At 28.2% G+C, this 144,179-nt stretch overlaps 8 protein-coding genes and 1 long non-coding RNA gene across 16 annotated transcripts in view; 4 read left to right on the top strand and 5 right to left on the bottom strand.

Annotated features, from left to right (window-relative positions):
* LOC107448349 (uncharacterized) overlaps positions 1–6,181 on the bottom strand; it is a 10,972-nt gene extending 4,791 nt beyond the window's left edge. Inside the window, exon 1 of the mRNA XM_016063511.3 lies at positions 5,955–6,181. Within this exon, the coding sequence (XP_015918997.1) occupies positions 5,955–5,997 (43 nt within the window). The 5' untranslated portion in view covers positions 5,998–6,181. The remainder of the gene's footprint in view (positions 1–5,954) is intronic.
* Positions 6,182–11,146: 4,965 nt separating this feature from the next.
* LOC107448348 (POU domain, class 4, transcription factor 3-like) lies at positions 11,147–16,257 on the top strand. Its single transcript, XM_016063509.3, has 3 exons — positions 11,147–11,490; positions 13,221–13,621; positions 15,812–16,257. Exons 1-3 carry the CDS (start codon positions 11,380–11,382, stop codon positions 16,122–16,124), a joined length of 825 nt encoding a protein of 274 aa, XP_015918995.1. The 5' UTR covers positions 11,147–11,379; the 3' UTR covers positions 16,125–16,257.
* Positions 16,258–27,070: 10,813 nt separating this feature from the next.
* rtet (major facilitator superfamily domain-containing protein rtet) lies at positions 27,071–55,071 on the bottom strand. Of its 4 annotated transcripts, XM_087160938.1 has the most exons (15): positions 54,786–54,891; positions 52,912–52,973; positions 52,611–52,683; positions 51,494–51,679; positions 49,559–49,649; positions 47,131–47,234; positions 44,226–44,384; positions 41,114–41,305; positions 39,785–39,881; positions 34,883–34,994; positions 31,394–31,449; positions 31,262–31,314; positions 29,112–29,202; positions 27,986–28,123; positions 27,071–27,355 (listed from the first exon to the last, which is right to left on the bottom strand). In XM_087160938.1, the coding sequence occupies exons 3-15, from the start codon at positions 52,611–52,613 to the stop codon at positions 27,243–27,245; spliced, it is 1,395 nt and encodes a 464-aa protein (XP_087017064.1). In that variant the 5' UTR covers positions 52,614–52,683; positions 52,912–52,973; positions 54,786–54,891; the 3' UTR covers positions 27,071–27,242. The 4 variants fall into 4 exon arrangements, with proteins under 4 accessions (XP_087017064.1, XP_087017063.1, XP_087017065.1 ...); XM_087160937.1 differs by lacking the exon at positions 52,912–52,973 and having other exon boundaries at positions 54,866–55,071; XM_087160939.1 differs by lacking the exon at positions 52,912–52,973 and having other exon boundaries at positions 54,870–54,959.
* Positions 55,072–70,250: 15,179 nt separating this feature from the next.
* On the bottom strand, positions 70,251–73,791 carry LOC107448303 (uncharacterized). The gene is made up of 3 exons (XR_001584642.3): positions 73,465–73,791; positions 72,236–72,302; positions 70,251–71,925 (listed from the first exon to the last, which is right to left on the bottom strand). It is a non-coding gene; the product is annotated as an uncharacterized LOC107448303 (long non-coding RNA).
* A 76-nt stretch (positions 73,792–73,867) lies between these two features.
* LOC107448313 (soluble calcium-activated nucleotidase 1) lies at positions 73,868–85,694 on the top strand. 2 transcript variants are annotated; one of them, XM_071182186.1, is made up of 4 exons: positions 73,868–74,106; positions 79,131–79,808; positions 83,225–83,428; positions 85,183–85,694. In XM_071182186.1, exons 2-4 carry the CDS (start codon positions 79,187–79,189, stop codon positions 85,551–85,553), a joined length of 1,197 nt encoding a protein of 398 aa, XP_071038287.1. In that variant the 5' UTR covers positions 73,868–74,106; positions 79,131–79,186; the 3' UTR covers positions 85,554–85,694. The 2 variants fall into 2 exon arrangements, with proteins under 2 accessions (XP_071038287.1, XP_015918944.1); XM_016063458.4 differs by having other exon boundaries at positions 74,022–74,142.
* A 1,321-nt stretch (positions 85,695–87,015) lies between these two features.
* On the bottom strand, positions 87,016–97,423 carry LOC107448312 (THUMP domain-containing protein 1). Of its 4 annotated transcripts, none has more exons than XM_016063457.4 (4): positions 97,130–97,423; positions 92,618–92,817; positions 90,211–90,354; positions 87,016–87,602 (listed from the first exon to the last, which is right to left on the bottom strand). In XM_016063457.4, exons 2-4 carry the CDS (start codon positions 92,813–92,815, stop codon positions 87,033–87,035), a joined length of 912 nt encoding a protein of 303 aa, XP_015918943.1. In that variant the 5' UTR covers positions 92,816–92,817; positions 97,130–97,423; the 3' UTR covers positions 87,016–87,032. The 4 variants fall into 4 exon arrangements, with proteins under 4 accessions (XP_015918943.1, XP_071038288.1, XP_087017060.1 ...); XM_071182187.1 differs by lacking the exon at positions 97,130–97,423 and adding an exon at positions 96,756–96,881; XM_087160934.1 differs by lacking the exons at positions 87,016–87,602; positions 90,211–90,354; positions 92,618–92,817 and adding an exon at positions 94,829–96,881 and having other exon boundaries at positions 97,130–97,266.
* A 2,918-nt stretch (positions 97,424–100,341) lies between these two features.
* Positions 100,342–125,181, top strand: LOC107448300 (uncharacterized). The gene is made up of 6 exons (XM_016063441.3): positions 100,342–100,483; positions 113,953–114,106; positions 117,168–117,245; positions 117,909–117,976; positions 119,529–119,597; positions 124,941–125,181. The coding sequence occupies exons 2-6, from the start codon at positions 113,989–113,991 to the stop codon at positions 124,947–124,949; spliced, it is 342 nt and encodes a 113-aa protein (XP_015918927.1). The 5' UTR covers positions 100,342–100,483; positions 113,953–113,988; the 3' UTR covers positions 124,950–125,181.
* A 2,820-nt stretch (positions 125,182–128,001) lies between these two features.
* LOC107448345 (uncharacterized) lies at positions 128,002–134,017 on the bottom strand. Its single transcript, XM_087160933.1, has 3 exons — positions 132,763–134,017; positions 130,024–130,168; positions 128,002–128,475 (listed from the first exon to the last, which is right to left on the bottom strand). Exons 1-2 carry the CDS (start codon positions 133,346–133,348, stop codon positions 130,086–130,088), a joined length of 669 nt encoding a protein of 222 aa, XP_087017059.1. The 5' UTR covers positions 133,349–134,017; the 3' UTR covers positions 128,002–128,475; positions 130,024–130,085.
* Positions 134,018–134,165: 148 nt separating this feature from the next.
* LOC107448344 (uncharacterized) lies at positions 134,166–138,698 on the top strand. The gene has a single exon (XM_043049380.3). It carries the CDS (start codon positions 134,489–134,491, stop codon positions 135,725–135,727), a length of 1,239 nt encoding a protein of 412 aa, XP_042905314.2. The 5' UTR covers positions 134,166–134,488; the 3' UTR covers positions 135,728–138,698.
* Positions 138,699–144,179: the final 5,481 nt, after the last annotated feature.

Below are 144,179 nucleotides of genomic sequence, written 5' to 3'. Positions count from 1 at the left end.
TACTTTTGATTTATAACAAGAGTAGTTGCGTATTAAAATGGCTGAAAGAAATATGTATAACATGCATGCATTACACATTGATAATCTCTATTCAATAAATGATTAAGCAGATTTGCATTAAAAGACGTTACTTACAATAACAGAAAAAAAAAACATTTTTAACATACTCATTGTTAATAATTAGACGTCATAAATAATGCTAAGGAAAAGAGTGGATTTATCTAACTATATATAGTAATGCCTACTTGGTACACACTCATTAATTTGCATATTGCTCACGTTAAACAAGTTAAACAAAAAATAAGATCTTCTAAATATTTTTAAATGATGTTATTTAATTATTTTCTACATCTTAACTTAGCAACAAATATGTTGACTGAACCAATCATCAATCAATTAAAAAACTATAATGCAAAGGGATCAAACTGTTTAAAATATTATTACAACTACGGATATTAACGTAATGTTATTTATTTATAATATAAGAGAAAAAAAAGTTGTGAATTTTGACGAAACAGAAGCCGTTAATGTGATAATTCTTGAGAAATAGAATAATAAAATACTTTTTTAAAATTTGATTTCTCAGGAATTATTCGACCGATTTTTCTAAAATTGTATCTCTAATTTTGTAAATAAGATCTTCTAAATATTTTTAAATGGTGTTATTTAATTATTTTTTATATCTAAACTTAGCAACAAGTAAGTTGACAGAACCAATCATCAATCAATTAAAAAACTATAATGCAAGGGGGTCAAACTGTTTAAAATATTATTACGACTAAGGATATTAACGTAATGCTAATTATTCATAATATAAGAGAAAAAAAAGTTGTGAATTTTGACGAAACAGAAGCCGTTAATGTGATAATTCTTGAGAAATAGAATAATAAAATACTTTTTTAAAATTTGATTTCTCAGGAATTATTCGACCGATTTTTCTAAAATTGTATCTCTAATTTTGTAAATAAGATCTTCTAAATATTTTTAAATGGTGTTATTTAATTATTTTTTATATCTAAACTTAGCAACAAGTAAGTTGACAGAACCAATCATCAATCAATTAAAAAACTATAATGCAAGGGGGTCAAACTGTTTAAAATATTATTACGACTAAGGATATTAACGTAATGCTAATTATTCATAATATAAGAGAAAAAAAAGTTGTGAATTTTGACGAAACAGAAGCCGTTAATGTGATAATTCTTGAGAAATAGAATAATAAAATACTTTTTTAAAATTTGATTTCTCAGGAATTATTCGACCGATTTTTCTAAAATTGTATCTCTAATTTTGTAAATAAGATCTTCTAAATATTTTTAAATGATGTTATTTAATTATTTTCTACATCTAAACTTAGCAACAAGTAAGTTGACAGAACCAATCATCAATCAATTAAAAAACTATAATGCAAGGGGGTCAAACTGTTTAAAATATTATTACGACTAAGGATATTAACGTAATGCTAATTATTCATAATATAAGAGAAAAAAAAGTTGTGAATTTTGACGAAACAGAAGCCGTTAATGTGATAATTCTTGAGAAATAGAATAATAAAATACTTTTTTAAAATTTGATTTCTCAGGAATTATTCGACCGATTTTTCTAAAATTGTATCTCTAATTTTGTAAATAAGATCTTCTAAATATTTTTAAATGATGTTATTTAATTATTTTCTACATCTAAACTTAGCAACAAGTAAGTTGACAGAACCAATCATCAATCAATTAAAAAACTATAATGCAAGGGGGTCAAACTGTTTAAAATATTATTACGACTAAGGATATTAACGTAATGCTAATTATTCATAATATAAGAGAAAAAAAAGTTGTGAATTTTGACGAAACAGAAGCCGTTAATGTGATAATTCTTGAGAAATAGAATAATAAAATACTTTTTTAAAATTTGATTTCTCAGGAATTATTCGACCGATTTTTCTAAAATTGTATCTCTAATTTTGTAAATAAGATCTTCTAAATATTTTTAAATGGTGTTATTTAATTATTTTTTATATCTAAACTTAGCAACAAGTAAGTTGACAGAACCAATCATCAATCAATTAAAAAACTATAATGCAAGGGGGTCAAACTGTTTAAAATATTATTACGACTAAGGATATTAACGTAATGCTAATTATTCATAATATAAGAGAAAAAAAAGTTGTGAATTTTGACGAAACAGAAGCCGTTAATGTGATAATTCTTGAGAAATAGAATAATAAAATACTTTTTTAAAATTTGATTTCTCAGGAATTATTCGACCGATTTTTCTAAAATTGTATCTCTAATTTTGTAAATAAGATCTTCTAAATATTTTTAAATGATGTTATTTAATTATTTTCTACATCTAAACTTAGCAACAAGTAAGTTGACAGAACCAATCATCAATCAATTAAAAAACTATAATGCAAGGGGGTCAAACTGTTTAAAATATTATTACGACTAAGGATATTAACGTAATGCTAATTATTCATAATATAAGAGAAAAAAAAGTTGTGAATTTTGACGAAACAGAAGCCGTTAATGTGATAATTCTTGAGAAATAGAATAATAAAATACTTTTTTAAAATTTGATTTCTCAGGAATTATTCGACCGATTTTTCTAAAATTGTATCTCTAATTTTGTAAATAAGATCTTCTAAATATTTTTAAATGATGTTATTTAATTATTTTCTACATCTAAACTTAGCAACAAGTAAGTTGACAGAACCAATCATCAATCAATTAAAAAACAATAATGCAAGGGGGTCAAACTGTTTAAAATATTATTACAACTAAGGATATTAACGTAATGCTAATTATTTATAATATAAGAGAAAAAAAAGTTGTGAATTTTGACGATACAGAAGCAGTTAATGTGATAGCCCTTGAGAAATCGAGTAATAAAATACTTTTTCAAAGTTCGATTTCTCAGGAATTACTCGACCGATTTCCCTAAAATTGTATCTCTTATTATGTAAAATTATATTCTTTAAAATGATTTCAAAAATTGCGTACGTCACAATTTAAAATTTTTTCGACTACTATTAAATAAAATAATTAAAAAAAATATTTACTAAAAGCTAATATTTCGTGAAATTATTTTTAAATGAACGAATTTGATATTTGTGTGTAGAAATTTTTCAATTCCCTTAAATTCTCTAAATGTACGCGGAAATCAAAATTAAAATTAAGGAGTTCAAACTTTGGACCGCTCTCTTGGCCAAACTATTGGGACTATATTTCTCAGATTACGATTACTCCCAATATTTTGAGGGGCAGAAACCCGAATCCATCGGGGAAAAAAGGTTCGCTTATTCAGTGAAAGTGTGATTTTGTTTTTTATTTCGTAGCTTAAAATATCATTTGCACTAATTAATTAGCATGTTTGAGGTTACCCGCTCTAACCATTGAGATTGAGTCCTAGAACGTGACGATCTGATCATTAGATTAAAAGTTATACATGGTGGTTGGTTTTTTATCTTGCGCACTGTAATTTATCTAGGTAAACAGAGGAAAGCTCTTGATTCCGCACTTTATTGGATCACCCTAGTTAATCTGCAGATTTATTCCTCATATTAACGACTTTCAAGCCTAAGCAGCGGCAGATATAATAAGAATCAATCATATGAATTCTTAATATATAATAAACTCCATTCCTGATATATATATAGTTTAGGTGAAATTTAGGAAATGGGGTAAATGATGCAACAAACCATAAAAAGGTAACAAAATGTTTGCAATTTTTTTCATAGAAAACCACCGTTATAAAGCTACGCGTTTAATACAATTCTAACTTCGACTTCAAAAAAAAAGAGGTCAGTTTTGAAAAAGTTGCCAAGGATCCCTTTTTGAAAATGACTTAAAAGATTCTCTGAGAAAATCTTTTGAACTAGTGTAAATCCACCTTTATGTGTTAAAAAGAAAAAAAATTGCCTACTTCTTTGAAAATTGGATAGCAACAATAGCAGAGATTAATGTGAAACGTATGGTTATCCTTTTAAACTTTGTAATTCTAAGCGAAGAAAAATTGAAACAAGAATATAATCGTAAAGAAACCAAGGGGAAAAAAACTTGTGTAAAAACATGTATTTAAAGTAAATTTTAAAAAAAAATTGAGATACTTATGGACCCTGTGCTGGCGATTGATTTCCGAGCTGCCGCCGATACGAACATTGGATTGGTCCCTATTATTCGAAGACTGCCGAATTTTAATACCGCAATATTTGCTGTAAAAAATATCGATACTTAACAATATTTTTCCTATTTAGCTAATTTTGATTATTTTTATATTGATCAGGACAGTCTTGGCATAGGCTTCTGAAGCTTGGCAATGACAAAACTGGAGGGAAATTGTATCGCAATATTTGAGAGAAAGATTTTGCGGAGTATACTTGGCGGTGTGAATGTGTGAAAACGATAACTGGAGAAGGAGATTTAACTTTGAACTGTGCAAGATTTATAAGCAACCCTATATTATTAAGCACATGAAAACAAATAGAATAAATTGGATGGCCCACGTGATTCGAATGAGTAATGACAACACAATATAAAAGATATTGCTTTTTAGACCTAGTGGAGAAAGATAGCAGGGAAGGCCGTAGTTGAGATGGGCTGATTCGGCGGAGTCAGATTTTCTTGCAATTAATGAAAAAATCAAAGATAAATCGGAAGCAGTTATGGAGAAATCTTCAGAGGAAGGCATTGGCCCACATTGAGCTGTCTGGCCAACTATGATGATGATGAATATATTAGTTATTCAAATAAAATGTGTCAACGCTCTCAATAATACGGTGTTCAATAATATTTATGATGAATAATATTCACAATATTATTTTTTGATATGTTTTGTTATCAATAATGACATTGTTGTATTTGATACACCTATGTGTATTAACGGTAGACAATGACCTGCGTAAACCATAATCCAATGTAAAGGTCAACTTTGTTTCATAGTTCCTAAAGTACCAGAAGTTACAAAAATAAAAATGACCAAAAAAATAAATAAATAAATAAAAATAAAATTTTAATTACCCAAAATTATTTTTTTAAATGATGTTTTTCATTTTTCTAAAATCTAAACATTTAACAAAACCAACGACTTGAGTTTGATTCAAAGCAGATTATGACACTTGATATGAGTGTAATTTGATGTTACATTATTAAAAGCAAAAGTGTTAAAATCGATATTAATGAAATATATAAGCTTTAATAATAAGAATTTTTACATTAAGGTTTCTTAATTGAAAAAAAAAACTCAGGAAAAAATTTTGTACTTTTTTTCAACGTAACAAAATTTAAAAATTCTACTGATAGTAGTTTTTTAAACCACGTTGATCTAGTAAAGTTTAAAAATTGAATTAATATCTCTGCCAAACTAATTGTAACTGAATTTGAAGAAAATGAATTCAAATAGAATTTTAAAAAATTGTTGATGAATCAGAAGAAAACAAATCCGAACAGAATTTTCATAATGCAATTGAAGCAAAATAAAAAAATAATAATAAAAGGATTTAAAAACTCTAACGGAATCAAAAGAGAAAATTCACATAAAATTTAAAAATTTTAATAAAAAAATTATTTAAAAAATTCAAATAGCGTAACTGAATCAGAATAAAAAAAATTAAATAGAATTTTAATGATTTATCTGAATAGGATAAAAATTATTAATGGAATTTTAAAAATTGGAATTTTCGGAACCTGCCATCTAAGATTCTACAACACCGAAATCTACTTCATGGTTATTTCAAGCTTTTTTTTTTTAATTTTTAAGGAAAAAAAAATTCCAGAAATCTAACAGTTTTAATTTCCATCTTAAGTTTAATTTTCCACAACATATTTAAAAACAAATTAGAATAAATTCAATATTTAATTTTTCTAAAAAATCGCCAAGAGGTTTCGTCATCCGGCTCTTTTGCAACATTCTAGGTATTTTTAAGGTGTGGACTTTGGATTAACAACATAAACTTATGAACTTACCTATAACCAACACAAACATAGACTTCCAACAAGCCATCTTCATATTTCCTAGCAAATCCTTAGAAATATTCAGAAGTTATGCACAATTTAATAAATTCGTAAAAAAAAAATATTCGAATATAATCGAAACAACGATTTCCTGTAACGTTAGGTCAGCATTCGCAATTGTAGAATCTTATCATTTAAGGGTCTCTTACGCTGATAATCACCCAGGTAACATAAAAAGAATTCTGGGAGGTACATAATATCATTCTTACTTTCCGCAAGATTAGATATGAACTGGCACCGTTTAAACTTCAGGTAGTTTTTTGTGAAAAAGGAAGAATACGAACGTAAAACTGAGAGACTAAGAATGACTAACAGGAATAAGTTGAAAATGAAGGATTTAACAGTTTAAAGATAACAAAACAGGTAAACAAAACAACACAGAAGTATGAAACATATTTGTGGTGAAAAATATCTTTTAAAGTCTTCTTTGCAGTTATCTAAAACGTATATGAAGAGAAATTCGATTTAAAAATCGTTTGAGTTTACTGTGTTTGATCTAACGTTCTTCTTAAAAGAATTAAAATATTGTTCGTTTTTTTTCTAAATTCTGAATTATTTTTTAAGTGTTCGTAAAGACGCGAATTGAAATCGTGTAAATGAGTTAAAAGAATAAATCTTTCCAGGGTTTAATGATTGAGAACATAACTTTTGCATTATATTCGATTAGTATTCTTTATTTAGACACCTCTTCCAAACGATAAAAAAAATAAAGGTGATTCGTCACTCCTGCTCTTAAGTGGTGATCAGTAAGGGTCACTTTGGGGCACGTAACACTCCAAAAGGGCATTTGTTTCATTTACGGGGATTGTTCTATTTTCAGATTTTCTTTCTCTTTTTTTAATAGATTCTGCTAAAAACCTATCATTCAAATACAAACGTTTTTTTTTTTTTTTCATAAAAAAAAAATAATGATGTATTTGTTTTGTTAAACTTAATGTACTTAAACGTAATTAAACGCATTTGTGTTGTTAATCTTAAGAATACTAGTGAATTTTTGAGGATGCATTTCTCCCCTAATAATATAATAAGAGAAAAATTAGCACGTTAATCTTAGGAAATTAATTAGGATATTAATCTTAAAAAATTAAGAAAAAAATAAATAAGATTAAAAATAAAATAAAGTTAAAAATAAAATAAATTTAAAAATAAAATTAATTTAAAAACAAAATAAATTAAAAATTTTAAAAATCACCTTTTCCACAGGTCTGTACGAAAAGTGATGTATAAAACATTGCGTGTGACTTATAAAAATCGAGTATAAAAATTATCTTGTCTAATTTTTCAGGTATTATGCTCATTTTCTATAAAATTGATCTTTAAATGTGTTGCTAGAAATTTTCATAAAATTTTTAAAAAGAACAAATGTAAAGACGGTGATATATTTAATGAAATTATTGTTATTCGAATTAAATCAAAAGCCCGTTACCAACCTAATAAATAAAATATACAAACTTAATTTGTGAACGCATAAACCAGTAAAATATTTCATTTTAAAAATATATAATTAGAGAAAGGGATTTTTTTTTATCGTTTTATCTTTAAATATCTTAATAGATTTTACGTCCTGCAGTTAAATTCCCAATCCTAGAACTTTATTTAGTCTAGTAACTTCTCTTCGGTGTTTATACATAATATGAAAACGAGACAAAATAAAGGTTTTCTTTGAAAGGAAAACCAAAAAGCGATCTGCTATAAACGTTAAAAATGGTAATTAGGGTAACATAGTTCGTTATTTGCGAATTTAATTATTTTATATTAATTTTAAAAGCCGGGTGAGAGATACTCAAACGATTTTTTATAAATGCTTGTCCTTTTCATAATTAATTCAAGGTATTGTTATTACAGAAATTATTTATTTTAAAAAAAAATTCGCCATTTCTTTTTCATTGGCATTTGACTTTTATTAATTTCACTAAGACAATCGAAATATTAAATGGATAATGAGTAATTTAGAAGATTTAAGTAAAATTAAAAATTTGAAACTAGTACTGGTTTTTAAAAAAAGGAACTCCTAACTCTCGGAACACCTTCCACGGAGCGGAACCGCTGTTTCAGGGAATAGAACGCACCTGTCACAATGAAGGGAACTTGTTTTGATTCCCAACAAGGTCCGATTTTTGCATCAGGCTAGCACCGACCACAGCATGACGCAAGATATCCTCAGTGAAAGACATATCATAGATTAGAATCCCCTTTCTGTCTGACTGCCCGTGAGAGATTTTCGTGGTTTTCCTCTCCAAGTAATGCAAATGCTGGTTTGTACTATTAAAAAAAGCCCATCATGAAAGTTAGTTTGTTCTCATGCTTGATTTTGGGGATTCCGTGTCTTCTGGGCTAGGTTCAAAATGACAAGATTACGAAGTAGGACACTGATAGTCGTAAAAGTGCGTCGGCTGTTAATTCCGATTATAAAATGAAATTTTTACACTGCACTCTGCTAATCATCAATAAACAAAAACGATTGCGTATTAATCCTGAGGATTTTTGAACAAAGTGATGCGCTTTAATTTTTTATGTAATTTTGAATAAACGTACATAAAAATAAAATTGTTTAATTTATGCGGATTTTTTTGTCTACATTTGTATTTCATAATATACCACAATTCTTTCATAATTTTGAATTACTAAATGAATCAATGAATTCTGAATGCCTCTCAAACTAAAAGAAAATTCAGTTTTAAATTTTTTAAAGCATTTATCAAAACAGTGAATATAGGAGGAAGGCTAAAGATAGTTAGGTAGAAAAGTAGTTTCACTGATTTCATTTGATTGGCTGTTTTTTGTCATCGAAAAGAACACTTAAGGATTTTACGTACGAGAGTCGAAATTGACAGTTCAAAATTAGTCGGTTCTTCTCTTTTTACGCTTTCACCTAACTTAACAGTTAGAAGAGAGTGAAAAAAATGGAGGCGAGACGTGAGGAAAGTTGTGTGTGTAAGTCTTAATGAGTGTGAAATCATCTCAACAAGGGATCGCCATTAACAGCTCTTTTCTCCTCTTTATCGTCTGCTATCCCAGGTGACCCGCACAACAGAAGGGTTGCCGAAACATTTTTGGCGAACCACGTGCTGTTTTCGAAATACGGATTTTCATTTAAAGTGTATATTTTAAATGCAGTTAAAAACCGTAATAACGACAATGGGCAATAGCAGACCTAATTGCATTAACAAATGCACATATTTAATGTTATAATAATGATTTAAGTGTGCAAAAAAGATGAAAATTACGCATCTACCTCTTTTTTTATTTTGCATTTAAATACATGTTTACATTAGGCTGCTTTTACCTACGATTTCAGACTGAACTGTGAGCTTTTGTAAGATGAAAAATAAATAATTGCAATAGCTCTTGACGTCATTGATAAGACTGGATATTGATATCAATAGTAAGCTGTCAAGAAGGATTGATATCAATAGCCCAATTTTGGGTTTACAAATACTAATGTTTAACTCCGTAGCTTTGTAATTTTGAACCAAATCCAGAAGACAAGGAAACTCCTGGATCAGAGCCCCCAGAGGTATTGATTTGTTAAAGGAACATGGAGGACTTTGCGACTCGACCGATTTAACGTGCATCAATCATCATTATGCTTTTCATATGCACAGCAGAATTTATTTTGTAAGGAGAACGATAACTTGGCCGGTGGTTGATCACGCTTAGCTTTAAATACATAAAGAAAAACTATATTTATTTATTTATTTCATTTTCTATGTTCACAATAGAAATAAATAAAAATGTCTTATAAGTTACCTTTTTTGGTTTAATATTGCTCACTCAAAAAGCAGAAAAATGTATTGCTCTCAAAAAAAGTTTTGTCGTATCAAGAGGTTATCTTCCGCTAGTGTTAGTATATGCTTTACAGCTTTGTGCAGGATTGCGTATTGAAATTAATAACGATTCATTTATCATTTGATAATTGAAGTCATTATTAAAATTTTTTTTTACCTTCGCACGATGAACGGGTTATCACTTGCTAAATAAGTAAAAAGTGTGTGCAATAATTACACGTTAAAAAATAGGAATTTCTTTTTTTTAACCTTTCTAATCCTTCCATGGCACACATACAATAAAAGAAACACAATAAAAGATATTTAAAGACAAAGATAAATGAGGTTATAATAAATATGGCTTCAAACGTTTTTACTAAATTATTAAATTATAACAATTTTATGCTGACGAAAACAAGATTTAACTTCGTTGAATTATGATAATTTATGTCTGCAGGATTTTACTTTGACTACAAGCATACAATCATAGTACCAGTTCTACTATCAATTTATGGCGAACTTTGTAACATTGGAAAAAAAACATGTTTCAGCATGTTGATATAGTTGATAAAAATAAATTAAATTCAAACTCGTTGAATTTAATTCATTTTGGCTCGTTTCAGACAAAATTCAAATATTTTATTATAAGTAGAAAATACGTGTCAGCTTTATTCATCTAAGCAATAAGAAAAGTGTAAAAAAAAATTATTGATTTGTTTTCACCTCGTAATTTGAAATTAGAAGAACGAAATTACTTTAGAATTATTGAAAAGTACTTTCAAGAACAACTATTTATTTTTATTGGTTCGTTTATTATGTTTAAAAAATAGATTTCGAGTCTGTGATCTCTAAATGAACCGTGCTAAGTAAACTAATTCGCACCTTCTTACCAAACTCACAAAAAATTTTAACTTTAAAAAACAAAATCTTTTCCGATTTCCTGCAAATTTCATTCTGTTATATTAAAACGTTATTTATTCCGTAATTTTTAAATTTTACACTAGACATCTTGTATTTGATATATAAATTTCAGAACTAATATAATTTACAAAATTTTTTTAATCAAATGCTTATAAGATTATTATTTGATATGCAGAATTTTGATTTGAAACAAGAATTTTAAAGTTAAACTTTAAAAATCTCTACTTTATATCTCTTTCAAAATTTTTTTATTCAATAAATCGTTCTGAAATGCTTATTTTCTTAAACTTGTACAGATGAAAATGTATAGTTAAAACTTTCTATTTGAAAACTTTTTAAATTTATTAGTCAAAACTTGCTTTTTTACTTAACGTTTTTTATTTCTAAGATTAAGATTCATCTGTTTCTAAATTTTTTATACAATGCACTATTCACGAAAAATGAGATCGCAAACACTCCCTATCAGAATATATAAAAACGCCACTAGATCCCCAAGAAATTGTCGCCAACAGCAGCGATAAAAGAACAATTTTAACCATTTGTCCATACTATATGTGACGTCAGAAAAAAGGGAAAAAAATCAGTATCACCCCCCGATCAAAACATCTGATCCACCTTATCCCAGATGAAGAGTGAAGATGGACTCCAAAAGAAAAGCAGGAGTTTTCTGCTGAAATTTTGTAAAAAGGATGGCTCATTTGCACGACAAGGATCTTACCCCGACAACACATTGTTTTTCAGATAGAACACCTTATTACAGACCACAACAACCAATCAAAAGGCACATCATATCAAATCATGTAAGTAATTTAAGTTATCATAATCATCATTATTATCACTATAATGTTTTTACTATCACTATAATTATTATTATTATCAATGAAAAAAAAAATTTTTTGCAAATTATAAATAGAAGTATAATTGTATCATGCTTTTATAGTTGTTCATTTTATTACATCATAATTATTATTAAGTTTTTTTTATTGGCATGAATGGTCAGTTAACAATAAAATTTTAACTTTTTAATCAAAAATATAATAATTTCTTTGCTTTTCACGCTTATGTAGGGTATTCAATAATTACCTCCTTAATGTATGTATTTAGAATTTTTGTCAAAGATTCATAAGAAGATACAGTTAGAAAAATATTTTACAGAGTACAAAAAAAAAAAAAAAAAATTTTGACTAACTTTTGATTTAATGATTGAATCTTCGCGTTTAAAGGACTTAATCTTAATAGTTCGAGGGAGCTGACCTTAAATATTGTAATTAATTGATGCAGACAATATTTCAAATTTCGAAATCAGGCACAAAAACGTACTTTCTCTAAATAAACATACCGTTTTGTCGACGCTTTCGGATTTCTGACCCCAATTTCGAAAATTTAGTTTTGATAGTTTGGTCAGGAGAACGATCCTAAATTCGGACCCCTTAATGTTAATTTTACTTTTTGGCCACCTCACCATATTTCGAGAACTTCTTAAGAGAATTTTAAAAAACTTTGCACAGAATTATAAAATTCGTTTATCCAACTATAATTCAATGCAAAAAAATATAATAACTTTTAGTGAATATTTATCATTTTTCATTATGTTATTTGATAATAGTAGAAAAAGTTTTGAATTGTAAAATATACAATATTTTAAACCATTTCGAAAAATGTAATTTTACTTGGTGAAATGCTAAATTTGAGCGAAATCGTTTGAATTGAATACTTCCTGAGAAATCAAAGTTTGAATAAGTCTTACATTTAAAATTCGATTTCTCGAATTAAAATTCGATTTTTTTTCAACAATCGTCACCTACTTATTTAGATCCTCCTCACTACTCATTTAGATATTGTCAGTCCATTCTACCTCACTAGGAATTTGAGTGATTGCAATTTGTTTTCCTCGCCGAAATGTTTTCTTGATAGTCGATGAAAATTTTACAGGAATCACAGTCGGAAAATTTGCTCAACTCCGACTTCTGTTAGTTCAAAGTTAGGTTCTGTAAATTAAAAGAGAAAATGAAAAAGATTTTGATCTCATTAAAATTTTTTAGATAAATATTTATAATTATGTTGGCAAAAATATCACGCTAAAGCATATCGTGAGACATATTTTTTTCTATCAGAAATGTCATTACCATATCATTGCCATAATTTTACCAGAATTTTTTCATTCTTGTAATAAGCAATTTTTGGTTTCTTTTACAAAACAGAAAGTATAGTTCCTGCCTAATTAAATGTATGCTTTCATGATATAGAAAATGCTCCAATAACAACGATTTCTAAATATCCTGTTATTCAGAAAGAAACCAAGCATTTAACTATTTCTAAGTCTGCACAAATTTTACTTTTGATAGCTTTTGCAGTTTTAAAAGATAAAACATTTCCTATAAATTTCAGAGGAAGAAATGTTATTATTATAAAAAATAAAATAAGAAACACTGAGGGTGTATATCAGCTTGTGTGATTAATTATGTGTTCAAAACAAACTATAAACATTCATAAATAAACATATATTTATAATTCCATTTTTCTTTTTAAGAACGCCATGTTCCCACCGCTGAATGAAAATCTGATCCACCGGCACATGAACTCGATGGGCAAGCACATATGTGATAGCGGTGACCACTTAAAACACGACATGATTTATGGTGTTCATCCAAACGTTCATCACCCTCAAGCATCCCACATGGACACCCTAGAAATGATGGAACCTTTATGCTCTCCTTCCCTTCCCCCTGTAGCACACGATTCTCAAGGAACGTTCTATTCCTCTCCATCCTCTTGCCGTCCTCCCCTGATCAAAGAAGATCTGGAAGCATTTGCAGAGAGATTCAAGCAGAGGCGGATCAAGATGGGGGTGACGCAGGCGGATGTTGGTAGAGCCCTTGTCAACCTCAAGTTACCCGGTGTGGGTACACTTTCGCAAAGTACGATTTGCAGGTAAGTTGTACCTTACTAAAGATACTCATACTTTTTTAAAGTGGTTAATCTATGCAGGATGTACAGAGTGGACTGACTAATTTCGAAATTGGAAAACTCGGGAATGAAGGACATGAACAAAAGAGGAATAAAACAAATGGCATGTTGATTCAACTATGAAAATTTTGTACAGAAAGTTTGGAATTTAGTAACATAAGTCGCCAACAGATGACGCTACAAGACATCGATGACCATCAGTTTTAGCGTTGAAATATGAAAAGGGGTTGTCATGCCAGATTAGGAAGTTCAAACCATGTATTCAATTGAACAGCGTGCGTTTATGACACTAGAATATGAAAGGTTCGATTATAGCCTTGCGGCATTTGTATTCTTTTCAAGAGCTCTGTACTTTTGTAACTTAATTCCAAAATGTCTGTAAAAGTGTTGTTCAACAACATACATTTTGTTTCATTTATCTGTCGCCATTTTTTTTTCTTCTTTGAAACCAGTCAGTCCTCTCTTGAACACCCTGTATTTGATTTGTTGATAGTAGTTTGTATTCGTTATAAACGCATTGAAACACTATAATTTGAAATTTTCCCACAATGATTGAAATTATTTAATGTGAAAATTGATTTTTTTTGCTCTTAAAATTATGATGCAGACAAGAATTTTCCTAACTATTTTTTTTTATTTGGACCCCTTAATATTAATTTTACTTTTTGCATATTTTGCAGTAGTTCAAGAACTTTTAAAGTAAATTACAGAATATTCTGCACACAATTATAAAATTCGTTAAACCAAAGATAGTTCTATGTAGAGAAAAAAAATTAATACTCATTTATTATTTTTTTACATTTTATTTAATAATCATCAAAATAATTTGAGATGTACAAATTTTTACCTCATTTTATAAAATGTAATTTTATATGACAAAGTACAAAATTTGAACGAAATTGGTAGAATAGTTCTTTCGAAACCAAATTTTAGATATCTGACTTTTTTTTTTAAATTTGATTTTTGAGGAGGTCTCTCAGAAATTTGATTTTAAAAAAAAAACTGGAAGAAAACAAATGTTAACACATCTAGACATAGCGATAAAAAATAATTCATTTACAATTTTTTTTCTTACCTTTGATTAAATAGTAAATTAAAGTAAGGCAAAAATGTTCGAATTTCTTACCTAAATGCCAAAGTGATGTTTTGTTTAAAAAAAATCTCATAAACTTGACATAACATACTAAATTGAAAAGAATTAATCTAGAGCAAAATGAAAAGCGCATGGTTATTCTCTGTTGTCATTCCTCTCTCTGTTTTTGTCTTGCATTAACTCTTTGAGAATATTGGCGTGAAGTCCTGAACTTTTTACAATAAAGAAAGTTAATCTAAGAATATATAGTTAAAAAATAAAAAACTATAAATGTATTTTTCTAACAAGCAATACTTTAAAAAAGGAAAATAATAAATAACTTATTGAAAATTAAATCTGGATCTCGTTCGGCACCCCCTTAACTTGGCGTACTGTACGAACGTCCATCCTGCACGCCCCTTACGCTGTTCTTGAGGAGGATATGGTACATTTTGCGCATAGATGTTCACAAACCATGTTCACCAACATAATATCGATAATTATACATGTAACGATAATTATAGAGTGCGATATAATTGTGACTGTTGATAAATTTTATTTGAGTAAAAAACAATTGATTAAAATAGAAAGAATTTAAATTACTAAAATTGGAAAAACATCGTGATATATTTTTAAATACCGAAATTTTGGTCAGTATATGGTGACATAAAACGTTTGCTAATTAGTTATAGTGACCAATTCTCGTGCTGGTGACAATTCGGAAAAGCAGTTGCCGACACATGGTCCCTACAAGAGATTAAGGACCATACATTACGATAAAACAGCAATTTTAGAAACGATTTGAAAGCAAATTTTACACAATAATAATTCAAAACATAAAATTAAGAAAATTTAAATATTAAAAGGACTTTTTCAAATGCGCAGGATCATTTCATCGAGTTCGCAATAGGAGAAGCTCCACTAACAACGTCCGATGATATTCCCGGTTATGGGTTACTGTGCAAATCTCAATCCCTGTGATGTACCCTGCCAAATTTATAACCGTTGTTCTAAAACATCTTACATATTTTTAAAATCCTTTCAATATGCTCCAATGAAATTCTTTCTTTACGTGTCTCCAGGTTCGAATCCTTGACCCTCTCCAGAAACAATATGGTTGCGTTGAAACCGGTGCTACAATCGTGGCTAGAAGCTGCAGAGATGCACAATGGGAAGAGGGTGCTCCCAGACAAAAAGAGGAAGAGGACATCGATCGCAGCCATTGAGAAGCGATCCCTAGAGGCCTATTTCGCTCTTCAGCAAAGACCGAGCAGCGATAAGATTGCCTCCATTGCTCAGAAACTCGATCTCAAGAAGAGCGTGGTCAGAGTGTGGTTTTGCAATCAGAGACAGAAACAGAAGAGGATGAAGTACTCAACCTGTCACAATTCATGAACATTTTTGAGTGAAATTTTTAAGTCTATATCTTTTCATTTTTTTACGAGAATTATTATTCATTTTCCTTGAAATGCATTCTTGTACATATTGTATTATGATCACTGATTAAAGTTTTCTTTTCTTTGATTCACCAACAGTTCTGTTACTGAACATTTCTATTTTAATAGAAAAACAGTTATAAAGTAAATTATTTGACTTCCTTTTAGTGGAACCCAGACTCGACTAGTCAAAAACGCCAACTACACCCTCATTCATGATTCTAGAGATTGATTATGCAACTATCTAGAAATTGGTAATTCAACCATCTAGAAATTAATTATTCAACAATCTAGAAAAAATTATCCTAACTGCATTTTCTTCAAATACGCAGCCGACTATTTTTGTCAAACATAGTACAATTAAATTTTTCGTAATGGTGCGAGATTTTTCAGCTCTACCAATCCTGCAACTTAACGGAAATAATGTTCCTGTTGCGTTTTCATTTTAAGTTTTTGTAAATCAAAGACAAGTTCAACTCTCACATGTCATGTGTTTTTATTACGAGTCCTTTTTGGGTTCCATGGAACGCCAGCTGAGATCTACTCATATAAACATCCTTAATTTTATGTTTTATGAAGGTTTTTGTACAAAATGGCCATTCAAATACCTCTGAAAATTTGCTGCTTTAACATTATTTACTGATGAATGCAAACAAATTAGTGCACTGAAAAAAATAAGCATGGTCAAAATTAACAGAATAAGGTAAAATTTGGATAATTTTTTTGATGGAACTCACCCAAATTTGCATTACATGGAGAGGAACGAAAACCTCACATGTTCAGCCTGACGGCAAGGGGACATTAACCTACGACCCATCTACCGATGATGATATTTTACTTCAACACTGCGTTCGGTGCGAGCCGAGTGCGGAATTCGCATCTACCAGCTATCGCTAGGAATCGTACTGAGTTAACCTCACACCTCATTAGAAGGCAAAGGCTCTATTGAGCCATCACGGGTCAAGGCTACAATTTTTATTTTATTTTATAGTCGTCGCTGAACAGCTGACCCAATTTTATGGGTTTACGACTACTAATGTTCAACTCCATAGCCTTGTAATTTTGAACCCAATCCAGAAGGCAAGGAAACTCCTGGATCAGTACCCCCAGAGGTTTGTTTTGTTATGGGAACATGGAGGACTTTGTGACTCGACTTATTTAACGTGCATGAGTCTTCGGCCGACAAGGATTGAACCCACGCCCTCTTGGACATGGGCCCAGTGCCCTACCAAACAGGCTATCCTGGCCCCAAACAATCTTTCAAGGCTACAGTTTGTAAGTATTCTTTGAAACTCTCTTTATCTAACAATAAAACAATTGTATAGCACTTTTCTCCATAGTTGACGGGGCATTTTTAGTGGCCGCCAAACCACGTGGTAAGATCCAGTTTTCCTAACTCATCACAAAATTAATAAAAGTCCTAAAGGTATTGTTTCCTTTTAAAAAAAATTTTATCCCTAGTTTAAAAGTATTTACCTGCATTTATTTTTCGTGTTGTCTTCTATTTTTATTTTTATTTTTTTTCTATATCAAGAGTTTAAAACTTAAAAAAAGAGTTTAAAACTAAAAGAGTTTAATTGTTATAACGTAATTCTATGATATTACCTTATTAATCTAGCTAAATTTTAAGATTAACTCATTTGAATCTGTGTCTAAATTTATAGTAATATATATAGTATATATTACAATAATATATTATTTTTTCGTGCAAATTACATTAATATACAATTGTAATTTCAGTTAAGTATTAAATAATTAAGAACTTAACCATGAGCTTCATGCACAATGTGATGCATGCACAAACTGTATTTAACCTGTTTGGAAAGTGAAAATATTAATTCACGATTGTGAGCTAACCGAATTTGTTAGAACAATACGCAATTTTTTTTAAATGATAATTAAAAAAATTATTGGTAAACAAAATTAATTATGTTCACTATTAGATTTTAAGAGAATAATGAGCATAGCACAGAAAATTAATAATATTGTATACAGAATTCTTCTTGTTGCATGTAAAAACAAATAATTTCCAAAAAAGCTGTTTTGGGCCCAAAAAGACGAAAAAACAAGGAAGAAAATATTGTGAAGTAATTATCTGGGTTGGTGAACGGCAGCGAACAGGGAGCGCAGACTCCTTATCTATTTTTAACTAAATAAATTCTTTAAATAATTTTCAAAACGATACTATTACAAAGGACCAGCAGAAATCGTTTTATATTTCAACGTTTTACTGCATATTTTGTTTTAAGAACAATATATTTTATTATTTTATTTAATGGGATGTCAGAAATATTACTCTAATATATTTTTTTCCGCTACCATAATTCAAGTAGAAGAAAAGATAATTTTTACTTGCAACTGACCAATATCTGGGGAAAAAACAAATAAATTTCTAACACATTTTTTTAAACATTTCGACTAATACAAGATTATTTATTGTATTGGCAACTTGCCCAAAACAAATTTGTGGCTCGAAATGTATTTTCATTAATTGGAAATCTAAGGATTGGCAGATTCATTCAGCATTCAATCGATATTTTTTTTTGAAAAGTAAAGAAATACCATGAAATGTTAATAATAACGGCATAAAATGGTAATGGTAATTCCTATACAGCCAAATTAACGGTAAATCTTACCATATTCTAGTAGTTTTGGCTATGCTTTTTTTTTCTCAGTGTAATTTGGCTTAACACTTTCCGATTAACCGAACGCAAATCAATTCTATTGTGTGTATTTTATTTTATTTTATCTATATTTTTAACACGAAGCAAACCGGTCACACGAGATGGAACACAATATATATATATATATATATATATATATATATATATATATATATATATATATATATATATATATATATATATATATATATATATATATATATATATATATATATATATATATATATATATATATATATATATATATATATATATATATATATATATATATATATATATATATATATATATATATATATATATATATATACCGTAAACCGGGGCGAGTCTACCCATTTTTTCAGTTTGTCAACTTTCAAGCTGTCAAACTTTTGTAAATATTAAAGAAAAAAGGCTTTTAATAGGTGTTTCGGAATCGCTATTTATCCCTCTTTAAAGCTGTGAAATCGATTTTAGAAAATATTAACAGTTACGCTGTTACTGTATATTTTCATAGAACTGCTGACAAATCTCTCGTATGGGGCGAGTCTAACCATTCTACTAAAATGAATGTTAACATTGTAAATAATCCAATTTTACTATTAAATTGTAATTTTAGTTACTATATAGGATATTTATGACGTAAAATTCATAACTTTATTATATATTCCATTTTTTTATTCATAAAATAACACAAATTGAGTATTTGATCGATTATCACATTTTGATCACAGTTTTGTTTTTATAATCATTAACATTATAAAATAACACTTTTTTCTGATTATTGTTGATAAAAATAAATTAAAATTAATATAAATTTGCAATTAAATAATTAATAAATAATAATAATTAAAGATTATTAACAAAATCGAAATTCAAGCATTGGGAATCATTAAAAATCCTTTTCCCATTCTTTTGGGAGGTAATAATAATTTATAAATAATAATTTATTTAACTTGCATTAAATAAAAAAAGTTACTTTTGTAATATAAAAATTGAAAAAATAGGTAAAATAAACATATTTTATATTTACATTTATATTTAACCTATAAATTTTCTTATTAATGATAAATTTATCAATGCAGAATTAAAATAATATACTCGAATTCATTGAAAATGACTTAATTTTAATATAAACAAAGTTCTAAATTATATTATTATGCTTTATTAAAACTAAATATGAATGGGTAGACTCGCCCCGCGAATTCTGGCTTTTTGTTTACAACAGCAAAACTTACATTCTTTTTGTTTTTTTTCATATAAAATTAATGTAATCTTAGTCTTAGATAAGTTTATCACTTAGCCAAAGTGAAAATAGTAACAATAATAATATACTTACGGAGCACCAACTAAAAGTTTGCTGATTTTCAATACAAATCTCTCAAAAGACGTTTGAACAGGTCGGTTAAAAAGACACCAAATAAATAAAAACGGATCAAACTACTACAGCGCCATCTTCCTTAGAGTCTGAACTAAGTCCTCCGTCGGTAAAATTTTTTTTTATTTGCAATTTAAAATAGTGAAAATTAAATAAAACTAAAGTGGGTAGACTCGCCCCTGGATGGGTAGACTCACCCCGGTTTACGGTATATATATAATCTTTATTCTCTTTCACAAGCTATAAAAATTACTACTAACTATCATACGAAATCTTACTAAGTATATACGATTTGTTACATTCTAATAATAAATTAAATGTAAAATGCGTCTTAGTACTTGAACAAGAAACAACACAATTGATTTAATTAAACTTCAGATCCATAACTACATTTAATTGAACAAAATGCAGTTAGTAATAGAAAACCAACGCAGTGCATTTTTGCAAATTGTAATAAAGCGAATGCAAAGAGAAAAAACAATACTTAAATATGATAAAATACTCATTAAAATTTAAGACATGCAAATTAAGACAAAAAAACAATGAAAATGTAGGTAAAAATTAATTTCTAATTAAATTAAAATTTGAACAATCAATGCCTTGCTGAACAAATTCAGAACCCTTCATATCGGCATTTTTGCTCAAAAAATAAAGATTAAAATGATTGATAGTTTAATGAGAAGTTATTTAAACCGCTCATTCTCTTTTATAACAAACTTTTAACATCACAATGTGATTCTTTCGAGCAAAATAACTTTCTATTTTTAAGAAAAATTCTTTTTTTTTTCTTTTTTTTTCTTTTTTTTTCTTTTTGCTCCGTTAAAAGAGATAATCCATACGGTTTTGTGCAGTCCTAAAAAATTTATTTTACATTTCAAGCAAATCACATGTAATAAAAGCCCACTTGTGTCAAGCGGAAATTAACTCCAAGTTACTGAAAGTCGCATTCTGAAATGTAGTAATTTTTTTTATTGTTTATTATTTGTAATATAGTCACTATGTAATGTAGTATAGAAAACGTTTCACTCTTTACTAATTGTAAAATTTATTTTTCTAAGTTTTTTATTGATGGTTTTTTTCGCTACTCATTTTTCTTAATGTTATTAAGTTTATGGAAAATAAAAATATTTTCAGAAACTAAGCATCAATTAACATTTTTCGATCTCAATGTTCATTAAAAAAAATAATAATAATAATAATACCTCAAACATTCCTTAATTCATTTTTATTTCAACAGTAATTCAGCTTATTTTAATCATTTTCATCTTATGCTAAACAGATTCAAAGCTAAACTACCTGCCGCTCCAGGGCCTGTGAAGTCAAATATCTAAAACAAAATTTAATTTTAAAACTATTATTTATAAAATTATGAGAAAATTAACGTTAATATTTTTTAAATACTTAGCAGCGTTTATTTGGTTAGGTTTACAATTATAATTATAATTTTTGTAGTAAACTTTATTTGTTAATTCGGGGTTCCGCAAAAAGAGGGTCAATAATTTTGGGTTTCGAGGCCAGAAAAAATTTAAAATTGTTCTATACAACTTTTCGTGTTAACTTTCAGCCACTTTTCATGTTTTCTCCTTCATATTCGTTAATTGAAAATATAATTAATGATATTACAATATACAAATTGAATTTTAATTAATTAACTAGGTATGTAAGGAGATGGACTGAAAAAAAAATTTAATGTCCCTTTTTTGTATTTTTTTTTTTAGCTATTTTTAAAATTTTGGAGCAACGTAACCTCTGCTCGAAGGTTCTTCAAACCACTTACTTATTTTAAAAGATATTGAATACATCACATTTTAGACTATAAAAACGCTTTGCACAAGAATCTACCTACGAAATGATACTCAAAATTAGCAAGAAAACATTTATTTTACAAATTTGAATCAAAAAAAATAGCTTTGTAAAACAAGAAAAAAAAAAATTTTTTTTTCGTGTTTCGAAACTTTTGATTGCTACACTTTTTATTCAAACTCTAATCTGAACACAGATGTTTCCTCAATTTATTAGCATGGAAGGTGTAGTGTATCTGCCACTACAAAAATATAATTCCAATTCACAAGCATAAAAGACATGTTAACTTGATTCTATGGTGAGGAATCTTTTCATAGATGAAGGTTGGCATGGTCGTTAATTACTATCCCCACATTGGTGACCCGGACGTGATGTGAACATGCCTACCTAAACAGAAACTCCCACTTCGATTTGAATACGCCTACTTCGATGGATGGTCCACATAGAACAGTTGACTTGTGACTGCGACATTGTCTTCCTCGCGTTGTTGCTTCTCAGTCTAGATCACACACAACGCATACACTCGACTGCTAAAGGCAACGCAGGAGGGACCACGACCTTGAGCCTAATACAGCTCACACAATCAGCACTCAAAATGTATCGTTATCTTAATACAGCTCTCCTGGCTTCTTACAAAACATCAATGAAACTACTAGTGGTAACGGTTCATCGAATTTTATCACAGATATAATACTGGAGGGGGACTACTGTAGTGTAAATATCACTACAAAAATATAATTCCAATTCACTAGTATATAAGACATGTTAACTTGATTCTATGGCAAGGTACCTTTTCATAGATGAAGGATTGACATAGCTTATAACCACCCACTCCCCATATGTTGAATTTTTTTCCTGATGGCAGCCCACTCGCAGACTGGAATTTCTTTTCTATTGGGCTTAATTTTATAAGCTATGTTTATGAAAACGTTAATATGCACCTTCAAAAGAAAAATTACACATTGATAACCAGATACTAAAGGCAGTATTAGACCAATTATCTTATTTTTATTATGCAACTGAATTATCACGTAACCAAGGGCGCCGGCAGAATAATATGAAAGGGGGTGCAACCCTCTAGCAAACTACCCCCCCCCAGAAATTTTTTTTTTTTAATGCATTCCGTTATTACATTTTATTTTTTATTACATATACTTTCATCTGTTAATTTTTTTCAAGATACATTTCTTCATTGTTAACAAGATATTATTTTTTAAAAAGTGCGAATTTCCTGTACTTGCAAATTTTGCCACGGGAAACTGTATTGATGGCGCTGGCATAGCTACTTACTTTGAAACACAAATAACTACAAACCGTAGTTTTGTATACTAACGTGTTTGTGCACGCTTACACTTATCATTGGTATTTATTGTGTTGATGAAGTTTTACAGTTGTGAGAAGTCAGTTTGTGTTATACACCTTTGTTAAACTAAATAACTAATAGAAAATATAATATTATTTATATTTTATTAAATGAAATTTAAAAACATAGCTTAGATATCTGCCAAGTTTGTGCATGCTCAGTGTGCATAAGAAAAGAATCAACGATGGCTCAGAATTCATTAAAAGAGTTATAAACAGATTTGAACAGCAAACAAGACGATTACAATTCTTGTTTGATTAAGCAATTTTTTAATTGTTATGTATCAATAATTACTTAATTATTTGTTTTTGAATTAAAATATTTTTAATAAAAAAAATTTGTAACAAAATTGTTTTTCTGTGTCTCTTTGCTTTAAAAAAAAAGCCAGGTGGGTGCAAGTGCACCCCCTTGCACCCCTCTGCCGGCGCCCTTGCACGTAACTCCTCAATGGAAAGTTTAGAGGTAAACAATTTACTAATCAAAACTACCGTTGACAAAATCTCCAATGTTGCCAATAGCAACATTTTTAGACTACCTGAAACTATTATAATATCCTCAAATAGGGTACAAACAATTTTAAGACTAAATATATCCATATGACTTGCCTCAAAGCATTCCATTTCGCTCATGAAATCCGAAGTGTCGTTAAATGCGGGTGCGTTATAAGAGGGTTCTTTGCAATAATTCTAAATTAAATCTTTGCTTTGAGTTTAAGGCAAACTCAACTTTGGCTTTTACTTGGCGAAAGATCAACTAACACTTAACTCTACTAGGATGTAATGAAATATTTAAATGGGAAAAAATCGCTGCTATAAATAATAAATTTGAATAACGACTATTTATTAAATAAAATACTAATCTTAATTAAGAAATTGTAACCACAAATTATTTCTTAAAACTCATAACTACTAATCATTAATAAGAGTTGATAACCAAGAAACAATAATAAGACCTTATACCTCTAATCATTAGCTAGAGTTGAAATATATATCAATAACTAAAGTAACTTTGATTTCATCTATAGAAAACAAATCATGCAATCCAACAAACTCTCGAATCCGAACTTCAACAATTTGTGTATTTTACTTTATTATCCGAAAATCAGTCCCTAAATTGCTACGATTTTGAATAAATTTCAGTTTAGTCGTTTTCTTCCCTGTAAAAAAAAATAATTTCAACAACCTTAAGGACCTTGTTGCTGATATTAATTGTTATCAAATGTGGGATATGGTTTTGAGTATATTAATAAACAAAGCATATCCTTAAATTTCGATTTAAAAACATGAAAGATATGTCCAAAATCAGGATATTAAACAATATTCCGTTGCCCTTATAGTTGGAATTGTAATCACGGGTTTGAATTTTCAGCTAAAATCATTCAACACTACTCTTCATTTACCAACCATGACATCTGGGAATCATTTCATATTTTCAAAAACCCTAAAAATTTAGTTAATGAACTTTCTAGTTTCCTATCCTTTCCCAATGTTTGAAAAGCTATTCTAATTAAATTTTTTGCACTCTGGATTTTTTTTTAAATTTTCTGCACTGAATAAATCAGGATAAAACAGCTGAATCTTCTCCTATTTGAAAACAATTTTTGACAATAATTATCAGAAAACACGAAGTTAAGATAATTTAAACAAATAAAAGTACTGTTTTAAATGCTCTCGAACAGCCAATCCAGATTTATATCCCAATTGACAATCCAGAGAGAAGAACCTCTATTGCTTACAATATTTCTATAAAAATGGTTTCTATGTAATTCCCAATATGCGTTTTGCCACCTTCCTAAGTTTATTACCACTGTGCTGATTGTAAATAATTCTGTATAGTAAAAGCGTTGATTACAGAATACCAACACCCAAATATTTAATGAATCCCAGAAATTAAGCTCGATAGATGAAGAACAGTGTTGAATGATTTTGACAGAAGAAAACCTATACTTATACCTTTCATATCAAACCTATGCTATATACTATACCAAACCTATACACATCTATAAACTCTAATAATTTAGTTAATGATCTAATTATTATTCCTCTCACACCTGTTTCTTACCTCCCCTCTCTTATTGTCTTGTCCAAGTTTGTTTCTCTGTCCCTACGGCTTAAACCATTTTTCATATGTTTGTCTCTTTACTTTCTACTGCCATTTTGTGTTTAGACACTAAAAAAGATTCTTGTTTATAGAACTGAAACTATAATATGTATACTTTTAATTTCCATGCTTTTATATGTGATTTATTCATGCTTTTTGCTTTAGTCAACATAGCACAAAGTATAACCTATCCTCTTAGAGTGCCAATAACTAATTGGTGCTTATTACTAATTAAGTTATCTAACTACATTACAAAAGTCTAAATTCAACCAAAAAAGATAAGGAAATATAGAAAATTTTGGAAGACACCCAATAACTTTCAATCATTTCTTCATTTTTCAGAATAATAATATGCTTCACTCCGTGGGAAGCATACAGCCTTAGTTGCGACTCACCATCTCCCCCTGTTGGTGGCCAAGCACTATATTTCTCTGCATTGTTTTGTCTATTGTCTTTAATTGATTCATAATAGTTCTGTGATGTGTCATTTTAGGTCCAGCCCAGCACCTGTTTTACTTTAAATTCGTCCAGTTTTTTGTTAATGTGTCCTATTTATCGCCATTCGCATTCTGATTTCAAATTCTACTGATTTAGAATAATTCAGTGTTAAATAATTTGTGAAACCATTTTATATTAAGAATTCTTCTGAAACATTAGTTTAAAAAAGCCTGTAACTTATTTGGATTTGTTTTTAAGCTGTACCATGTTTTTGATTCGTATAAAAGTACTGTTTTTATATTTGAGTTGAATATTTTTATTTTTGTTTCATTTTATATAGTCTTACATGCCCAAAATTTATTTAGAATAGAGAAAACACTATAGTTCATGTTATTAAGGCCAATCGCATTCGATGGCTGGTACACCTTTATAGATCTGTAGACCAAAACCACGCAAAAAAAGTAACTTTTTTTAAACTAGAAGATACAAGAAAAGGGGGTGTCCCCCGACTAATTGGCTGGACACAGTTGAGAGGGACCTAAAGATAATAGGAATAACTACCTGGAAGGCCATGGCACAGAATAGATCAAGATAGCAAAAACTTATTGGCCTGTCATAGGCTGTAGTGCCCAAGAAAAAGAAGCGAAAACACTGCATGCTTAATGTTAGTGATGTCTTGATCTGTACCAGCTATCTCATTTATTTTAATATCAATCATGCAAAAACAAAGTATTTCTGGTGTCTTTTGTTGGACATTCACTTGAACGGTTAATAAAAACTAAACATTTGACTCAATTTATACGAAAAATAGATTTTCTTAAATTGTAATCAAATGTTTTTATTCATCATTTATTTCTGGTAGCAGAAATATTTAATCCTAGATTCATAAACATGCACATGAGTACACTATTCATAGACATTCATCTAACAATCAAAGAAGGTACAGTGAAGTTGATGTTTTTATCTTTTTCACTAATAGTTACAAGAATTTACATATTTAATACGGTTAGTGAGATGAATGTTTATAAATCTAGGGTTAAATGAAATTTTTTTTTTAAATGGGCTTAGTTTGATAAATTATAAATCGAATAAAGCATAACAATAATACTGCTCTGAAACAATAATAGTAAATGAACAATACATAAAAAGAGCAAACACAATAATTAAATATAATATTTATTTTCCAAAACCAAGCTCATAAATTTTCAAAAAAAAAAGTAAGCAACAACCTTTTAAGTATAAATTGTATAAAAAAATAATTTTATAAATATTGTGCCAAGATTCATTGTAATCAGATCTCTCTTATTTGATGCATATCTCCAATTCAGATAGTCATTCTTCTTTTTGTGGTAATTCATATCTGAATTTCATGATTAAAATTAAAGGAACAACAAGTAGTACACCACCAATTGTGTAGGACACTTCAGGCGAAAAACTCCAATATGCTGAAATATAAAAACATAAAGTATAAATATATATTTCTATTATATGGGTGTTTTCAGAGACAGAATCATTTTTTGATTACTTAAACAATATGGGTATTGGCAAAAACTAACGATATTTAACAATATATCACGATATTTTCAGGGACAGCAACTAAACTTTGAAGAAAATAGTGAAAAAACAGGGGTGTTGGAAGATGAAAAAAAAATTCTCTTTAAAATAACTCATAAATAATTTTCAGTAATATTAATTTAAATTATGAAAAACAGCTACTTTACTACACAATTAATATCAATTTTAAAAAAGTAATAAAAAATAAAATTGCTGAAAAAAATAAAAATTCTCCAAACATAAAGTAAAGCAAATGTTTTACTTTCTACTCATTTCATTGAGGAAAAATAAGCAATATAATAATCAATTTTTATCAATAATATAATTATATAATATTGAGCTAAAAAAATTAAGCAAAAAATTGTTTGTGTCAAAAGAATTTTATATTACAGAATGGCACAATTACCCAAAAAACTATAGATAATGCTTTTATGTTAGCTTGTATGAAACAGCCACCAACTTGTTGTTAATTAACTATAACAAATATTTTAATGATAAATATAGAAACATATGATAAATACCAATAGCAGAAACAATGGGACCAAAAGCTCTTGCCAAAGATCCCAGTGACCGAAATATACCAAGTACAATGCCTTTCTGCTTCGAAGAGCCAAACTTGGATGCAATAGTGGTGAGACACGGAACAACAGTTGCTGATGCTAGAAGAAAATGTCAATAATGTCATTAACATGAATAAATCAAAACAATATGACAATATGAATGAAGCAAAAATACAGAAATGGGCATTCTGTTCTATAAACAAGAACCTTCCTCAGGGTAGAATCGCAAAATATCATTTTGTATTTAGACATTGAGAAAGGCTTTTGTTTATAAAACTGAAACTATAGAATGTTCTTCTATTTTTACTTTATTCAGATAGACAGTTTTATTACTTGTAATGTTAAGTATCATAGAATAATATACCTTACCAAGGCCTGCGCTAAGGATTTCAAATTAGTAGCCAGTAAATTAGCCAAATATGAAAAGTATTTGCCAATTTTCAAAAGTCTTCGCCAAATACAAATCTTAAAAATTTTTCACTGTTAAATTTTTTCCTATGGAAAACTATTTAACAGCATTTTGTATCAGGCTTATATCATTTGAACCCGATTCTAATTGGTTATGCGGCGCATCTACCGAAAATTACTGTAATCGAATAAAACATTACTTTGTTTAGAAAAATTCATCTCGACGTAATTTTAATTTCTTTCCAGTGAAAAAAATCATTCGCCAATACTTTCGCCAAAACACAATTTTATTCGCAAACTTAAGATTTTATCAGGCTTATATCATTTGAACCCGATTCTAATTGGTTATGTGGCGCATCTACAGAAAATTACTGTAATCGAATAAAACATTACTTTGTTTAGAAAAATTCATCTCGACGTAATTTTGATTTCTTTCCAGTGAAAAAAATCATTCGCCAAAACACAATTTTATTCGCAAATTTAAGATTTTATCACATTTGGCGAATGTTTGGCGCGGGACCTGCTTATATGTAAGAAAAAGAAAGATACAAATAAAAGATTGATGTTGATAATACAGAAATTGAAGCTGGGAAAAGCAATACATAATAGAACATAAGCATCAAGTAAAGTCAATATTTTAGAAGCAAAAAAAAAATTATATTATAATATTTAAACTTACCATATGCATACAATGCTAGTCCAAAATAAAGTACTTCAACACTCTTAGCATTTCCAATAATAATAAAAGAAGGAATGACTAAAAGGCAACCCTGGAAGAAATGTAAAAATGATTTCAAAAAATCCAATCTGTTTTAAATTAAAATATTTAAGAACACTTTTTACTAATTAAAAAAAAATGGAGAAATAACGTATGTTGAAATTTATTCCCCTTACCAAATTTAATGTAGTATATTTCTCCATATTTCTTTATATGATGTGAATACGAGAGCAAGAGTTTTTAAAATCAGATTATTATATATAAATCAAGCTTTGTTGGATTAAAATAATTACCAAAATTAATAAAAAATTAAAAGTCATCAAAATATAAATTTCACAAATGCTATAATATTATATTAAAATAATGAACATAGGTACTGTTTACTTAAATTCTTAATACAGAAAACAGATACAGGGTGCAGAGCCAGATTTTTCAACAAAAAATAAGCACCTTTTAATTACTTTTTAAGCACTCAAAAAATATTTGTAATCACTTTCCAAAAAAAAATCTTTATTTGGGTCTGTGTAGTAATGAAAATTATTTTTTCTATCGTTTAATAAAATCAATAAATTTCAAAAACATTTTCGCTATCTTCACATAATCTTAATCACATAAAATAACTAGTTTCTGATAAATATTGCAGAGAAAATTGTGAAAATCAGACATTTTTTGTAATTTTAAAAGATAGAAAATAAAGCACTTTTTACCATCCCCAAATAAAAAAAAGCACCTTTGAGGGTTTTTAAAAAATATAAATCAAAAACAAGCACCTTTAAGCACTTTCTAAAACTGCTACGCATCAGGTATTTCTTCTTTGAATAAAAATAATAGTAAAAGCTATCTTTAACAATGAAGGAGAACAAGTCAATTAAAGTAACTAGTTTGATTGTTGTCTGTAATTTAAAAACTGAATAGAATGTATGTCATTCTCAAAGATGAAAACAGTTTTTCTCTGCTTGAGCTTTACTTTTTGAGATTTGACAAAGTGCTAAAATATTGAATTAGTTATTTACCATACAATTCAATAACTAGAAGCTAAAGACAAGAAGAAGAAAAGTTAAGTTAATTGGAAAAAAATTTTAAAAAATATTATGATTGTTGTAGCACATTCAAGGAGGTCAAGGGTTGTTTGCAGTTTAAATCCCTCTTGGAAATCATCAACACAAATTAAATCAATTGCTTATTAATCAAAAAAATATATATAACAGATATATAATGATCCAAAAAAAATGCAATAAAGTAACATTAATTCAAAAATAGACACCATGTAAATAGACACAAAAGTTTTTTACATAAATTTTACAGATATTTAAAAAAATCACAGATATTTTAAATGTTTGTTGAATAAAAAAAAAAGCAATTTTTCCAATTATACGAAAATAGAAAGAGCTTCAGTAAGAAAAATAGAAAAACGGGAAGTTGATAAAAATTACAAAAATTTAATCACTTATTTCAGCTATGAATAATAAAAGATATAAGTTAAAATATTTAAAATAGACACATAATTTCAAATTTTAATTTTAAAAAATACATAGCCTAGAGGTTAAGGCACTGAGGAGGACTGAGGTTTGATCCCTAGCAATGGCTTGAAGCCCAGCCAGCTTCAGATCGATCCAGCTTGTCTGATAAGTAAAAGCGGTCTGTCCAGAATGCTAACTACATTACCACCATCACGCTGTTAATCAAAAAATCGTGGAGCTGTAAAATATATGACCCACTTGGCTCACAATGGGCCCTGGCATGCTTTAAACTTTATCAAAATAATACCCAGTAAACTTTTATATAGTGTAAGTATTTTCCACATAATCCTTCTCTCCCTTTCTCATTAATTTATTGACGTTATTCAATAATTATAGTTAAAAGTTGTTTACTGTTTAAAAGCTTTCCTACTTAAATCGCTGTACATTGACAATTTATGGATATAAAAGCTTCTCCAGACAGAAGCACATTCTCACTACATCACTAACTAAATGAGCTGGTACAATAAATTATAACAGAATCCTAAATTTAAAAGTAAAATTAATTTAGAAAAAAACTGCTTTAAATACAAAAAAAATTGACTCATAGGATCTAGTATAACAAAATATGTATACAGCTGAATAAGTACTTACAATAGCAGCAGCTCTGGTTTCTTTTCCATGAGGTATTCTCCTCACATAGCCTCCTACAGTCAAAAAAATATTTCAATTAACTAAATCTAATTGCTTACCCATATTTCAAATACTTTAAATAAAAAGACTAACCTTGAATAACTATCATTATTAGGCCGCTAAATAAAAACATCTTCCCTTGCTGCATGCTAGAAATAAAGTCTTGTAAGAAATAAAGTTATTGATCATTAATAAATATAAAAATATTAAATAAAAAAACTATTAACTTTACTACAACACTGAATAAAATTTTTGACTATATTTCACTATGGTAGAACCTCGGTTGGTAATTTCTCATGCGACCATTCATCGTAAAAAATACATGAGAAAAAGACGAATGAAGGTCAACATAAAACATCAAATAATGATTTGAAAGTGATCGAAAAGTAATAAAGCAATATACTTAAAAATACAATAATATAAAATAAGTATAAAAAATGTAATTAGAAAAATTACGTACTGTAGACAAAAATATTTACCATGTAAAAAAAAAGATGAAAAAACACCTTTATTTATTGAAAGTAATTGAAAGTTTTAGTTTGAATGCATTTTTTCTTCTCAATGCAAACAATTAATTTGTGACATTTGTTACAGATTGCTGTTCATTTTCTGTAAGTTACTGTGAATACGAAGAGTCCCTCATTATTTCCAAGGCTTTTTGACTCTCTGCAAATGTTGGCACAGGTTGTGGTCTTATTTTCCCTTCAGTATAACTTTTCACTTCTTCAGCTTTTGTAATCATTTCTTAAACATGTTTCTACAAGTTTCAACATTTTAATCAATTGATGCATAAACATCAAAAAGAGCTGTTTGGAGCACTTTTCCCCAACTGTAAAGAATTCTCATTTTCTTCACCATTATTAACAGCAGAAGTTGACTGTTTCTCCTTCTAAAAATGAAATAACTTCCATTTTCTTAAAAATAGATAGAACTTCTGAACGGTAGGAACAGGAATCAAAAATGATATAAATAGCTATTATTAACATATATGATAGGATCATTAAAACAGAATAATATATTTGGGAAAACAAAAGAAGTGAACAATGAATCGCAGTTGGACAGTATAACAAAGCTGTTCTGTATATTATTGTATCAAGACCTCAAAACTACCTTATTTTTAGACACTTTAAAAAGACTTAAAATACAAGTTTTCCATTTATATAATAGATAGTTAACTGACTATATTAGGCACATAGTTAATTCCAGTTTTTTATATATAGCATTTTTTATACATCAAATTTTCAATAACATTAATCTGATAGGACACAAGAAAAACTTCCACCAATTAAAAGTTCCTCTGGTGTTTAATTTTGGTTTTCGATTTAAAATAACAATAAATATCATTTTGACAGCAAGTTCAACTATTAAAATCCTTTATGGATATTTTATTTCTCCTAATACCAATCTTAAGGTATTCAAGGATTATCAATACTTCAAAACTGTATATTTTCTTTTTATCCATAGATTTTTATCTATTTCTTTAAGATAATTTTAAATTCCAAGCTAAAAGTGTTTCTAAAATATTGTTAGTAATAAACTTATTTAATTAATAATACTTAAGTAATTTCTTCCAGACAAACCCTAACAGCAAAGGATAAGCTCATAAAGCTCATTCAGAACATAATGAATTTGAAATGACTGTAATAAACTTGATAGTATTTTTTTTAATAGTATTTTTTGAATGCCCACGTCTATATTGCATACTTTCATTTCCAAATTTCATTGCAGGACTGAGATTTCTTATAAAAGAAACCAATTTTTTTCAAGACACTGGGAGAAAGGGGAAAAAAACAGAAGAAACTGATAGAAACTCAACAATGTTAGATTTGTAGCATAAGACTGGTTGGATTTGTAGCATACATACTTTTATGATGATACTTTAAAAAAAAACTCTTTATTTAATTATAAAATAATGTTTTACTATAGTCTTTTATGTAAAACATTGAAAGAAATTTTCATTTTCTTTAATTTCAAGATTAAATTTATTTTTCTATCCAATTTTTTTTTTATTTCAATAACTTAAAAAATTATTTATTATTTGACTAAAAAATTAACACTATTATACAAACCAGATTTCATCAATTAAAGTCGAACCTTGATCCATCTATCCACCTTCTTTCGTTTTCCCAAATGTGTCATCTTGTTTTCATGGTCTTGTCACAAATGCAATTGTTATACCGTTAATAATACTCACTTAGATTGTTTTTGAAACTAGAACATTCCCACATCCCTCATTCAAAAATTTTACCAAAATGAAAGAAAAAAAATTTTTTTATTCTGTTTAGAGAAGAAAAAGAGCATGGGGATTTGGGTAAAATGCCTAAAATATCCCTTTTAATATTTATACACAATGAAAATGGTAAAACTTGTGGTGCAATGTTGATAGGAAACATTGTAGAAACTGAAGAAGTGCAAATGATAATGATGAAGGCAGTGAAACAACAAAATCATTAACAGTTCCACCATCATACAAGGTACCAAAGCCTTTGAATCAATGAGAAATTTTTTTTATTGGCACTAATTTACAGAAGATGAATCAATCTGTCACAAAAGTTTAAAATTTATTGCTGATGTTGAAAAAAAAAGAGTGAGTTCAAACAAATATTTTAAAAATATTAAAGAAGTCAATGTGTTTTTTTTTTCATTTTTCAATCATATTTTAAATAATCTTGCAGTAAGTATTTAATTTTTTCAATTACAATTTTTCATACTTAGTGTAAATATGATGCAAAGATGGTTCGGTTTGTGATTCGGTCGAATCAAAGTAGATAGTAAAAACAGGATAAAATCATAATAAAAATTTTATTTCATTACAGAGTTCAAGATGCAAACTAAAAAGAATGTTATCCAAGTGGAATAGAATTTGCCCCACAGAATTCACCATTCTAAATCATGAATTTGTAGGTATGGCGTGCTTCTTGGAATAATGTTGTCTTAATAATTATACCGCAGTGTGCATAATTTTTTTTCATACATATTTTATATTGTTAAAAAAGGTATAAATATTTTTGTAATCATAGGGGGGCGGATATCATTAAAAAATATTATGTATTTTTTTCTGTGTTTATTTATTCTTTTTTTATTTGTGAGAAATGATCAAATGAGGTTTGGCTGCATAAATTGTTTCAACTTATTATGCTTGCTATTATAATTAATGCCTGATATTTCATTTTCAAAAAAGAGTTTCCTCCTCAACTTAACTTGGAAGAAACCTATTTCTACCAGGAAGGTGGGGGTTCTGTGGTTTTCTCCACAGTGGAATGTAACATAGAATATTCATTCAACATAGAGATCTTATCAAGAAATAAAAGTTCAAAGCTTGCTTTAAACTTACAAAAAAGCTAGTAAAAATAAGAGGTTTTTCAAAAATTCAGCAAAAATATATCAGAAACATAAATTGCCAGACACAAAAAGAATTAGTCAACTGAACTTTACTGTAACTATTTTTTGAAACTTTCAATAAATCCATAGTTGGAACTGAAATAAGTAGAAATTAGAAATAATTAGTTTTGGCTTACCTCTTTGTAATAAAACCAGTTTTTTAAAACATAATTAAATATATACTCAGATTGTCAACCTTACCTTGTGAAATTGAAGCGCATATGCGTTAAGAAACTCAATGAGTATTCCAAACCAGAGTAGATGAATAGGAATAAAAAGTAAATTAATCCTATTTGTTTTAAAGCACTTTTTTCTAAAAAAGAAATAAAATTTACACATTGTTTTCAAAATCATATACAAAATAAAAATAAAAATTGCATTACAAAGTTCAAAAGATAACACAATTACCAAACCAAAACTTGAGAGTTAAAACTGAGTAGTGTTAAAATTTATAATTTAATTGCCTGTCTACTTTAACAGAGTTCTTAATGTTACATCAAAACAAAAATTGGGGACTTTCAAGGATTTTTTTTTCTAAAAATTAAGAACTTGAGAAATATTATAATTATTAAAAAATATGCAATTATACAAGCAAATTAGTTAACAATTAATTATCATCAAATATCAACAGGGCCATTCAAATATTAAGTAGGCATCTGAAGGAGGAGGGGTTGTTATTTGCTTATTTATGCTTACTAGGGTGAGGAAGGGTATGATCAATGCTCGGCACGACCAATGCTCATTTACACTAAAATTCCATTATATTAAAAAAAAAAACTTAATTGCACTGAACATAATTGCAACAAAAAAATTTTTAAAAAGTTGAAAGCGGAAAATTTGGAAATCTAAAAATTTGGAGAAAGAAAAAGTTGGAAAATATTTCATCAAACAAGTTTCAAATTTTTATAAATAAATTAAAAGACACATTTTGTTTTAAACATAGTTACATGTTTTATTTCATTTTAATTTTGAAATTCTTAAAATTAGATTGCTTCAAAACAGGGTTCGTTGATTTAAATCAACTTGATTTAAATCACGATTTAAATCATGATTTAAATCAAATGATTTTTTTAAAAAAATCATTGATTTAAATCAACAAATTTTTTTAATCTGTATATATTGATTTTAAAAGTTAAAAAACAGTGTTTTAAATTTTAGATACTTTTATTATTATTTTCCTTTCTTAGTATTAAAATTTAATTTAAATAAAATGCTGCATTAATTAATTTTAGTTAACGAAATTACTTTCTAGGTGTGTGTTAAATTCCAACACATTTGAAATTACATTTTTAAAAATCTTTTGATTCTTGAGATTGAAAGTACAGATTAAAGTAAACATTTAATGCTGTCTTAATATAGACTTGCATAGCTGCAGAAAGTAATTAATAAACATGAATTTTTTTCAAAAAATAATACAAATAATGTTAATTAAAATTCTACCTTTTGAATGAAAAAGCGTGAATTAAAATCTGCATCATATTTTATTGGTGGAAAATGCATATCTCTGAAGCTTGAGGTTATATTAAAAAAAAAATTACCCTAATATGCCAAAAACAGAAAAAGAAAAAAAAAAAAGGGCTGATGAATTCAGATGTTTTTTTTTCCTAATATAGTGTCATTCTTCCCTTTTAAACTCTTTCGAAGTCTATTTGATGCAGTAGGGTTATTAACTGGTATTTTTTTCTCATAATATGTTTACAGTATCTTATACATTATCTGATTTTCTATAAAGAAATTTTGTGAAAAAAAAATTCCAATGAATACATAGATTTTCTAATTTTTTAGCTTAACTTATCTATTTTGATATAGAATTAAAAATGAATATTTTAATATAAAAATGTATAGATTAAATATTTATTTATTTATTGATGAATGACTACATTTATAAACACAGTCTGCTACATTTATTTTGTCATTTTAAAAATAAAGAGAGAAAAAAAAAGAAATCACAATTTTAAATTAAAGTTATGGTTTGCTAACTGAATCTTTGTTTTAATAGTTAAAAGCACAGGGGTCTGTCCAAGCCGGTACCTTTACAAATTCAACTTTAGGAAAAATGATAGAATAATCACACAAAATACTTTTTATTAAAATTTTATTTTAGCATCTCGTAAGAAACAATAAATCCATATTTTTTAATATAATTTTTAATTTTCACAAAATAGGTACCTCTCAGAAAAACCCAAACAGACCCCTGAAGTATTCTTTAAATTCTCTATTTCATCTAGTCCTTAAATTTTAATCATGCATTTGTTTCAAAATGGTTGCTATGCATTCAAAGCCATGTATTATAATGAAAAATTATTTTAGTTAGAGCTTCTAAAATATTGTTACAATATAGTTTTAATATTAATTTAATTTGATTAAACATTTATAATTTTTTTAATCGTAAATTAAAGTTCTTACACTGTATTTGAATAGAAATAAAAAAAATCTGATTTAAATCAAAAAAATCCGATTTAAATCAAAAAAATCCGATTTAAATCAAAAAAATCTGATTCTTTTGATTTTTTTTAAAAAAATCACGAACCCTGCTTCAAAAGGTAAAAGTTAAAGAAAAAAACAAAGAGGGTTGTTGCACCTTAAGAGGAGTTAAGAAGTTCTAAAAATATGCTTGCATAACATATTGAATGGCCCCACACACATAAATAATATATATAAAAAAAAAGTCAACTGTCACTTTTGCCGAAAATCACAACAAGGTATCGCTATAATGTAAGAAGTACTGATATGATTAAATAATTATTATAGAACAATTTATTTTTCAGTACAATTGAGTATTTAAAAAAATATTTCTACTTCTTAAAAATTCACAGTTCAGAATTATTTAGAAGTTAATAAATCATTTTTCTGAATAACATACCAAAGGAAGTCATCTGAAAATTAAAATTTTTGTTTCATGAGCAATGCAAAGTTACATGCGTACTGAAATACAGGGCACGTCCTAAGGACTTCAAAATGTTAGCCAGAAATAAGCCAAATTTCAAAATTCTTAGCCAAAGGCAAATTTTAACAATTTTTTATGATTAATTTTTTCTAATAGAAAACTTCAAATCAAAATACAAATTTATTATAAATTGAATTATTTTATAAAATGCAAATTCAAATCAAAAGTCATTTCGCTGTTAATGAATTGAAGAGAGGAGGAAAAATGCAGGTGTTGTCTTTAAAGAAAAGAAATAAGAATAGGTTGGGGTTAATTTTTGATAACTTCTTAGACTAGAGCTGAAATATAAGGATAAACCTTAAGCAACATTATGTTATTGTATATGTTATTGTCACAAGAAGACATAATTTCAAAAAAATAGTTAGATGATAGTATGTGTTTTGCCACCACTTAATCTGATTTATTGACACAAACTGCTGAAACAAATTTCGTCACATGACATCGCATAATCCGATAACGAACGTGGTAGTGAGTATTTTATGGTGGTTTGCCTCAAACTTACATAATCTCTCATGTTGCTTACATTATCTAGACTTAATATAATCGGTTATGCAACATATTGAACAGAAATTACTGTAATCAAATAAAAAACACAGAATTTGTTCAGAAAAATTGCCTTCGACCTTTTTTTCATTTTTTTAGGATTGATAGGAATATATATTTTTCTTTTCGCTAGAAAATATCATTCGCCAATACGTTTGCCAAACAAAAAAAATTTTCGCCAAATCGTTAATTTGCCGAAGATTTGATCGATTTCAGGAAACATATATTCATCAAATTGGTGACTAGAATTCCTTGCGTGCAATTCATATCTGTATTGGTAAAGAAAAGGTATTAAAACAGTAAATAAATTGTGACTTTTTGGTTAAACGAGATTCAATTGTTTCTAAAACTTTATTACAGTAGAAGACTTTATTACAGTAGAAGATCTACATAACACAATTCTATAAATTGCAATACCCCATAAATCACATTAATTTTGTAGGTGTCAGCAATAAAAATTGCAATTAAGAAGTTTCAGTAACTAAGCAAGAACTATTAACTTTTTATATTATTTGCTTAATTATTTGCTTAGATATACCTGCCAACATTGGAGAAATAAAATAACAGAGATTTTACTAGTGACATATTTTAGGCTACAAGTAAAGTTTTGATACATCATGCATAATCATGTAAGTCAAAAAGAGAAATTAAAAATTTGAAATATTATAAGTACTTACAGTTAGTGAAGTAAAAATTATGTATATAATTCTTAATCTCTAAATAAGATTTTTTTTAAAGCATTATTTATAATTACTTAAAATATAAACACTCAACATACTGCCTGATAATAGCACCATCTGCTGAAGAATAAGAGAAGTATTTTTGCCATCATCAATTATTTTATCAGCAAATATATTTTTTAAAAATTTCTTCAACAAATACAGAGAAATTTGAATACAGAGGTAAACAAGAGATAGTTGTAAAATACAGGATTCTTCATTAAAAAACAGAAGACTTGGCAGGTATGGCTTAGAGGTAACTATTTCAAAAGATACACAAATAAAAATTGACAATTTTTTTTCTTTTTTGTAATTTGTTCTAATGCTCCAGAATAATTTCAATTTTTTTCTGCAAATAATAAATACTTAAATTGTAAAAAATTAAGTGTTTATTTCTGTTTTTAAGTATTTGTATTTAAGCATTAAATACAGTATTAAGTATTAAAGTATTTTAAGACTGATTTTCTCCAGACTATTATTGCCATGTTCAGTAAGTAAGTTTAAAGATATGTGAAATTATTTACATCATAAAAAATTCTAAAAAATGCAAAACCTTGTTTCAAAGCTTGTGTTAAGAAAATCTTCAACTGTATTTATTACTTGGAAATACATTCCATGAATATCTTTCAATTATTAGTATTAAAAATTTACTACTTAACATTTATACTAATTATCATTTTGTAATGAAAATAATTATTAAAATAGGGACAATTAAAATTTCTCAAATTCTCTTACATTCCTTTCTTTATGTATTTTCATTGTGCATTTATTTACTATTACATTTCTCAATTACTAATACAAAATATAGAGAAATTTCAAAGCATGTTAAAACAATTAACTGTACAAGAGCTCAAGAACAAAAGTGCATAAAGTTTAAAAAACATGCTTGCATACCTTCTTTTTTAATGTCAACAACTGGACTAAACAAAAACAAAGAAGGTGGGTAAATGAATCGATAAGCTTCTGATAAACTATGACCTACTGAAGAAGCCTGAAAATATCAAGATGTAAATATAAATTAAATATACAAAAATAAAAATAGAAAATAAACATTAATAATGTAAATACAGTAGGACCCACATATAATGCGGGACTCAGGAAACAGAAAAATGCTTGTTAAAATTGGTTACTCACTGAATTCGAATTGTAGGTCAGTACAAAAAAAAATTTATGCACAAAATAAAACTATGCTTTTATATATTTGTTGTAATTATTTATATATAGTGGTGGTCAAACTCATTTATAATTATTTATATTATTTGAAAAGTTTAACGGAATAACATGAGTTTCGCTATTTCTTTAAATATGAAAATAAAATCTTCCAGGGAAACCGAAAGAGTTGGCAGCTATGCTCATTAAATCAGGAATCTGTTATAAGTGGATTCTATTGAAGAAGTATAAAATCTATGAGAGAAAAAAATTTTAAGGTAGACAAGTAGACCCCATAAAAAAATAAGACAATAACAAAAAAAAACACTGCAATGGAGTAAAGATTGATGAGATAAAAAAATAAAACTAAAGTTTAAAAACAATAAAATGAAAGTTTTTATTTCTTAGATGCAGAAGAAGAAAAACACTACTATATATAAAAAGCTTAAAAACAATAAAATGAAAGTTTATATTTCTTACATGCAGAAGAAGAAAAATACTACTATACATAAAAATATACAATAATAAGTAAGTTAAAATTCAACAAGTCTAAAATATTTGTATCTTAAAATATTGTGTTAACAACAGGATAGAAGAATTGCAATCCGATTTACATTAAATAATAATCCTAAAAATACTGTAGAAAATGAAACATTAAATGTAAAACATACCCTCATTTCATGATACTAATCTAAAAGATAAAGCTTAATCAGCAATCAAATCATGTAATTTAAAAAGTACCTGACAAATATTATAACAAATATTAACTCAATTTTTTTTAATCTGAAACTTGTATCTTATAATAGGATAAAAGTTTGGTAATTTATGTGCCTATGTACAGTAAGAAAAAGAAAATATTTCAGCTTAGAGACTAATTTCTCACCAACTGTAAAATTCATTAAAATGTTCATAAAATAATAAAAGAATGAATGTATTTTTTGAAATACTTTCGAAACTGCAATTACCTGGATTAATAACAGAGTGATAAGATCTGGGCAATTGGATATTCAGTATTTAAAGGAGAAAAGAATTTTTTTTATGAGGTTCATAACAATAATATTTAAACTTACGTACTCTCTTCTCTATTGGCAGAGATTCTTTAAACTTGAATATAAGAATAACAATATCAATAACAGTCATGACCAGGGCAAAAACAGCAGGAGCTACGAAAAACACTTGTTTGGATTGGACAGCCCTTGTTGCAAATACAGCTCCTATCATAGGGCCAATGATAAATCCAATTGCAAAAGCAATTCCAATTAAAGCCTAAGTATAGAATATTAAACAAAAAATTAGCATCATAACTATAAATCAAAAGCATATGTTACTGTAAATGACTAAAATTAGTACATGTTGACAAATACCACACATTCACAGGTATCATGAAAGTTCAAAAATATTTATTAAATTTACTCATATTTTTTACATCAGCTAATGTTGACATTCAACATGCCCTGAAGGTGTATATTGAACAAAAAAAAGTTGTTAAATATCATTATTTATCTCTTACACCAGCAAATGTTGAATAAAATATTTTCTTTAAATATCATTTTTCTCTTACAGAGGTAAATAATTAACACTCATTCATTCAAATATTGACAACATGCATTGAAGGTGTAAGTTGATAAAAATATTTTAAATAAATATTATTATTTCTCTCTTATACTAGCAAACATTAAAATTCAGCATACACTGAAAGTTTAAGTTGAATAAAAAATTTCGTTAAATCTTATCATTTTTCTCTGACAGAGGGAAATATTAACATTCATTCAAATGTTGACAACATGCATTGAAGGTATAAGTTAAAAAAATATTTTAGTTAAATATAATTATTTCCCTCTTACACCAGCAAAAAGATTCAACGTATACTAAAAGCAGGACTCGAAAAACCGCCCGTCCTTGGCGGTCAAAAATTCCCCGCGGACAACGAATATCTCGAATCTGACGTCCGTGCAGACGGCCATTTTCCCGCTAACGTTCGTGATATTTTCTCAATTTTTGTTATCCTACAAAAGTCTAGCTCCTCACTTCTAAAATGACCCTCTAATCTAGATATACAGCAACATACTGCGTATGGAAGAATTGATGTTTTCTCTGTCTGGGAGTACTGCAGTGGTTGAAAGGGGCTTTTCAGCATTGAACTTACAAAAAAACACATTACGTACCTTAAACAAGTAGCGTTATAAACGCAATTATGAACATCTACCTAAATGGAAAACCCCTTTCAGATTTCTGTGAAGAAACCTCAGTAAATCATTGGCTTGGTTGTGGAACTGGCAAACGTCATATTTGCTTCTTTTAATAAACGCAGTACCCTCGGATAAATTGGCATTCCAGATAACTTGACCTTTGTCATTTAAATTATCTCATAAAAGAAATAAATTATTTCATAAAAGAAATACTAGGTTGCTATTAGTAACCTAGTATATACTAATGTAATGCGTATTACTGTATAATGTAATCCTAGTAACTACTAATTCATTGTGCAATTTATATAAATGTTTGTAATGAATAAGAGAAAATTATATTTTTATTTATTTAGAAGCGACGGGTTAGTTTCAAAGGAGGACGGGTACATTGTTGGACAAGCCGTCCTCGGGGACGGGTAAAATTTCTGAGTTTTTTCGAGCCCTGACTAAAAGTATATGCTGAATGAAATATTTCTGTTAAATATCATTGTTTTTCACTTACACCAGCAAAAAAATTGATATTCAATATCAAATAATGTACCTTTTCTATCAACATTCACTGGTGCATGCCAAGAATTTCTGATGTAAGAACAAAATAATGATATTAAGGACTGAATTTTGAACATTTATCAACGAGATTTTTACAGAAAAAGTTAACATTCAATGAATTTCAGGGTAACATATACAGGAGCACATTTCTTGATATAAAGGTTAATGAACTATTGTCAAATCTGAAATACCCCACTTTTTTTTAAACTGATCCATTGTATGACTAAAGAGGAAGACAAAAAGAAGTGAACATACAAATTAAAAAGAAATTAGTTGACTTCTATTTTATAATGCAATAACTTGGTCTGAGATTTTTTATTTGTCAAATTGTCAAAGCCCATAAACAATAGGGATATATGTATTGATTGACACTACTCTCCTCCCAACATATTTGAATAGATAAAAAAACTGAGACCTATGGAAAAAAATTAATTTCTAAGGAAAGTTTAAAATAATTTAATATTTAACTATAATTATTTGGCATGTGATAAGTAAGGTTTGTAGAAATAAGACATAAAATCAAAAATCTTTCATTGAAAAATATTTCATTTTGCCTAAAATTAAACTTATTCTAAAAGTGTGTAACAAAATTTTTTTTATAAGAAATTCCATAAAATATAAACAAGATTTTAATCTGTTTTAAAAAGAACTTTAAAAAAAAGAAGAAAGGATTCAAGTCTAAATAACTCTTTAAAGAATAAGAACTGTTGTTATACCAAGTAAATATAACTGTTATTGTACCATGTTGTTATACCATGTAAATACTGTTTATGTAAAAATGAAAATGTTAACATTATGGAAACATAACAGGATGTTAAATATGACAGGCAACTTCTTGTAGTTATTTCTACTTTCAACCTAATTTTATAAAACTCTAGAACTAATAGAGTGAATCGAACACCCTTTGCAATGACTTAACTAACTTGTTGACAAAAAGGTAGTTATAAAATAATATTTCTTAATAATACCTCAATCACTGGAACTAATAGTAAAAATTGAAGAAGAAAAATTTTTCTTAATAACTTTTTAGCAATAATAAGAACAATCACATAATAATAATAAGAACAATCACAGAAACTAATTAAATTGCAAGAATCAAAAACTCTTTGCAGTGATTTAGGAAAAAATTTTTCCCAAAGATAATTTTAAGTAAATAAATAATATTTTAATAATATTTTTAATAATATTATAATAACAAGAACAATCACAGGAACTTAAATGCAAGATTCCAAAAACTCTTTATATTGATTTAAAAAAAATTGTTTGGCCAAAGATTAATTTAAGCAAAAAATATATTTAAATAATAATTTTAATCACTGGTACTAATTGCACGAATCAAAATTTCTTTGCATTTATTAAGAAAATTTGTTTACCTAACGATAATTTTAAGCAGAAAATATTTATTAATGTAAAAAAAGACTAAGAAAAATGAAATCAAAAATGCTTACCATTCCTCTGCCTCGTTTTTGCTTTGAACAAACATCAGTGACAATAGCCGTGGAAAGCGAAATATTTGCCCGGCTTAAGCCTCCAATTATTCTTGCAATAATAAATATATAAAAACTATTTGAAACGCACCAAACAGCGTGTGAAATTCCAACACCAATCTGGGGAAGAAGAAAAAAATATGTGAATAACAGTATAATTTTAAATAGAAAAATAAATTATGGTTAATAAAAACAATTACAAAAGAGTAATAATGTGTATAAAATTTGACTATCCAAAATAAGTAGGAATTGGCAAATTCCAGAAAGACAAAATTCTGGATATTTGAGTGTCAAAAATTTCAGTTTTTCATACAAACAAGTTTTATGTTAAAAGTGTCACGTCATAATAAAAAAACTGATGAAAACAAGAAATTATCAAAATCAAATTATTCATTGTTATGTTGTTTATTTATTGTTTTATTTTTACAAGGTATCAGTTATAATAATAAGTTTATTAAAGAAAAAAGAAAGAAAGAAACACACAATATCAAAATTAAATAATTGCTCACAAAAGAAAAAAAAACTTAACTATAAAAGTGGAGCATAAAAAATATTATTAAAGAAATATGATAGACTTAATAATGGTTATTAAAAAAAAAGCAAAAACAGCAAATTAGAAGAAAAGGCAACATAAATGGGAAAATTCATATTTTAATTCTCAACTCCTATTTATATTCCATTTTTTTTTTTTTTACTTAACAATCACTCTACACATTATTCATTATTTATTGTTTTACTTTTACAAGGTATTAGTAATAATAACGAGACAATAAGTTTTTTTTTTATAGAAACAAATAAAAATATACACAGAGAAAATTTTTAAAAAAAGGAACACACAAATTAAAAAGAAATTAGCTAGCTTCTATTCTATGATACAATAATTTTCAAAACTAATAATTTATCTTTATTTAACAGTAACCTAAATAATTTATCTTTATTTAACAGTTACTTAAATAATTTATCTTTATTTAACAATAATTTATCCCTATTTAATAATTTTATTTTATTTTATTAATAATTTATTACAGTGTGCAATAACTTATATCAACAGTGTGCACGAATCAAAACACTATAAAAATCTAATTTGCCTTTTTCTCATTCGAGTTTGTGGTATCAAGGTTCGACTGCATAAAGAACTGCTTTGAAACACATAAACATGCTTTACTTTAACGTTAAACCTCTCCCTTTGTCTTAAAATAAATGCAAATCCCCATTATGTTTACATTTATGCTTATACTTTTTTTTAATTTAACTATATCTCACTAATTTAACTATATTTCACAAAGGCACTTTTTAAAGATAAAGGGAATAGGAATGTAGTGTCTTATGTAAGCATTTTTTTTAATTTAATTTTATTTTATTTTATAACCGTCATTAAACAGCAGACTTATTTTCAGGTTTAGGACTATCAATGTTCAACACCATAACCTTTTAAATTTGAGTTAAGCCCAGAAGACAAATTAACTCCTACATCAAGCATTAGGACAAACTAGAATCCGGTGAAGACTTCCTGATTAAACTAACCCTATTTGCCTTATATGGTGAGGAAAACCACGAAAACCTGTTCAACCAGATAACTGAATGGTAAAAGGTATCACATGATTCGTCCACTCCTGAGAGTATTTTACATCAACACTTTGGTCGATGCAGAATCTGCATCAAAACTCGGTCACCTCATTGGGAGGTGAGTCCTCCTCCATTGTCGCCATCATAAATAAGCATTACCAAAAACCACCTTTACCATTTTTAATTATTTTATTTATTTTTACAGCTCTTAGGCTTTACAAATAAGCATGGCAGTACATGAGTTGAACACTCCCTGAAAATCCAATAAATAAAAAATTATATTTTTTTCCTTTAAATGTTATCTTTATTTTAATTATGAATACATGCTACATTAAAACTACTCTGATTCACACACTAAACACAAGAGTTAAAAATACAGCAAAAATATAATTTTAAAAATTAATTTTTAACTTTTGTGCTAATAACATATTTATTTCAAAAAATTTAAATAAAGCATGCTTTTTATTAATTTTGTGAATTATAAAGTTTAAAATTTTAACTTTTGTTCAAACTTTGTTAGTATTTGAAGCTTAATTTAAATTATTAAAGCGGCTTTGAAAAAATGTCTAAAGCACAGAAGTAAAAATATTTTTCAGAAATGAAAACAAAATATATTTCTCCATAATCTTTCAAAATATTACAACTACTTTTTTTTGGTTGCACCCCTCTCCTTTCCCTAAGAAAATGTTTACAACAGCCCCTTAAAAGATACACTCTACAATATACATTAAACATACAATCAACACATAACTATACTGTAACACTGACCTACCATTGATAAAATGATGATTGGTTTATGTCCATATACATCTGAAAGTGATCCAAATATTGGTGCAACAAGAAACTGAAGTCCAGAAAATGCTGAGCCTAGAAGGCCTTTAATGCATAATCTTTCAAAATATTAAAACTACTTTTTTTGGTTGCACCCCCTCCCGTCTCCCTAAGAAAATATTTACAAAAACCCCTTAAAAGATACATTTTACAATATACATTAAACATACAAACAACACATAACTATACTGTAACACTGACCTACCATTGATAAAATGATGATTGGTTTATGTCCATATACATCTGAAAGTGATCCAAATATTGGTGCAACAAGAAACTGAAGTCCAGAAAATGCTGAGCCTAGAAGGCCTTTAATGCATAATCTTTCAAAATATTAAAACTACTTTTTTTGGTTGCACCCCCTCCCGTCTCCCTAAGAAAATATTTACAAAAACCCCTTAAAAGATACATTTTACAATATACATTAAACATACAAACAACACATAACTATACTGTAACACTGACCTACCATTGATAAAATGATGATTGGTTTACGTCCATATACATCTGAAAGTGATCCAAATATTGGTGCAACAAGAAACTGAAGTCCAGAAAATGCTGAGCCTAGAAGGCCTTTAAATAAAAAACAAAATTTGACTTTTAAAAAACAATAAAAACTATAATAATACTGCAGGAACAAGTGATATGAATCAAATTAATACAGAAAATATGTTTAACCTTTTCACATACACATTCTGGAGTTGAAGATTACCACAATTGAGATGACAATGTTTACAATAATGTTTTGCAATAGCAATAATTCATAATTGATGTTTTTCCTTTTTCAAAGAGGTTGTTTTTTAATAGAGGTAGTTTTGTGTAGTGCTAAGATAAATGTGTTTTGACTAACTTACAAAAAGGCAAATTAAAATTTTTGTTGTTGTTGTTGTTAATTTACGTCGCACTAGAGCTGCACAATGGGCTATTGGCGACGGTCTGGGAAACATCCCGGAGGATGATCCGAAGACATGCCATCACAATTTTGATCCTCTGCGGAGGGGATGGCACCCCCGCTTCGGTAGCCCGACGACCTGCGCGCGAAGTCGAGCACTTTACGGTAGCACAGTTTAATGAGGACCAATACCGCACACCCTCGGTCCCTACGCAGACTGATCCAAGTGGTCACCCACCCGCACACTGACCGCAGCCAGTGATGCTTGACTTCGGTAATCTGCTGGGAACCGTGTCTTAACGATCAGTCCACTGTGCTTTATACTTTATAATTAAGAATAAATTTTTATACAAACTCAAATAATTAAAAAAGGTTATAAGTTTAGCGAAATAGAATAAAGTATTTCATCGTTTGAGCACTGTTGTATTTAAAGCTAAAAAGAAAAAAATTTATGTTTGGTAAAATCTCGAAAATCTGAACACTTTTTCTTTTTTCGTCTTGTGACAAAGAAAATTGCTCAATAAACTTTAAATTAGATGGACGATGCAAAATTCATGTATACTAAAATTATCATATTTTTAAAATACAATTGATAATATCATATTTAAAAATTAGAAATCTGTAGCAATAACTGCTGAAAAAATAATCCACAAAGCCATGTGGATTTAGAATGAAATCATCGCAAATCAAGTGAGTTAAAAAGTAATTACTTGCAATACTATTTTAATATTGAACACAGTAGGATTTGAAATAAAATCTTTACAAATAAGAGGTGAAAAATAATTCAAAAGACCAGAGGAATTTACCATGTTTCATTGAAAATGGAGTATCACATAGAAGTAAAAAACTATTCGGAATTCGTTATTGAAAACGTTGGAATTTTAAAAATCTTGAAGAAATGCAACATAAGAACAGTTGAAAATATAAACAACAAGACTAATAGTTTACAATTTCATCACAACAAATTGAGCACATAAAAAAGAAAAAATTGCTCAATAGCACAACTCGAAATTAGTGTGTCAAAATATCATATCAAAATATCAGGATTATAAAAAAACATGTTGAAATTCGTAGGATAACTGTATAAAAAACTAGTGGAAAACTATGTGTATTCCTGAAGAAAAACACACACTTTTTTTATAATAAACAGAAAGTGTTCAAAACTGCGACATAAATCACAGAAAAATCAAGGCCATTGTAGAACAATTTGTATACAAGTTGGAATAAAACATTGTAGTAATTTTTATTCCATAAGGTAAAAATTGTTCATTACTAATTTCGAACACTTTTTTTTTATATTTTAGAATGCAAAACTGCATTCATCATTAAAAAAAAAACTGGTAGTAATTTTGCTAATAAAAACTTGCTATTTGTTTATATTCAACAATACTCACAGAACATTTCTAATTATCAAGTTTTGTTGCAAAACATTAAATGCAATTCTAGTACTTAGCAAAAATGAATGTTACCAACATTTTAAACATTAAAGAATTCATACTGTAAGATTATAAAAGCCATGGGAAAATTTTTCTCACGTGAGAAATTTTTTATGCAAAAAAAAATTTATTGCTTTACAAATTATGATTGTAAACTATTACTATTTCATTATACTTTGATTTATATTATTTTTAACATAAGTGCTTATTAAAGAATTGTGTAAAATCAATTTTTTCTTTATCAAAAATATTATCAAAAAATTGCAACAAAATAGGAATATTACTTTCTAATAATATTTTGAAAAAGTTATTGCAACTAAAAAATAAAGCACTGTACTTCTGGAAAAAAATTTCAATTTTACTCGGAATTCCATTTTGAGCAACATTTGTCTCAAACAACAAAGTTCATTCTATATGCAATGATAGTCATATCTACATCTGGATAAGAATCAGAATTCATAAGAACAGCTTACAAACTAAAATAATTGTAGTAAAAACTAAAAAACTAAATTGTAGAAAAATATATACTAGAGTTTAATGTAAGCAAGTGATACATAAGAGAGACAAACCTGCAAATAAGACTTTATTGAAGGAAGTTGGAGATCCCAACATATTTTGAACATATTGTACTTTTTCCTCCATCCAATGATATAGATAATCCTAAACAAAGTTCAACTGATTAAAAAATACTAATAAAAACAAACGTTTAAAAGATTGCAATTAAACTAAAAGGCGCTACAGACTCGCTAATTTAACAGCCTTACACAAAACCTAATTTTAAGACTTTATTGATGAAACAATGATAAAATTTCATTCTCCACATAAATTGCTTCTAAATTAATTTGTAGCTTTTTTTTTTTTTTTTTTGCTTAGCTTATTTACATATGCTAATAAATGTTTTTTTAAAAGTCATGTTTCCACCAAAAGAATTTTAATCATTTATAATTCAGTAGCTGAAAAAAGAATTGGAAACCGCTGCTTTAAGAAATCGGATAATTTTATAAAGTATTTTATTTTAAATTTTAAAACTTGCATATACAAAGATTAGATACACTAGTTAGTTCACTGCTCTTGGCTATTAGAATATGTAAAATAGCACAATATTTTATCTGTTAAGTAATTGTTAGAAACTAATATGTTTGAACGTAAAATAGATTAGACAAACATATTTTAGTTAATTATTTCTGTTTGAAGAGAAAATAGAAAAATAACACAGCTACACTTTCCTTTATCTCTCTTTTAAAACACATATTAAGTTGCTAAAAACGGGTTAATATGTAAAACTAAAGTAACTAAAACCTTAATTATATTTATAATATTTTATCCCAATTTTTTGAAAAATATAAATATTATTTATATATGTACATATATTGCAAGATAAAAGCAAATTCACACAGTTTCTAATCTTTTTTCCCGTTATTTTATTGGACTTTTATTTATTTTTTAAATACATTAGTTTAATATCAAACCATTTAATAAATTAAAAAATTTTTATTACAAATTCTTTTTCAGTAAAATACAATAACTAATTGCTATAGAATAATATAGTCTTCTAATTCCATATTAACCAATTTAAATTTTACCCTTTCATATGAGGTTAATAATTTTGTTTTAGTTCAAAAAGTTACACATAACTTATCTATTTTCAATGTGATACAAAAGGAATAGTTTAACACAAAGGAAATTAATGTATTAATGCATGTATGTGTTACAGCTAAAACTCAAGAGCCGTTAATGTGCATATTACCTAGCTAGTCTTCAGATTAACTGAAATGCTCCTTTTAAGTGTGGAATAAAGATTCTATATTTCACCTAAGAAATGTGCACATTACCTGTTTCTTCCATTCTAAAAACTAATATTTTGATTGTAAGAAGTTCATTTTTTAGATCGCAAAAAATAAATAACATATTAATTTAAGCATACAGAAACATTGTCTGTATTTCCTGAAGATCTTATACGATCAGGGGTTTGTCTACACCAAATTTAATACCGTTTAGCTGTATCTTCACTAATTAAACTTTAGGAAAAACGGTAGTTTCACAAAATATTTTTTCTTAAAATTTTATTTTTGTATCCTGTAAGAAACGATAAATACATATTTTTGTGTTCATTTTTTAATATAATTTTCAATTTTCACAAATTATGCCCAAATTTTTACAAATTATGTCTAAATTTTCACAAAATAGGTACCTCTCAGAAAAACCTAGACAGACCCCTGAAGATCTAATTTCACTTTAGCGAATGCCTAGTAGGTAATATTTAGATTATCTGGATAGTTTGCAGATTGCCTAAGTAATTTCATAAATAAATAACTTTTTAACAGTTTACTGGATCACCGTAGTTAATCTGTACATTAGCTATTAGCCAAATAATCTGCACAATAACTGATTTCAACACTTTAACGGTAACATATATACTTAAGAATGTAAAACAGTAACAAAAAAAGAAAATCTGAGTGAGAAAAATGTGCAAAGATAGTGCTAAATAGTAAATAAAAATTTACTTGTTTATTTGCAGCATAGTAGTCGAAAATAGAAGGCAATAAAGGAAGAATTACAGTGAAACCCAAGAGATCAATAACTAAAACTATGAAAATAATGTGTAATGATGAAGAATTTTTTGTTTCACTCTCAATTTTGATCTCATTGTCCAGCTCAGAATAGCCATCTTTATTTTTGTTGTCTGGTTTCTGAAAAAAGTCATATATCATTATCAAATAAGTTGCTCATCTACCTATAAATTTCATTTAACATTTTAAAATGATATTTTACCTTAATACATATAATTAACCTATACAATTAGCTTTAAACTTAAATTTATAGAAATTAAACTTAAAACGTATAGAAATATCTGGATGATGTTAACAAACATCTTGTATTTTAAAGAGTTGGTGGAATAAATTTATGATCTATGCATACAGCTAATTCTAAGATTACAAATTAAAGAACTTGCTCACTTAAAGGACAAAAACTCATTTTAAAATTGTAATTATTTTCTTTATTCTATAAAGGTTAGTCCCGTTTTAAGAGTCAAAAATAATGCTAATATTTTTTTTTTTTTTTTATTGCTGAAACTTTTTTTGAAAATACCTCTTATGATACTTAGTAATTTCATTAATTTTCAAATAGAAAAGGCAAAACAGAAACTGACCATCTACTGTAGATCATTTTTTTTTGATAAAATATTCAGTTTAAATTTGAAATTTAATTAGAAAAAACTCTTATTTTCAGGTCTAAAATTGCTATAGTTTGTCTAAAATAAGAACTCCTCCATACATTCGCCTGAACCTGTGGCGGTGACCATGGTAACGAGGTATGACTATTTGAAGTAGGAGTGAGGGATCACTGTTTAGGAGTGGTTTTGGCTCGGGCCGGTGGGAGAAAGGAAATCTCTTTCCTCTGTCCGTTGAATTAATCCTAAAGTGAAGCTACCCTCCCTAAAATGTGCCATAGCACCAGACGGCCTCAGACTTTGTGGCAAGGGGAGTCCATAACTTAGACTGGTTCTATACATTACCTATAATATTTACATTAGAATTCAAGTTAAAGATCTGATTAAAAGAAGAACGAAAAATTTTCAATATTTTTCTTGCTTCAGAATATGAGCAGAAAAAATATTACCATTAAAATTTTTTCTCAGATCTCAGATATGCACTAAAACATCAGCCAGCAAAAATTGTCACCAATGAAAGAGCTATAAAGAAAAGCAAATTACAATTATTTATGTATGCTACAGTAAATGTAATCAATCTAGTAATTATGCATAACTGTCAACTATTGAGAAAGCAATCAATTTTGATAAACATATACATCTATAGACACCAATAACACAAACTATTCATCATTCGTCTGTTGATCCATGATAATACAAAATTATTTAAAAGTTACAGTTATTTATTAAAGGATTATATTTTAAACTCACTTTGTCCAAGCTAACAATGTTAACTGTTCCACTTTTAGCAAAAGATTCTATAAAGATGGTAGCTAAATAAAAGTAAATATTTTAGAATATTGGAAAATTTTGCTACCTTTTAAAAATTCTCCTCAAAAGAAAACTGCAATTAACGGGAACCTCATAACAGTTTTTCAGTATTTCACATATAGTGGAGGAAAACTACCTTTACACCAAATTTAATAAACTAAAAATAGCTTAAATATATTACGATTACTAGAAAATATTTGTTAGTAAAATGGAACAAGTTGGCATCTCAGCTAGAAGTATGACAAAATATGTATGAAATGAAATTTTATTTCCTTTTGGATAGTATGTTTAAAGGCAGATAACTTTTAATCTTCTCATCAGACACAAAACTTATCATTAACATTTTATGCTTTGTTTAGGAGAGACAAAATAAGTGAATTTATTTAAATTTATTCGAGAAAAATTATTTGTGTCAATGCCTACAAAACCATCATTACTTTCAGGAACGACATTTTATTTTTTTGACAAATTAATGAGAACTGCATAAAGGAGATATTGATACATAAAAAAACTTTAAAAAAAAAAATAAAAAAAACATCACATAAGGTGATTAACTCAAAATACAGAATTTGAAGAAGCTATCTCTGAAGAAGTTCTAAATTTTCTATTGCCTTAACCAGTTAAATTAGAATGAGATATTTCTGCATTGGTTAACTACAATGACTAAAGTGCCATAGCGATTTTGAACTTTTAAAAATTACAAAATAAATATGTAGAACCAAGGGTGGCTACGAGTTTTATCATTAGAGTTGGTCCCTATCTGTACTTTTCCAATTTTTAGTTACTAGTGAAAAACTGCACGGAAGTCGCCAAGACTTGGTGAGCGATTATTTTACTATAATTACCAATACTAAAATCCTCCCTACTGGAGATATTCCGTATCAGAATTTGTTTGCCTCACCTGCAATCAGTAATACATCAAAATCCTTCAGCCTATTCTTATATTTGCAACAAATTAAAAATATTTTAGCTAAAAATTACTAGCACATTAAATTTGTCACCTTCCCTATTTTTTATTTATTTTTTCGTTACTAGCACACCACTGTCTAATTGATACTAAGACCTACCAACCATTTTGGTGATTAGCGCAATTTACTATTGCAGCTGGTAAGATCAGTATTTGCAAGAATTTCACAATAAAAATCAGCAAAAAATAAATGTCTAGTTTCGGCCACTTTAAGGCAGTAGTACATGAGAAACTTTAAAAAAAATAAAAAAAAAAACATCATAGAAGAGTAGCAACTAGAAGGATATAATTCATAATTATTGCGGGCAAACCACAACATGTTTTTTTTTATTTTTTATTTCTGCAAGTTCAAAACCTCTTTGGTGATTGTAGTTGGCGCAAATAGGTACCAATACGAAAATAACTCCACATCAGCTACAGAAGCTTCCTGGGTGCTATATAACTGAACCAGTTAAAGAGAATAATTCTCAATCACTTAACATATTTAACACAGAACATTTATGCAAAATACCCACAATTATTTCATTTATTGTAACATCTTTATAAGTGATAGCAAATTACATAAATAAATAGAAATTCCTAAAATTCAATTTCTATATCAATGTAAACAAAGCAACATTTATTTTGAATAAAATTAATAGTTAGGATTTGAAACATATATGCACTCAATTCGAAAGTTCTTCTGTAAAATAAATTAAGAATTTTTAAAATATAAAATCATTCACAAAGTCCCCATAAGAATTGTCCACAAATTTATAAATATTTGACAAAATTTTCTTTTAACATTTTTTCAATTTAAAAAGAAAAAACGAAATAAAAGCAATAATCAGATACAATAATCACTAACCCCTAAAAATATTTAAAGTATAGGAAACAAAAAGAATGGTAAAATTTAATTCAAGAAATCATTAATACACAAACACTGACCCACATCATTGGTTTTGTGAAGTTCAATGATCTACGATTTGTTTTTCACAAACATCTAAAGACAGCGAAATCCCCTAATGTTAAATCATAGAAATCGCACAGTTTTGCCTGAGGGCTTCTTGCAGTGAAGTAGTCGATAGATTGCAACTATGGTATTTCCAGGAAGTAAAGCGTAAGCAAATGACATCATAGCGTCACCTGTAAGCGGGGATAGGCTGTTGTTTACATCGAAACGACTAGTGATGTGCCAATCGATTCATTTAAATGAATCGATTCTTTAGAATCAATTCACTAAAATGAACGGTTATATGAATTCATTCTTTGATTCTTTTTTTAATGGTCGTTATAATGGAAGTCCTTATAAAAGGTGGTCGTACAAATTAGTTTAGACTGTTTTAGTATTTGAATTAGTTGATCTAGGTCAGGGGCTCTCAATATTTTTCTGCCATGGAACTCTAAATAATTAACGTTCTTTCGGCGGAACACCTGATAAAAGTACTATCTCGTGTAGCCGCTGTAACCTTTCCACGGAACCATTGAGCTTTCCGGAACACCAAATGGGGACCATCAATTTAGATCTTGGGCTCTAGGGTGCAGAAGCAAAATATTCCAGTTAAGTGGTCAGCCGAATGTGGCTAAAAAAGTACCAATTAGCGAAACCCTTGCAATTCTTGGCGGAACTCTAGGGTTCCATGGAACACCATTTGGGAACCACTCTTTTAGATCCTATACTCTAGGGGGCAGAAGTTGAATGTTCTACTTGGGTGGCTATAAAAGTACTATCTCGTGTAACCGCTGTAACTTTTCCACGGAACCATAGGGCTACCCGGAACACCAATTGGGAACCATTAATCTAGATCTTTGGCTCTAGGGTTCAAAAGCAGAATGTTCCACTAGGGTGGTCCAGTTGAATGTGGCTATAAAAAGTACTAACTAGTGGAACCCCTGTAATTCTAAACGGAACCCAAGGGTTCCGCGAAACACCATTTAGGAACTGCTAATCTAGGCAATGCTAATAATTTTTTTAGAATTTTAATATTTTTGTTTTTTTTAAATATTTGTTTGATTCATCAATTTTATTAAAAACTAACTATTTTTTAAAAAAAAATTGTTAATATAAAGACCAATAATGAATAATAAAGATATTCGCAAAAAAATAAAACGGTAAATTCACTTATAATAATGAAAAAAATTCAAATTGTATAACGTGAAACAAAATAAAAAAATAGTTAAATTGCGTTTTAAAACTTAAAAAATTAAAACTTGAAAAAGTGCGAGGATATGAATTGATATTCAATAAGTTTGTCTAAAAGTATTCCTAACAAAAAAAAAAAGGGGGAAAAAATAAATAAATGAAATAATTAAAAATATCCCTCCCCCCAGCAGTAAAAGAATATTTACTCTAAATACTCACATTTTTCGCAATAAACAGTTTTTCAATCATTAAAAAAATAAATATTTTTTTTATCTTTTCGTTAAAAAAAAAAAAAAAAAAAAAAAACTGTTTTTTTTTTCTGAAAATTTTTAGTTACTTGCCCCTTTTCATAACCCCCATCCCTCTGAAGGCAACTTTAAATTTTAGAAAAAAAGTTAATAGCGAAAAGAATCGATTCGTTTCTCAAAACAGTTCTTTTAATGTTAAAAGATATAAAACCGCTCAAATGAATCATTTAAACAGTTCAGTGAATCGAATGCAATGTTAAAGTATAGGAAAACGACTCAAAAGAACTGATTGGAAATCCAAATCAACTCTTTGAGCCGATATCAATGTTAAGGGATAGGAAACAGTTCAAAAGAATCGATTCATTTGGCTTTATGATTCTTTTAATGCTAAGAGATAGGCAAACAGTTCAGTGAGTCTTTTATTCGACTCAACTCATTTTCAACCAATCAGAGGATCGTTCATTTGATTCTCGACTCTTTTTCTCTCATTCAGTTCGTTTTCAACCAATCAGACATTTGCATTCATACGTAAGTTCATTACCCAATCAGCGCAACGGTTTCATTTTCTATGGCTCTCGCTCCTTGGCATAGAATAAACGATAACATAAAACTCTGCTTTGCTTCATATTTACTGAAATTTATAAATTGAAAATTAACCGTACGAATGAAAAAATTCGCTCTTTAATATTTAAGGATTGAAAAGTAATATCTGAGCTTTACAGCATCAATATCTTTTTTTTTTGAAAGTAAGAACCGAAACTGGAGAAGACAGCTTTTCAGTTGTTGTTGCCATTTTTAAATTGTTGTTTATCAATAGAATTTATTAATTTCGTAGATGAAAAGAAAAAAAAAAGAGAGTGATGCATACCTTTCACTGCATCAGAATGCAGTATGCATTGCATTAATAGCATTTTCAATTCCCTTCACCCTTCAAGTGAGTTCATTCTATTAATCACCTCCGGAAACCGGTTGTGCGCAAGCATTGACATCGGGGTCATTCTCATTGGATGCGATTTTTCCGCTTGCGAAAACTCTCACACATACGAGTAACTTATTGGCAAGTTGTTCGCATGTAAATATTTTCAACCAATCAGATTGTCGTTCACATGATACTCGAGTGAGAATGTACCTGTGTCTATTCGACTGAGTTGGGATTTTATCAAGCTCCAATTGTATAAACGAAATGCTGTATCAAATGCATATGCGGATGTTTAGTAAGTATAAGTACTAACTCTGAATAAGCTTATAAAGTGTAGAGTACAAAATATTGTCAAAAAAAAAAAAGAATCGATTCTTTTTCAAAAACGAACTTGATGAATCGATTCACAAGAAAGAGTTGATTAAAATATCGATTCGTTCGTTTTTCGCACATCACTAGAAACGACGCCATTTTTGAAAATGCGTGCATTCAGTTTTAGGTAAGCGTATAAATATTTATAACTTCTTGAATTAATATTACTTTTAAATAATTGGTTTATTTATTTTTTTGTTTGAGTTTATGCTTGTTTGTTTTAACAGCTCATTTAATATATTTATCTGTTGATACGATGAAACTTATAAAAGATTATTATACTATCAGTAAAAATATGTGGTGGATAATGGTTGATTTAAAAAATGTAGATATATGATCCGTCATTAATCAAAAATATTCTTTTATTATACTTGAACATAAATTTAACTGAAGTTACCGTGAAATTTATCCGAAATTAATCTTTCCGATTTCTAACTATATAATACCTTACATATACGTAATCCTCTAATATGATTTCTTTTTATTTTATGCAATTGGGCTAGCTTCCCTCATCTATACCTCCTTCAAACAGTATATACACCTATACCATCTCACCTTGAAATAGTATGTACAGATTCTTCCAACAAAGTTAAAAATTATCCATTTTTAAATTAAAATTATACATTATTAATTGCCCAGCTTATTTTATTATTTTTTAACTGTTTTGACACAGATATCCTTTCTTAATTCTAATGTGTTGTAATTGTAATCTAATAATTTTATCTAACATGAAATTTTTTAAAGGTTTGTAAATTTTATCCAACACCTGTAATATGGAAGATTAACTTTTAATATTGTTCTTAATTTACTTTAACTTAATCACATTTACAAATGTTTGCTGGGCATAGTCATACATGAAGTTAACTACAATAGTGAATATAACTTATTTTGCTGTTTAAAGATTCTAAAATAATTAATTTTAAATTATATTTATCTTAAAATTTTTCGTAGTAAGGTACCTAATATATGATTATATTATAAAAGAATACTGAAATGAGTTGTAAGCTTTTAATTTGAAATAATGATTAAAATTTAAAATGGCAAGAATAATTAGCAGTAAACATTTAAGAAAGATGGCAATTTCATTTTTGAGTTGAGATATTGTTGAGATTGTTTTATTGATATTAAGCTGATCAGAGTTGAAGTGTTTGGTATCTAGGCAACCCTTGTTATTGCAGTTAAAACGGGTTTGTTAATTAACCTTCTGAAAATAATGTTTAGCATATCGTATCCTGGTTCATTTATTGCAGAAGCTACAAGCAAAATGTTTGGTAATGGAACCATGTACTTTATTGGCTAAGTATATTCTGCTCATAATGAGAAAAGGTTTCAGATCGTTTTGTTTTTATCACATAAAGAAATTAAAGTTCTAAAACTATTCATGGGTGCTTTTTGTTTAAATATTAAGTAATCTAATGGTATCACATTTGTCAAATTAGATAAAAGATATCTGATTAAAGCACATAAGAAACTGTAATATAAAATTATCTGATCTTTAGAGAAAGTGAAAAATATTTTTATCAAAAATACACATTGATTTAAAAAAAAATTATAATGCTGACCTACATTTAGCATAGATATTTAACAAGAAATAAACTTAGTTTAAACTTATTTTATGTTTGATTATTATAAAATTAGATATTAATAACATATATAGTCCAACTGTGCACTTATTTGAAATGTGCTATTTCAATTCATAATTCCTTAAAAAAAAACAAAAAACAAAAACAGTTTTTGTAAAACTTGTTTTCTGTGTTATTATGAAATAGAAATTCTAAGGTAAATTGACACTTGTATCCCTTTAAAATTTGATTTCATTTAATCATGCTTAGCAAACACAACTTAATAACCAGTTATTTGTGAGACTTCTTATTTTTGTGCTATGGGTAAATTATTTGTAAAAATGAAGACATTAAATTTGTTGTAGTTTTGTTGCTTAAGTGTTAGATTACATTGGTTAGATAGTTGAATTTTGTGCCATTATACCTCTTCATGTGCAAATATTCTACATTTTTAAACTTTTTTGTTCATTAATCAGCCTGGGTGTGTAACTCTGCTTGATTTCCTCTGTTTAAATAAGAACTGTTATTGTTAGATATAGTTTTCATCTTGATGCACTCATCATGGAAGAGATTTTTCCATTTTTATCTCTTAAAAATCAGCCTTTTTATCAAAAACTCAGAGTATCTAAAAACTACCAACCCTTCTGCATTTTTACCCGCTTGCCAGATAGCTCCTATTTTCGTAGTTCAAGCAACGTTGCTTCTGACAAGGCTTTTAGAAGTTCCAAGCCTGGAATCCGCAAATATCTTGATTCTTATTCATGCGATTTTAATATCAAACATAGCTACTCGTATTTACATGATCTTTCACGCAATAAGAATATTTTACATTGCGATTTTTATTTACGAGATTTAAAAATCCAATATTGTGGTTTGTGTGTACACCTTTTTAAAAACCTATGAAGCGATTCGTATTCACGCGAGTTTAAAAAATTCAATGTCGTAATTTGCTCATGCGGTATATATCAAACATTGATTTTCATATTTATACATGATTTAAAAGTAAGGCAGGCATTCGGATTCGTATATCTCGTATAAAATCGTATATCTAGTTTCATATTCATGTGATTTCAAAATCCATAATCGTTATTCGTATTCAAGCAATTTTAAAATACAGGATAGCAATTTGTATTCATGCAATTTTAAGATCAACTATCACGATTCTTGTAAGAAGTGAATTATTTTTTAAAAAAACTAGTTACTATAAAGGTGACTGTTTTTCTAACGTCTATTATTAGTATATGTAGGTGTTACAAAATTGGCAAAACTAAAAGAGAATATATTCAAAACTTACACTCAGTGCTTTCAAAGAAGAAAAAGTAGGATTTTGGCGCAAGATGTTTAAAGATGGGATAACGACTAAATATAGCAAACATGAAAGATATAGCAAACAGAAACAATCACTCAAAAAGTGATTCAATAATTTTATTTTTATTTATTTTTGGAAAAAGAGTAACTCATCATCAAAATCCAAAATGTAATGTTGCTGTTATTTGTGGTATAAAATGCAAAATTCTTGTCGAATGAAAAATAATTATTTAAACAGTATTATCATGTAATTTTTCTTACTAAAATAGCAATTTTTGTATGTTAAGGAGTTACTATATATTTCTACTTCACTGTTATTTATATGATTCACAGGGCACTATTTAGATGAGATTATATTATTAACATAATAATTCGGTTCATTGCAAAAGTTTATTTTTTTCTTCGAAATAATTAAAAGAGTCATGTTAATGATATATTTGCTATAAATCACGTAACAGTATTTATTAAAAGAAAAGAAATATTAATGTATGTTCTCAGTAGTTTTAAATTGCTTAACCAGGGTGTTTTCCAGTAAAAATTGTCTCTTATGTGAACTGAGGAAAAGTGTTACTTCCAGCTTATATTTTTCAATTGGTAATTTCTTTTTTCCCGAAGTATCAGTGTAATCATATATATAATAATAAATTAATACACAATTTTATGTCAACACATTGTTATTTATTATCTTAAACTGTCTAGAATTTATTATTAATTGCGCTTGCATAAAATTTACTTGCTACAAATTCAGCTTTTTTGCCTTTTGGGCAATCTCATCCCTATCAAATGCACGTTTTTATTAGCAGCTTAAATATTCCTCTACCGATTCAAGTAAATATCAGTTTTCCAACAATTGTTTCTACAAAATTCTGGATGGTTTTAAAAAATTGCTGTGCGATTTTCAAATTTGAGTAATCACTCTAGACTTGCTTTTATTTTTGCCGATTTAACCATAAATGCAGGCAAATTTTCAATCTTTTTGTGTTTATAACTGCAAATTTCCATTTAATAAACTGTTCCCAAATGTTGCTTAATGAAAGTGTCAGCTTAATTTATAACAGGGTTGGCAAGTTTTTGGCACATGACGGTTTATACCAAGGTTTTTACCGTCATGTCAAAAACCCCTCTGTCAAAATCCCATAGTTTTGATAAAACTGTATTTTAATTTGAGTTTAACTGCTTATGATTTAAAATTAATTTATTTCTGGGCAATAAAATTAGAAAAAAAGAGTTGAAAGATATTTAAGACAGATTTTTGCTCTTTTCCAACATGATTATATCAAATCATAGTATTTGAAGTAAAATATTAGGATACTCTGCAAAATTTTCAACATTTCCAAGCATCATTTTGTTTGGCATATTACCTTACTGAAGAATGTCAAGTCATTCCTGACTTAGAGTTTGTTAGTAGTTACAAGTTTTGCAAGTTTTGTTTAGCTTATTTCTAATATTTAAGAAATGCCAAATTTTAAATTCTTCTTTTTAGTTCTTGAATTTATTAATAGTTCCAATTTTTTTTGTTTGCTTGCTTATTTCTAACAATCAAGAAGTGCAAAATTTTGAATCCTTTGAAAATCAAGCTATAATGATAAAAGTTAAGTATCATAATTTTCAATAAGTATATTACAATATTTCTGTATGAATGTATATCCTTCTATAAGAATACATGTATATAGTTGGAAAATCAATAGCAATCATTTACAACATTCATTTATAAAGGCAATTAAGTGAAAATAATATATTGTCCACTATATGCCATAAATTAAAGAAAGCAGTAGGTTTTTGACGGTTTTTACCACTGTCATGTCAAAAACCAGTTTTTGACGGCAAAAACCCAACCCTGATTTATAATATATTGTTTGTTATATGTACAGTTTTATAATAACTTTATTTTAATTATGTTAATCTATGTTATATATAGGAGTATTGAAATCAAGCAAGTGTATTTATTTAGCTTTATATTTCAGTGGCAGAAATTAAATTTTGTAAATGCATATGAAAAAAAATCCTATTCCTATTCACTTAAATAATAAAGATATTGCGTACAGATATCAACATTACTGTCTATTTTATTAATTATCAAAAAAAATGTGCATCAGAATTTCCTTTCATTTTTTTAAGAGGAACAAAGCATCAGCAGGGGTCTGTCCATGCCGAATTTACTACCGTTTAGCGGTACTTTCACAAATTCAACTTTAGGAAAAACGGTAGCTTCGCAAAATACTTTTTCTTTAAATTTTATTTTGTATCCCTTAGGAAACGATTAATCCATATTTTTGTATTGATTTTTTAATATAATTTTTAATTTTTCACAAATTATGTCTAAATTTTCACAAAATAGCTTAACCTGAATGCTTAACCTGAGGTTTATTCATCCATTTGAAAAAAAATTCAGCAAAATATATAATGCATTAATTTTAAAATTCGTCTTAGCAAGTACTAACTAATAGCTTGTAGAAATAAGAGAAAGTAACAATAACCATATTTCGTAAATACTTTATGGCAGATAAATTACTCAAATCTTATAAATTTAAAAATAACTCCTGACTATTTAGAATCGATGTGATATGCTTAGCATTAGTAAATACATATTTTAGAGAAAATTCCTTCAATGCTAGCTACTTAAAAAAAGCAAAGGAAAAAAAACTGAAATTAAATTTCATTACCTAAATTTTTTTATGGACCAGATTTATGTAAACGCTGATTTGTTTCGATGTAATACCGAGTAATAAAATCATTAACCCTATATCTAAATTTTTACTACTTCTATTCAATCAGTGACTGATTTTAATTAAAATAATTGGGCAGCAATTGAATAATATTTTATCTTAAAATTAAATAGAATAAAATAATATTTTCTATGTATATTAGCACCTCTAATTTCAGCTGGGAAGATATGTTGATTCTCTGTGAAGAGCTGCATAGTCATTTCTTAAACTATTTTAGTGATAAATAAACAGTTCGAAGTTTTAAAATCCTACAGTTTTGTACACACTCTTAAAACTGTCAGTTTAATTTACAAATATTTTACTAATAATTTATGAAGGATGTTACGATATAAATTATCCATATATTTAAGTTGTTAAAATATTATACTTGTATATTAGTATAATCATTTCAGTCTTTAAGTTCTGATAAATTCTGGCAAGTCCTAGTTATACACTTGACACAATTCTAAAATGTTCATGCTATCACCAAATGTTGTTAACAACTAATTAAGGTATTACAATTGTTCCCAAGAATTTGTGTAGGCATAAACATAAAAGATTAAAACCTGAAAATGTGAAAACGAATCCAACAAATGCAATGGTGAATGTTAAAGGGGTATGTAACTTTTTTTCCCTATGGTTTTGGAATATGCTGCCAGTAAGCTAATTCCCACCTAAAGAAGAGAATCCAACAATTGGAAAGCAATTAAAAAGATCATTCCACAATTCATACGGCTTTTTCAGTATTTCTCAAAAATGTAGCATGATTTGTAACATATCCCCTTTTAACATTGACCGCTTCAGATGTATACGGAGCATTTAACTGCAAAAAAAAGCATCGGTGTTGGATATATCAGACAGTTGCTCAATAAGGGCTAAACTAAAAAACTCAACATAGAGCAATATGTAGAAACTAAACTGTTATTTAAGGATTCTAAACAGACTTGAAATAATGATAATAAATACTTTAGAGTACCTTGCCTAATTTAAAAATGTGAAATCCGATTTCCTTTTTTCCAAATATCTAAAAGCTATACTTGTAAAATTTTTTCATTATTTCAGATTCCATTTAGATTTAGCACTGAAATTTGGCATAATCAAATCATATCTGGAAATAAAAAGAATCTATTTGCACCTCACTTAAGTTTCTAATATTTTTAATATAAAAATAAAATATTATATACTCATCTATGTGGTCCATATTTAAATTCTAATTAATCAATCATATACAGCGGTATGTCTCGTTTGTTTGTTTACTTTTCTAGAGTCATGCGGTTACAGTTATTCCAAAGTATCACAGTTTACAATTAAATTATATTTATCTAACTTGGAAAAAAAATTTAATCGTTGTCAATTTATCGTAGGATTTTTCTTATGCTTCGTTTTGTTTTATAACTGTTAAATAAATTTATTTTCATTATTTTATAGCTTTAATTATCGTTCTTAGCGTTTTCAGTATTGTTAATTGTAGGGTGGCAACACTAAATTGCAATAGCATATCTGAACAAATAATTTTTTTAAAAATGTTTATGGAATGGCAACACTGAAGCGCAACAACGTTTATGTAAACAAATAATTCTCATTTTGGTTGCGTAATGTTTACATGTGTTTTTTACTTCAAGAGTTGAACAATTTCTATTAATTGGAATTTATTTAATTGATTTTTATTACAGCCTCCATCCGAAATCTTAATACTTGTTAAACTGCAGCCAACGAAATGCATAACAAGACTTGAAACACAATGGCTCAGTGGGGCTTTAGTAAAGAAAGTTTATATTATTTATCTGTTGGTACTTAATGGTACCAAACTTCCTTTCTATTGTCTCTTCTAAGCCGAGTGTTTCTTTAATTGTGTCGACTGTCAAATCTTCGTACTGAATGTGTCTAGATATATGTTAACAAGATCCTATAAATGTGAGTAGTATTTTAATGTACATTTTATTTTTGCAATCCTTATATTAATTCTTTTATATTTCCTTTGGGTTTGTATGTAATTGGAGTAACTTGGTGAGATCATGGACATTTTGAACTACTCTACATTTTTTTCCAATCATACTCCTCTGAGTTTATCTATTTCTGACTGCATCCTAACACGCTCTAGCAACACCCTTTCAAGCGACTGAATGTGAAAGAATACGGTAGAATGTACTGATGAACAATGTTAACTTTAATATCAAAGCAAGTCCCTGAATTTAATTAGCAGAATAGAAATGCGAATGAATTTATTTCAAACTTGATGTTGAAATTTGAAATATTTAAATTTTTTATACAAAAACTGTCACATGCTAATTATTTTTGTTCTCTCTCTGTGTCCTCTGAAGGGAATTTCACTCATCTGAAAAAAAGTTTAGGCATATTTTCACTTTATGAGAGAAAAGAAAATTCTGAGCCTTATTTCTTGTTTACAATTTAAAAGCTGTAACCTGAAAGTTCTTTAATTTTTAAGAGGAGGTATGAAAGAATATATACTAATGTTAGTTTTTATTTGTAATGGAGCAGCACTATAAAATTTTTATATTTTTCTCGAAACTATTTTGAATTGTTCAGTGCTCCATTTATAAATGATATTGAAAATTCTATTATAAGTATAATAATTTATTGCTATGTTTAATATTTTTTTGTTATTCTTTTATGATATGTATAGTATTTTTTTATTAATCTTCAATGACTAAATTTTCTTTATTATACTTCAACTTCTAAAAAACAAGGTTTTTTAGTTTGCAACTTTAATAGTAGTCAGGTAAGTTTTTTTTTCCAAGAAAAGTTCCTTATGTTTGTTTTAGCCAAGTCAAAATGCAAATATAATACTAATATATCTTAAGTGATGTGTTTTCTTCAAAAAATCTATCTTATCTCATAAAAATGTAGAAATGTGTAACAGGGTGCGTAGCCAAATCTTTGAATCAAAAATAAGCACTTTTTTAAAAACTTTTCAAGCACTTTACAAAAATTTTCAAGCACTCAAAAAATTCATATTCAATCAATGATATTATTGAAAAACAAAAATTTTTTATGAACAGTTATAGCGTTAAAAAAAACCAAAAAGAAACGGGCGTAAATCGAAACAATCAGTACTTTCCCACATCACCGAGTGAATTCAACTTGACCCTGAACTCAGAACAAAAGTACCCGTACCCCCTACGTCAAAAAAAGTGTTAGAAGTAAAATAAAATTAACAAGTACAAAATTAAAATAAATGAAAGAGAAAAACATTTCATAAGGATCTGATATTCTTTATCTGAATTGGAGCACTCGGATTTCGGTTTCAAGTGTGTGCGCATGCTCAAGTCATAACGTGGGTATGACATGAAGTCTATGTGAATGATTACATAGCAAACTCCCCATTTTTTGTGAAATGCATGGGATCCACCAGATATCACTGAAGGGAAAGAAAAAAAATTTCGGAAAAAAAGCACTTTTTTAAAACGCCAGCTGAAAAAAGCACCTTTAAAAGCTTTTAAAAACGAAATCCCCCAAAAAGCACCTTTAAGTACTTTTTACAAACGCTACGCACCCTGTGTAACACTCAAGGCCTGAAGGTGAAGGCTGTATAGTTCTCTAGCAATGTTTAAAAAAATCAGTTATTTTGGAAGAACCAGTTATGTGTGTTTGCCAAAGCTGCAATTGTCTTAGCATTCTTCATATAGACGTTTTCAAAATGTTGGATAATTTGCTGTAACTGGAGTACCTCTGAAAAATTTATGATCCTCGGTTCAACAACAGCCGCACAAACTTAAAGACCCTTTTTATTTTTACGTAACAAGGCAGATATTCATTTTTGAGAAATTTAGTATAATTGAAGCAGTCAATGTTAAATGTTACAAATCTGCACTTTCGAGAAAATCAAAAACAGTTAATTGTGGAAAGATTATTTTAATTGCTTTCAAAATGTTAGGTTCTTTTCTTTAGGCAGTCTAAAAAATGCCTTGGTATTGGTTATCAAGAAAGGGGTATATCGTTGCAAATGATTATTTTTAAAATTTAGCGCATACCCCAATTTAACATTGACAACAACAAAAAGTAATGAAGAAGAAAGGACAAAGTAATGAATCAAGAATTATCCTTTTATGTTAAAAGCAATAATTTTATTCCCGTAACAAATATTTTAACATATTTTTAAAGTTACGGACAAATCATAGGTTAACAGTCTTCCGTCACTGTCTTTATTGAGATTTTCTGTATGTCACGATGCTGGGAAAGACATGGCACTACATGAAGTGCTTCACCCACACTTATCTTGCTATATTTTTTTAATCTGCATCCATTTATTTTCCCGATATAAAATATGCCATCCATGTACTTCTGTTAGAATACTAAGCAACCGGGGATAAGTGTTAAATAATATCACAATAAGTCCGCTTTGTTGATCGACAAAAGAAATGGTTTTAATATAAATATATATATATACTAATTTGCTTACCAATCGGTATTCGAAGGAGTTTCCAATCATTAAAGCTGCCTCAGCATTTAAATATCCCAGGATCCAGAACTTTCCATTTTGAATATAGACCGACAAACAATTTTAATGGTAATTGTATTAAGAAATTGATACATTTACTCAATAAAATTATTAATCAGGCAGAGGTAGCCTCCTTTTTTTCTTCTAAATAACTGCACCAGGGTTGCCACTCAAATCTGGGAAAAAAATTCCCTGTGTTTACCTTGTACATATTATACACAATATATTAAGAAGAAACAACAATGTAGCTTTTAAAAAAATATTAAAAAAGAACACAATCTACAGTAAAGTTAAGAAATCTACCGCCAACAAGAAAACTGAAATCTAATAAAACATAGTAGTGGGATTTCTAAAGGATGGACAATGCCTCAAGTGCCCATTCAAGTTTTCCTGAAATTTAGCTTTGGGTCTAGTTACCAACAGTTTTAAGAAGTAAGAAAGGCAGGCCACACATTAAGGGAGACTCGCTTCCTCAATGCGTAGTTCGCCAAAGCACTGTGCGAGGCGGAGTTAAACCTCTCTTAACATATTTATATGGGGCAAACCTAAATGACATGAGGTGGTTTAATTAACCTTTTAACTTTTTTTTAACACTTATTGGGATTACAGCTTAAACACTCTCATTCTAAACCTTCCTCCTTCTGACACAGATTTTACCTCCAATAATGACCTCCTGCTGAGTACCCCTAAACTGAACTACTATTATTTAACACGACAGCCTATTTATGCGACAGCCTGAGGTTCTATTTCAATATCACTCACAACTTCTTTTGACCATTCCTATACTTTTCCTTATAGTTTTGTATACTTGCAATCTGACAAATGAACGACAATACTGTTATCAAAACACTATCTCATATTAATGTCAATTAACCATATCAAACAACCTACTGCATGGTTTAATTACTGGTTATGGTGGTTTAATTACTCTTATCACTCACACTTGGCAACCAAAGTTTTTTTTAAAATCTTATTTATTTAGTTTTTTACCAAAGACAAAGTAACTGAAGACCAATGTAGCCTTTAATCGTTTCTTAGAATGCACTTCAAAGGCAACACCTATGCAACCATAACACACATTCTGTATCCTTTACATATCAAAAACCACGATTACTTTTCATGATCGTTACACTAATATTGCAACTAAAATACGCATATTACTTGTGCTTCACTTTGCTCAAGTAGCACATTCAAAAGCTTATATGTTTCTTTCCTATTTTTTGTAACCACCCTTATTGGCAGAATTAAACCCATCACCACTTCAATAAAACACTCATGAATACACTTCAATAATTACATAATCATGAAAAAATCAGAGAAACATTTAAAAATTTTACCTTTTAAGTAAGGTCTTAATGAAACATCAATGCGAATTTCTTATCAGTTTAACATAAATACATTTCTTCTTTTGCTATTTTTGGTTTTCTGACAATACATACATACAAAATACTAACACTTAGCAAGTGTTTATTTTTTTTACAACTGTTTTTTTTTCTTAACATCATGAAATTATACTTAAGAATGGAAGAATTGAACAAAGCTAATTACTAAATGCTACCAGCAGCATTTATAAACACAGATCATCCCTGACATAACAAATTGTTTCTGAATCTTGATTAAAATACACGCAAGACATTTCAATAAAATAAGCTCCTTCTTTAAAAAAAAAAGCATGAAAGTTATTTCGAGTTTACTATATTACTTACCTGACCTAGAAAAGAAAAAAATATTAATATACGAAAATACAATATTTATTTACCTCCTTTTTAATTTTGCATTCTCTATCATTTCTGTTACGTTTAGCTGCAAAACACTTGCCTATTACACCAGAAGTACACATATTCTTGGAACTGATTTTATTACTTTACTCATGTATCATTGAAAGCCTACGGCTTTACCTTCCATAACTATTCTCATTGACAAAAAAAATTTTACTATTATCACTATCTATCTCATTCAACAATCATGAATGCACTTTAATATTGCCAATAAGATACACATTATAGTTCAGTTTTAATTATGACCCTCGACATATTAAAACACAACAATCACACTTAATAAAACACACACAAAATATTTAACAATAAACATATTATTCTTGTGCGTAACAGTCTTACTCTGCTTGTTTAGCACTTGACAACCCATAGCTTTTTTTATTTTTCATAACTGCTCTTATTGGCAGAACTGATGAACACTTTAATAACTACATAATTCTGTAAAATTAAAAACATTTAGTAACTTTTAAAAAACACTAAAGCAATTTTTTTACCAGTTGCATGGATTACAAAACTTGGAAAAAATTATTAAATGCCATGAAACACAGATCATCCTTGACATAACAAATTGTCTGATTAAAATATAGATAATTTAAAATACATGTAAGAAATTTTGATTAAAATACATATAAGCTATTTCAATAAAATGAACTCTCTATAAAAAGCATAAAAACTATTTTAAGTTTACTAAATTATTTATCTGATTTGGAAAGGGAAAAATATACAGATATGCAATAATTGTAAAATTTTGTTACATTTAGCTGCCAAATATGTGTCTAAAATTTAAATGTCTTGGAATTAATTTCTTTACGCTACCTATGAGGTACATGACAGCCTGTAGCTTTCTTTTTATTTTTGTAAATATTTCATTGACAAAAAACTTGTTGTATCACTATTATCTAACATTATAATACCTTAGTTATTATTATAAACCTTATGCAACATTCAGGAATGCACCCTATAAAGTACACATTTCTTATGAAAAACATAAGAAATAATCATCTTAAAAGAAACATTTTAATAATACATTTTTTTTTGTTGCTATGTTTAGTTACAATAAGTTACAATACAGGGACAATACATACATAAAGAATGCTCACACCTAGCAGTTGTTTTTTGTTATCAAACTTCACTCTGCAATGGCAGAATTTAATTAAAATACATGTAAGAAGGCCATTTTAATAAAATGAACTCATTCTATGAAAAGGTTTTAATTAATTTTAAAATGACTCAATTACTTACCTGACCTGGAAGGGAATAAATGTTATTATACAGAAATAAATTTTATTTTTTAGGTGTAAGCTAAATAAGAAATTCACATAAACCTCGAGATTAATTTTTTCACGCTAAGCACAGAGCAGGTAAAGGCCTATGGCTTTCTAATTTGTTTTCTATAACTATTCTCATTCAGAAAAACATTTATACAACTATAAAGCTTATACTACATTCATGAATACACTTTAAGCACATAGTTCTTAAAGAAAAATTTGAACATTGCAGCATATCTGGGAGTAAGAGATCACCTAAACGCTTCCTGCTCAGTTTTTATACAGCTTAATCTTTTTTAAAACCTCCCTACCAGATTTCTTTACACCCCTAAGAGAATGTCTTACACTATTTTGAAAATACACATCATAGATCAATTTTAATTAGGTGATCTTCAATTTATAATTGTCCTTAAAAAAATTTTATTTACACCCCTGACATAGTGAAAAACTAATCAAATGTAAAATACTACACTATAAATAATCATATTATCTTTGTGCTTAACATTCTTACTCTGCCATGATATCCTGTCGCTTTCTTCTTACTATCTATAACTATTTTTGTTTATAAAAAACTTGTTGAATTACTACCATAAATCTTATAAAAAATCAAAGACAAAGGTAAGAAAATCATAACTCTTATCTTAAAAGAAATGAAACATGAATGCAATTCTCTTTTCAGTTTTACATACATAAATTATTATTTGCTCTCATCTGAGAACACACTACACCTCATAATATATCAGTTATAATTATGTTAGCTGTAATTACACAATCTGAGCAATCTTAGAACTTTAGAAGAATCTTCTCAAACATAGAACTCTAACACTTGGCACCTGCAAATTTTCCTTTTAGATCACAGCTTTTGATGCCACAATTGATTTATAAACATAACAGATTACCTACACACAATTCATCTAGCAGCTGATCTTTTTAAACCACGTATGATTATTACTAACTATATCTATATAATTTCAACTAACCTGAGTAAATACACACAATCATTTTTTATACATTAAATATAATATTTTTTATATAGTAAATTCAATGACCTTTTCTATTACAATATACACAAAATATTACGTAACCTTCTAGAAACATCAAAACAGCCATTCGATTAATGCAAACAAAAGAATTATTAAACAATAGATAATAACCAAAAAATTGTAATACCTTTTACTTACTTTAATCCCATCTTCTTTGACAATCACATCCAATCAGACAAAAACTGCTAAACCTCAATTCAGCTTTTCTTAAAAAAAAATTAAAAAGAAAACTATAATTAGGTTAGTAAAATACTTTCATTTAAATACATATGTTCAATCATACAACAATAAACCCTTATCCCTCTCCTTTATGAATTAAAAAAAAGTGAATAATAATGGGATAATCTTAAACCTAAATAAGAACGGCGAAATAAAAATCATCATAACAACAAAACTGTAAAAATGATTGAAATTCCACATGAGTAACTTACTGAAAGATTTTATTTTAATCATAATAAATACTACAACAGATCTATAACAGATAATAACCAAGAAATTGAAAAACCTCATGCATACTTTAGTTTTATCCTCTTGGTTGATCACCTCAAACAGCTAAATATCTTTCAATGGTCAAGCTTTAGTCCTGTTTTAAAAAAAGTACCATAATTATTAGTCACATATTAAAATAAATTCAAATACATTAACAAGAATTAAGGAAAAAGCACTTAGTGGAAAAAAATATTGATTTATTTAAAACAAACATATTATTATTACAAATCAAAATAATTATAATAGTTCTAAATCTCAATTTTAAAAAAATCTATCATATGAGTGAGTAGTTGCATTCAATATTTAAGATCACTATCTTAATAGTTTAAAACCTTAAAATAAAATCCACATGGGTTATCACAATCATAATTTTAATAGTTCTAAATTTTAAATGAATAGGTAAATCATCATAATGATTGAGTTGTAGACATGGACGATTGTAACGATTGATTAAAAAGAAATATTCTCAGTATAAATTTTAAACTGAATAACACCTAGCACATTAATAGTAAAAATATATTACAATTATTTTAAAAACATGTGAGATTTGCGGAATAAAATTTATTACAACACTAAAGAGGTGAAAGTGATTAAAATCCTACATGAATTAAGGAAAGAACACTAAGAGATAAAAATAAGTATATTTAAGATCACTATCTTAATAGTTTAAAACCTTAGAATAAAATCCACATGCGTTATCACAATCATAATTTTAATAGTTCTAAATTTTAAATGAAAAATAGTATATATCATATGATTGAGTTGTAGCCACATGGATTAAAAGAAATATTCTCAGTATAAATTTTAAAATGAATAATACCTCACACAGTAATTAGTAAAAATATATAACTATAATTTTAAAAACATGTGAGATTTGAGGAATAAAATTTATTACAACACTAAAGAGGTGAAAGTGATTAAAATCCTACATGAATTAAGGAAAGAACACTAAGAGATAAAAATAAGTTCATTAAAGATCACTATCTTAAATGTTTTAAATCATAAAATAAAAACCACATGGGTAATCACAATAATTCTAAATTGTAAATAAAAAATAATATGTATCTTATGATTGAGTTGCTACCACAAGGATTAAAAGAAATATCCACGAAGAACACACAGAGGATAAAAAAAATGAGTAAATTTAAGATCACTTAATTAAAAACCCGATCAACTTAATTTTATAATCTAGATTGAATAATTAAATCTAATATTAAATAATAATAAAATCTAATATTTATAAAATTTCCACTTACCAAAATTCACAGCTCACGTTCAGCATAGTACTACGGGGGAGGAGTGATGCAGGAGGGAGAACAATCGCATCAATGCGCATGCGCTATAAAAACTGGTTTGGTTTATCATCTTAGTCATCTTCCACTGCAAGAAGCCCTCAGGCAAAACTGTGCGATTTCTATGATTTAACATTAGGGGTTTTCGCTGTCTTTAGATGTTTGTTTTGTTTTCCGGCCTGCAAATCTGACATTTCCTTCTGATTCCATTTAATCAACTTATTCAACTTATGCGTTCATAATAACTAACTAACAATTAGATTTTGCGACGTAGAAGTAGCATACGGTTTTAAAAGTGTAATATATCGAACAAAATGAAACTTGTACACGTTGATGATTAGACTCACTAATGATCCTCACACTGAGTTCAGCAAAATAAATGTATAGACAAAATGAAAAAATAAATATCAGCAGCATGAAATAATATTTTTTATAATAGTAATCTTCATTTTGGATAGTAATATAATTTTTCGCTCATAAAGTAAATGATGGAGCATTAATGATAAAATCAATGTTTCATAAGCAGAAGAAGTTTTGTTGTTGATTTAAATGATAACCAATCAATCAATATCCTTTTTCTTACGTTTATTTGTCACCGTATGACATGTTTGTATTCCAATTTTTTCAGATATTATTTCATTTGTAAGATTTTTATGAATATTATGAAATTCTATTATTTTATTTTTTGATGTTGATGTTTGAATTGTTAGATTCTTTGATGATTTTTCTTGGTTTCAGATTCCCTTTCTTTAAAAATGTGATTTTTTAAAAACATTGTATTTTTCCTGATTTAATTTTAAAAAATTTTCATGTGGATAAGTTAAATTTTTTTAATGTTAATAGATTTTAAAATGAGTTCAAAATAATCATTTAAATTTGCTTCTTATATAAAACCTTAAAATATAAACAATTATCTTAAGAATTGCCACTTTTTTTAGTTAGATGCTCTTTTGAAAATGAATCAAATTTGTAAATATTTAATTTTAAGTATTATTTATTTTTTTAGTGTTTTTTATTATTATTATTGTGTATATTATTATTCATTGTTCCAATTAAACTATAGTTTTCCTTAAAATTAGTTTAAATTAAATGGAATATTACTTAGTTAACAAATAAGAAATGATTTTCTTTACATTAAAAACCGTTTAAAGTGTTCCCCAAAAATTGACATTTGAAAGAAGTTAGTTATTATTTTTATTTTATACTGAGGTAATTCAACCTTCAATTCAGATAATATTATAACTTATAGACCATGGGGCAAAATGACCTGAGTATACAATACGATTGGGTCATGACAAATATATACAAATTATACAAGACAAATTCTTTAATGTTTAATAGATATTATTTTTGCTTACATGTGCAACAATTCAAAGTAAACAATAATGTAAGCAGTTATATCAAACTTCTGATGCACCTTTAAAACTGTAATTTATGAAAGGTCAGTTAATTTTTTAAATTTTATATTTAAGTAATTATTTAATAATTTAAATTATTTAAAAGTTAATTTTGCTTACATTTGAAATAATACTAGTATATGCTATAATAAAATCTTATTATGATTATAAATAAAATTAATGATGGGTAACCAAATGTACTGAATAATAATAAGTTTCTTCAAAGTAAACAATAATACTAATGTGAAGTCAAAAAAGCCTGTTTTATTCTTTAGAATTATATAGTCAATTAAACCATCAATCAATCAATCAAACCATAACACATACACAAATTGAATACACTTGTTGCTTCTTAACTTTCAATTGCCTTCCAACTTTTATATTATGAAATTTCATGTTTTATATTTATATATAGCATAATAAATGTATGCAAAAACGAAGGAAAAAAACAAAGAAAATTAAAAAAAACAATAAGTTATATTTACTGCGCATAAGCTGCAAGTAAATGGAACTCATAAAATAGGTTCAAAATGTTGAGAAAACATGGGAAAAATTGCAGAACAATGAAAAAGGGGGGGAAAGAAAAATAATAAAAAATTGGTGAAAATCAGGGAAATAAATTATATAATCTTTTAATCAGCTCAAACGATTATATCTGCAAAAAGTAGTGTTTATATCTTTTATTTTCCGGATTTTTATTAATTTTTTCCCTTTTTATTATCATTTTTCTTTTTCCCTTTTTTCGTTGTTCTGTAATTTTTTCTCTACATTTTGAATTTAATTCATTAGCTTATTATTTAACCTTAGATTAGGGGTGCTCAACCTGCGGCCCGCGGGCCAAATGCGGCCCGCCAACCCTTGATGTGCGGCCCGCGGCAGCAATCTGAACAAAATGAAGAGAAAAAAATTAAATATTTGTTTTTGAAAAATAATAAAAAAAATTCGGTAATTTAAATTTACACTTTTAAGTTTTTGACGCACCCAATCTCAATCAGTGTAGTTTTTCGATGGTTAACGGTACGGATTTCAGCATAGTTTTAAAAATCGCAATATTTTTAATACATCATTATTACGATTTACGAATTTTAATTACCACTTTTGACGCTTTTCGTATGTGCCGATTCCAATGACTTTTCGGTAATTATTGCTACCCATTTTCAAGTAGTGTCTGAAATAGCGATTTTTGTGCAAACTTCATGGAAAATCTAAATGATTTTAGAGCCTTTCTTCAACAGTTATTGCTGCACATTTCCCCTTGGTTTTTAAAACTTCGATATTTTAGCACGATATTATTACGAATCGCGAATAAAGAATCGCTCATTTAGATAACCATTTTTTGACATGGTTTTTTGTAACGATTTTATCGCAAATCAAATTATTTTTCAATCGTTATTTTAGAAATTATTCCTACACATTTCTACAAGGTTTTGAAAGTACCGATATTTTTTATACGCTATTGCGACATTTTAATTTTAAATTCCGCATTTAAATTACATAAAATTTTGATGGACTTTATTTACTCCAATTTCATCTGAAATATTAAAGTAATTTGGTTATTGTTTTAGTAGTTATTACGTTTTCCCCGTGATTTAAAAAGATTATGATATTTTTAATACTATGGTTTGACAGCAAGCGAGTTTTGAATCGCGCATTAAAATAATTATTTTTTACGTGCTCTGTTTGTGCCGATTTTATCATTTGCGTTGTACCGATTTTAACACGCATTTTTTAAGAGGTTTTTTTGAACGTGATTTTTCTTCTTTCCCGTTATTGCTGCATTTTTATTTGTGATTTAGAATATACCTGATATTTTCACACAATAATACAACTCGTGAAATTCGATTCAGTTTTAATTTTTTTTCGTTACTTAAAAAGTAATTAACGTATCTTAGCCAAATCAACACCTTCCCAGGAAAAAAAAACGAGATGTGTTTATATTAAAAGCGGTCTGTTTTGCAAAAAAAATAATTCAAAACACGGCATAATTCTTTAGTCCCATGAACACGTGCAAGTTTAACAACACATATCGAACCTATTCTTTTTGTTGTCACATGTAATTTAAAAGTCGTACATCGTAATTTGTATTTACGCTATCTGAAAATTGCGCATCGCATTTCGCATTAACATTAACGAGATTTAAAAATAATCCATCGAGTTTCGTATTTACGGGATTTAAAATCATATATCGCGATTCGTGTTCTGGTGTTTAAAATATCATCCGTTGCTACTTTTCTCGCAATTCATATGCAAGCGTTTTAAAAACCATATATCGCAATTCATATTCATGCATTTTAAAAATCAAGTGTTGTGAGTAGTCCTTTCGCAATTTAAAAGCCACACGATTCGTATTCACGCGATTTGAAAAACAAGCATCGAGTTTTTTATTTGCGCAATTTAAAAATCACCCGTGGAAATTCGTATTCAAGCAATTAAAAAATAACACATAGCAATTCGTATTCAAGCAATTAAAAAATAACACATAGCTATTTGTATTTCCGCGATTTAAAAACCCAGAAGGGAAGAACACCATCTAGGACAAATTCCAAAACTGATTATGTTATTTGCTCTAAGTTTATTACTACCCACAACAGCCTCTGTCGAAAGACTGTTTTCCAGAATAAATTTGGCCTGTTCAAAATTACAGAGTTGTCTTTAAATACAATCATTACATTTTCATTTAATGGCTCAAAAAATATCACATGATCAAGTAGATAAAATTATCACAATATTCAAAAATTTTGCAAATTACAGTATAACCATTAAGAAATTTTTTAAACCATTTTCTACCTTCTTGGAGCATTTTATATCATTTATGATTATATGCTGGGAAATGATTTGTATATCATTAAATTTTAACTGTATAAAAAATTTTATCAAGATAAGTTTCGCAAAGTAATGTAAATTTTATTGATTGTTAATTGATTGTGTATTAATTGTAAATAGTAAGGGTCATGTTAAAAATATATTCGTCATAAAAAGTTGCAAACAAGTATCTTAATAGTTTTTTTATTATTAAGGAATATAGTTCCTTAAAATTTAATGTGTTTTCTTTCCTTCTTTTTCTTCCCTCTCAGCCTCTTATTATTAATTTAAAATAAAAATGTCTGAAAGTTAAAGTACATTCCCTAATAAATGCTAAATCTTATTTTCCACTTAAGGGGTTTTGTTTTAGTTTTAATCATTTTTAACCCTATAAACTTTCTTTAAATCAAAGTATTTAACTTGAATTTATATTAATAACTAGAATATTTATTTATTTGAAATTTAATTCTATGACAAAAAATGTAACGTTAAAATTTATGTTTAAATGGTTTTTTGTTTTTTGTAATGTGATAAAAAAAAAGTCAATTTTTCCATAGTTTTTTAATTATTTCAATTTATCTAAATTTTTTCTGATAAATTGATTCTGATTTTCGAATTCTGTTTTCCTTCTTAAGTAATCAGTTTTGCATTTTCTAATTTTAAACGTTTTAAAGTATTGTATTTTCTGCAAAGAGATTACAAGGTTAACTGACAAAAAGAATTTAGTGTTATAAAAACAATGATGTTTATATAACAATCACAACCAACAATTGCTTTCAATATGTCGGTCTAAACACTTTGGCATGCGGCCCTTCATTGGTCAATCTGCTATGCATGTGGCCCTTCACTGAAAAAGGTTGTGCACCCCTACCTTAGATCCTAAAACTAATTTAGAATTGCATCTGCTAAATTTCTTCTCAATAAACTAGATTTTACTTATTTATTTATTTTTATCTTTAGTGGAGACACGGCATTGACAAAAAGCTAGATATATCATATAGCTATTTTTTTAACACTAGCATAGGCTAGATTTCAATGTAATATTATATAATATTATTGATATATTATTTTTCTTTATTTTATACTTAAATTAATTTCATTTGTTTTTCATGTTTGAATGTAAACCTATTTCCTATATTTTAAAACTAAAGGTTAGTCCAAGATATTTTGTGACTTGTATTAACACTTAAAATAAACAAATTTCGAAAGTGAATAAACTTATTGCAAATAACTAAAAATTATTATTATATGACCTTAAATATTTTATTCAAAATTATATGTTTCTTAAATTATACATTTTTGGTCTAAGTGCAAATTTGTTATTAATAATTTTTCTCAAAAAATTATTACTGTATTAAAAGTATTATTACTGTTATTAAGATTTTAAAATATTGCATTTGTTTGCTGATCTTTGCACTACACTCCTTTTAGATCAAAGACTAAGTAATGAAATGGAAATTCAGAAGAAAACTTAGTGAAGTTAAATAATGCACCCTTCAATAAAAGACTGGCGCCAAGCCGTTCGAATGCCAACAGCATACAGAGTGGGAAATTCCACTCTGCGAATACAAACTCAATTTGTAGTTGGGGTAGCTATAATTGGTGTTTCTTTCTTAATACTCTTGTATGCCATTTTACCTTATACCAGGCATCGACAAATGGTCAGTGATATTCATCATCATGATGAACATGGCCACCTGCATGTAACTGAAGTCAAGCCAAAATGTTGGTCATATAATTCAACTTACCCATTGACTAACCCTTCAACAACACCTAAAGGAATTCGTTACAGAATAGCAATAATTTCAGATTTAGACACTGATTCTAAAGATAAGCAAAAAAATTACACTTGGACAAGTTATTTAAAAAGAGGATTTTTAACTATAGACACATCAAGAAAGTATGTCAGTGTTGAATGGGATCCAGAGCCTGTTATTTTGAAGTCTACTCTGTCAGAAAATGGTCGGGGTATGGAGCTTTCAGAATTGGTTGTTTTTAACGGCAAAGTACTCGCTTTTGATGATCGTACTGGTATCATTTATGAGCTAAAAGAAAACAAGGCTATTCCATGGATACTACTTACGGATGGGAATGGGAAGATTCCGAAAGGTATTTCTTTTCATTTTTAGAGTTAAGATACTAAGGTGCACAGCCTGTTACTTTTGATATTGAATTAGTTTATTTTATTTATTTTTTTGTAATATGGCTATAATCTAAAATAATTTGTAGTACTATGTATTCTGAGTTAATTAGAGGCACTTAATTTTATTCTTTATTGAGCACTGTAACTATTAAAACCATTTTTTCCCCTCTTATTGAGTTTAAACAAAGTTTTCACTTAAGATGATTATAGATTATAAAACTACAATCGGGAAAAAACAAGTTCTCACGCATAAGTAAAGTCTTTCATGAGTTAAGTTTGACTTGGAAAAAATAAGCTTTACTTTCTCAATAGGTTGATCATCTCGTCTAATTTAGATCTAGAGTAATTTTTTAACAAAGCAAGCTTCCGACAGTTGCTTCTAAACCTAGACAAGTGAAAGTGGAAAATTTCCACCTCTGGAAGTGATTAGAAATCTTTCGCTTTCCAATGACTAGCATTAGATCGTTCATTTTTTTTCCTGTATTTTTGTTCTTTAATTAATTGTTGTGATATTATTTTTTTGCGCTCAATTTTTATTTTTATGCAAATTTTAAAAAGTTTGTCGGCTGATTTTGACATGCCATGTGATTTTCATAATATTATCTTATCTGATTTTGTTTAACTATGAATTTTGTTAAAATTGAATACATTTTAATTTTAACAAAATACAAGTACATTTTTCAAAAACAGTCCAAATACATTTTTTATATTTGATTTGCCATTTCTATTTTCAGATATTTGACTAGTTTAATATATTTCTTTTCAAAGTGAAGTTTTAATAAATAATACTTACCAATTATAAATAAGAAATGAGCATATTTTTTTAATATCAGTATCTTTTAAAATTTTACAATACAAATGATAAATATGACATCAACTATCTACCATATAAAAATTGTTGGTAAAAAATACCTGAGTTGCATAAGAAATTTTGAATTGTTTTTCTATATAATTTCAACAAACTTTAAAAAGACACAGAAATTAAAATGTTAAAATTTCACAAATATGTATATACTATTTATGTTAAAAGATTTAAATCTTTTGATGTTTATTTTCTTTAATTCATTTATTTGTACTAAATTTATTTTTTATTTGTTAACTTATGTTTTTTTTTTCACTTTATTTATTTTTATTTCTGCTATCTCAAAAAGTTCAAACTGAATGTATTTCAAAGAATTTTGTAAAATTTAAAGAAGTAGATATAACAATTAGAAAAATTAAATAAATTTCATTCTTTCACAAGAAAAAGTTGAAATAATTTAGAATAAAAAATATTTTTATTTCTCACCGCTTATAGATCACTATCTTAAAAAATTCTTATGAAGAAGTAATAAGAAATAATTCGAATTATATTTTATGTCTGCACCATCGGTTTCTCAAATTAAGTTGCATTCTATTTTAATATAAATCAAACAAATAACAGTTTCACTTTTGTAATAAGGAAGTAACTGATTTTAGATTATGATTTGAAGTAAAAATATATATATATATTGCTTTGTAATCCCAAATAATTTATCTTCATCAAATCTTGTAATATGCTGAATCATAAATTTAATCCAAGGTCACAGCATTGTGCTTTTAGTGTATTTTTCTGAAGTGCAATCAAACCTTGTTAAGGCATCAATGGGTGGGATTTTAAAAATAATTGCAATAATTAAAGTGACATGGACAAGCTGTAAAAATTATTAATTTGAATTAAATAAAATTGTAAAAAGTTCCCTTTTAAGAATACTATCTGTCAGGACACTTCTATGTCAAATGCAACAAAGACATTTCAGACTGAGGTACATCTTTGCAAAATACTTTTCATGATTGAATTGATCAGTTAATTTGTATGGGTCCTGTACAGGAATTGTGATAGAACTGCCCATCATTATTTGAAGTTTGATCACTTATAAATTTTAATATTAAAAAAATTGTGACATTTACTAAGTTTGCTTGTTTTAAAAGCTATAAATAGTCACAGAAATACAGCTGTGTTCGGATACCGATAAAAGTTCTTCATTATCAAACCAAACTATAGTATGTTTATGTTGTTTCTAATAACTTCAAGCTCATCAGCCTTTGGCCTTAAGTCAAGAATGTATGTCTTTCGTTTGATGAGAGAGCACCGCAATGGGGAAATTACGTCTTAGTGTTGAACCTCATGGATAGACGGCAGCACCTCTCATTCATGGGGCCACTTCCTCAATTTAACCCACTGACGGTTCTGCACGTAAAAAGTCGCATTTTAACCTGCAGTCTTCTCTGCATAGCAAAACCGGTTTTCCCATGTTAATTGATAGGGAAACTGTGTGTAGGGGAGAAACATTCTCCCAATTTTGCCCATTTCCTTAACCGCCAGTGAGTTAAGCATAGATCCGAAGGGGAAGGAAATTTTCTCGAGATCCCTGTACCCATGGTAATGCTCAGTGACAAATCACAGGATTTCCGATTTTACAGATTTTACGAGCATGTGCATCGCATTTACTCGAGTCTAACAGAGTCGAGGATCGAACCTCTACCTCCGATTCTCTAACCACTGGGCTACCATGGCCCATGTATAATTGTTTCTGTGATAATATTTATGCTTTTTTCAGACTGTTTCATATATAGCTCAAATTTAACAATTTCTTCTAAACATAATAATCAGAGATCTATAAATGCCAATTGCTTAAAATCATAGCTAATAATTTTTCAATATCATATAATACTGAAATACTAATAATACTATACAATTAATATGTTTGAAAATATTAACAATAATATAATATTTTTACTATATATTTTAGAGTAATATTTTAGAAGAATGGAAAGTAAAAGCAAAAAGCTGTTGCACTATTCTCCATTCTATAACATGCCAACTTCTAGAAATTTTTTTATTTTTGTAAACTGTACATAGTTAATTTATTAAATTCAAATTTTCAAGTTTCTTTTTTTTCAAAAATGTTTATTTGGAAAATAGAAATAAAAAACACAGCTTATAATGGCTCCGAAAAAATTTTCATTTTTGTAGATTCCTGTTAATAATTAATTTATTAAAGCTTTCAAATTTCTTTTGTCTATTCAAAATGTTTATTTGTAAAAGATAAATAAAATAAAAAATTATAATATGTGTGACACATTTTTATGCAATTTAATTTAAACTTTCATCAGTTCAATTTTTTATGTGCATTTTTATCAAATATTTTATTCTTTTTTGTATAGAAGTGAAAAAACAGTCTATAATGACTCGTAAAAATTTTTCATTTTTGTGAACTCCGGTAAATATTTATTATCTAATTAAAGTTTTTAATCTTTTTTTTCCTCGAAATGTCCATTAGAAAAATATAAACGGTTTATAATAATTAATTCTATTTTTATAAGTATTTTCATCAAATATTTTATTCATTTTCTGTAATAGGCTTCAAATGTGAATGGGCCACTGTGAAAAATCAACATCTCTATGTGGGAGGACTGGGAAAAGAATGGACTTCATCTAAAGGAAAGCTACTTAATTTCAATCCCCAATGGGTAAAAGTTATTTCACCACTTGGTGAAGTTGAACATAAAGATTGGAGAAATAACTACCTAAGTCTTCGAAGATCAGCAAACATAGAATTTCCTGGTTTGTAATTATTTGCAATATAACTCACCTAATATTTACTATTATTCACACTATAGCTCATATTCCTTTTATAATAATTTTAATCAGTTTTGTGGTGAAATTTTCAGTGGGAGATCACTAAAAACTCCAACATTATTTTTTTAACAATATTTTGTATCATGTAAACACTATTGGAATACATTAAGATTCAAGCAGAAGACCAACCAAATTTAAAATATTTTAAAAAAAATAATAAATTAAATAAAAATTGAATCAAGTTAAATGAAACTTTTCTTTATAACTGTATTTGGTTTAAAATTATTTAAACTATGACCAATTTAAAGTAAGATTTTCCCATTTTATTTAGAATTGTTCTTCTGAATTTATGTTATCAGCTGGGATGGAAAAGGGTATTTTAAGAATATGGGTCATTGGCAGATGACTTCAGTACTCAAATATGTTCAGTCAAATATGTCTACTGCAAAAATATGATATTGCATATAGAACTACTTTTTATAAAACTTTAAAAGAATAAAAAAATTCATCACACAACAACTTCAAAAATTAATAAACTTTACAATAAATAAAAAACAATTGCCATTAATAAAAACCATTACCATTGAGAAATTAGTGAAAAATGCTATTTTATCGAAAAATCAATGGAAGTAGTACTACATTCTTCCAAGTACCCCCTCAACTACACCTCTGATCTGCTTCATAACTCATAATATGAGTAATTATTTGCAGTATTTACTTATGCAATGTTTGTAATTATTTGCTCTATACCTTACTGGAGAAGCATGTTAAGTGGCAATTCGAAAACAATTGTTGTTTTTTTTAAGTTATAGTTGGCATAAGTCATAATATTGTTATATAGTTATAATATAGTTGATATAAGTTATACATAACATTATTAGCTATGTTAATGCTTAATTAAAAGTTGATCAATTAACAACTATCAATAATATAATATAATCAATTGAAACAAGTCTTATGTAAATTGTTTCCTGGTGTTTTATACATTGAAGGCTGATTTTTTCCAAATTCACAAAAACATCATTGAGCGTGTTCTACTAAGATTAAGCTCTTAAATAGAGTCTTTTATTTTTATGAAAGAAAAATTAGTTTATTTGACAAAGATGTAACTCACATACTCTATTTTATATATCATTTTATTCTATTTTCCGCTCCTCAAGTATTTTTCTTGCTGCCTTAAAATTTCACTAAAAGGGCTTGGAATTTAAATATGGTTTTAAGATCCCTCTCAAAACCTTTAAAAAATTATATAAATTGTATGTTAAAAATGCTCTAATTATCATTCTTTGTGCAATCAAATTTTAACAATGATTCAAGTAAAATTTAATTCTTTGTCTCACGTTCATCTTGTAGTACATAACCACTTCACGAAACGTTAACAACACAAAGCTGAACAGAAAATTTAAAAAAGTGAAAAAATAAAGGAAATATCAGAGAATTTATATTAAATATATCAGAAGTTTTTTTTTTTTTTAGAAAATTGGTTTTGTAAATTATTTTTAATTATTTATTTTCAACTCGTATCGCTAACTTAAAAGTGTATGGTAATATATTTGTTGTATAAGAATAAGACATAACTGAATAATTATTCATAAAATTTATTCCACTGGTTATAAAAATCAGGGAAGTTTGATAAAATCAGCCTAAGAATTTTTTTTCTTAGGCTGTGGCTTTCTGCTGTTTTTTCTCAGGCATTTTTCTGTGGCCATCCTTATCTAACTTTTCTTCATTTAATTCAGGTTATATGATTCATGAAGCCGCAGCATGGAGTGAAATTCATAAACATTGGTTTTTCCTGCCAAGAAGATCCAGCCCTACCATCTACAATGACAAAGAAGATGAAAAGAAAGGTACCAACTTACTCTTGAAAGCCAATGAGGACTTTACTCAAATCTCCCTAAGCACAATTGGACCTCTCATACCAACACATGGATTTTCTTCTTTCAAGTTTATACCTGGTACTTCTGATTCTGTTATAATTGCTTTAAAAACAGAAGAAAATGAAGGACAGATTGCCACTTTCATTACAGCTTTTACGTTGGATGGAGAAATATGGATGCCTGAGACTGAGATTAGTAAATATAAATTTGAAGGCATAGAATTTATTTAGGATTTTTAAATTTCTTTTTCACGCACACACACGTTGAATTACCACCCTATAGGAAATATATTGTAAAAATAAGCATTGTAAATTTTTTAAGTTATATTATTTAAAATTGTTATTTATTTTAAATAAAAGAATTGATTATTTTGTTTGTTTTTAGATTATTTTAGCAATTTTATGCAACACACACTAAAGTGCTCTGTAATCATTATTAGTCTAACTTAAAAAGCTCTTAACAATGCAAAACGTAAATAGTTAAGCACTAGCAATTATTATACTCTGTCATTATGATAAATGTTAGAAATCAGTACAGTCATTTCAAAATTACTAAGAACTTTTTAGGGAAGAAACAATACCATATCTTTGAATGCCAATCTTTATGATTTTTCATTGAAAATTGGAACATTATATTCAATTATCATTGAATTTGGAAACTATATTCTCCCCCTAAGTTAAAGAACAATGAATTTGATGATGCAATTGTTTCTGAGCTAAAACGTTTTTTCTGGTCAAGTGCTAGATTCCAATATTTTTTGTAGTGAAAAAGGGCAATATGACAAATAATTTTTAGCACTCACTTTAATTGACTAAATAAATTTCTTTTAAAAAAGTAAACTCAGATCCAATTACAAAAAGCATGCTTATGTAAATCAAATGCTAAGTAATTCAAATGACATGCATCAACTCAATTTTTTCTAGTGATAGAAAAAACTAAGTTACCTACACTTCTTTTTTTTTTCACCAGCTTTACTTTTTTATTGTTTGGGTAAAAATATATATCAGTTCTTTAAATAAAAGTATTCTCTAATTTCACTTGTGACTTAAAATCCTTCTCAAACAAAAATTAAACTGAAAACTTTTAAGAGTCATGGATAAAACTACATTTTGTTCGTAATGTAAAACAATTTTACTTTTGGTATGACTTATCCTGTAAACTATTTTCATGACGATTTGCTTTTATTATAGAACTATGCATTATTTATAAATGCATTAAAATGTGCTACTCTAATGCTTTAATATGTAGTACATATATTATAAAAATATAATATGTATGCTTTAGTAAAAGAATTCACACACAAAAAACCTAAGTTCTGCTAATTAACTTTCTATCATAAGAAAAATCAGAAATAATATTTAGTTTATTATTATGCTTAGTTAATCTGAAATATAATTAAATGAATATTTCAAAATAATTATTAACATTTTAAAAATAAAAAAATTGATTTATACGGAAAAAAAATAGAATGTTGCAAATTGCAAACGTTATTACAAATAGAGTTCTACAGAGAATTATTAGAAATAGAGTTCTTTTTTTAAAAAATGCAAAAAAATTGCACTTTCCCATTGTTTCTAAAAAATTTCTGTAATGCTAAAATACGAAATAATATCGGTAGTCTCGACCATCTCTCACAGGTACATTTCATTTGGACATTTTACCACCAATTACAACATAAACAGCAGCCAAATATTTCTAACAAATCTAATTTATTCAAGAGCATCACTTTCTTTTTTATCTTCACTAGCTACATTCGTAAGTTTAGGATGTAAATCTGAAGATATTTCTTCATCAAGGACACCACTTTTTTCTTTCACATCAGTTTTATTCGTTAGCGCAGGTTGGGAATCTGGTGGTCTAGAGACATTAGCTACTTCTGATAAATTATATTTTTTATAGTTCATATAATTTTTTAAAAAGCTAATACAGCACACAGATTTTAAAATAGTCACAGAAACAACTACATCTGGATTTAGCATACTGACTTTCCAAAGGGGAACACATTTTTCAAAAACCCCTCTCAAGTACGAAAGAATATGAGAGGACGTGATATTACTGTTATGACGAACTTTGGGATCGATTTTGTAAGTTAGTACATCGTTGCCTTTGATGCTAACAAAATTAATTAAATAATTGGTGACAGATTTTTGGATGTCCTCCTCAGATGCTTTGCAAGTTTCGACAACTGGTAGGAACTTCAAAATATATCTGGCTTTTCTTTTTCCTGTTTGCAGAACATCATCAAATATGGCATTGACTAACGATGTAGGATCATCTATCTAAAATCAAATGTAATATTAATTAGAAAATTAATTATTAATTCATAAAACTAATAAATATTTGATTTTTTAATAATAATCATTCCAGTGCAATGGTGGAAAAGAGGCTAAATCGGAGTTTGTTTAGTAATAATTATTTAATAACTGAAAAGCTTAGGTAAACTCATTAACTGACATGCAAATCCATTTGCAAAAATCTAAAAGATGATAAAAATGTAAATTTATTTTGGAAAGTATAAAAGATAAAATGAACAAGTGACATATAAATTAAGAAAATAAGGAAGATAATAAAATGAACAATGGGAATGTTCAATTGTAAATTAATTTCTAATGTAATTCATTTGAGGAAAGAAGGAAGATAATGAACATATTAAGTAACAAGTAAATGAATTAGAGTTTACCAGGAAAATATTTAACAAAATGTTTTTTTAATTTTTAAAATTTTGGCAAAATAATTATTTTATACATACAGCTTCCCATAACATATTCTAGAATAAAAGATTATCAATCTAAAATAGAAATTCTAAGTTTTCAAAAAGTAACTAAGCTTGTTTTTCTTTTAAGATTTTCATGAATTACTAGATTTACTCAAGTGCACATTTAAAATTTAACTTACTTAAAACTAAACAACTTAAATTTCTCTAAAGTTTATATTTATGTGATTTGATTAAACACACTGGTATCATAACCAAAAGTAAGTTTGTTGTGAATTTTACCAGTGTACAATTTTGACTTTTTATAAGATAATTTTATTAGATTGACTTAATTTCTTAATTAATTTTAACATAATTTCTTGTTGAAAAGCTAATAGAATAAGCAATGCCTCACATTGAAAAATTAAATCATATTATATATATTTTTAGAAAAGTAAGAAATACATGAAACAAGAAAATTATAATAAAATAAATCCTGTAAAATGTTTTTTTTAAAGTTGATACAAAATGTTACCGATGTCAAATTAAAAAGTTTAATGATCTTAATCAAATTAAAATGGTTTTAAGTTAGCCCTCTCCTAGACATTAATACAGGGTATTAACAATATGAATCAAATAATTAAGATCAATGATCTAAATTATATTATTAAGATAAGATTAAAATTGTTTTAAATTAATGCTCCTGTAGACATTAATAGCGTAAACAATGTAAATCAGATTATTAATATCAATAATCTTAATTAAATTATTAAGACTAAATTAAAATGGTTTAAAGTTAACCCTCTCCTGAGCCCCTCACCCCTATTGTTCACTTTTGTAATATTTTTGTATAATACTTCCTTCATCCACTCACTTTATAAATATAATAACTTTATATCACGATCTTAAACATGGTATCGAATAATAGAAAGACATTTAACACTAGAATAACACATTTTTGAAATGTTTTCGTGCGAACAAAAGAGTAAATATACATAAGTCTCAATAAAATAAAAAAGAAGAGTTTAAGTGTGTGTGCCTCTCTTATAACACGATTACTATTCGTGCTAGCGTCCTGAAATTTGGTTAGGAGTGCCTGAAGCATTTGGACTTAGCAAATGAACTGTCTTAAATATTCATAAGAAAATAAAATAAAAAATAGAAATCTTTTTACAGCTATGCTATGCAACAGTAAGTTACTGATCTGATTCAGTCTTTCTCGAATCACCAAATTATAACCATTTAATTTAATAAGTTTTGTTTATGGCACTGGGTTCAGTTTTTAGTAAATCTTATGAATTTGAAAAAATAAATTGAGAAAATTTCTAGAATTGAAGAGTTAAAAACAAATGTATATTCTGGAAAAAAATTCCGAAATTGCTAAAAAAAAAAAATGAATTTAGTATAGCTTCAAAATTGAAATCACAACCATCACATTAGTCTGATTACTAAATAAGAGTAAAAAAAATTTTATTTTGGTAAATAAATTAAAGGTTTACTCTTGAGGTAAATGAAAATTTGTAAATCTCTTTTATTTCTCTTAATATTGTGCTCATAACTGCATCTGTTTTGATTCATTTATATTAAGTATTTTTCATTTAAATATTTTGATTTTTATCATATGCCTCTAAGAAATTTAGTTATGCATGTATAAGTCGTTAATTTTACTTTCAAATTAAATCACTCTGCATTTTAAGGAAAATAGCTTTATTTGAATGTGGACTCCTAACATGGAACTGGTGGCGTGCAATCCAAAATTGGTTGTGTATCCCTGATTTATTTCTACCACCACTATACAAATTTTCATACCTCAAAAGTTCTAATTTTGAACGAGTAAAAAGTAGATTTGTAACCTAAAATGAAACCTAAGTTGAAATTAAAATAACTAGCGTAAAACCAATTTAAATTGGTTAAAATTCGAACTAAATTGAATTTTAAAAACTGTTGTCTTGGATCTTGGAAAAAAAAGTAAAATTTGAATTTAAGAGAGCTTAAATCAAATAAAATCTATCTAATGTCCAGAACATAAGATATTTTCATGTGGTTTGTCAGTGATTAAATCTGATACATTAGGGTAAACACAATCATATGCATATGAACATAACATATCTAAATAATTTAATTTTAAGTTATCAACCAAAATAAATGTTATATTATTATTTTTTGCTACGAAAACAAACAAAAATAGAAATTACAGTTGTTTGGATGAAAATAATTCCTTTCACTTTTGTTGACATCTGTTGAAATCTTTTCTTTTCCTCTTTGACCATTTGTATTTCTTTTGCTAGCTGATCTTCAACATCATCATCATTACTGGACTCAGAAGCATCATCTTCTTTCTATTTTCATGCATCAAAAAGATATGTAAATACAAATTTTAATTACAATAAAAACAGGAATTGCTCTTTTATTCATTCAAATCAAAAATTTGAAATTAATATTTTCTAGATAAAAGAAAGAAAATAAATAAAAATTTAAAAAAAAACTCTTAACAAGAAATTATCTGTACATTTTAATTGACTAACATTAGAACATTTCATTATTAGAGAAAGCAAAAACTTATAAATCTAGTTTAATGATCTAATCATGTTGGCTTAATTAATTACTTTATTAAAAAAATTAAAAAAAGAAATTAAAAATTGTAAAGGAACCTCACATTAAGATAGATACATGCCCTTCAATTATTACAGAATCTACAGTTTAAAAAATATTTTCCTTAGTGGTAACAATAATATTATATAAATATTTTAACAAATTAGAATTGCTAATTAGATTTAGAAAAAAAAATTTTTAACACTACATTAGAATACTTTAAACAGATATATGAAAAATGAGACAACCAAATGGTAATGCTCTTAAAATCTGATAAAGGTTTGATAACAGTTCTATTTGTTTTAAAACTGACTTCTTTAGTTTACTACCACTGGAAAAAATAGTTTGCACAAACCTCAAGAGTTGGCAGGCATGTTGTCAATAAAGGACCATATGCCAATTTTCTACATAGGCACCTGAGACAAATTAAGATGTTTTCAGATTAATGTAACAATAATAAATTTTTTTTTTTAAAAAAAAAGGCGTGGTGACTCAGGAGATAGAGCGTTCACCTTCCAATGAGGTGAACCGGGTTCAATCCCAGCGAAGGCCGGTCAATACGAATTCCGCTTGCACCAACCACAGTGCTGACTTAAAATATCCTCAGTGATAGACGGGTCATGGGCTAGGATCCCCTTGCCGTCAGGCTAACCGTGGGAGTTCTTTGTAGTTTTATTCTCCATGTAACACAATGCGGTTAGTTCCATCAAAAACTCCTCCATGAAGGCAAATTTCTTCCAATACTTGATCCAGAAGTTCCCTTATCTACAGGATTAGGTTCAAAATTACAAGGTTACAGAGTTGAACATTAGTAGTCGTAAACACAAAAATTGGGTCAGCTGTTCAAGAACGGTTATAAAGTAAAATAAATTTTAAAAAAGGTATCCTTAGTGATAAGATTTAAAGCTTGAAATATCAACATCAAGTTAAAAACTTAAATAAAAGTAATAACTTTTAAATTTCACAAATAATTTAATTAAAATAATTAAGGCTACAAGGCACATCTTTAAACAAAATTTACATACAGAAGTAGATATACCCCTATACATAAATTCTCACTATCATTGCTACAATTCGTGCTTGGAAAATGTGCTTTTTCTTATTTTTGCCTAATTTACAAAAGAAATTGGATTTTCTATTCAAGCCTCTATAAGCAGAATTTTATTCAAGGTGTTATGGGGTTTAACACCTTCAGGTCATATATTTACAGACCTATTCTTGTTAAAAATATGAAAACAAGTACTAATTTTATTTTATGTTCAAAATTAAACAATAATTCTTATTACTAATCACAAATGTAACAGTAAATAATAAGTTTTATTAAAATATTCAACCATAACTGATTTTTATTTTAAAACGTTTGAATTTTTAAGTTTTTACAAGTATATATATCTAATAAATCTTTATAAAGATTTAATTTGAATTAATTTTGACTACTGAATATGAATGTGGATTGCCTGAGCATTTACATAAATGAGTACTATATGGCATTTCTATTATTTACGAAAATCGTAATTGCAGACTTTAAATGGATAAATCTCAGTTTTAAAAAAAAAATCAAGCAAATTCAATCAAAAATCTAATAATTTTAATTAAAAATATTCTAAGTGCCATTTACCATCTCTCTAGTTTACATAAACTTTTAGAAACTAAAATTTAAATTTAAAAATGAAATACTAATTGTAACTGATGTAGCATACTGTGTTACATCTATTATATGCAGTTTTTAATTTTTTTTTAATTTCGTAAACAGTTGAAAATTGAACAAAATGTAAATGATACCAAGATAATTTTTACAAAAATTATTATAACTGTTCAGATCATTTAAACTGAGTTTTGTACTTTTAAAATCTGCATGGAAATAAATGGTGGAATAGCCCAATAGTTTTTATTCTATTAAGAAGAAAAAAAACTTGTATGGTTGTGATAAAAAGTTTGGATTCAAAACAGCATTCAATGAAATAATCACTTTGAACAAGACAAAATGAAATAAAAAAGTAAAAAAAGTACCTTAACAACAGGTCCAAGAAAACTATCTGCAAACTCATTCAACACATTATAAGCTTCTTTTACACATTGAGGTTCATTATTGCAAGTTATTAAAAAACCTTTCAGCCCAGCTTCCAATGATCTTCCTATTTTTTGCTTCTTTGATTGGAAATATTTTTTCTTGTTTTTTCTCTTGTCCCTTTTACTGATAGTTGACATAGCTGAAAAAGATTTTTTTTTTCAAAAATTGAAAAGAAATAGGACACATAATTCTACTTAGCAACAGATAAAAATATACATAGTAATACACAGATTTGCATGATATACTCGGACACACATATGGCATTAGCGGAAAATTTGTCCCCACAGCATGGAAATTTTTTTGATATTATGAAGAAAAAAAAATTCAAAATTCCCCAATTCTACCCCGTTGTGAATTTTAGAAAATCGGAAACAGAACAAAAAATTTCGTAAGTTAAGTCAACAACTAATATAACCTTTTCAAAAAATTGCTAAATTTAAAGAAATATATGCTTGTTATGTGTAATAATCATTATAGTTTTATAAAAATTTAAACACGTTTAAGAAAATTAGTAACTTTTGAATAAATTTCGTCAAAATTAGGTGACAATGAAAGGACTGAAACTAGTGACAAGAGTAAATAAATTGTCTGTAGAAAGTTTTCAATTGAGATGTGAATTCAGAAAGTTTTCAAGTCTGGTAATACATTGTATTAAACATCTGTCAACAAATATTTTCATTTTTCAAAAACTAGGAAATGGAATAGTGATCTATCATGAATGTCAATTCTCTAGGAACAATGTCAATTAACTACAAAGAAAAGAATCTTTGCCATAGAGAATAAAACATTTTTATAGTTTTCGAAAAAGGAAACAAGATAGCTAATTTGTATATGCCAAGAATCCACAACCTATGGCTCATGGGTTAATTTTAACTAACGAAATTCTTCAAAAAAAATGTACACACCCACAGAAGCATCCTTTTGTGCTCTTTAAATCTTAGGTGATTTTCATAGTATTGAATCAGCTGTAGGTACAGCATTAAATGATTTTAATGTTGTTTGTTTAAAGAATGAAACGGGTAACACATTTTTAGTAATCAATCATAAGAAGTAAAAAATCAGCAGCCACATTTTCTTTCTCAATAGCCACTTTTAAAATTGTTTGGGCAAAATCCTAGAATAGCCCACCTCTTGGCTAATTTTTGAAAACTCACCAAGTTGGTAATTATTAAAGGGATCAAAGTTGCCTTTTGATTATTAAAAGACTAACTAAATTACAAATTTATAAAAATATTTTTGATAGAATAAAAAATAACTTACCTTTACTCTGATGGCTTATCTTTTAAATCAAATTAACTTCATCATATTTAATTCATCAAATTTTGATTAATACACCATTTAATCATCGCTCTCTTACCTTTTGCATTCAATTAAGTTAAAAATTCACTCGTCCATACGCTCACCATTTTCAACCGGTACAGCCCGAAAAAATTTTAGAAATGAAATAACGGGTAAAAAATAAAATAATAACGATGATTCTAACAGCAAGAGATCAAAAGTATAAATGGCGAAAAAATAAACACTTTTACCTCTTTCCTAACGAAATCCAACTTTCGCATAGGTATACATATCAAACAACCAATCAGGTTTAAGAATTTTGATCGGACGTTCAAAATAATCTCCCCAAAATATCTTCCGGAAACTTAGTTTGACAAGATTTTTAAAAATTGCCAAGGAGCGGGCTATTTAGGATCCACCGCCTGTTTGTATAGGTATAAATCTAATCCTTAGCAGGATTGACTTTTTGGCATGACAAGTATCAAAAATTGATTGAAACCAACTGCAACTGGTAAAAATATTTTAATAAATCTTTTTTTTTTTTCTTATAATTATTAGCTTAGTCATAACACAATTTTACCCTTTGCAATTGACACAGGTTAATGGACAATGTAATCTAAATTCATGCATGTTAATTATTATTGACTCCATTTAGCCTTTATAGCCATTCATAGTTTTAATTGGATATTGATTCAAAACTTTTTAAAATGCCCTACAAAATTCTAAAAAAAAAGACAAACAAAATTCTAGGAGGTGGGCCAATAAACTGTAATAAAACTCTGAGGTAAAAAATTGCACTTTTTAAACAAATAACAACAGGCATTTGTCTGGTGTATTTTAATTAAAAATAATAGTAAGTAAACAAATATTCAAAAAAAAAATTTCTAAATTTTTATTTTTAAGTTGCTAAAACATTTCAAAGTACAAAATTAACAGTTAAATTTTTCACAGTTTCAACTTTAATTTTGATGCTATTATGTATCCATAAAAATAGCTTTAGAACATTATAATACAATTCAAAGTCATGAACAATAATCAAAAGTCTGATTCCATTGAATCATAAGGACTAAGTTCGTTAGATACACTCATGGGACCACTTGGAAGTTTACGACCTCTATTTGAACTAGAAATCAATTTTAAAGAAGCAGCAGAGTTAAACCGGGAGTTTGAATAATCGTTTCTTAACTCCATGCTTGGTATATTAACTGGAGTTATATTTTTGCTGGTGCTTCTTACGTGTCTAATCTTTTTTGAAGAGCCTTCTTGTGGATCCACTATCATTTGAGTAACTTTAACATCACTGTTTTCTGCAAATTTCTTTAATTTTTTACCTGACTTTCTTGGCGTTAAGGAAAATCTTATTTTTTTCAATTTTTTATCACTGTTGAGCTTTTGAAACACGATGTTATCAATAGCAGAGTTTAAATTACTATAAACATCTGAAAAAGATGGATTTTTTCTACTCAGTTCTTCTCGTTCAGCTTCAATAAGCTTCATTTTTGCACTATAATCAGAATTAGATAATCTATTGGTACCATCAGGTATATTTAAAGCACTCAACTTTTTTTCTAACAGCAATGGAATCTCATTAATATCAAAATCCCTTGACAAATATTCTACTTCTTTTACTTTTGCGTTCATTTTTTCTGATTGATTTAATTCACTGTCTTTATATTTTTTTGACTTATAATCAGAAAAAGAAGGGTTTTTAGAACCCTCAGGTACATTTAGCTTTTTTTCCAATCGTAACAATTTTTCACTGTCGCCAAAACTGCTCATGTCATTACTAAAATTAGGCGTCAGTTTCTCACCATTACAAAAACTACTTGTTTCATGATTGAAATTCAGTTTTAGTTTTTCACCAAAAGCACTTTTTTCATGACTTAAATTCCGCTTCAGTTTTTCACTATCATCAAAATTACCAATCTCTTGACTGAAATTAGAATCCAGTTCACTACTATAGCCAAAATTCCTCTTCTCATGCAAGAAATAAGGCTTAATTGGTTTAATTCTTGTGGAATTTTTCCTTGATTGATCAAATTCACAGACTCGAACTTTTTGTTTCTTTGCTTTATGACAGCTGAAGAAAAACTCGATCTCTTTCTCCAGACTTTTCAATGTTTCTTGAACAAGATTCGACGTGTCTATGTTTTCTAAATTCATTTTTACCAAATGCTCAAGTCTTCCAACATCAGCTTTGAAATTTGAGGAAATCTTATTAAGATTTTGGTTTTGTTCCTCATTATTTTTCATAATTAAATTCTGTATTTCCAACAATATCTCATCTTTTAAAGTCTGGAAAATTAAAGTGTCTTTTAGTTTCGTGCTGTCACTAAACTTTTCAACATCGCATTCAGTCCACTGAACTTTCAGGTGACTAATATCCGATTCAATTTTTGCATTGGTAACCTTTAAAGCCTGCAACTGTGAAGTTAATGCATCAACTCTTTCAAGAATGTCAGCAAAGCTGTCATGAACTTCTGCTTCTCTAAGTAATGAATTGTGATAAAAGTTTTGATTGGATTTCTGATTAGAAATGGTAGATTTAATGAATTCCAAATCATTCCTTAATTTTGAAAACTCATTAGCCATCAAATTAAGCACATCATTTTGGCTAAAGTGATCTTGAGCGTCCGATCTCGTTAGGTCATTTAATTTCCGATACATAGCAATAAGATTTTCTGAATGCCGGCGCAATATATGCTGGATCAAAAATTTAGAGTTTAGAAATACTTTAGTACAAAAGCAGCATTTGTTGAAGTGATTTGAGTCTGATATAAAATCATTCCTATCACTTACAGTGTTCTGATTCATGGCAAAGTCTTTCTTTTCTTTAAGCTGCACACCAGTTTGAATGTACTTTTCTTTTTTGTGAAGTAGAGAGCTCAGTTTTTCTTTTGCATTTTCCATCATTAATCTCGAATTCTATATGAAGGATATGACAAAATTATGTTTCAAACATAACAACTGCAAAATAATTAAAAATTTAGCACAAAAACTTTAGTAATAAAATATTACTTCAGCAAATAATACGCAACATTCAATTTCAAATTGTACGAATTTTAGCTGCGTTTATTAAGCTTAAAAATTCCATAAACAGAATAAAAACAATCAAATAAATGTAAAAATATACAGAAGTCAACAAAATAAATTTGTATTAAACAAAAACTTACTGAAATCAGTTGAAAAATGGAATAACGGTTGGTCAAATTCTTATTACAAAACAATCATGAAATCAAAATAAACATATTAAGATTGAATGTGCGTGATTGTCTTCAAACAAATTTCTACACGCTGTGCTCCGATTCCGTTCGTATTCAGATTTCGTATCCTAAATGCGAATTCACAATATGTACTCAGTTTAATATTTTCGAACTTTAACGAACTAAACACCATTTAAACTGTTTAAACGGAGCATTGAAATTATTTGAAAAACTACTCCAAACATTTGCTTATTTCATTCCAGTGAAGGACTTATTATCACGCTTCAGCCTGTTCTGTGTTTTTTGTTTGACTGGTTAAAATGTGCAGAAATTATTAACCGGAAACTTGCAAGATAGGAAATATTGAAATTGTTTCTGTTATTAGTTTTTTATTCATATTTAATAAAAATAACTGCTTAGATTTTATTGATCGACTTCCCTTCCCACCTCTCCGGAGGCCTTCATCGTGACTAAAACTTTAAAATCGAAAACTTTTTTTGTGGCTCATTTAGAGTTAAGAATCTCACAATTTAAGTTTCAGAATGCAAAGTTCATTTATTTTTAAAACGTAGCAATCAAATCAGTATTTGCTTTTGCATTGACAAGCTTTAAATATTTTTTTCAATAATTTTTAATTTTTTTAGAAGAATTGATAATAAAAAATTTTAATTCCTTTGTTTTTAAATTTTGTACTGATTTTTTTTTTTTTTTTAACTATCTCCTCTTCCTTCATTTTTCCCTTTATTTTTATATTTTTCTTCTTTTTCCTTAATTTTGATTTTATTATCTTAATACCTCCGAATTTTTCCTACAATCAAAATTCTTCTGATGTTTCTTATACCGCTTTTCTGAATGTTCATTTATAAAATTTGAATAACGTTTATGCTTTGACCTTTCTTCATTTTCAATTAAAAACTCTTAAGTTTTTTTTTTTTTTTTGACGAGGAATCTAAAATTTTAAGTAAGGGCAGTAATTCTAAAACGCATTTAAAATAGAAAATTATATGTTAAATTCAAAATATCCAAAATTAGAGTTAATTTTTTTTTTCTTCTTAAAATAGCCACTTTTTACACCTTTTACAGCAGAAAATAAATTTTTGGAATTGAAATGTAATGAAAAATATTTTTCCAGAAAATTATTTTGTAAAAATGCTTCCATATTGTTTTCTAATTTGAATAGAAATTTATATTTTCTCTTGTAGCATGCATTGAACTTAAATATTACCTTATATAACAAACTCACATTCAGTCACATTTATTGTTATGCAAAACATATATAAAGAAAATCTATGTATATAATCTATATGCATATATAACCATTGTGTTCTTAATTATTTAATTATTGATTAATTACGATTTGAAATGAGAATACAATGTATGCTCGTTAATCAAAAGATCCACCCCATTTTTGTTTCTTTTTTTTTTTTTTTTTATGAGGTTATGGAAAGGTTTAGAAATTGTTTTGACAGTCCCCAAATTCAGACTTGTAACCTTTTTTTCACGAAAATGAGTTTCACTATCAGGACTACTCTATCTAATTTGGAGAGAACAGAGTAAACCTTATTATATTCTCTGTAAATAGCCGTGTCAAGGGCATGCGATTTCTTCATTATCCACACTTTTCTCCTCTTCATTATCGAAATGCAATTGATGGAAGAAACAACAACTTGAAAATAGAGAATACTTAATCTTCAGATCTGAAATATTTTAATAATCAAAATTATGGAATGTCACACTGATTCCTACATTCTCCCCCTATCTTTCCACAAACTTCAAGTTTTTTTGACCAATTTAAGAATCGAGTTTTTTCCTCTAAAAAAATTCATAAAGAAATTTTATCTGAGAATTCTCACGTGAGAAGATTTTTAAATTTATTAATTTTTGAAGCAAGCAAATCTTTTCTTTTTCTAAACATTTTTTTCTATTAATAATCTTAATGCAACCCTTTAATATAACCCTATTGCTCTAGAGTTGTACAATAATTAAATTAATAAAGATCATGTTTGGTTTAAATCAGTTTTTTTTTCTTGTTTTTTTTCAAATAGGGCAGTTTAAATATTGCGTGAGCATGCTTTTGTCAATTTTGGACTCTTCTTTCTCAGCAAAAATATGCAAACCACAAGCCCCCTCTCATGGTTATGCAATGAATATACAACGCTCCCCCTTCCCCTTGGGTTTTGCTTTAACTTTGACGGAAGTGGTAGTTATCTACTTTAAGGATTAAATTCAACTTAGCAATTTACGTTTTCATTAATTTTATAAAAGTTTGAGCAAAAAATTCTTTAAGAATTATCTCTTGTGTTTTCTCTGTTTAGCTAACACTTTTTTGTCCCCTGAAACTCTTCGAAGAATTTTTTTCTAACTGTTTCTTTACTTTTATTCCAAATTTGAATATTTTTTTTTTTTTTTTAAGATTTTTTGCCTCATTCTTTTTTTTTTTCCAAGAAAAATTTTGAAAACAAGGAAATTATCTTTAAGCCTTGCTCATACTCCTCCTCCTCTTGTCAGCCAAAAAAAAAGCAAATCACTACACCACTTACCTTCGTTTAGTGATTACGTAGTACTCGACTGGTCTCGGCGTTAGTCTGTTACATAGTAATCAAAGTAGTATGTCAAAATAAAAATTAACAATTATGTACACGCTACTTTTAAAGTTTTTGTGAACACTTATATTATTTTTTTTACAATTAATAGTTATTAACCATCCCACTATTAGGTCTTGTGATCTAGAAAGGCGTGATTTGATGGTAATTGCCACTTGCATTCCTTTCTGCAGATTCCACGAAACCCTCCCCTGACCTTCAAGTTTGAAACCATTTGTGAACGGTCCCTAAACCTATTTAATTATTAAAAAAATTAATGCAAACGATAAACGTTTTGAAGATAACATGCAAATAAAAATTATAGTGCATTTTTCATTTCATAAAGTATATAGCAAAAATCTGTATTATGCACAGAATAAGGTTCTTTGAGAAATAGCAATTTAAAAGAAAGTACTTTCATAAAAGTTAAAAAAAAATTATAAATGGATCTGCAAATCACTTATTCAAATCAGCTTTACAAAAGGACACTTCGTCTAATTTACGAACAATTCTCATTCCAAGAAGCAACTCCAGAATAATTACTTTGTCCGAACTTGACCATAACATTGAGTGGACATTATTTTTTCCAGCGAAAGCTCTCTAAGTTGCACGACATTACTAATCGTTACTTTTTGAATAAAAACGCATGCGCTCTTGAGTTTAATTCATCCCCCTCCCCCTGCGTCTCGTATATTAACTTCGTTCTTATTAGAATAGTCACGGAACATGAACATGGAAACAGGTGAGTTTCTTTTCCCTTCTTTCATGAGTAGAGTTCGGTTACGGTTTATCGTCGGACTTTCCGGAAATTAATTTTGTTCTATTTTGATGATGTTGATTGATATGTCAATCATTTATTCGGTGATTCCCCCCATTATTGTGCACCCTAGAGGATATTAAATTTTTAATGATTATATTTGAGCAATATTTTATTTCTATTATGCAGTGAAAATAACAGATAAAATTGTTTAAACTTCTCTGCAAGTTTAAATATCAACTATTGTACCTTAAGCTGTTTAATAGTCTTACATTTGCAATTGTTTTTTTTTCTTCTTCTTTTTCTTTTAAAAGTTGAAATTATCTGTTCGCAATTGGTCAATGTAAGAAGATATTTTATAATTTTAGTATGAAATGCAGCCAACATCTAATATAAATTTTTTTTCTTCCTTTTTGAATGAAAGGGCATTTGTAATAAATGGCTTTCAGTTTCTGTTATAGTGCTATTTTATAAAATCGGAAACGAATTCACAAGTTCGATTTTATTAAAGCTCCATCGTGTATATGTGATTGATGAAGTTAAAAATGCAGTTAAAATTCTTCTGATTATCCTCCAAAAGCACTGTAATTTCTATTAGAAAAATTAGTAAAAATTCTCAAAAACACACAAAAAATTGGTATTTTTGGAATTTGGAAATCAATGGCAAATTTGATAAGAAAATGTAAGATAACGACTCAAATATTGTGCTGTTGTTAATGTTTATTCACAAATACGGAGTACAATAAATGCAATGATGCTGTTACTTTTTAACAATACATACATTAATAAATAAAATACATATATAGGGTGTTCCGTAGCACTACCCTTAATACATAATTATTAGGTTTTCAAAAAAAGGAAGTTAAAAAGAGTCTAAATAAACACATTGAAACATTAAATGAAATTGGAAAAGCGCACAAGGCAGTAGAAACCAAATTTGTTTTATATAATAGAAATAAGACATATATAAAATCTTTACAATTAAAATAAGAATGAAAATATAAATGTGTCATCAGGGGACACACGCATTATAGGGTCACAAAGCAGCATTTGAACGAAGGAGATACAAAATCGCTATTAAAATTCTAACAAGCCACTAATGAGTAAAGCGATGCTGAAGCCCCTAAAACGTGCATGATTGTCTAAGGAAGCAAAGAGTTAAAAGAACGACCATCAGAGTCACATCCAAATTTCTAAAGGCATAAAATTGTTTTGGGTGTTTTTCATACCGCTTTTCTCACTAGTGATTGGACAGATTTTCTAAAAATATTGGGTAAAAGTACGTTATAATGAAAATTCATAGCATGAGATAAAATCGTAATTGTGGCGAGCTTTTCGTTGCAAACATATATTTTATACTAAAATAGCATTAAAAATATAATTTTCTTTTCTCTTCTTTTGAACAATGATTTTGATTTAAATTAGATATCCAAAGTATACTACAGGGTGTTTATAAAGTCCCGGACCCATCCTGATGTTTAATAGCTCATAAAATAATAAAGATAGATTAAAATTAATAACATAAATGGTTAGATAGACTCAAAAAGTTTCATGACCCTTGTCAATTAACTTCCATGTGTGCCCCCTTTGTTGCACAGAGAATATCAAGTCGATAGTCAATTTCATGCCAGATAGCGGCAAGCATGTCGGCATCCACAGAGGCTATTGCGGTTGTAATTCTGGCTTTTAGGTCATCAATGTTCGACACGATCCTCCTGTAAACATTGTCCTTTATAAATCCCCAAAGAAAAAAGTCCAGCGGCATTATATCAGGTGATCTGGGTGGCCTAGAAATTGGACCTCCTCGCCCAATCCATCTTTCTGGAAAATGGTCATTCAAAGAACTACGAACGATGATACCCCAATGAGGTAGTACACCATCTTGTTGCAAAAAGACATGCGGCTGAAGCTTTTCTAGTTGTGGAAATACGAAGTTTTCCTACATGTCTAAGTACACGACTGATGAGACCATCTTTTCTGGAAAAAAGAAAGGCCTAATGATTCGGTCGTGCACTAGTCCACACCACACATTGACCATTGGGGAATCCCTTTGTGTCTCACGGTATTCATGGGGGTTTTCAGATCCCCATATGCGCACATTATGGCGATTAACAATGCTAGAAACATGAAAGGATGCTTCGTCGGAGAACATTATGCGCTTCAGAAAATCCTGCCGCTATGCGTGCCGCTACATGGCGTGAAATTGACTATCGACTTGATATTCTCCGTGCGACGATGGGGGCACACGTGGAAGTTCATTGACAAGGGTCATGAAACTTTTTGAGCCTATCCAACCATTTATGTTGTTAATTTTAATCTATCTTTATTATTTTATGAGCCATTAAACATCAAAATGGGCCCGGGACTTTATAAACACCCTGTATTTTTGCCCACTAAGCTAAATTACGTAGCTCTGTACTTTATGAGAGGTCGAAATGCTTACAACAGAAACGTTTGAGCAACATGTTTCTAAACCGTGACTAGTTTTTGCAAGAAGAAAATAAAATGAAGTGCAATTTCTTTTGACATTGATAATAGTGAATACTGATTTTAATAGTAAGTTGTTTCATGAAGTGGCATAAGGGGACAACATGTGATCAATAAACTGCTCAGTGTTTTAAAGTGAACGATAAAAGTAAATAAATAATAAAGTTTAAAAAAAGCAGGGCGTTTTTTTTTCTTGTTAAAAAAAGAGCGATATCTTAGTCGGTGGCTGTCCTGAAATTGCTTATTAAAATAAAGAGGTTAAAATTGTGCGAAGGAAACGATGTTCGAAGATGTGTTCCAATTATAAATCTTTTTCTTACAATATTGCTCACTTAAGCGACAGAATTCTTTGTCTTTAACAGCCGAAAGCAGAATTCGAATCGAACATCCGTTTCTGGGATTTCTGCCTTAGTCATTACATTGAGAGACGACATCCCCTGAGCTACCGAGGGCAGTGAAGAATAATTAAATTTACAGCGATTACGTTTAATCGGTGTAAGAACTGACCTTAATTCTGTGACCCCCCCCCCCCTCTAAAAAAGGTTGTGTTCCGCCTTTATTAAATTTACACACTAAACATATCGTTCTTAAATTCAATGCATATATATATATTCACAATAGGTATTTTTCCCTCTTACGAAACTTTTTAAAAAGACACACAGTAGAGTACGATGCAAGATCCAAGCTAAATCATTATTTTGAAATTTTAGATTAATGCAGCAAATACACGTTTTGAAATTTTTAATTTTCTTTTCTAAGCTTCATTTTTATTTTATAATTTTATGGTTGACCATATCGAAAAGATTAAAACTGCCGCTATATATTAAGCAAAAAAAAAAGTAAATAAATAAATAAATGCGTACATTTCCATAACTCTAATATAATAAATAATTGAATGACAAGAAATTCCATGTCATTACGATTGAAATGTAACTAATCCCTGAGATTCAAGTTAAAAAGAATTACAATAAAGGAAAACATCTTCTTTTTCATTCTTTTTAATAGTTCTCCAAATCAAAATTTTTCTTGTTTGTTTAATTTTGACCCAATTTTAATCAGTTTTTTTTTTCTCCATCAGTTTGTATCGTCAATTTTTTGGTTTATGACTGTATTTTTAGTTTATTCAATTTTATCTTAATTTTAATCAATTTTTTTTCGTTAGTTTGTGTTATTACTGTTTTAGTTTATGATTCTATTTTTAGTTTATTTAATTTTGGATCATTTTATTTTTCATTTGTCAGTATAGTCGCTTTTTAGTTTACGATTTACGGCACTATTTTTTAGTATTTAAATTTCTTTCACTAATAGCTTGTGTGCCTCTAACTCTCAGTAAAGTTTTAAACTATATTTCCTATCTTTCCGAAAAGAATTGTTAGGACTTTAAATTAAACAAATTAATTAGCCTAAATATTTTTTAAAAAATCATTAAACCTCTTAAAAATCACCAGTTTGGCGAGACTTTGCTGCTTTGATGAAAATCCTAAAAATTAATAAATAACACTACAGAACTTTTTTTTTTCTGTTGCAGGAGATTTTTTTATAGATCTTACATGCTTTCGTACCGTTGGTTTTAAATTTACAATCAGTATATCACTCCAAGCTACAGTTAATATTTTTTTCAGTCTATTTTTTCGTCGAAATATGCAAGTTTCAAATCTTTACATCTAACGGAAGGTAACATAATTGCTGCGACAAACTTCTAGGAGAGTAAGAGCACATCATCAGGATTAAAATTGCATAGGAACCTTTGCCTTAAGATGTCGTCATACACCGCTAGGGAAGCTTCCTTATTACAAACTGGTGAATGGCGAAACTAGTGAGAACTGCTAAGTGCCTGGGTGACATTCCTACGCATGAATAAAAAAATGCTCGTTGATAAGACACGTCTCCGAACATGTAGAACAAATGGCAAGATAATTATGGCAATTAATTTTGGTAAGGCAAGTACCATCTGGCGAAATTATTTTTCAAACAAACGCGTGCACCAAGGTGGACTGCGTTCTCTTAAAGCTTCGCACCCACTTGTCTGCGGAAAGACGTGACGTTCTTTCTGGGTATAAACAGAAAATGAAGGTATGAACCGGTTCAGTCGGGAAGGGGGGGGACACAGGCGTAAAACACATTGCTGATTGTTTCTGCACTGATAGTGGGGGGCTTGGTTTGCTAAAGAGTGGCTACTCAAAGAAACTCTTCCTTCAAACGTGCCTGAGGTAGGATGCAAGTCCATGTGGGAACGGCAGCACGAAGTAATAATGTTTCTTCCTGTGCTTCTGAACTGTCTATAATAGAGAAACGCGCCTCTAGCAGCGTACGACGTCAAATATGTGTTTCTATTCAATTATAATGCTGATAACCCTAACTTCTCTAGAAGCTTGTCGCAATATTTAGGCAAACCACCTTGAAATATAACGTTTTTTTAAAAAAAAAAAAAAAAACGTGTACATTTCGACAAAAAATGTCATTTAAAAAAAATCTGTACTTTTAACAGCAAAACTAATTTCTGATTTTAAATCTCCACACCCGAATTAGGCAAGATGAAATATTTGTATAAATGTAACAACAACAAAAAATTGTTACACCGTGTATTTCTCAATTTTCGCATATTTTTTATAAATTTAAACACTACGGCGCTGTAGTATAACTTCTCAAATATTAAAAAAATTAAATCATATGCACTTTGCAATTTTTACAAAACTGTCTCTTTTCTCATGTTCTCATTTTTCTCAATTTTCATTATTAGTCAAGAGGGCGCTTTCTAAAAATGGCCAGCGAGAATTAACTGTTACGAACTTAGAACAGTTACAAAAATAGCCGGGATAGCCTGATTTCTAGGACGTTGGGCAATTGACCAAGAGGTCGTGATTTCGATCCTCGCTGGCCAAAGATTCCCCGAGTAGTAAAATGGTGACTGCTGCACGTTAAATCTGTTAAATCACAAAGACCGCCATGTTCCCATAACAAATCAATGCTTCTGGGGGTACCGAACTGAAGATTGGTCATTCAGGTTAAAATTACGATCTATCAACCGGATGTAGGACTATAAACGGACTGTGACGTATGTATGGCAGAAGTTGTATTCTTGGCCAAAGATGGTGCCACTGAAAAACAATAAACGCACCCCTTGCTTTAAATTCGCTTGTTTCACCAAGCAGGCTAGTTGGTATTCGGCAATTGTCTATGGATGGCAAGTGACATGAAGTGACTATGGAGGCAACAACAACGAAAACAGCATCTTTCAATGAATGAAGAGATAGAAAATATTCCTTAAGAAAAATGCAAAAACATTAAAACAAAATGGAATTTATTTTTTTAAAAAAAAGTATAAACCCGAGTTAATGAATTAGTTTCTAAAATGGAAACTGCGCTTTTAAGCAAGCCAAATTTTAACTCTGTATATAGTTAGTTGTAATTGTGTGGTCAGCAAATCCCCCCGAATTGTATTTTTTTTATTACAAGTTTAACAATAATTCTCAAACTGATTTGCAAGTGTCAAATTTTTTTATTCCTTCACACTCTCTGTACAATTTTCCTTATACTTCCATATTTTGAACTGTACAATTTTCATTATAATACTTCCATATTTTGAACTGTACAATTTTCATTATACTTCCAGATTTTGAATTTTCCAAGTTTTATAGTTTTTGAGCAACGAAACAAAATTTAACGTAAAACTGAACACCCAAAAAAGCAGCGGATTTTTTAATATAGAGAAAATATACATTGGTAGACAAGGGAATAAAAAAAAAATCTTTTAAAATTAATTATTTTTATTTTATTTCATTTTTTTTTGTTTATTTATTTGTTCTTCTTATGAAACATAATAAATACGTTCAGCGAGAGTCAGTGTTGTTGCTTTAAAAAAATGAAAATGTAATAAATAAAAATATAAAATGAAAATAATGAAAATAAATAAATAATATAAATATATAATAAATATAAATATATAATGAAAGTAAATAAAACAGACAAAAAGAAGAGTAGGAAAGTATTATTTTTCTACTTCATTTTATAATTATTACTGTATGAAATAAATACCTTTCTTTCCTTACCGTTAGTACACATTTAAAAAGCGATTCTTCAACAAACCTTATTTAAGAGTTCCTTACAGGCAGAGAAGTGATTTTTCCACTGTAATCTACGAAGAATTTATAAAGTAATTTTTCCTCATTAAGTAACTAATTAATATTTTGTAATGTTTTATTTTATTTTATTCATCGAAATACATTCTACTGTGCATTCAAATAATCATTTTTAAAGCTTCAAATTTAAATAGCTTTGAAAAATATTAAAAAATACTTAAACTTTCAAATTTATCGTTTTGCAACAATGTTCAAAGCTATTTTGATAATTTCTGTCAAAATTAATGTAACAATAGCTTTGAAAGTGATTTTAAAATATCTGCAACTTTCAAATGCAAAATTCGCTAGCAAGCTCAAAACTATTTTAATTTTATCAACAATAATTTGGTAACTTTTAAAAAAGTACTAGCTACTTTCAAATTTATAGTTCAAAAACAAAGTTAGAAGTAATTTTAATAATTTTTGTCAAACTTATCAATATGTCAATTGTTTTAAAAAGTGTTTTAAAAATAGTTGCAACTTTCAAATGCAAAATTTGTTAGCAAGCTCAGAACTATTTTAGTAATTTTATAAACATTATTCTTAAATTTGGAAACTTTCTAAAAAATATTTTCTACTTTCAAATTTATAGTTCGGAAACAAAATTAGAAGTAATTTTAATAATTTTTGTCAAACTTATCAATATGTCAATTGTCAAACTTATCAATAGAGTAGCAATAGCTTTGAAAGTGTTTTAAAAATATTTGCAACTTTCAAATGCAAAATTTGCTTGCAAGCTCAGAACTATTTTAATAATTTTATAAACATTATTCTTAAATTTGGTAACTTTTTAAAAAATACTAGCTACTTTCAAATTTATAGTTCGAAAACAAAGTTAGAAGTAATTTTAATATTTTTTGTCAAACTTATCAATATGTCAATTGTCAAACTTATCAATAATGTAGCAATAGCTTTGAAAGTGTTTTAAAAATATTTGCAACTTTCAAATGCAAAATTTGTAAGCAAGCTCAGAACTATTTTAATAATTTTATAAACATTATTCTTAAATTTGGTAACTTTTTAAAAAATACTTGCTATTTTCAAATTTATAGTTCGGAAACAAAGTTTAAAGTTATTTTAATAATTTTTGTCAAACTTATCATAATAGCTTGGAAAATGCTTTAAAGATACAGCTTCCAAATATTAAATTTGATAAGTAAGTTCAAATCAGAAATAGTTTTGTCAAAATTATTACATTATTTTAATAATTTTGTTATTTCAATAATTTTTGTCAAACTTATCATAATAGCTTGGAAAATGCTTCAAAGATGCAGCTTCCAAATATTAAATTTGATAAGTAAGTTCAAATCAGTAATAGTTTTGTCAAAATTATTAAATTATTTTAATAATTTTGTTATTTTAATAATTTTTGTCGAACTTATCATAATAGCTTGGAAAATGCTTTAAAGATACAGCTTCCAAATATTAAATTTGATCAGTAAGTTCAAATCAGTAATAGAATTTTTGTCAAACTTATCATAATAGCTTGGAAAATGCTTCGAAGATACAGCTTCCAAATATTAAATTTGATAAGTAAGTTCAAAGCAGTAATAGTTTCGTCAAAATTATTAAAATAGCTTTAAAAAATTTTTTAAAAATATTTCTAATTTTCAAATTTAAAATGCAGTAAATTGGTTCAATAGCGAGTTATATTTTATTAGCGTCTTATATTTTAATTCATAAATAAAAAAAATATTCCAAAATATTAGTAACTTAGTAAAGAAGGATATTTCGTACATAGAATTCTTCGTAAATTTACATGGAGGAAAAAGGATCACCAACTATCATCTAACTAAAGAACAACGCAACGTAAAATGTACATTAGGATCTATACTTAAGTCAATTTCAGAGACAAATTGCTCTATTCTAAAAAAAAAAATTCTTTTCATTCGGCTTCATTATATATTGCTTATTATATCTATCAATTTCAAAATATATTTATATATGATTCAAAAAAAGAATCACGGTGTTTGTTTATGTTATTGCCATGGAAACGAATAGACTGTTGAAGTTAGTCGACTGAAGGAACGAGAAATCGATACAGTTTTTATTCGTCAATAAAACTTGTTGCGATCGAAGCAATCACTTGTCTCTTTTTAGTGCCATCTTTTTTCATAAGGTTATTTATATGTACGCAGGAAACAATTATCAGCCGACAGTCTTTTTATAGTTTTGAATACAGTAAGCAAACCATTATCCGCGGAATTGATTGAGTTAGGCGACTGTTCTGGACTGTCACAAAAATGTCAACTGAATTTGTTTTAGCGTGTTAAAGACAAGTTATCATTAATTTTAACAACATTTTGTCAATTAAAGTAAAAGAAAAAAAAAACTTTCGCATATTCGATTAAATTATCTTCATACAGAATCTAGACAGAAAGTCTAGGAACAGAACATATCTAGGGACAGAACATAACGCGGCCAAAAACTTTATCGAACAAAATATCTTGGAACAGATTATCACTCTGATAGAAATCAAAATATCGACGAACAACGCATCATTCGGATGGAATTTTTTCCTAACAAAATATCTTGGAACAGATTATCACTCTGATAGAAATCAAAATATCGACGAACAAAGCATCATTCGGATGAAATTTTTCCCTAACAAAATATTATGGAACAGAATATCACTCTGGTGCCCGCCGTTTATTAAAATCACATTCGTTTTATGCTCTTTTGATTTTATTAAGCGGCTGATTTTATTAAGAGGCGATTCAACATTTGAAAAAAAAACACATTTTTACGATATATTCTAAATGCACACACTTTAAAAGCTGAAATAGTGACCACATTAATGCTTTATTTTAACTAATTTAACTATTTTAATAAAGTAAAACCCTACATAAGATTAAATTTACAAAAGTTTTGCAAAAAACCGATCAATGGTTGCTTGAGGTGCAGTATTTAAAGTTAACTTTTCAACATCATTTGAGAGTTTATAGAAGTTTTTATAGTTTTCGATATTCCTCCTCTTTGTTCTAAAGCTTGCCGCAATACATTAAGTGCTTTTCTGACTTCCATTGAAGATGGCACTGATGAGTTTATTTCATCTTCTAAGTCTGATTCCTCCATTTCTTGATGGGAAATAACTTTGCAATTTTTGATGTCTGTAATAATTTCAGAATCAGATTTTTCTCCTGATGTTTGCAGGTTATTGTCAATAGCTACGTAACATGAAAAATTCTCGTCCATTTCATTTTCTTCCTAGCTGATCATTTCTTCGAAACAATTATGAGCCCCATCTCCATTGAAGCTTCACGTTGACTACATTTAGGAAGCTTATCATAGTTTTGCAACACTTCGAATTTATCTTTAAGACTCAAATCCTTCCTTTTCGGCATGCTGATAAAATTTAACACCAAACGAACTTAAAAATGATATGTGCTCTAACTCTAACTATAATTTACTCAAACGGCTTAAATAATATGGAACATGAGCACAGACAGTTTTTGGAAATCTATTCATGTTCTCTGTTAAGATAGATAACAAAAGAAACTTCTCTCCCTTCTATGGTTCATTCAATAAAAAGTAAGATAAGAATTCGATCCCCTGTTGAGTGAGATAGGTTTCTCCAAACTTCATTCAAGCCAAGGAATTAACATTGATAAATTGATTTCTATGAACTCGCCGCTTACCACCCACATTTTTCCTTAACTCTTACACTATGTATATCACAGGAAAGTGCTAACCACACCTGTTTCACATGTTTGTGAGTAACTGTTGCTTTATCTAAAAATATTTTTAAACTTCGAAAAAATAAAATTTTATAAATAAGAACAAAAAAAGCTGGAATATTGCACCTTTGATATATTATGTAGTCAAAATTTTGATTTTAAAAAACGGCGGCATTGATTTTATTAAAGGATGTTTTCAACATGTATTAATATTGTAACGATTCGGTTTTTGCCGATTTGATTTTATAAAGCGGCTGATTTTATTATCCGGTGATTTTATTAGCGGCGGGCACTGTATCTATATGAACAAAACATCATTCGAATGGAATTTTTCCCTAACAAAATATTATGGGACAAAACATCACTCTGATAGAAATCAAAATATCGGTCAACAAAGCATTATCCGGATGGACTTTTCACAGACAAAATATTATGGGACAGAACATCACGAGAACAGAATCTTTCCCGGACAAAATATCATTGGCAACAACACTCAGACAAAATCTTATCCGGGCAAAATATCTTGTCACATGAACAGAAAATTTCTCGAATTAAATATCTTGGAGCAGATTTTCACGCAGACGGAACCTTAACCGGTCAAAATATCACGCGAGCAGAATTTCCCACCGCCTAAACATAGTTGGACAGAATATCACGCGTAGAAAAATTTTCCATACAAAATATTATAGGACAGAACATAACGCGAAAGAATCTTTTCCGCACAAAATTTTTTTCGAGACAAAATATCGCTGAGCAGAATTTCGTACTAGCAAAAAAAAAAAAAAAAAAAATTCACGGGATTGAATTTCACGTGGAAATAAAATTTCAATAAAAGGGATTCGTGCAATTTTATTGGACAGAACATCACTCAGACAGAATCTGTTCCGGATAAAATATCTTGTGACGGAGTGTCACGTGGACAGAATCTTAGCGAGACAAAATATTTTTGAACGGAACATCACGCAGGCAAAAACTTTTTCAGGCAAAATATCGTGGGGCAGAACATTACGCCGGAAACTAATTTTTCCAAACAAAATAAATACCGTAAGACTGAATTCAATCGAACATAAAATTATCCCGGGATTGAGTCTCAAGTAGAAATAAATTTTGTAATACAAGGAACTTCATGCAAATAAAAATTTCCAACAGTAAAATCTGCTGTAGAAGGAATATTAGCCAAGTTTTTAAGTACCATTAACCGTGAGATTTTGTATTTTTTTATGTATTCAAACTTTTGAGGAATTTTCATCATTCAGTCTGAAGTTATTGTTTAAATTATAAGGAGCAAATTTGAGCAATCTTATAAAAAATATTATTAAAATTGGTAAGGAAAAAAGTGAATTGTAGCTAAAATTATATTGTTCTGGACTATTTTACTGTATATTTTATTGATTTTTTGAATAAAATTTTTTTTAATCTAAAAAAATCAATTGTTTTTAATTAAAAGCTCTCATTGAACATTTTGTAGAAAATTTGAAAATCGATACATGCACCAATGAGGCATAAATGCAATTCAGAACATAAACATGTTAAATGTCTTCTAAGGATTATTTTCCTATCAAGTTTAGTTATTTATTGAGTCAATGAACATTTTTTACTGAAAATTTTATAGCCTAAAACAACACATTACGAAGGGTTCAAGGAATAATTATCGAGTTCTATTTTTCTTGCAAGTTAAAAATCGATTATTAAAATCAGTCAATTGTAGAAGATAATTATGCTGCGAATTCGCTTACAGCAGATTGATCACGCAATGGCAAAAGTTTTACATCATTGCAGTGAGTGTAGAATAATGCAGAGAGATATCGGAATGTTACAACCCTGAAGTCCATCAGCGAACACAATGAGAATGTCGACTTATTTTTTTTAAAAAAAATTCTGTTAAATTAGCTTTAGCTTTGGACACTTTCAAATAGCACAAATATTAGATAATTTTCTTGCATCTCTTAAAATAATCGCTATTAAGAAAAGAATTAGTTGAGAATGGGGTGAAAAAATTTATAAAAATTAATTGGCTAATTCATTCTAAACATTTTTTTATGAATTTTTTCAATAATCTTTTTTTTTTAAATTTAATTTTGAAATTGAGTGTAAATTGATTTCACCACCAAAATTTGTTTCCGAAAAGTAGCCACTACATTTGGAAAGTAATCTGTTATTAGTACATTAAAAAGAAAATATTGTAGTTAACTATAATTGCAATAAAATAGTGGCGTTTGTGGTAAAGTACAAGAAATTGTAGTTTTTCCGACCACTGGCCAGGTATAGTGCGACTTTGAGGAGAACTACTTCAAACTAAAAGTCTGTGGTTGTCTGTTGCTATGGTAACAAGCGAGAGCACATCTCTAATGGGGGTGAAATGGAGGAAAGATGGTGTCCATTGGTTTACTTACGTCCTAACTCTATTGGTTTACCCTCGCCCAAAACTCACTCCACAACCCTATTCAAAGTGACTTTTCCTCGTTACCATAGTAACCGCCACGACGCAAGAAGAATGTCTGGAGGAGTTCTCCTGAAAGCCACACTATATACGACTAGTTCAACGGTTTGCATGCAGTTGGACCAGGTTTACGCCAGGTTCAAACACATTGCATGCAGAAGTGAAAAAATGCCAGGGACAACCTCCTCGATTACTCGCTTCTTCTGAAGAATGCAATCACAAGTGGGATTTTTTTTTTCTTTAGATGAAAGTGTATATATAAATATAGTATTCTAAATCTAAAATTAAAATTATTTTTGATGTAAATGTAAGCACAAAATGATTTATGGTAAAAATGTATTATTTCCATAATATATTATTTTTCTTAAATACAGAAAATATTTACATTTAAATGACCTAAAAATGGGGAGCAAAGACTGGTGAGCGATTGCAAAAGATATACTTAAACAAGACTAATGAGAAAAAAGTGGTCGTAGCGATCCAAATTAAACTGCGTCAGTAGTTTCGGGGGTTTCGAATGATAGCGAGCAAGAGTGGAGCTCCCGAGTACAAGAAAATCAAGTTCGATAATTTGAAATTCGATGATAGCTGCTGAAAGAGTACCAAATTGGTTAATACGAAGAAAATGTCAGTTACCTAATTTTTTTAATATGTATCTTTGCTCTTTATTACTTGTTTATCTTTGTTTGTTCATCTTTCTACTGTTTGTCTATTTGTTTGTTTATTTTTCAGATATGACTCAGATAAAATAAGAGGTTAAAAAAAAATATGGGATGTGGGGCCGCAAAAAGCACAGCTGATGTGGCTGCACCAGGAGAGGAACCCATTTCATGCAGTGTCACACAAATCAAGGATTTGGCGCCTCTAGAAGTATCTGATACAGGAGGTAGACATTTTTGATTAGTGAAACATTTAACATTCGAACTGTAATATTTTCCTAGTTTTTGCTACTCTGGAATTGTCATAAATCACAAGGTGTCCCGAAGTGATAGCTTTTATTAGGGAGATTTGGCACTTCTGCGTAGCATCTCGTTCGTTCACGTAAAGTGCGCAAAATAAAAAACAGGCCACCCTGAATAACTTTTGATCTAATGATCGGATCTTTACGTTCTAGGACTCAATCTTTAAGATAGGAAGAGGCGACCTCAAATATGCTAATTATACAGTTTCGAAAAAGTCGTGTTTTTAAAGCTAATTTCTCAGGAAATATTTAACCGATTTTGCTCAAATTTTGTTTTTTGCCCTTTGAAATTACATTCTTTAAAATGATACAAAACATTGTAGACCTTGGAATTTAAAAGTTTTCCGACTATTGTTAAATGAAATAGTAAAAAATAATAAATATTTTCTAGAAGTTATATTCTGCATGGAATTATCTTTGTATAAACGCATGTTACAATTGTGTGCAAAAGTTTTTCTATTCGCTTAAGAAATTCTCGAGGTATCGTGAATCACGCAAAAAGTAAGGGGTTCAAACTTTGGATCGCTCCCTTGACCGAATCCCACTTTGAACATAAGTGGAATTTATCTCTTTATTCTAGGTGTCTTGAGTTATTAGGGTGACATTGACCCAGCTGTATGTTGAAAACCAATGTGCCAAGGTGATTATTAGAAAATTTCGGTACATTAGGCACTACGAGTCTTATTCTCTTTTTTTTTAAAGAAAAATAGAATGACGATATTTGTTTTCTCGAAGAAGTGACAATAGTTATTTTGTCACTTTGACGAAATTTTCGTTCGAAGCATAATATCAAGAAACAGTTTCGTCAAATACGAAGAAATTTTCGTGAAATTTAAGTATCCATATTTTACAGTGTGTGAACCTTGGAAAAATATTTTTCTATCAGTGAAATTAACTCTTATTCAAAGTATCTAAAATGAAAATCTAAAAAATAAAGAAAATGATAATAATAATTTGCAGTATGTAGTATTATATAAAATATCATACGAAACGTAGTACAATATAGAAAGTGTGTAACTCAACAGCATGTTGATTTTTGTACAATATTTATAACTATGAACCTTATATAAGGATAGTAAAGCATTTTATGTCAATACATGAAATGGTAGTGATGAAAATATTAATTAGTGCTGTGAATTCCGAAAAAAAAAATTCGTGTCCAATGTAGACTCCCTCTTAACTGGCATTCGTTTAACTGAAAGAAGAAGAAAAAACTATTAATCGACAGTTTTAAGTAAAAATAATAACAATAAACGAACAAATAAATAAAAATAACAAATCCAACTTTTCCTCAAAATGGATGTTGTACGGAAAAAAAAAAAAAAAACTAGGTTTTATTATTGGAAAAGCTGGCGAATCAAGCATGTAAGTCAGCTTATTCTTTCGTGGATGACTCTCATTGTGTGCCATCTCTTCACTTGCTTTGCTTATTAATTGTTGAAATTATTTCTTAATTTCACCACTATTTGCCATGCTTTTTTTAAAGCATTATTTTGATTGATTACACTTGTTCATACCAATTCAACCGTTTCTTTTTTTACTTAAGTCTTCCTTTTTGATTTCACCCTTTGGCAAAATGGGTCTTGGTTTGAATTTGATGTCGTCCTCACACTTTTCAACTAGAATAATCAAGAGTAATAATAAACAGTGCGCATGCGTCGTCATTGCATGCGTTGCTATGGCGACAGCTGCTGTTTGATAATTTTTTTAGAATTCTTTTTTTTTTTCACTTTTAATTTTGTTATGCATTAAGTTGGTGAGTTTTACTATTATTGTTTTCATAAAAAATACATTGTTGTAAATTCGATTTTTTTTTTTTATAATTTGTGCGTTTTCCTTCTTTTTAAAATTCATATATTATTGTTATTAATTATTGTACCAAACATTGAGTTAGAATCAATGTCTTACAACTCCAGAAGGAGTGCTATGTTCTTGAATAAATATCAGTGATAGTTTTTCATTTCACTGATTTAACTGGATTTCGTTTGACAGATCAATGCATGTTAAAATGGAGTCTACTTTAATATTTTGCATGTTAGTGTGGAGTAGGATCAAGTAGTTCTGGAGTTTATTTCTGAAACAAAAATGGCGTAAGGAATCATAATTTCGGTATTCCTAAAATCACAACTTCAAATAAATAAATAAAAGTCTAAAAAATTGTTTATGCTTTTGTAATTGTTGGTAGACATGTCGTCGGTGAACCTTTTATTCTGAGCATAACAGAAAATTCATGTTTAAGGAAACGGACATGGAATTTGATTCCATCTTTCAAACTTAGGAAAATTTTTCATTTTTAAAAGAATGAACTAATGGATCAAAATAAATTCGCAATGTGATGTCATCCATTTAACTAAATCACTTAGTATATTTTTTAAAACTAGTCTTTTTTAACAAGATATTAAAAGTCTACAGTTAGTTTTACAAGGTTGTCATGGGTTCTAAAAATTTATATTAGAGGTATTAAATTAACATTGTACGAATTTATATTTTTGTTTGAGACCACTTTACCGTTTAGAGTTCTGAATACGAAGGGGTGTCTGAAAAGTTACGTGGGTAATATATTCAGCCATCCAAAACCAGAAGTCTGAGAATTTGCTCCTTAGTTCTAACGTTTCTGTTGGTACCGTCACTATTAATTGTTGATCTCATATTTTTTTTTTTTTTCAATTTACTTTTGAAAAGGATTTTAAAACATTATATATTAAGAACAGCGATTGAGGTGCATCTCGTATATGAGCATACAAAAAAAAAATTTTTAAGTGTTTGATTCAATTTTCTGCACTTTCATAAAAATTAATAAGCAACGCAAAGGAAAAAATTTTTTGTTTAAATATACAGCTTTTCACATCTTTCCTTCTTTTGCAATGCATGGAGGTTATCCACGAATCTTTTGATCCTACTTCACAACTCAACTCAACTAGGCTGAGACTGCATAATTTTTGTGCAAATCCCGATCCTTATGTTGTTGTCTTTTTTATATTCCAAGCTCATCCACCAGAAAAGGAACGACGCAAACCTATAAAACAACTATTAACATTACCAGGACTGATACCAGAGCCTCCTGGTGAGTTAGAAATGAAATATCAATTTTAAATAATTAAGCCGAGTGTGTGAAAATCAAAATGATGCCTTCTGTTTTAATATTTGTAAACTTACAGTAGCATTCACGAACAAGTTTTAGTACCCTAGAAAATGCAATAGCATTTTGCGTTTAACCCTGTATCGCCCTAAAAATTGCTTTTTAAGTCAAAAAATGATTTACTCCTCCATGAAGTTTTTGCTTTTTTCCTCTAATGTTTTAAGTTTTTTATGAGATAAAAATTAAAAATAATTAAAATATTTTAAAAAATCCTGCGTGTTGCATTTTTTAAAATATTGTAAATTAATAAATATCAAAAACTACTGTTTTATAACTGCAGAATATACATAATATTTAAATGCTTTATTTGTTAACAGATTGATAACAGTTTTTTAAATAACAGTTTTAATAGATAAATACTGGTAATTTTTCTTTTTCTTATATAATAAAATTTGTGCTTATCCAAATTATCTATGAAAATAGTGCATTCTCAAAATTTCTTCATTTTTCTAACAAAATCAAAATGCAAATTCTAAAATATGCTTTCTTACACAATTATTCTTTTTAATTAAAAATAATTATTTTAAAAACTTTTCTTGTCAAAGTAGAACACTTTTTTTAAGAGTTTCTCCTTGGCTTGCATTTCAGGTGCTGAAGTTGATGAGATGAGAAAAAGAGAGAGCCTTATTAAAATGCATCCTCCTAAAAGACCACAGGTACGTTTATTCTACAACTGTGCAAATCAAATGCACTTATTAAAAGTAAATTTTAACGAAATTAAAGTCGTACTTTGCTTCAAGAAAAATTGAAAAGAGAAATCGGAACTTTTTTTATAACATAAAACACATAAATAAGCCGAAAGTGCAAACAGCAACAATTAGTTTTTCACTAATCTATGTATGTAGAATGTTTAACTTTACTTTATGACCGACTTTGAACAGTCAACACATGTTTGGGTTGGCTATCAATGTTCAATTATATAATAGCCTTGTAAGTTTGAACTCAAGTCAGAACTAACTAGCCTTCGTGTTGGATTTTTGTTTTGCTGGAGCTAACCCTCATTTACGTTATATGGAGATGAAAACCTCCATGTTGATACGAGGCTTTCCAATTCACTCCTGCTGCTTTTCTGATTACATCAAATCACTTTGTAAGGGGTCGTTTAACATCACGTGACCTTTCAAATCACAGGTGCTGCTTATCTAATTGCATCAGATCACCTTGTTTGTGGTCGTTTCATGCCACGAGGCCTTCCAATTTACACGTCCTGCTCTTCTAATTACACCAAGCCTCTTTGTTTGTGGTCATTTGATGCCACGAGGCCTTTCAATTCGCACGGGCTGCTTTTCTAATTGTATCAGATCACCTTGTTTGTGGTCGCTTGATGCAAGGAGGTCTTCCAATTCATACGTGCTGCTTTTTTAATTACATCAGACCATTTTGCTTGTGGTCGTTTGATGCCACGAGGCCTTTCAATTCGCACGGGCTGCTTTTCTAATTGTATCAGATCACCTTGTTTGTGGTCGTTTGATGCAAAGAGGTCTTCCAATTCATACGCGCTGCCTTTCTAATTACATCAGATCACCTTGTTTGTGGTCGTTTGATGCAAAGAAGTCTTCCAATTCATACTGCGCTGCTTTTCTTATTACATTAGACATCTTATTTGTGGCCGTTTGATACTATGGGCCTTCCAATTCACCTGTGCTGTTTTTCTAATTGTATGAAACCTACTTGTCTGAAGTCGTTTGACGCCAAGAGGCCTTCCAATTCTCACCTGATGCTTTTCCAATTGCATCAGATCACCTTGCGTGTGGTCGTTTGATGTTACAAGGACACGTCTAAATGTGCTGCAATTCCAAGGATTGGGGAATTAGGAAACTTTAAACGCCTAGATATCCCGATGAGGTTTACAATTTGTTGAAACTTATCCATATTTCCCACTTAAGGTCATTTTTCGTATAGTTTTTTCTAGAAAAATTCCATCGGACATAGCACTCTCGAATCAGCTTACACTGTTTTTTTTCCTCTTAAAAAAACCCCTCTGAATATGGAGGGGAAAAAATTGAGTCGTTTTTTAATGTAATGCCTAAGCGTCATTACTCTTCTTCGGTGAAATCTTTTTCTCCATAAAAATATAATTTGCTCTTATTTTTTTATTAATTTATAAAATGCAAGTTATTTAACTCAATTTGAAACAAAATGCAAATTTTAAGCACAATTTTTTTTATTCAAGTAATCTTTATTAAACTATTTCCAATTTCTTTACAGAGACTGGAAGCGGATTTAGGAATTCTTAAAGCTAAGTCATCTGAGCCTGAAATACAAGAAACAATTCCTGTAAGTTTAGAAACCTTATTTAATTTATTTTTGCAAATACACAATTTATTTTTAAATTCCCTTATGATCTCAGACTAACTACAGTCGGTATAGCATAGTATCTATACCCATATAAAACCAGAAAAACTCGTATTAACAGACATCACCACACAAAAATCCCCTGGTATAAAACTACGACTCTGAAAACGAAATAAAAGAAAAGGCCTAGTAGAGTTCAGAAACTAAGGTAAGCAAACATCCACAAATCTTGAGAACAGTCCACGAATTGCATTGATTGTCCTCAAAAACTTTCAAACTCTTTAAAGGCTGAAAATGTTCTCAAATTTTAACACGTGGTCTAAAATGTTCTCAAATTTTTCCGAAAACATATTTTTTTTTATGTGCAGTAAAATATAACACAAAAAAAATCAGAAATATGCCATGTTTTTTTTTATTTTTAGATAGTTTAGTCTTACTGCGAATACAAACGAAAAAGCAAAAAAACACCTTGTTAAAATTAGCAGATAAAAACGAAATACTCGTCTTAAAAATAGTTTAAACAAAAATAAATTTTTTTTTATTTAACACAATATTATAAAATATTGCAAAACTGTTTAGTAATGAAATCAAGTTTGATGAAGATGGTTCTGTACCTGACATTAGTTATCAATTAAAAAAATAATCTTCGTTGCACATGTAAGTTAATATTTTCCAGAAATACGTGGTGGCCTCAAATCGTAAAATTTTTCCGAGGACCTTCCGCTGATTTGTTCTCAAATCATGGTTTATTAATCCGGTCACCTTATCAAAAACAGTACTAGTAAGTACAGTAGTACTTAAGAATTATCTACATTCAAACTGCAGGATCCTTCTAAAATGTTACGTTAGGAAATTAAAATCGGTAACATGAATCAAAGAAAAGATATCCTTAACAATTGTTACTTATTCGCAAAAAGTCTTTAAAAAAAATCTTTATTTTGAAAGAATTATTTGAATTTACTGATTTAGTTTTTGCATTTAATGTCTGTAAAACCTGTTTCACTGCGTATGTTGTTATGCGGCCGTGAAAGCAACTTCAACCCTATTGGAATCAAGGTTGCGAAGTGAAGAAAAGGAAAAATTTGCTCGATTTCAACTCGGTTCAATTACAAGTTAGATTCCGTAGATTAAAAGAGGGGATGATTTTTAACTCATGAAAATTATTTAGTCAAATAATTATGTAAACAAAACTATTTCTCTAACGAATATTAGGGCGATTATTTAAATTATTACTTAACCCTTTGATGCAGATGGGCACTGTTGTCTCTTATGTATTTTTTCTGACTCTATAATTAAAAGTAAAAATATATTTTTGGCACTTTTTAATAATAAAAAACAGTTTCATAGTTAATAAAAAATATCTGCTGGGTTATTGGAATTATTTTTGTACTAAAATATAAAATCTTGATTTTATAAATTTAATGATGAGTAACTGTTTCTCTTAGATCTAAATAAGTGTAAATAAGTATATTTAAAAAAGTTTGGAAGTGAGCCGTGTTTGGAAGATTTTACCTTTAATGCAAACGCAGAAAAAAATTGGTGTTTCGTACAGTATTTCATAACCGTAAATGATTAAAATGCTACCTGTAATATTTTTCACTTATTTTGACCAAAAATTATTACAAAATAGTGAAAAAATTTTAATAAAAATTCTGGGTCACAGGGTAACCACACACAATTAATCACATTTGAACATTTTCGAGCTTACGTTTAACCAAACTATTAAAAAAAAATATTAAACTTATTGATAATTTTAAATTAATGAATTATAAATAAAATGTCTTTTCATTTATTAATTTCAAAACCAAATTTATTTAGCTAAGTCACTAAGTTAGTTAATTTTAAAAAAAATATAGGTGAATGAATTTAATGTATTATAGGTGAATGAATTTTATAATAAATTCCTAGTTCATGAATATTCACAAAACAATTTTTGTCTCACGACATTTATATATATGAGCGTGTATGTGAGATATCCTTATAATGGCTTTAAAATTTATTACTTCAACCGCCATGTTATAATACAAATTTAAATTAAGTGCTTTTAACATTAATCATGCATAAAAATTATCAATACATAATTTGAGATTAGCCATAACTTAATAATATTAATACTTTGCTGGGATTCAGAAATTTTAATTGAGTATAAGTCGAGATCTCAGAAAGTCGGAAGGGGGAGTCGAACATTTCAACTACCAACTCCTCAGTTCTGATTGGAAAATAGCTTAAAAAATAAAAGAGAATTATGTTATTAGAGCTAGTTCATTTTGGAATATTTTTTATTACGGAAACAAGTGTGGAATAATAATAATAAAGCATTTGAAACATAGTAAAATTGAGAAGAGTTTCTAGAAATACAATTTTTAAAAAAAACTCTTTCTCTAAATCTTTCCTAGAAATACAGTGAACACTTGATTGATCGGTTTGCCTTATTTTGCCACGATTGCCTTAAAATTAGAGCAATCTTGGAGTGCAAGGGATAGAGCTTTCTCCTTTCAATGCAGGTGACCGGGTTCGAATCCCAGCGATGGCTGGTCGATGCGAAATCCACAACCGGCTCGCACCGACCACAGTGCTGACGTAAAATATCCTTAATGGTTGACAGATCATGAGTTATAGTCCCCTTGCCGTCAGGCTAACAGTGGGAGGTTTTCGTGATTTTACTATCCGTAAATGTGGGTTAGTTCCATCAAAACGTCCTCCACGAAGGCATATTTCCCTCAAAATTACAAGGCTGCGGAGTTGAACATTGATAGTGTATGTACGTGATTAACACTAGATTGCCCAAGGAAGTCATTTTGACTGCTTTTTAATTTCAATTAGAAAAACAATGATGACACAATTTCTTAGAATTTTGTGACTTTTATAATTATTTTTATTGGTGATATTTACTAATAATTTGTTATGTAACTCAAAATAATATCAAAAATATTAAAAATTAATTTTAAACAAATTTCTTTATACATTAGTTATTCTTTCACAATGCAGTCATTTTGACTGCTTTTGGGCAATATAGGTATTTTAGTCTTTCTAGTGTTAATAGTGTATGTATGATAGCAATGTATGAAAGAACTGTTTTGCCCTTCGATTATGAATTAGTATATAAAGATGAAAATAAATTGAGAAAAAATTGAAGTAAAATTTTATTTCACTTTCGTTTTAAAATTTAAACTTTGTTAACACTTAATCATTCGAAGCGAACATTATTACATTCTAGTAACAAAGAAAACCCAATTTTAAAGAAATATTTCATAGGTGAATGGCAATACGTCGGATTTCGTTGATTCCTATTAAGTAAGCTTATTCCTCTGACTCTGAATAATAAAAGTGTAACAAAGGAAAGACACTTTGTTACCATGGTGATCGGTCACTAACTTTTCGGGGAAAGCAAAAAAAAAGGAGCTCTTTTTTAGCATAAAATGTTCTACTTTTCTCAAAAGGGTGTGTAAATTTTCTTTTAACATTCATTCACCTGCTCAGATTAATTTCTAGCAAAATCAATTTATGTCACGTGGAATTCGGGTCAAGTACAAGGAATAAATCAGTGTTCTTTCTTCTTGTTTCATACAAATTCTTTTTATTTTATTTTCATGTTTTATAAAGTGAGACTTATTTCGTTACATACATCTTTCGATTTTCTTACCTCGGGTACAGGTATGCCGTCATAGTTTAGCGCAGGATAACCAATTTCAGCTCTTGCTTCATTAAACTATAGTCAATGCAATTTCATTTAATTTTTTTTTCCTCTTTTTATTTTGTTTAATTTAGAATTATAACTAGCGCTGTGAAAAATTTAGAATTTTCCTTTTTTGTTTATTTTTATTCTCAATTTTTTTTTAAATTTTATATTCTTAGAATTAAAAATAGGTGTACTAGAATTTCCCGTTTCGATATATATATATATATATATATATATATATATATATATATATACATACACCGAAGAGCCATTACATTATGACCCATTGTTATAGATGGAGGGTGGTCATAATGTAATGGCTCTTCGGTGCATATATATTCGCATAAATTGTCACCTATCCAATCTAAACAATACGGGATGCTCCGTAGACTACTCTCTATAAATTTTTTTAGAATTTTTGAAAAGAATTGAAGTTTAATAAAGTATACACTTTACAGAATTCCCAAATTACTATTGAAAAATCAGAAAATGCAAAATTAAAAATATAAAATCCAGTTTATTTGCCGGATAAAACTTTGAAGTTCTTCCATTAATCACCTTTCAACTCCCCCTTTGTTTCTTCCGGCAATAAAACAAGTTTTAATGTTTTCATTCACGTTTTTATTCAGTAGTAATTCGTTAGATTTTAAAAGCATTTCGGTTTTTTCCTCGCTTAAAAATTAATTATCGACTCCAAGTTCGACAATGATTCTAAAAATATATATATATAAAGGGTGCTCATAACAGAACACCTTGCAACTGCTTAAACACTTACAAATTTGAACCGTTTAAAACTGAGTTTTCAGGTCTACGTGCAACCAGTTGAAATAATCTTTTCGTCATTAATGCAGAAACTTATAAGTTACCACTGAAGCTCAAAAGTTGTTAATATGCACATCACCTATCTAAACTGTAGAGTATCTAGGAAAATCCGTTAAAGAGCAGAATCAAGAGTTTTCCATAATTTCCCTAGGAAACGTGTTCAGTAATGGTTTTAGTATCAAAGTTCATTCGCATTCTATTGTTTCTCCATTCCATTAGCTAATTTGTTGATTGTTTGATTATATTTATTGACATTATTCTTTAGATATTAAAAAATAATTTTTTTCTTCTTAATTGTAATAATATTTTAAATCGTTTGATTATTTGTATCATAGTTTTCCAAGAGAATGATTCTCTCAACCAATGAATTGATTGCAGAAACTTTATTTTTTAGATAGCAAAAAATAAATAAATGGAGAGTAAATTTAAGCATACAGAAACATTGCTGTTGGTTAAGTAATTTTAGTCGGTAATGTGCAGATTAGTTAGGTTGTTTACAGATTATATAGGTGGTTTACAGATTATAAAGGAGGTTTAAGAAATGAAACACTTTTTTTGCACTTCAACGGATCACCTCAGTTAATCTGCATATTAGCTAGATAATCTGCTGAATAACTGATATCCACCCTTTAGTGGTAATATATATACAGAATGTTCTCAAAACACCTTCATTAAAGTGAAGTTTTTAAATAAACAATAACCATTACGTCAAATATTGGCAAAAGTTTATGTATAAGTATTAAGGGAGGTGTTTGGAGAACGCACTGTAAATTGTATCAAAAACTTCATGTATTAATAAACGTATATAATTTTTACAATTTTAGGAAGAATAACTTGCATTGGCCAATGGAATTCAGATTTTATTTAGGTTCTTCCTGGTGCCTGGTAACCCGCAGTTGAAAAGACAATGATATATAAACGAAGATGATTTTGTGGAGTTCTTTGTTCTTGGGTGTATCTGCGAATTATTTTATTGTTAATACTTTTTTTGTAAAAAAAATATGTGTATACTTAATTTATTCCTAATCATTTGCAGAGAAATAAACACTCACTGTCATATTGTCATGATTTACCATTCTTTCATATTATTAGGACTTGACTTATTCTTCATGTAAGGTAAATCAGATTTCATTTTCTTAGCGAGGGTAGCTGGTTCGAAACTCGGGCGTAATTCTGAAGGTATTTTTGTGCTGTCCTTCTCCTTGTCTACTATTTTTTTTCTCTATTTAACAAAGGCATATATGCCGTAATTATGTAATTCAGCACAGAAGCCTGCATGTATGTGTGCAATAAATAAATAAATATTAAGAAAGAACCTAACGAAAGGAGGGATTAGTGATTTGCTTACTTTTGCTGACAAATGAGAGGAGGGGTATGAGGGTGCTTACATAAAACATTAAAATCACGTTATTTTTAAAATGTTTGTTTAAAATTCGATAAATAAATTATACTTGGAAAATTTCAAATTTGAAATCAAAGTTAAGTTATGGGAAAGGAAATGTAGAAAAAAACATTTATTTAGAGGTTTATTTTAAAGGTCAAGAGTTTCACTAACAGAAGGAAAACACGGAAGATTCCTAAAGAATATATTCTGCTCAAAAATTTATGAAATTAATAAATTATGAATTTAATTTAAATTTGTTTTATTTATTTATATTTTTGCTGAGTCATATCGTTTATTTGAATCAAATTCTACATTAAAATTTTTTTTAGATTTCTGTAATCAAGACATAGTAAAAATAATGGAGAAAGGAAGGTTGTTGTGACTTTCTTCGGAGAGGTTTGCGATTTGTTTACTTTAGCAGACAAAATTATAAAAAACATGCATTCCTAATATTTGAATGACCCCTTAGAGGGCATTTATGAATCACGTAATCGAATTGGGGATTTTTGATAAACGGTTGAGTACAATCACAGAGGGGTGGGGCATATCCTTTTTAAAATCACATGTACTATTTCACACTAATTATTTTATTAAAATTATGTGTAAGGGAGATGGCATAAAAAATCTAACAGTGGCTCGAAAAGAGATTATGTAAATTTTTATTTATAACAGCTTTTTACACATCTTGCGCTACGGGTATCCTCAGGGTTGTTGATTTAATCAATAAACTTTTTTAACAAAAAAATTTACTTATTTGATTTAAACACTTGATTTATTCGACATATTTGATTTTTTTTTTTTTAAAAAAACTTAAAACAGACTATTTTTAAATAAATCATGATCTTTTCAATTGTTATGATTTTTCAAATATATAAAATTTATGTAACATATTAATAATTTTTATTTCTTTTTAAAAAAGACATAACTAAATAAAAATTACTAAACACAAATTATAAATGTTTACAGACTAAAGATAAAGAATCGTGTATATATACTTGTAATACATATCAGAAATTATGTTAATGGCAGAAGGAAAAAAAACTAAAATTTTCTTTATTTCTGGAGATCTAATATCAATTTTTATAATTGATCATTTGCATTTAAAATGCTAGTTTTGATAGTTATATTCTTATTATGTTTTACAAAATTAATTAAATAATATTTAAGTAAAGGAGTATTCCCTCCCTTTTATAAAAAAAATAAACAAATAAAAGTATATAAAAATCACGATATTACACTTAAGCAGAAATAAAAACAATTTTTAAAGAAAAAAAATATTATCTTCATATGTTGTAAGAATATGTAAAAACATATTTTGCCCATTACACATCAATAAGATTTCTTGAAACATTATTAAGGATAATATTCCCAAGATTTTAATTTTCAGCATAATGCATTTTTTTCTTAAATAAAAGAGATCACATTTTCAGTTTTAGTAATGAAGATAAATCTCTGCTGCTCAAGATCTAAAACATTTCAAACGTATTTTTAAATACATTAAAATACTAGTTAGCAACCTAAACCTAATGAAATAAACATATATACGCAATTTTCTTATTCAACATTTGCATAAAAACTTAAATCATATTTTGAAGCTGAATAAATATTTTTTTTAAACTTGAATAAAAATCAATGATATATTTTCTTTTAAAACAATTAGCTGATTTATATGAGTGGTTTAAATAAACTTACATAAATCACTACAACTCTAAATATCTTATAAAAACCCTCCTTAATATTTTATATGTAATTCGAAGTTTGATTTAAGATAATAAACTTAAGGATATTCTTATGATATTGACAAGCATCTTACATCTAGCATATTCCGAACTTCTTTTTAGGAAAAATCCCACAAATCAAAAGATCTTGAAATTTTGTTAAAAAACAAGGTATTAATAATAATTGCAAGATCTCTATTTGTGCAAGAACTTTTATAAACTACCAATAATTATAGACTACCAACATTAGTATTAGACAATTTACATTTATAAATATGTATCTGAATACTTTCTCATTATTCTTTGACACATATCTAATCATAACTTTGAACAATTCCATTTTTACCATACCATTTCTAACTGAACTGAAATATGTCAAAATAATAGGAAAAAGTTTTTAACGATGTGGGTAGAGTATTCTTTGTGATAATATGAAACTAAAAACTTTTAAAAAAATATCAACGTTTTAACAAAATGATAAATTTTTCAATAACAAATGTGGATGTGCTTTCGTGGCATAAGAAATTTTATGAAAAAAGGGGGTAGACTTATACACTGGTAAATAAAAAAGTTTGGCATTCGTTGATCGTGGATGCATTATCAATGAGATAGATATGAATAACTCTGTATCAATTTTCCCTTTTCAAAAACTACTTTTAGTAAGTTAAATACAAGTAATTTTGCATTTTCACTAACTATATTCTCTTCATGCATAATTTTTTTTTTTTTTTTTTTTTGGATATAATATTTCAAATTATGTTCAGAAAAGAAATTAAGAATAAGAAAGTTAAGTAATTTATTTATTCAAGAGTATTTCAAAAATATCACTCAATGAAGGCTTTTTAAAACATACCATTCATTTACAAATTAAAAGATTCCAGAACATCATCTGTGTCGAATTCAATTAAGCTAGAAGTGTCATCATAAAGAATCCACTCTACGGTGGATTCTACTTCATCTGCAGAGTCTCACAAAGACTTGTCTTAACCCCCACCCAAAGATTACGAAATTCAACACTTTTTATAAGATTTAATAAAAAAGAAATTTTCACATTTAATTTTTTTTCTTCAGAGATCGACTTAGGTACCCAATGAACTAGAAATTTTCTATCTCGTATTTCTATCATTTTCTAACTTCACTTATAATGTGATTGTAAAAATAATAGCGTTTATCAAAGCGTGTCATGCACTTCTTCTTAGCTATTCTACATGATAGGCCAGAGTCATGAAGTCCATTTCTCACTGTCTGAGATGACATCTAAAATATGAAGAAAAAGAAGCTTTTAAACAATTTAAAATATAAATAAGTATAGCTCACTCGATCAGCAATCATTATACCATAAGCAGTTTTTGATTTCCTTTAATGTTCAAAAAGCTTATATGCCTTGTTTAAGGTGTCCCAAAATAAGACCGACAAACTTAGAGGAGTTATAAGGGACAACAAGAGAATGAAAATTTACCATATTGCATATACGTCTTAAATCAAGTTAAGAGGGTGAAAATCGTAAAAGCTCATTTAGGTTTCGAGGACACTCTGGAAAACAAAGCTATGAAAGATATTACAAACTTGCTAACTACTTAAACATTTATTTCACTAATAGTTACAAAGGTTACTCAAAGTGCGCTTTATGATGTCATTGCACAGTCCACAATGACGTAAAAATGATTTCGGGTACTCTTGAAGATAAGCTTAATATGACTAACACCAACTGATCCCTACTGCTCGCATCTTATAGATTCAGAGCCTGCATATGTTTACCCTTTCAACAGGTTTTGCAACCTCTATGTCGTGTGGTAAGTTTTCGTCTGGTTGATGGCGCTTTTCCCATTCCTGATTCGCTCGTCGAGTTTTTTTAATACTAAGTTTATCAGCGGTATCCAATTTTTTTTCGGTTGTGGAACACGAAATCAACTATCGTTCGGCGAAATCCCAATTTTAAAAATAAAGTATATAGACAATTCTGAGAGTCTTAACCTTTGAAAAACTACTTATTTTTTAAAATACTTAATAAGATGAATGAAATTTCTTAATCTTTAATCAATAATAAGCTCAAATGAAGAGTTCAGGAGTGACACTTAAATTCTCAGCCTTCAGCGGTATCTAGTCTAAATTATGAATTTATTTTTGGCGTATAGCATAGTTGAAAATGAATAAAATAAGCCGAATTATGGTTTTCTTTTAAAGGAAAATAAAAACAGAACTGCTTTAAAAGTCAAAATGGCTATAGGGAAATTGATTGCTTTCTTAACGAATTTTGTTATTCTTATTTAGATTTGAAAAGCGCGAAAATATATTAATACAATTTATTATAAATAAATGTCTTCTCCATAATTTACTAAGTATATATTAATATTAAAAATATTATTTTTTTATAAAAAAATATCACTTTTTTCCATTGGTATTTTCCTTTAAACAATTTTGTTAAGGCAACCAAAATGAACAGATAATGAATCATTAATTGTGTCGAAATATAATTAGAGACTTTCAAAAAGCATAACTGGTTAAAACAAGGTCCAATTCTCGAAATCCCTTTAACTCTTCCACCGAGCCTCTAGGGTTCTGCGGAACACCATTTGGGAACCACTTTTGTTAATGATTCCAATATTTTGCTTAACATATTTATCTAACAAGTTAGGATTTCCAAAACCAACAAATTAAAAAATTAGTTTCAACTGTTTCCCAACCTCTATTTATCTAATGTTATAAGAATTCATAAATTTTAAAATTTAACCGCTCAGAGCATTTAGTTGTGTATATATAAATATATTTGCTAACACATAAGTTGCATAAAAATTCTATACTTACTAGTAATCACATATCGTCCAGAATTATCTTAGCTGTAACTTTTGGGTTAGCTTCTGCATAAGTTAAAATACAGATGTCTTCTGCACTATCCGATATTTTTGGCCTACCACTGCCTTCTTTCCTTGAAACGTCGCCGGTTCTTGATCTAAATTTTTTACGAATATTTTATTTAAACATGAATGAAAGAAATTTTTTATTTTCATGCTTATGGACTTTCTTAAAGAAGTAGACTGATCTATATATGTTTTAATGCTAAAAAATAAATATTAAAGGAAGTTATTCTTATCCTTTTCAAATTTTTATATTCGATACGATTATGTGAACTATTTGCTCTTGAAGGACTCAGCATGATTCAAAATAATTACTATTTCCCTTATTCAATGTAAACTATTAAAAAATTAATCAACCAATTATTTTACAATTAATTGGCCCCTGCGTAGAGAGGGTAGCGGGATACTAGTTTACAAAAAACGTCTACATGTATAGAACAAAAAAAAAAAAAAATTTTCTTTTTAACTATAAATGTGAGAATATTTTTTTTTAAAGCAAAATATAAAAGAATACATATTCTAATACTATTGGCGATATTCTTTTGTTCTAAAAAATATTTGTATAGTTAACCTTTTTTGAATTTTCGCTACTTTGAAATTACTTCTTATAATATCAATCTGAAATTCTAGCTAAAGTCAATCAATGCAAAAAAAAAAAGTTTTATTCACAAAAGAAAGTAGGAAAAAAAATCTAGAGCATATTTTTCCACCTCCGATATGTGGAAAAGGTATTTCTTGAATATAATTCTGCAGAAAGGGGGGGGGGGAGAAAGTTCTGTAAAAAAAAAAGAAAATATTTCAAAAAATTCTGAAGATAAAAAACTCCAAACCTCTCTGCTTCCCAAATAAAAAAATCTTTCTGCAGGAGCTCTGTAATGTTCTGCAACAATGTTGCCACAATTCTGCCATGGGGTTTTTACTAATTTAGACTTACCACAATACAGAGCCAGCACCCCCTTTACCAGGTGCCTTATGCAGCCGTTTACTAGGCTTACATATCAGACTGAACCTGATTAATCTTTGTTAATGTCATTATTTCAACACAATGATAAATAGATATATTCATTAATTACATTTATAGATATAGTCTTGTTTTTATTGATATACAAAAAGATGTATGGGCATATAAATGTTTATATGCCCATATTTTATAAAACTAACATTCCTGGCTAGATATATGGAAAATTTTTATAATTTACAAGTTCTCGTAGACAGGTATTTCATTATTAGGATTTATTTTGAAGAAACAAGATAGTTTTGTCTACCATAATGTGCTAACATTAATTCTATGTTAAGAAAAAAATTATCTTACATCTGAAAAAATATCCACTATGAATACTGATGATCTCAACGGCCATTTTCGCCAACACCATGCTTAAGTCATTTTTATTTGTTCCAAATTAATTGATTATAAAAAATAGCGACCTACAAACATTATTTACTGCGTGCAAAATACTTACATATGAACTACTTCTATATTTATTTTAAGATTTAGCGAAAATGGTCGACGGGATAATACCAAATATGCACTACCACTTTTTGCAGCCAGGTATGCACTAATAGGTTTTTGCAGCCACATTCATATGTGTTAAACAATTAAGAAACAAATCAAACAAAAACAGAATAAATATTAAAAAATAGTAGAAACAATTGAAATTTTGTTTTCCCAAAAGAATTTTTAGAAGCTATATGAAAATTTAGAAGCTATATTTAGAACAGAAGTCTGTCCAGACATTTTGTGAAAGGTCCTGTTTTCATAAAATTGTGAAAAAACTACTCATAATTTTGTAAATATAAAATAAGCGTTAAGTCATATTCTTTCAACCAGGGTCCTGCTTTTGTGAATTTGTGAAATAGGGTTCTGTTATTGCAAAAATTGCTAAAAACATTTTTAAGAAGTTTTTAAATTGTAAACAGATACAAGATTATGTTCAATGATTGATGCTACTAAATTAGAGATGCAACATACAAATATTTGATATTTAGCCTATACTGCTCAACACAGAATATTCATTTCGGACGAATAATGGAAACAAAATCACTCACATTTTTAATAATTTCAATTGACATATTTTAAATGACACAACTTAGTTATGTATCCCTTTTAACGTGTTACGCATTAAGTAAACTTAAACAATTATTAAATTTATATAAAAAATTACCTGAAATTAATTTTTATTTACAGAATATTCTATCAACTAAATTATGAATAAATATAAATTGTTAAATTATTTATTCACAAAAACAAACAAAAATATCATTTAATATCGATAAGAATGTGCACACGATGTTTGTAACAATATAAATATTTTCTTAGAATACTACATTTGGAATTTAAACTTACTTAGGGAAACTTAAAAAAATAAGTTCATTTCGTACCACCTTTCTTCCCCCCCCCCCAGGAAGGGTTTATTCAATTAACAAAACAATAATGAAGATAAACAAATTTGTGAAGGGTCCGATTAGAAGATAAATTATTTTGTGAAGGGTCTGTTAACAGGCCCAAATTTCTTCTAAACAGACACCTGTTAAATTATTTTTAAATTAATTGCACACACAGGTTTTACATTTCATTTTATTTGACATGTAATAGTAGAATTATAACCCAAGTAATGTTATAAAATATCTATGATTTATTCATTATATTTAAATATAGTTGGTTTGAATAAAGATATTCTTAATCACTCACTATGCAAATAAGGTTTTCTTTCTATGTGTACAATATTGTGTCTATTCAAACTAGATTTTTGTGTGAATGCTTTATCACAGACACTGCAAGAATAAGGTTTCTCTTTAGTGTGCACTATGTTGTGTTGTTTTAAATAAACTTTAGCTGTGAAAGTTTTATCACATACACTGCAAGAATAAGGTTTTTCTCCAGTATGAATCACATAATGTTTGTTTAAATTACTTTTACTAGAGAATGGTTTATCACACACAATGCACGGATAAGGCTTTTCATCAATATGCACGCGAGAGTGTGAAACTGCATTGCCTTTTGATGCAAATGATTTATTACACACGCTACATGGATACGGTTTCTCTCCAGAATGAATATGATAATGTTCGATTAAATAACTTTTTTCTGTAAATGCTTTTTCACACATATCACACAAATAGGGTTTCTCGTTTGTATGGATACGAGAGTGACGGATTAAGTTGCATTTTGATGTGAAACTTTTATAACACACATTACATGAATGAGTTTTCTCACCAACATGGCAACGGGATGTGAACTTTTTCTTTGTAGATATTTTATTACAATTACTGAACATCTTTCTTTTATTGGAATTAAGAAAGTTGCTTGTCAATAATATTTAGTGACACTCCCACATTATGAATGATGCTGCACCTCTTTTATTAACCTTGCAAGGAAAGTTTAAATTTTCATTCTTTGCTTAGAAATATTTTTAGCAGAGCAAAAAGTTTATTCATATTTGTCTGCACCAAGCATTAAAATATTTTTCACGAAAGATTAAAGAAAAGTATCGCAAATTTTAGACAGACATCCCGAGGAAATAAGAATTGCATAAGTTTGTGGGAGAAATCGAGATAGCTACTTCCGAGTGTTTATCTGGAAGCAAATGTTCTATTTCATGGTAGTCTATATCTTCTTTTTTCTAAACAAACAATCAAATATTTCCGCAACAAAAGTTGATTCAACAGCAATTTAAATTACAAGTATTTGAGAGAGAGATTTTTGTTTAAAAATGAAAATTTCAGAGCTAATTCAGTTGGTTTAAAAAAATAATTCATGTAATAACCTTTTGTTGCTACTGCAATATTGTTTTTGGCGATATTTTATAAATCATTTTCATTATTTATTTTTCATAGCAAATTTTAAATTGCGTTAAATTCCTAGCTACAGATTTGCCAAAGAGTAAGAGATATGATAATAGAATCAATGAGGAATAGAATATGAAAAATAGTTATATACTTGTTAATAAGCTTTCAACTACTTATTTCTTTACAATTAAAGTATAGATGTTAAAATTATTCTTATAATCAGCTTACAGCTTATACATAATCAGGCTAGTGAGCACAATTTCCTTGCGTGCGCGTAGCTCTCGCGTGAGAAAGAAATAAGCAGACAAACGCTTACCAACCTTAAGTAAATAAACATTTTTTTCTTGAACACTGTTCTTGAATAACCTAGATTAAAGATTTGCATTTAAAATACTATTTAGTCTATGCAATCAAAGATTTATGTTTTGCATGCGATTTATATTTTGTATAAACATTTTTTATTGAGTAACCTGAATCGAAGATAATTAATAAAATTTCCATATTTAATTTTAAAAAAACATTCAGTTATACTTATAGCAGCAACTTAAACTGTGTATCATTGAATATTAAAAGTTACATAATTATTTTGATAAAAAGAAATTTCATGCCATATCTGTATCATATTGACAATGGAGGAAGTATTCACGTCCAATATTCATGAGGACAAACCTTATTCGTGCAAAGAGTGTCCCAAAGCTTTCACCGCAAAATCTAATTTAATAAGGCATTCTCATGTTCATAAAGCAGTGAAACCGTTTTCATGCAATGTGTGTAATGAAACTTTCAGGTTAAAATGTGAACTATCTCTACATTCTCATGTTCATACTAATGGAAAACCTTATTCGTGTAGTGTGTGTAATAAAGCATTTTCAAGAATCAATAGTTTAAATAAACATTCTCTAATTCATACGGGGGCTAAACCCTATTCATGCATCGTGTGTGACAAAAGATTTACCCATAAAAGTAATTTAACTGTACATGCTCGTGTTCATACTAAGGAAAAACCTTATTCGTGCACTGTGTGTAATAAAGATTTTTCAAGCAAATGTAATTTAAAAGAACACTATCGACGTGTTCATACCGAAGACAAGCCTTACATGTGCATGGTGTGTTATAAAACTTTTACAGTAAAGTGTAATTTAATGAGACACTCCCGTATTCACACTAATGAAAAACCTTATTCATGTAGTTTGTGTAATAAAGCATTCACTGAAAGAGGTAGTTTAAATGAACACCATCGTGTTCATACTGGCGAGAAGCCTTATTCTTGCAGTGTGTGCAATAAAACATTCACATTGAGAAGTCAATTAAAAGTACATGCACATGTTCATACTGATGAAACGCCTTATTCGTGCAATGTGTGCGGCAAGGTTTTCAAACATAAAAGTAGTTTAAATAAGCATTCTCGCAGTCATACTGAAGAAAAACCCAATTCAGGCAATGTGCGGGACGAAAAGTCGCCACAGGAAAGTAATTTATCTTTAGAGACTGTTTATACTTATGAAAAACCAGACTTGTGCAACGTGCAAGACAAAACTTCCTCACAAAAAAATAACAAATCAATAGACTCTCATGTGCATAATAAGACAGATTCTTATAATGCGCATAATAAAATCTCTTTAAAGAAAAGTAATTTGTCTACAGATTCTCATGTATATACTTATGAAAAACCTGAGTTATGCAATGTGGAGGAAGAAACTGACTCACAAAATAGTAATTTATCTGTAACTCATGATTATATTTATGAAAAGCCTGATTTGTGCAATGTGGAGGAAGAAACTGACTCACAAAATAGTAATTTATCTGTAACTCATGATTATATTTATGAAAAGCCTGATTTGTGCATTGTAAATGAAGAAACAAACTAATGAAATAATTGTTTACATATCCCTCATGTTTATATTTAAAAAAAGCTAGATTTGTCCAATGTCGATTAAAAAACTTACTTACAAAATAGTACTTTATCTATACCTTATGTTTACACTTATGAAACTACTGATTTGTGCAATGTCAATAAGGAGACTTACTCAAAAAATAGTAATTTATCTGTATCTCATGATTATATTTATAAATAGCCTAAATTGTGCAATGTAAATTAAGAAACTAACTCATGAACTAATTGTTTATATATATCCCTCATGTTTATATTAAAGCTAGATTTGTCCAATGTTGATTAAAAAACTTACTTAAAAAATAGTAATTTATCTGTATATCATGTCTATATTTATGAAAAATCTGATTTGTGCAATGTGGATGAAAAACTTACTTGTAATAATATAAATAGTAATTTTTCTTTACCTTATAATTATGACTAGCCTAATTTCTATTATTTACTAGATGAAACTTCTTCACTAAATTTTTTTTTATCAGTAAACTCTATGGGACTGAGGAGATGCACAATGAATCTTCCTCATGGGAAGTAATTTATCTATAGGCTTTCATGTTGACATTTAGAAAAAACCTTAATTCTTGTATGTGAGAAACTATTCAAAAACTAAGTACAAAACTTTGATTATTTTAAGTAATTGGGATCAAATCTACTTTGAATGATCAAAATTTTCAAGTTATAGAGGTTCTTAGTTCTAATCATGAACTTTCATTTTCAAATTTCGAAAATTTTGAGGTGATTATATTCCATGTAAGGTTTCTTTTAACTCGAGAACAAGCAAAAGAAAGTTTATGGCAAAATAAGCCAATTAATATCATATCAGATAAATTACCAAAAGTGCAAATAAAAAAGCAAGTTCCATTCATGGAAACTCCTCATTAATGAACCAAATCTCAATGTCCTTTCACCCTCACAAGTGTCACTTTCCCCCATTTTCTAGTTTATACTGTGCTAAAAATTGTACTTAACACCAATTGTTCCAAATTGTACTACGCACTACGAACAGGATTGGCATTTCTTCTGGAAGGAACCTATTTCTTGCAGGGAACTGGGAGAACCTTGACAAAATGGCAGAAACTAAAAAAGACCAATATAAATGCTTAAAAGTGTTTTGAAAAATAGCTTAAATTTAAGCAAATTAAATTCAATATAGTACCAGAAAGTTTTTCACGTCCACTAATAAAAAAAGAACTATTTTTATACAGAATTTAAAAACATATTTGTATCATATTATTTAAAAGTGAGTTTGAGTATTCATACTAAGCAGGATTTGGTTAAAAAATTAGGCAGAATGGAACCCTTTAACTCAGGGTTGGGTTTTTGCCATCAAAAACTGGTTTTTGACACGACGGTGGTAAAAACCGTGTTTTTACCTGTAAAAACTGTCAAAAACCTACTGTTTTCTTTAATTTACGGCATATAGCGGACAATATATTATTTTCACTTAATTGCCTTTATAAATGAATGTTTTAAACAATTACTATTGATTTTGCAACTATATACATGTATTCTTATAGAAGGATATACATTCATACAGAAATATTGTAATATACTTATTGAAAATAGTGATACTTAACTTTTATCATTATAGCTTGATTTGCAAAGGATTAAAAATTTTGTACTTCTTAATTGTTGGAAATAAACAAACAAACAAAAAAAACTTGGAACTATTAATAAATTCAAGAACTAAAAAGAAGAATTTAAAATTTGGCATTTCTTAAATATTAGAAATAAGCTAAACAAAACTTGTAACTACTAACAAAGTCTAAGTCAGGAATGACTTGACATTCTTCAGTAATGTAATATGCCAAACAAAATGATGCTTGGAAATGTTGAAAATTTTCTTTAGTATCCTAATATTTTACTTCAAATAGTATGATTTGATATAATCATGTTGGGAAAATGCAAAAATCTTTACTTAAATATCTTTTAGAAACTTTTTTTCTAATTTTATTGCCCAAAAATGAATTAATTTTAAATCATAAGCAGTTAAACTCAAATTAAAATACAGTTTTCTCAAAACTATGGGTTTTTGACATGACGGTAGAAACCATGGTATAAACCGGTAAAATCCGTCATGTGTCAAAAACTTGCCAACCCTGCTTTAACTGCTAGGAGACTAACTTAAATTATCATATGACTCAAATCATGGTCTGCTAATTCACTTCCCATATAACATAGATTTCTCAGATTAAATTACTTTGAAGAATGTAACAAAATTTGTAATATTTCTTATAAATTATTAAAAACTTACAATTAGTAGGGTTTTCTGGATAGTTTTTGTTATTTTCAATTTAAATTGATTTTCATTTAAGTCTATTTATTTTTAACCAACAAAGAATAGGGTATATTTTGTGCTATTTATTCTAAAGCAAATCTCAATGTGAATAAAGAACAAATGAAGATATATAAATGAACAAATGTTTGTCCATTTGTGTACAAAATGGACAACCAATGTCAAGTTTTGTTAAAAGCAAATTTGTGCTTTATTCATGTTTGTTTGTTTTTTTAATTTTTGTTTCGTTTTTTTAGTTTAATTATGTATAGCTCAAAATACAACTGACTTATTTAGTTTATCAATTTTTTGTTTATTATTTATTTTATTTGGAGTTTTTTTTTAAACTTTATTGATGTTATTTTTTAAATCTTTATTTATATTTTTTTTACTTTTCTAAAACTTTTAATGCAATGATAAAGTTAATATTTTATTTGTTTTCAACTTAGAAAGTTGCATCAAAATTTCAATATGGTTATTTTCACAATTTATTTTATTTGTTTTCTTAGGTTTTATACTTCATTGAAATTAAATCATGAAATTTCGTGATTTCTATTTATCTACTACTTGTTTTATGGTTGCTCATATTTGTATGTACATAATCTAAATAATTTATTCTATGTTGCAATGAAAATTTAAATAATGTATTACCTGAATAAAAATTTTATCATTTTTAGTTTTCAATTTATTATTTAAACAGTTTAATAATTTGAATTTTAAGTTATATTTTTAACATAACTTATTAATGATTGCTTATATTGATTGCTTTGAAAAAAGAAAAACAAAGGAAAGGATACTGAATTATTTGAAGTGTCAGTATCTGATTTTTCATATAGAATTTCATAATTTCTAAAAAATTTAGTATATTTTAACCTTTAATTATTTTTTTTAAATTTTTCTAATGTTGATCTAGTTTGATAAACTAAAAATAATGAGTATTAAAATCAGTTCTTTTTATTCAGTTTCTGTATTTTCTTAGTGTTACAGTTTTTTTTTTTTTTTTAAATTTTAGTTTCTTTACAATTAATAAATTTCAAGATATTAAGTATAATAATTATTTTGGGTTATAAATTATACTGACTTTAAAGTTTCTCTCTATTTTACTTTTTTTTAATTTTTATTTTGTTTTTATTAATATTATTTTAATACAATATTTTTGAACTCTATACTGAATAGGTACTTGGCTAGACCAATTTAGTGTTGGAAAAGTAAATGCAATAATATAACTAACAAAAATAATTCTATTCATTAATCTAGTTTTTGAAACGCAAACCAAAACTATTTACAGATACATTGTATACTATAATGTAGTTAAGGGTTGGTAAAAATCATAATTTTTAAAATGAAATCAGACTTTTTTTAATTAAATCAGTTATTTCCCTTTTTACATTTTACTTAATAATGCATAATATTATTAAAAAAAAACATTATTATAACTGAAATACATAATATTTCTAACAAAAAGAGTTAAAATTATTACAGACAAATCACTGAATAAAACCATTATTATTTTTATTCAAGTTCAACACTCTGATGAATGTGTACAGGTGTAAATATCAAATAGAGAATAAATTTATTTAAGTCAGAAAGCATGGGGGGGGGGATTTTTTTGTTTTTAAATTATTCGTTTCAGAAATCTCTTTTTTCCCATCACTTACAAACACGAACATTTCTTTTCCCCTCATCACTGATATTTGAAGATTTTTAAAAGTACCTGCATTTAAATAGGCATAAAACTGAATTGGTATAATGGAAACATGTTCATAAAACAACAAATTATTTTTCATACCGCTAATGGAAATAACTTTAAAATTTCATTGCAGTTTTATCAACATTTATTGCTTTTCTTTTATTTATTATTCTATTCTGAATAATGATTTACTTATGGAAAGTGATTACTTACTATCCTTCAAAACTAATTATCCTTTCGACTTGAGTTTTATCTCAATCATTTTAGCATGAGAAATTACATCGCATAATATACCTTACATCAGGGGTGTCAAACTCGCGGCCCGAGATGAACATTTTTGCGGCCCAGTCAATATATCCGACGCAAAGTAAAAATAAGAAAGAAATGTGAATTAGAAAGCAGACTAGCATATAAAATTATAATATACTTTATTTGTAAACTATACGGATCACTTTAAATTGTACACGCGAAAAAGTAAGATTCTAATTGGCTTGTGGCACCTGTCATTCCAGGAATACTGCTTCGTATCAAAAATACGCAGAAAAAATTTCAAATCTTAGAACAGAATTTGAAACAAGGTTTAAAGATTTTAATTCTTTGGAAGACAAATTTTGTTTATTTTCCTCGATTTTCTCAATAAATATGGACTCAGTACCCAGTAATATGCAAATGGAAGTGATTGAGAATCAGTGCGACTCAAATTTGAACGCAAAATTCATTGAAGTGGGTGTGCCTGAATTTAACAAATATTTACCGGCAAGGTTTGAAAATACTCGAAAATTGGCATAAGAAATTATTTCCATGTTTAATTGGCATATATACTTATCGAAAAATTGGCATATGTACTTATCAGTGCCCAGCAATTGTTTTCTGTTATGAATGGAAATAAATCTCCTGTCCGAAACCGTATTAATAACGCTCACGTTGGGTCAATTTTGAAAGTAGTCTCGGGCAATAAAATTTCTCCCGAAATAGGAAAGATGGTAGTAGAGAAGAGATGTCAAGTATCAAACAATAATTTAACTTTATGTATGTTTATTACAATGTACTATTCGAAATAAAAATATCTGTTTCTAAGAACATTGATTTTTTTTTTTTTTTTTGCGGCCCGCCTAAAGTTAAGCATTTTTTATTTGCCCAAGTTAGCTTTTGAGTTTGACACCCCTGTCTTACATGGTCAGATAGCTATTGGATAGCAAAGTAAAAATTATGCATAAATGCATGTCAAAAGTTGCTATTTGATTAGCTTCATTATAATGAAGCTAATATCATCATCAGGATCTCAATATCAATTATTCGATTGCCACACAGATTGTTTTTATCCAAAGGCATCAGTTCTTTATTGACTTCCATAGAAATCGATAATTTTGAAGAGCTTGAAGTATTGCATTTAGAAGAAAATTCTCGATTTGGGCTATTATAAATATTATAAAAAATATTTTTTACTTTCAATTATTAATAAAAACTATATTTAGACATATATATTAAAGTGTGAAAATACAGTAAGATGGTTGTTTAATAAAAAATTGTTCCTGTGTTAAATGCTTTATAAGTAGTAGACTTTTGATGTTATTCACTAAATACTTTAAAATATCGCTAAATAATACGTTAAAATATCGCTACGTTAAATAAAACTAAGAAAATGTGTGAAGGAATGTGCCCCCTATAAAATATAATAACTTCCTACTGACAAACATTCATAGTTTATAGAAAAAATGTAATTATGAACTTTAATTGTGTTTTTCTCAAAATGAAAATTTTGCTGTTTTTTGTCTACGGAAAACAAGATAACTCAACTAATTATTATAAATTTGTCTTCAAACTTTCAGAGATTGTTTCTTGTATTGGTGGTTATATAACAGACCTCCAGAATGCAGATAACTGCATTATTTTTTGTTTTATGAGATATTTTGCAATAGATAATGTGAAGAAAATGTGAAAAAAAATGGAAAAATATGCTTAACACTCCATAAATTTTTCTAATTTCATGATATTTAAGTTGAGGTTCATAACACTTCAGAGGGCTATACGAAACGGCTCAAAAAGTTTGATAGCTGTATGTACAATAGTTTTTTGTGTAGAGTGTTTTCCGTTAATGAGTTATTTTCATTAAAATTATCTAAAAAATACTCATTAAACAAAAAATTTCCTGTATATTTAAATTTTCTCTATTAAATATGTTTATTTAAATTAATATACAATATAAATTGCAATAATGTTGTGGAAAATATTTATTTTTCAAAAATTTTGTCCCGAAGGTAGTCGGATACCTTAAATATGGGCTGCATTTTTTTTTTTTTTTTAATTTGCACAAGAGTTTTACCATATTTCTTTGATTAGCAAAATCTAAGATTATCATGATTTGAGGTAAGTAGGTATTTTATTTACCTCACACTAGAACTGCATGATGGGCTATTGGCGACTGTCCGGGAAAGATCCCTGAGGATGATCCGATGACACGCCATTGCAATTTTAATCCTCTGCAGATAGGGATAGCTCCCTGCTTTATTGGTAGACCAACAACTTGCGAGCGAAGTCGAGCACTTTACTTTAGAACAGTTTTACACTAGATTGCCCAAGGAAGTCATTTTGACTGCTTTTTAATTTCAATTAGAAAAACAATGATGACACAATTTCTTAGAATTTTGTGACTTTCATAATTATTTTTATTGTTGATATTTACTAATAACTTGTTATATAACTGAAAATAATATCAAAAATATTTAAAATTAATTTTAAACAAATTTCTTTATACATTAGTTATTCTTTCACAATGCAGTCATTTTGACTGCTTTTGGGCAATATAGGCATTTCAGTCCTTCTAGTGTTAACGAAGACGGATACTGCGCACCCTCGGTCCCTACACAGGCTGATCAAAGTGGTTACCCTCCCGCTTACTGACAGCAGCCAGTGATGCTTAACTTCGGTGTTCTACTGGGAACCGTGACTTTACTTATCAGTCCACTGCGGGACTATCATTATTTAAAAGTTTATAAAAGTTTTTGTAACTTTCAATGTTTCCTTTTCTTTGATCTGCAGTTAATTTTAAAATATCATGCTCTTTTCTTACATTTATTGAAGATAGATTTGCCTTTTTAAATGAATCAAGTGATCATTGGAATAATAGTAGTTATTCTTTAACATTTCTTCATTCAATATCAGTTTTCATTCATCTATTCCATAATTTTGTAACTCTCACCTTCCCTAAGAAGAGTAATCCACATCAGTTGATTTGTTCTTTTGAGGCACAAAGAAATTTGCTATTTATGCCTTAGATGCCGAATTTTTATTAAACATATGAGTCATAATATTTTTAATTATTTTGTATTAATTCAGGTCAAAATAAGTGAAAAATATTATGTTTAGTATTTTAATTATTTAGGGTTATGAAATAAAGCAAGAAACACGGGAGTCTTTTTGCGTTAAAGGTAAATCTTTTTGTGCACTTGACACTAGTTAGTTCCAAACAATATTTTTTTTTCAAATGTGCACTTGATTACAGTTATTTAGATTTAAGAGAAGCACGTAATCATTATTGAATATTTTTTAATTTACGAAATACATTATTCATAAATTTCTGAATATGAATGGGGGGGAAATTCCAACTACTTTTTTTGGATTTTATATTTTAGTACAAATATAATTCCGGTAATCAAACAATTTTTTCTAGAAACTATTAGACGGTTTTTTATAATTAGAAAACACCAAAATATTTTTTTACTGGTGTTTAGAGCTTCAAAAAATATATATAAACGGGACACCGGTGTTCCATTTGCGTCAAAGGGTAAAATGCTTTCGAAAGGTGGGTTCAAAAATTACAAGAAACCGAAGATGACCCATCACAGCTCAAAATTCGCTACGTTAATAAAATATTAATATAATAAAAATTTAAAAAAAAAAAACATTTGTTGTTCCCTTGTGCGTGAAAACGATAATCCCGAAAAAATATTTTTGTATTTGATTATTATGTTAATTAATATACATTTCTCGATAATACAACATACACGGGAATTTCATCTTTTATTTTTCCTGCAAAATTTGTAATAAATAAGATCTGACACGTTTAATGCAAACAGAATTAAACAAATTGATGATTAGCATATTTTTAGAATTCTCCTCTCACCTTAGAGATTGTAGCTTAGTCGTTTAAGATCAGCTCAATATTAGCTTTTTCAAGCAATATTCGCAGAACCGTCATAAAATAACCATTTAAAAGTGTATGATAAATATTATTCTCAAATTCATTTTGATTTTTATGAAGCTTTCTTTCGTGTGCTTAGCACTAGAAATGTAGAACACTCATGTCTTTTTTTTTTTTTAATATGATAAAGAAGAAAACAAGTTTTTCAATAGTAAAAGTAAATTTAAAAAATATTTTAATTATGAAGATTTTTTTTTCAAACATCAACCACATAGAGTCTCCTAAAGTCTTAAGAATGAAATTAGATCAGTAAGAACATTTAATTA

The sequence above is a fragment of the Parasteatoda tepidariorum genome, chromosome 4, assembly GCF_982258835.1.
Source record: "Parasteatoda tepidariorum strain Cologne lab strain chromosome 4, Ptep-v5.0, whole genome shotgun sequence".
Lineage (NCBI taxonomy): Eukaryota > Metazoa > Arthropoda > Arachnida > Araneae > Theridiidae > Parasteatoda > Parasteatoda tepidariorum.
This window is presented reverse-complemented; position numbering and strand designations above follow the sequence as displayed.

Bases quoted from the DNA above. Each gene is read 5' to 3' on its own strand.
- LOC107448348 (XM_016063509.3), top strand. From the start codon at position 11,380: ATGGCTCATTTGCACGACAAGGATCTTACCCCGACAACACATTGTTTT. The intron at 11,491-13,220 runs GTAAGTAATTTA...TTTCTTTTTAAG, and splicing joins GGCACATCATATCAAATCAT to AACGCCATGTTCCCACCGCT. The intron at 13,622-15,811 runs GTAAGTTGTACC...ACGTGTCTCCAG, and splicing joins TCGCAAAGTACGATTTGCAG to GTTCGAATCCTTGACCCTCT.
- rtet (XM_087160937.1), bottom strand. The intron at 39,882-41,113 runs GTACGTAAGTTT...TGATATTTTCAG, and splicing joins CTCTGCCAATAGAGAAGAGA to GCTTCTTCAGTAGGTCATAG. The intron at 34,995-39,784 runs GTATGCAAGCAT...TTTCTTTTTTAG, and splicing joins TGTTGACATTAAAAAAGAAG to AAAAAAGTGCTTTAAAACAA.
- LOC107448313 (XM_071182186.1), top strand. From the start codon at position 79,187: ATGCACCCTTCAATAAAAGACTGGCGCCAAGCCGTTCGAATGCCAACA. The intron at 79,809-83,224 runs GTATTTCTTTTC...TTTCTGTAATAG, and splicing joins GAATGGGAAGATTCCGAAAG to GCTTCAAATGTGAATGGGCC. The intron at 83,429-85,182 runs GTTTGTAATTAT...CATTTAATTCAG, and splicing joins AGCAAACATAGAATTTCCTG to GTTATATGATTCATGAAGCC.
- LOC107448312 (XM_087160934.1), bottom strand. From the start codon at position 96,869: ATGATGGAAAATGCAAAAGAAAAACTGAGCTCTCTACTTCACAAAAAA.
- LOC107448300 (XM_016063441.3), top strand. From the start codon at position 113,989: ATGGGATGTGGGGCCGCAAAAAGCACAGCTGATGTGGCTGCACCAGGA. The intron at 117,246-117,908 runs GTGAGTTAGAAA...CTTGCATTTCAG, and splicing joins ACTGATACCAGAGCCTCCTG to GTGCTGAAGTTGATGAGATG. The intron at 117,977-119,528 runs GTACGTTTATTC...ATTTCTTTACAG, and splicing joins ATCCTCCTAAAAGACCACAG to AGACTGGAAGCGGATTTAGG.
- LOC107448345 (XM_087160933.1), bottom strand. From the start codon at position 133,348: ATGTTCAGTAATTGTAATAAAATATCTACAAAGAAAAAGTTCACATCC. The intron at 130,169-132,762 runs GTGAGTGATTAA...TAAAAAATTTAG, and splicing joins AAGAAAACCTTATTTGCATA to ATCAAGAACCGGCGACGTTT.
- LOC107448344 (XM_043049380.3), top strand. From the start codon at position 134,489: ATGGAGGAAGTATTCACGTCCAATATTCATGAGGACAAACCTTATTCG.